The 142,500-nt window shown below is 35.8% G+C and overlaps 4 protein-coding genes and 1 long non-coding RNA gene across 11 annotated transcripts in view; 2 read left to right on the top strand and 3 right to left on the bottom strand.

Annotated features, from left to right (window-relative positions):
* The window catches only part of LOC149784547 (uncharacterized), a 6,444-nt gene extending 72 nt beyond the window's left edge, over positions 1–6,372 (bottom strand). Inside the window, exons 1-3 of the mRNA XM_089933284.1 lie at positions 6,066–6,372; positions 5,537–5,686; positions 1–3,075 (exon numbers count right to left, since the gene is read on the bottom strand). The exon at positions 1–3,075 is cut by the window's left edge and continues 72 nt beyond it. Of these exons, the coding sequence (XP_089789410.1) occupies positions 2,894–3,075; positions 5,537–5,686; positions 6,066–6,279 (546 nt within the window). The 5' untranslated portion in view covers positions 6,280–6,372 and the 3' untranslated portion in view covers positions 1–2,893. The remainder of the gene's footprint in view (positions 3,076–5,536; positions 5,687–6,065) is intronic.
* Positions 6,373–33,107: 26,735 nt separating this feature from the next.
* On the bottom strand, positions 33,108–69,144 carry LOC149784546 (uncharacterized). Of its 4 annotated transcripts, none has more exons than XR_016413894.1 (3): positions 47,857–48,168; positions 38,156–38,302; positions 33,108–37,057 (listed from the first exon to the last, which is right to left on the bottom strand). XR_016413894.1 is itself a non-coding variant. In XM_089932631.1 (3 exons), exons 1-3 carry the CDS (start codon positions 68,603–68,605, stop codon positions 36,903–36,905), a joined length of 519 nt encoding a protein of 172 aa, XP_089788757.1. In that variant the 5' UTR covers positions 68,606–69,144; the 3' UTR covers positions 33,108–36,902. The 4 variants fall into 4 exon arrangements, 2 of the variants coding, with proteins under 2 accessions (XP_089788757.1, XP_089788758.1); XR_016413893.1 differs by lacking the exon at positions 47,857–48,168 and adding an exon at positions 43,324–43,751; XM_089932631.1 differs by lacking the exon at positions 47,857–48,168 and adding an exon at positions 68,389–69,144.
* LOC149784543 (large ribosomal subunit protein eL30-like) lies at positions 48,212–129,681 on the top strand. 2 transcript variants are annotated; one of them, XM_089932634.1, is made up of 5 exons: positions 48,212–48,228; positions 117,977–118,024; positions 122,873–123,018; positions 127,685–127,815; positions 129,580–129,681. In XM_089932634.1, the coding sequence occupies exons 2-5, from the start codon at positions 118,004–118,006 to the stop codon at positions 129,630–129,632; spliced, it is 351 nt and encodes a 116-aa protein (XP_089788760.1). In that variant the 5' UTR covers positions 48,212–48,228; positions 117,977–118,003; the 3' UTR covers positions 129,633–129,681. The 2 variants fall into 2 exon arrangements, with proteins under 2 accessions (XP_089788760.1, XP_089788759.1); XM_089932633.1 differs by lacking the exon at positions 48,212–48,228 and adding an exon at positions 117,791–117,866 and having other exon boundaries at positions 117,978–118,024.
* LOC149784545 (uncharacterized) lies at positions 77,680–85,096 on the top strand. Of its 3 annotated transcripts, none has more exons than XR_016414156.1 (4): positions 77,680–77,784; positions 79,664–79,724; positions 80,454–80,508; positions 84,765–85,096. It is a non-coding gene; the product is annotated as an uncharacterized LOC149784545 (long non-coding RNA). The 3 variants fall into 3 exon arrangements; XR_016414157.1 differs by lacking the exon at positions 77,680–77,784 and adding an exon at positions 78,772–78,917; XR_016414158.1 differs by lacking the exon at positions 77,680–77,784 and adding an exon at positions 79,028–79,194.
* LOC149784544 (uncharacterized) lies at positions 88,205–110,034 on the bottom strand. Its single transcript, XM_089932630.1, has 3 exons — positions 109,188–110,034; positions 95,188–95,334; positions 88,205–90,630 (listed from the first exon to the last, which is right to left on the bottom strand). Exons 1-3 carry the CDS (start codon positions 109,402–109,404, stop codon positions 90,476–90,478), a joined length of 519 nt encoding a protein of 172 aa, XP_089788756.1. The 5' UTR covers positions 109,405–110,034; the 3' UTR covers positions 88,205–90,475.
* Positions 129,682–142,500: the final 12,819 nt, after the last annotated feature.

The following is a 142,500-nucleotide window of genomic DNA, read 5'->3' as shown; positions in this document are numbered from 1 at the left end:
GCGATTTGAGCCTAACACTTGGCCAAGAAATTAAAACTGGAAATATAGTGATAATATTCTATACCGGGAACAACATAAATTTAGAAAAGCAATAGCCACTGATCGTATTATTATCTTTGTTTTTAAGAAATGTTTCGAAAGTGAAAAAATATATAAGGGTTATGAATGCAAACAGTGTACCGAAATTTTATCTGTACTTAGCAGAAGTAAAATTCACAAAGGAAATGCATGTCTAATCATTAAACGCATGTCAACTCCTGATACAAATAATCCTAAAATGGTTGACAAACAAATCTTTGCGTGACAGTTTCTACTGGATTCAAAAACAAGACACCCTGATGGTTGTTTGACTACTAGTATGGTTTCAAAAATATCCATTTGATGAAATATACTTATAGAACTTTGTTATAAACCAACACAGAAACTTTCGTCAATGTGTATTTAAACAAGAATTTCATAAAAATGGGGCAACCAAGATCACTTGATCAAGTAAACAAGTACCGTATTTAACGCCGTTAAACAGAGGTACGGTATTTTCTCCATTTTCTAAGCTAAGTTTGAGATATACTTCAGTGAAATGTATTGTGTAATGGACGGGAATAGTTCACAATTTTATGTTAATGTTGCAAACTACAGATAATTCTATGTTAATATCGTAAACTACTAATAATTATATGCAAATGTCGTAAACTACTAATAATTATATGCAAATGTCGTAAACTACTAATAATTATATGCAAATGTCGTAAACTACTGATACTTCTATTCAAATATTGTAAACTACTGACAGTTCTATGCCAAAGTCGTAAACTTCGTAAACTATTGCAGATTCGCTATTTGTTTCACAGCAGTTAATGAACTAACGGAATTCAAACAGAAGCTATAGCAGAAAGATTTGAGGAAAGATTACACCTTACAATAAAACTCTACAGGATAGCAACATCAAAAGAATAATAGAACACTAGACAATACAAACCGGAGCAAGAATCCAAGAAATACACAATGAAAATGCATCCAAAATGAATAACCCTTTACATCCACGGTTTCCTCGCAAGCTCCTGGTACCGTGCCTTGAGACACAACATAAAAAAAGGAAAATCAACAACATTGTAGAAAATAGGGACACAGCAGGAAATAAAACTTTTCAGCTGTCACGACTTTATAAAGGCGAGCTGAAATAATATCACAAAGTAATAACCCACTAGAATGAACGGCAAAAATAAAACAAAAACATAGACAAGCAAAAGAATCAGTCCCACATGAACAGAACCAACTGGAAAGAAATAGCCGAACACGACCCAGCAGTGGAATAAAAACGAATTACCTCCGAGCGGTGCAACAGTCGGATACGAAACGAACAGATAAACTGAACGGACCCAGAAAATAGAAAGTGACCAAAGAAAAGAATGCAAATAGCACAGACTAGGAAATATGACAAAGAAAAAAATGGAGCAAAACAAAGACCCAGCAGGATCAAACGTAACCTGACGAAACAAACTTAAAAAAAAGAAAACTCCTGAGCAAGCAACGAAAGAAGGAAACAATAAAAAAGACAACAATGTGAGAAAGGAATATTACTAATTGGACTTTGAAAATTCAGAAGATGAAATTCTTTGAAGTGATGATATAATAATTGAGAGAGAAATAAAGAAAAACAGGGAAAAAAAGAGATGAAACAAACTAGAATAGAAGCGAGAGAAGAGAAAGAGTGATAACATGCACTCACTAAAAGAGATATTCGATAAGATTAAATAAATGATAACCTCTATAATAATTTGATCTTTAAACCTCTATAAATTCAAAAAAAAGGTCCAATAATATATAAATTTTCTAACGGTCTCTGAAAGATAAACGAAAGTAAAAGACATGAGGGGGGAGGTGACACAACTCATCAAACTAGTATGGGGGAGAGGAAAAAAAGGAAAGACGACCAGCAGGAAATACTGGAGTGGAGATGAGTATGGACCTGGTAATCCCCTGAATATAAATTAGTACGGACCTTGAAATCCACTGAAGGGAGATGAGTACGGACCTGGAAACCCCCCGAATGAAAATAAATGCGGACCTGGAAACCCCTAGCCCATGACAACCTAGTTACTTAGTAAGTAGAAACAGAGGAACCGCGACTTGAATTCCCTTTTAAATTGAATTTTTTAAGCCTTCTCATATTATGAAGGTTATCGAGGGGATATCTCCTAAGCTCTAACCAGCCATATGTGATGGGAAAGACTTAAAATGGGGTGGGGTCCACAAATAAATTGTTAACTTTGTTTAGAAGCGGTAAATTTAGGAAATGTACATGCTTGTCGAAGTATATGTTAATATTGTAAAAGCAGGAACTACAACACTGCTCTATCACGTATACGCATACACCATTGGCCATAAATACTGATCCCATGCAAGAATCTCATATAAAGTAAGGCAAAGAACCAGTCGAAAGGTTTTGCTTGAGGAGGGGAATACTGTACTAACCTTGTAAAATGTACGTTTTAGGCTAAGAGAGTGAATGAATGTAAACCTGGAAATGGGAATGCAATTGCATACGGCTCAATAAAAAAGAAAGAAAATAGACCCGATTCAAGCATCATATACATAAATGTTCTTTCGAAATTACTTTTGATTTTTGTGCAATATACCCATAATGGTATATGGAGTAGGGAACTAAGATGTAAATTCACTTTATAATTTCGGCCAAAAGGGTCACCTCAAGGACCTGCCACTTTATTTTAGCCGAAGGTCTCGGAAGTGTCAAAAAATAAAACAAACTGTGCAACACGGAGGGATAAATAACAGGGTAAACATTGTTTCGTAGCAGTGAGCTTAGAAATTTTACATTTCTTTCCAAACTATGAAGGTATTGTCACATGAGAAGAGCATATCTTGTAACTTCCTTTTACAGAACACAAACGTTGACGATGAGTACAATAGCAACCGCAATCATCAGCGCCGATCCGCCGGTGTACAGACCTAGGGACCAAGACGCAGACAACTTAGTCAACAGATTCAACTGATTTAGTTCCGACATGGCGATGATCCCTCTACCATAGATGCTGACACATATGATCCCGGATATTCCTGAAATAATTAACAGAAAGAAATATGCGAATGAGCTATTGGATGGCGATATGTGCGTACTGACAAGCTATTATATGTTGATACAGCCATGTTGGGTTTGGTGATATGAATGTGCTAATGAGTTATTGCTTCATGGTGTGACCCTATTTGTATTGACGACGTGTCTGTTGACGAGCTATTGTTTGGTGATGCGACCGTATGTTGGCCTGTGACGTGATAGTATCGAAGATCAGTTGTTTTGTGATGCCTTATTCTTGAGCTATTGCTTGGTAGTGTTGCCGTATTGGGGTTTGGAAATATGGGCCTATTAGTGGGCTATTGTTGGTGATGTGTCTTTATCGATGAGTTATTGTTTGTGATGTGTCTTTATCGATGAGTTATTGTTGGTGATGTGTCTTTATCGATGAGTTATTGTTTGATGATGTGACCGTATTGATGACCTATTGTTTGTGACGTGGCCATTGATTTGATTCAGTGAGTGTGACTTTTCAGTTCACCATCAATGCAAGTCTATGTTGGGCCACGAAAAAGTTATATGGTTAATTATTTAGGTATGAAAAGTGGTTCACGATCAAGGAACGATAAGAAAAGAAAAACAAAGCAATGAGAATGTGAGGATATATATATTGATTTCTGATCAACAGGTAATGTGAATGGTATGCATAATGGGTAATTATATAATAAATATATTTAGGGTGATTCACAGTATACATCTTAGTCAAAGTATACTCACAGAAAATAGGCTGCACACAAGTTATATTTTAGACTAAATGTTAACTTCTTTTTACGAAATCCAACATCCAAGACACATTTACTGTATCAAACAAAACTCCTTGATGTGCTTACGAATGTAGTAACGATTGCGTGTAGGTTAGATATCAAACCAATCTATCAGAATGTGCTTCCTTGTAAAGGTTTTATGGCAAGAATTACACTCGGGTGGATTTTCACCCATAATATTATATAAGTATAACCAGTTCTTAATTCGTGCAATGATTTCTTAGTCCTTATGGATGGTTCTGAAAGAAGGAAGTCATTCGCCTATAGGGGCTTTGACCACACGTAGCTTCTTACTGACCGCATTATTCCATGACGCCTACCACTCGTGGCCGTATTAAACAGCAATTGTTTGCCGACGTGGCTGTATTAATGAGCTATTGTTTGGTGATTTGTCTGTGTTGCACATTCAAAATCTATAAATGTAATAATTTTCAGTATTTTATGTTATCATATAACGGTCAATAAACGTTCGTGTAGTAGAGTATTCATCCGTAGATTAACTTAATTTCTTGTTCCATCATTTCCTGTTTAGTACTGTCCTATTTTCCAGCTGTGATATTATTTTGTCTCTCGTGAACCGAACACTTTTCAGTCATAGAAGAGGAAACCCTAGTTTGTTGACACTAGACTATGAGTACAACACCATCCCTCTCCCATAATTACATGCATTACACTATGTGTATAATATCATCACCCCTCCCATTATTCCATAGCTGAATTTTAATCTTCTGAAGTAACTACACCAACCTCTTTTGCACTCGTTCAGAAACCCCGTGCAGGGTGAGGGGTGCGGGTGATGGTGGTGGTGTTCAAACATACTTAATTTGTCTTTTCCGTAAACAAACAATCATCTTTCTCATCAATAAAATTGTTATTGCGTATTCCATAGTCCCTCACATGACTGTGTCCTCTAAGAATTTGTAATTGCTTTCCAAACGATGGAACATCTAATCTAGTAATCAATTGCGTCCAAAATGACAATGCTTTGTGATTAAATAAAACCACTCACATATCAAAATCATCGAGATCCTTGCCTATTTGAGATAACAATGTTATTTATTTCATCGGTGTGCCATATATTATTTCATTTCCCCTGGGTATGTCTGCTATGTATGAATGCCTGCATTATCAACTTTGTAGCATCAGTTTTTGATGATGTGTACATGGTCGAGATCGAATAGGGATTGGTGTTTACAGGCAAGATGGGTCCTGTAACACACTCATGGATCCGTGTTCGAAAGAAATATGCGATATATTTGGGGCTAGTTTAAATACAAAACCTGCGCAAAAAAAATGTCCAACGCTAATTATGTTATCTCTTTATTAAAGACACCAATATTAAATTGATTTCAATAAATAAATAATTTATTTTGTGTATTTGCATAATGGTTTAAGTTGGTGATGTCTGCGCACACTCCAAATAAAACAAGGAGTATATTTCCGTCAAAATTGTAGGAATAAAGTGTGGAAGTGAAGTAGGTGCATCTTCAAATGAACGATTTACAAGTTTTATGCACTTTTGCAGGTGCGCGCAAAGTCACCACAAACAGGTGGTCACATTTTGAGATTGTTAAATTTCTTGACTCATGCGGTACGGCTTAATTTTTTTCTGGAAAAGTTTGTGGCGGTAGAAGACTTTGGGAAAAAGTGAAAACAATGGAATAGTGACAAATGTACTCACCAGAGACGAATGCAAAAATGATTGACAGAAAACCTGTTACAGTCAGTGGGAAATAGGAGTAAACCATTACAAAGACCAGATCCACTAATCCAAAAACCCAGCCCGCGATGCCAAATGTCATCGCTCCAATATGGAATCCGGATGAAAAGTCTGAATGTATATAAAATACAAATAATCTGAAATAAATAAATAGAGTCATAGATGCATTGTCTGATGTGATTTCAACGTCTGATGAATATGAACATGACCGTTGTTAGTTCTATTTTTCTTACAGTTCACTAAGGATTCAATCACAGTTGCGTCAAACTTATTCATTTATCTTAACTAAGGTTTTCATCATCATCATCATAATCATCATCATCATCATCATCATCATCATCATTATCATCATCGTTGTCATTATCGTCGTCGTCGTCTTTTTAATATGCGAAAATTGAAATTACAATGGCAAATGCCCCACTTATATTGCTGTGCTGAGAGAGAGAGAGAGAGAGAGAGAGAGAGAACGTTGATGGATATCGTAACATACTTCCAGCGACGTAGGACTTTATGGTGTCCACATCAAAAGTGCATGTTAAATTGCTGTAGCAAGCCATGATAAGTCCCGAATACCTGGTTACTCCTCCCGAAGTTTCTTCCTTCCAACAAGGGGTAATAAACCCTGCAGTTAGGAGGATGTACCCAAGTATAGTACATAGGTAGCAAAGACAGGCTATAAGGCAGTTGTTTTTGAAGATCGTCATGGTTGTGCTGTTTCTGCAATCTGTTTTCCTTGGATTGGATTTAGTCGGTCACCACTATAAAAGTCAGGTTCCACTATGACAGAGTCGGTTGTGGGTTATGAAGAGTAGATAGTAGACCTTGCTCATATCAAGATAACCTATTTTGCGAGTCAAAACACACAATCCAAAAAAATTACTTCCTGTTTGAGAGGGACAAGTCAATAAAAACCAACTTTAATGGGGAAAACAATTAGTTGATGGCATCCGTCATAGTCTAAATTTACCATATAAATCGTTAAGTAATTCACCGTGTTATACGTAAATACATTCATGGTCGAAAAGAGGTGGGGAAACCGGGGATATATCCCCGGGGCCTCCCCGGGGCCCAGGCCCGTAAGGGGGCCCGGGCCGAACAACACTTTAAATTGTATAAAAGAAAAGTTTTGTTTGAACAAGAGCTAGGATAGGCCCGAGTGTTTCTTACCCCAGGGTCCATGATTGCACTCTACGACCCTGAATACAATCCTTTCGGAAAATCTACTATGTAGCAATTATTCATCACTCGTGAAATAAGTCAATTAAAAGATTATTTTCCTGGAGGTTGTCGCTTGTGTAAGTCGATGTGTGTGTGTGTGTGTGTGTGTGTGTGTTTTAACGTTCGTTTTGTTTTGATGATATATATTTTTGCCCAATTTAAAATACATGAATCATAATTCAGACAATTGACTGATCGACGTAAAATTTGTAACGTTTAGTTTATATCATGAAAAACTGGCAGCACTGCTCGAAATTGTAGGAAAAACAAGAGGGTTTTATTATTAGCGGAAAACTAACAATAAGTCGCATTTTAAAAAATAAATAAAAACATATTCCGTCAATACTGGTTATCCCTATTATACACATTGAGTGTGCGCCAGCGTTTTACCCACCCCAGTATTTTCTACATCAACCGTCACAACGAGAAAATGTTAATATGTTGACAGTGAGATTCCCCACTGACACAAAATCATGACATCACAAATCTTCCACTGACCATTTTATGCTACTTCCACATTTTTTATTAGTATTATAGTTATTTTTATAAGTAGTAGTAGTAGTAGCAGCAGCATTATTAGTAGAAAATGTTGCATAATAAGCAATACATAACTAAAAAGATGTAGAGTGATCAAAGGTATCAGTAATTACCAGACGTGAAGACCTAACCTGAACACGTTTCTTTATTAATTGGCCGCAGATTTCCACTTTTATAGTAATTCAGATTGTTTTGAAAAGTCTTCATATTGTAAGAAATTTCGCATGAATGACTGTTGAAACCTCCATCATGATGTTAAGCATTTCCAGCAATTTATCCTTAAGCCGCCATCAAGATGGTGAGTATTGCCAGCAATTGATCCTTCAAACTTCCATCATTTGTATGGGTATTGGTATTTCCAGTATCCTTCAAACCTCCATCATTTGTATGGGTATTGGCATTTCCAGTATCCTTCAAACCTCCGTCATTTGTATGGATATTGGTATTTCCAGCATCATTCAAACCTCCATCGTTTGTATGGGTATTGGTATTTCCAGTATCCTTCAAACCTCCATCATTTGTATGGGTATTGGTATTACCAGTATCATTCAAACCTCCATCATTTGTATGGGTATTGGTATTTCCAGTATCCTTCAAACCTCCTTCATTTGTATGGGTATTGGTATTTCCAGTATCATTCAAACCTACATAATGATGCTGGGTATTTTCAGCAATGCAGTAGTTTCTGACCAAATAGGAATATGTACATGAATTACTAAGTTGATACTGCGTATTTTCACATTTCAGAAACTCTTACATTCATTTTATATATATATATATATATATATATATATATATATATATATATATATATATATATATATATATATATATATATATATATATATAATTCCATCTGATTCAGATTACATTCTTTGGTTTCAAGTCGAGAAAATTGTTATGACGTTTATTTTAATTCCTGCATCCGATTAAAGGTTTACGTTAAAGATGAAATTAAATGTGTTTCCATCCAAAATTATTTTCATTTCTAATTGAGTAAAAAAATATGCTTTTAATTTTAAATTTTCATGTCAGAACTAGAAAAAGATGAAGTATTCCTCAAACAATTCGATTGTGGTGCCGATTGCGATAAGTTTTCAAAGATACCCAGACGATTTTCCACGAGTACAAATTGCACAAAAAAAAAGTAAGACTAGATCAGGAAATTAATGCCAATGTGAAAATACTGATAAACAAATGAAGAAATAATAAATCTTATTATGTTAATAGAATATGCAGTGACGTTATTAGTGATGGATCTACAAGTTACACCCGTTGTTGTTTATTCTCTTGTTTCTAGCAACGCTCCGAAATATACAATTTGATAATTTATCCATTCATGAATTTACATTCTTTTAATAGCTGGTAACTCCTGGCTATTTACTAATTTTAATTTCTCCCACAAAGCATGCGCTTCATCTGGTAATGTATTTGCATAAGATGAGAGTTCGTCTCGCTCCTTCGCTGCCAGACTGGTTCTGCCAACTAGAGCACTGCACGCGCTTAATTGTGACGTTGTATGGAAATTCTCCAATGAGGGCCTACGATATAAGAAGATATTTAACATGACATAATACGGTTGTTAGGGAATTTGAAATAAGACAGGATACTTCATAGCTCTATAAATATGTTCTTATATCATGTTGATTATTCATTTGAGATTTTTATTTTAAGATATTGACCTCCTCGACCCAGTCTGTCTATCTATGTGGTTATCTGCATGACTATCATTTTATCGATCTTTCTGTTTATCTATCTTTAGAAGTTTAAAAATGATACAGTCACTTTCTCCTGCATTTTACGCACGTCAATAACGAAGTAGCTAGACACAGGCCGAATAGTTTCTTAATTTTGACAGACACACATTCCCATAATGGTTAATATATCTAGAAAATGTTTCCAGCTAGTAAACAACACATTTACGAATTTCTTTATCTGATTCCCATAGTCACAAAAATGGGAATATGAACGCAATACACTCCTGAGACCTTTATATACTCACCGGAGACAATTACACGATATGTCGCAAGAGACTTTTTCTCACTTACAACAAACATTAACAGATACTATATTTTATTTATTCCAACTGTTTCTGTCTATAATTTTTTTCATGCCGCTAACTTTACGGAAATGTATAGTTTTGTTTTATTTTAATGTATGTCGAAAAATGTTTGCACACTGGGTTACTATTCATATTTATCCTTTTATTGGTCCGGAAAATTGTATAAGTAAGGAATCACGGTGACATGCTATCCAAAGGTAATCCATTCATTAGATTCTGTTTATTTAACGCATTCCACCTTCACCAAAGAACAATTTCAGATACCTTTAAAGGTGTCAGCACACACTGAGAACTTTACTGCTGCTAAAATTAGACGGTTGGTGGGGTCTAGAAATGTGAAAAAAAGGGAATGTTACCAGGAGTTTAATGTCATTAATCTGAGCACGATAAGATATGCGTGGCGGTCAGTATAGGTGGTGGAGGAAGAACCCCGGACCCACGGGAAGCTACTGGCAATCTTTCTCACATACCCAGTTTGGCCCAGCCCGACACTCGAACCCACTCGTACATATTTGAGATTTCATTGATTGGTAAAGGCGAGCGCTTTAAACAACTCGGCCACACAGAAACGCTTTGAAAATAGAAACTAATATGCTATACAGCGTCGTAAGGATACCTTAGATATTTCCTTGTCACTCAACGTGCACTATGAAAATCGCTTCGCCAAGCACATTTAACGACTTACGTGCACCGTGTTCAACACACGGTGCACGTAATTCGTTAAATGTGCTTGGCGAAGCGATTTTCATATTGCACGTGTTGTTGTTTTCTTCTGCTTTCGAAGTAACGTTGTTCATTTGAATTATACTATAGCTTACAAGTTTATAATATATTTTATCTTGTGTTTAAAAGCTGTTCTATTTATCAACATTTCGGGAACAATATTTTCCAATGTTTCTGGTTTCACTCGTTTCCAGTTTGCAAATAATCGATTTAATATCATTTGCACACCATCCTTGTAAAACCCCAATTATATGGTTTGTTTTGGTGTTAATGTGTGTGTGTGTGTGTTATTTTGTTGTTGTTATTATTTTGTTTGGAGGTTTCCTGCTTGTTTTTTTGTTTTTTTTGTTTGTTTACTTTTGTTTTTATTGTTGTTGTTTGTTTTTGTTGTCCTTTGTTCTTTGCTTTTGTTTTGTTTTATTTTTAAAACTAATATTCAATGACCACCCATCAATGAGACATCACCATATTCTACCCTTGGGTCATCCTCGGATGGAAAGTGTCATGTCGTCGCAATATGGTCACTGTATTCGCTATATACTCTAAAATTAATTCTACAAGCAATTTTTAAAAAATTATTATCAAGACGAATCGTGTCTCTTGCCTGCCACGAAGTCATCTATTTCTAATTCTACCAATATTTTTAATAAAAGGGTTGTTATGTATGGTTTCAGTTAGTTATGGTATAAGCAAGATGTAGGAGGACAAGAATAGTTTTATTGCAATACGTTGATACTGAGGTGTAGAGATACTGAAGTAGTTTAGAACAGGTTAACGGTTTGCACAGGCTGAGTGGACATTAAGTGTGAAACAGAATGTTGTCGTCAAAGATATTTGTTTTGTTTAAATAAGCCTTTTCATGTGTTTATTGTTTGCAAATATGTAGATTTGGGGTAGGGGTTGTCAGAGGCAAAATGACAATATGACAATAGAATCTATTCTGTAACCTTCCTATTAGATCAGCTAGGATACATGTCTCAAATTATACATAGTCATGATACACTGCTTGTCATGTCCTTGGCTAGTAGGAATACATTCCTTCTGACCGTAATAATATATTTACTCTGGACCATGGCCGATTGATACAAATATAATTGGGTAAATAATATGTTCGATTCATATGCATGAGATAATTTTAAAGTTACACGTTGTTAGAGTTTTATACTGTCACATGATGAAATACTAGTAACACGAGAATGAAGACTTCCTTCCGACTGCTTCTGAATCGTAATGCTTACCTTGAATGAAGATAGTGTGTATATGTATGTATGTATGTATGTATGTATGTATGTATGTGTGTGTGTGTGTGTGTGTGTGTGTGTGTGTAGGTAGGTATGTACGTAGTGTTACAACCCTATGGCCTTCAACTAAGTTACACAAAGAAGCAAGACCAACAAATTTTGTGAAACATAACAATTTAATTTTCTGAAGGATAAGATGAAAATTTAAGAGGAACTTACAATATTGTAAATTAATTCCAACATAATCCAAAAAGGTTATACCACAATTCCAAACTAATACAATGTTCTAAATGTGCTACAGGTTCAAACGTGCTGATGGATTAATATCCTTGAATATGCTGAAGTACCAGCAGTATTCAGGTATCACAATGGCATTGTCCAGAACTCCTTTAAATGAATTCAGAATAATCACTTTAAAAAATAATATTTTAGTCCAACGTCAAAGAAAACATTATGTTTCGAATAACCGAAATAAATGAATCACCTCAGATAATAATTGAAATGTGGCACATATGACATAGGCCAGAAATTCCCGAGGAAAACCAATGTCCTAAACTCAAATCCAAGTGAACATATTTACATGTAACTAATAATTATCTTAAAATATCATCGACAATCATAGACAAAACGTTGCTATGTACAACGTTTTTACACCAAAAAAATGACATTAGTCAAGGGGGCTCAATGTTATATCTTCAGTTATGATAAGGGTCAATTGCACAATAAAAATTAAATGTACATAACAGTATACATAAATATCTGTGTAACGTCGCCCTCTTTGTAAGAGAGATGGTTAATTGGATTTGGCTGGCGTTATCTAGGGAATCGCCTCCCTCGACTTTATAACCTGGTGGGAGTAGATAGATAGAACATCAACAAAGAACTGAGCATGATTATTGTGAAGAAATAATGCAGTATGATCCCCCTTTGGCAAGAAAAATAACAAAATTTAAGTAATAACAATTAATATTTGCAACTACAATTCAATCTAAGTTATGTTAACAGAATTTGATAGCAGTGTCCAATTTGGATTTATTTCATCATAATAACGAGTGGTGAAAAGAACGCGTTGTCCACGACTGATTGCGTCACCTTCCTCTCACATCTTCCTATCTCTAGTCTTCCAATTCTGAATGTTTTATCTCTTTCTGGACCTCCTAGTCCTTTATTCTGAATACGTCATATACTTCCAGACTTCCGGCTTCCGTCTTCAGACTGTCCTGCCTCTCCCAGAAAGCTGTTTCCTTAAAGTACAAAATTACTCCTAAATATCTATATCGACATAAAATTCCTTCACATGCGTTAATTAGAATCATAACTATCTATCCGAACACTGCATAAATTCTGAAATAATTCGATAGATCATCACTATCGCTTCACAGCGACCGACCATAAATTAACACGTGATCGGTGTATCTAACATTACCGAATCTCTTTACCTATGCTACCACATGCTCTACTACGATTGCATAAAATTCACAAAATTCTAGCTCACAGCAATCCCTAGCCTACAAGATTATTTAAACATTACAAAATCAGATATAACATGCGATTATCGTTTACTCACGATAATCAATGTCGTCCTAACAGACAAAGAAAATTATTTCATATAACCCTATGAAATACTACACATTTTAAAATTTGAATCGCACGCAATCTGTCAATTTCTATCAATGATCTAGTAACTGTAAAATTAAAGAGATAAATTGCATAACAACTCTAGCATCGACAGATTTCCATGAAATTGAATAAACGATACATAATATGGATCCTATTCATATCAAACACATTTGCATAAAACAAACAATCAAAAAAAAAAACAAAGAAAATTACGTGAAAAATTGGAATTGCGTACCTTAATGCTGTTCTCTGTCAGAAATTGTGGGCCTGGCACTAAACTCTGTCTTTTCTTACAAGACAGCCACCTGGTCCCTTTTCTTGTTTAACGAGGAAAGCACTATTCTTTCTAGACTTCTCCTCTGTTTACTGGTGAGGTCCCTCTCAGACATGCATCATAGAAGGGACCCCCTAGTGCAGAAAGTGAAATGATTTTATGTGTTTTTGTCCCCCCCCCCCCCATCGTGTAAGTGTTGTTTTTATTACGTTTATTAGAATTTCGATCTTTACTTTTGATCTCGGGTTTATACACCACCCTACTCTAGTGTTTAGAATCTCCTTGACTCTGGCTGGTTTTAGAGTTTTATTACAAAGAGTGATCCTTGCCAGGGATCAGTGTTGTCCGGTGTTTACTATATGTGTATGCTATTTGTTTTGTAAATTATCCTTTGGGTGATTTTTTTTGGGGTGTGTGTACGGACTGGCTATTAGAGATCAAATTCTTTAAGTTGTTACTTAATTAATTGTTACGTTATGGCTCGGGTAGTTCGGCTATTACACGTATGAGCTCTTCATGTCGGTATCGTGCTTCCCGGTCTTTTGAAACCTATAATATAATTTTAGTGTATGTGCTTGTGTAGGAAGAAAGATCGATAGAAAAGGACTGAAATATGTATTTTCATGTTAGGCGTGTGCATGTTGTGTGTATTTATACCTCGTATTGTTTACTAGTTTGTTTCCCGTGTTTCTGTTTTCGTAATGTTCTTGTTGCTGACCTTACTTTTGGGGAGACCGCTCCGGTGGCCTAGTAGTTAGAGCGTCCGCCTCGGATGCGGGAGGTCATGGGTTTGATCCCCGGCCGAGTCATACCAAAGACTTACAAAAATGGTACTAACAGCTGCTTCGCATGGCGCTCAGCATTAAGAGGTTAGTGTTAGGACTGGTCGGCCCAGTGTCAGGATAATGTGACTGGGTGGGACATCATGCTACATGTCTGCGGCATGATGCCCCAGTGCTAGACATCACTATAAACTGCCACATTGCAGGCATCGTAGCGATATGACTGGAAAGTTGTTAAAGCTACGTTAAAAATCCAAATCACACATCACATTACTTTTGGGGAGATCCGGTACGGCCCGTTCTACCACACGTGAGTCACGTAGCTTACGCGTCGTACCATCCTATGTTCCTTAGTCGGCAAGTCCATGTTCCTGTCCCTTGAATGTGTAATTGTTGTTCTAAATAATGTGTTAATTATACGAGGTATTTGTTATAGATACTTTGTTAGTTAAGTACAAGGACCTCTTTAAGGTATAATATTATTAAATTGCTTTGAAGATGGATATTATTTGATTTTAAAGTCTACCCTTACTGTCTTCATTATGGAGTTAGTATAATTTATTAATTCATTATAAATCTTCATGACATTAATATTATTTGTAAATAGAAATTGCTTATTTTCCAGCATACCGTATTTATTTAAAATTTTATTATTTAACTCTTGTCTTTCTATATTTATTTTAGGACATCTGAGTACTGAGTGATCCTTTGAATCCAAATGATTGCTGCATAATCTACAATGCGGTATAACACTTATAATATGACTCCTGAAGGCAGCCTCGCCTGCCAGCCACTTTACGTACAGAGCCTACTTTGTATGGAGGCCGATCCTATACCTGCCCAATTTTCCATATTTCCGACCAGTTTAGATTTGGATAGCCAAATTCTTTCTCTTGTTTCTCTTGGGAGGCCGTATCATTTAATATAGCATAAATGTTCTTCCCTCTATCCCACATTCCTAAAGTATCCCTGTATTTATATATTAGTTCACTGATTCTCCTACAATATCCTGGAGGTTCTAATAGTTTCATTAATTTATTATTCTTGTAGATTGCAATGTTAAAGCTACAAAGATAACCATAGATGCAAATGTAAATTGCTTCCCATGGTAATTTGGGAGAGTTATTCAGCTGTTTAAATCTATTTAAAATATTGGATTTTTGTTTTATATTTAAATTGGGTAGAGCTAGCCCTCCTTTCTCTTTCGATCTTCATATATATATTTTCTTTACATAGTGAATTTTGTTGTTCCAAATAAAGCTAAGTCTTTTCCTTTCTATGTTACTAATCATGGCGTCTGTAAGTTGCACCGTGCTCATTATATAGCTCGATTGGAAGTACCTGTAGGTTTTAGTTACCTGTATGCGGTCCATTAAGTTAATCTTCATTTGCGACCAAGTTTATAGTTGCACTTCTGTCTTGATTAGTAATTCACGATAGTTCTTGTGAGTAGAGTTCTTCCCAAAAGTTATTCCTAATACTTGTGCTTGTTACTTAGTGGTGAAACCAAGATGGTTACCCCGCCAGTTGCCTACTAGTAAGATGTATGTCTTGTCATCGTTGATTGCTGAACCAGAGGCTTTCCAAATTGAGTGAATTCATGTTGTAAATATTTAAAAGATGATCCGTTTCTAGTAAAGTTAGTGCAGTCGTCTACATATAATATAGTTTTGAAATCTTGCTTCAAATTTTGGTACTTGTATTCCCTGAATATTAGTGTTTTTATCAATATTTATATTCAAGGAGTCTATAGGTATCACATATAGCTACATAGACGGGGGCAGCCATGTCTTACTAATCGTTTTATATTTATTTCTCCTGTAAGGGCACCATAAACAGTTATTCTAGAAGTAATATAGCATAAGTGTTCTTCCTTCTATCATAGCCTTAACCAAATTAATAATGTTTAAACCAAAGCCACATTTTCCCAGAGTTTTAAAAATGAAGTCATGTTCTATCCGATCAAAAAAGCTTTTTCTTGATCGATTAGAAACATAACTCCGATAATGTCGATTATGACAGATATTGATATTGTATTATTTATGTTTCTCTATATCTCCCTACAGCTTTGGTTTATATCAATTATTGTATCTAAATAATTTATTCTTCTGCTAGTTATTATTTTACTTAAAATTTTATAGTCATTATTTAGTAATGTTAAAGGTCTCCAGTTATTTTATACTTTCTTATCCCCTTTCCCTTTTTATACTAGAGTAATAGTCCCTTCCCTTAAGCTTTTTGGCAGTTCCTCATTTAAAAGTATATTGCTAAAAAGCAATTCTAATGTGTCTACTAATTCATGTTGAAACTTGATATAAAAATCTGACATTATTATGTCAGATCCTAGAGATTTCCCTTTTTCTAGACTGTTTATTGCTTTTAAAATTTCCCCAGCTGTAATAAATTTGTCACAATTTTCTCTAGAATCTAATGGCTTTTGTTTATATTCATTCTCTCTTAAATAGTTTTTTATTGTATAATCATCAATGTTTTGGGTTTTATATATATATTGTCATAATATTTTTATACATTCTAGTATATCCTTTTTATCCTTGTATGTTATATCATTTGATTAAATAGACTATCTGTTTATGCCCCCCCCCCCGTTTTTTTTATTTCATTATTCTATAGATTTCCTTACACTCTTTATATAAATGCCCATATTTCCCTGCCCTAATTTTAATGCCCTGAGTAGTTTCCTTTTCTAATTCCTCCCACTGTATAATTAATCCATATTTCGATTCTGATAATGGTCCAATTCTAATTATAAGTTCGAAATATTTCTCTTGAATCCACTCTTTATGACGTTTTTTTTTTGTTTCACTAAAGTACTTCGTTATACATTTAATCTCTTTTTTAATCGATTCCCAATCGTTCATACTATATTCGGCATTCTTTTCTTTTAAATTGTTTAAGTGTGTGCGAACATTGCTCACATACTCACTGTCTAGCATGAGAGCACTGTTCATTTTCCACATTTAATTGTATTCGTGAGAAACAAGTCGAGTAAAACCAATTTATGATCAGAAATTTGTTCACGTATGGTAACACATTTTTTAATTGCATTGAATTGCCCTTCTGATATATAGAATTTATCTAAACAGCTTTCTTTATTATTAGTATCGTATGTATAAGTATATTCCCTACTCTTATTATTTAGGTGTCTAAAAGCATCTATTATATTGTTAGTTTTTATGAATATTTGCATCCATTTATGCAGTATTTTATCGGATTCCGTGAGTCTTTCGCTTTTATCTAATTTTGTCATTATTCTATTAAAATCGCCTCCTATTACGCAGGGTTCTAAAGCATATCGCTGAATATAGTCATTTGCATTGGTAATGAAGCTAATTTTCCTTGGATTTATGCCTCCCGACGGTACATATATGTTGAAAATATTCCATTTGTTCATTTTTATATGGACTAAGCGTCCTTGTAGTTCATTCGGAGCTTTAACATTTCAAGGTTTAAGCCCTTGACGGCCCGCCGAACAATTGTAACCACCCCAGCTTTACTTGCTGTTGGGTGGTTACTGGTGAAGACTAAAGCGTCAAGATCTTCTTTTAGTTTCCTCACCACATGCTCTGACATTCCATGTGTTTCTTGTATTAAAATGATGTCATAGTTTTTAGAATATATTTGTGATCGGCTTTGTTTGTAATACCATTCATGTTCATAGTCAAGATTTGCAGGTTTAATCCCTCCATCTTGGCTATGTATTGGTATTAAAGTTTAAGTGTTTACAATATAAAGTAATTAGACATTGTGTAAATTTGCAAGTATTTGAAAAGTTAATAATTGGTAATTTCTAGTGAGCAGTTCTCTTTGCTCTATATTTATCTAGACTAATGATCCTTCTTTTGGTATCTCTCCTCAAGGAGATAGTAAGTCTAATTTGTTCCTTTTCCTTAGATTCCCGACGAGACTCTCTTGTTTCCTTCTTTTCCAGTGACTTGTGGCTCCTTATAAATTCTGTTATGTCTGATTCAGAAGGAGGCCAGGGGAGTAGATGCCGTTCTTTTTCTTTTTAATGGTATTATCAGAGTAGACGTGTCCATTTTCTGGCCCTGGTTTTCATCTTTTCCTTTCTCTTGTAGATGAATTGGGGATTCTTCTTCTAAATTGATTGTTCCAGCTGGTGTTTCTTCTTTTCCTTTTTCCAGACTCTGTGTGTGTGTGTGTGTGTGTGATTTGGATTTTTAACGTAGCTTTAACAATGTTTCAGTCATGTTGCTACGATGTCTGCAGTGTGGACGTTTGTAGCATGTAGCATGATGTCCCACCCAGTCACATTATTCTGACACCAGGCCGACGAGTCATAACACTAACCTCTTAATGATGAGCGCCAAGCGAGGGAGCTGTTTTCTACTTCTGGGATTCATGCTAAAGGCCTGGTACAAGGGATGCCAGAATCACTGCCAATGTAACAATGTTTAGCACCATTTTTGTAAGTCTTTGGTATGATTCTGCCGGAGATCAAACCCACGACCTCCCGCATCCGAGGCGGACACTCTAACCACTAGACCACCGGAGTGGTTTTTTACAGACTAGTTTGCATGCTATCACAGGCTATAGCATCTGGGTTTTATTGGAAGTTGTGTTTTTCACTATCAGCTTCACTTCTTTTGACTTATTTTCTTTTCTTTTATGAAGCTTCCCAGCTCTCGCTTTTGCTTAACTCTTCGCAGCAGGGCTTGTTTGGTCTGCTGACTCACATTTATCCGACTGGTCTTGCATTTGATAATCTGTTCTGTCTTGCTGTGGAGATGTAAATGTCTCCTCTATTTTGTCTTCTATTGGTTCCGGCACTGTCAGTAGCGTCTTTTCCATCTCAGTATCCACTGTTATCTCTGTTACAGCTTTGGTTGTGCCTGGTAGTTACATTCCCTGTGTAGTTGGCCGATGGTTCCACGTTTGTTACATTGGCAGTGGTTCTGACATCCCTTGTACCAGGACTTTAGCATGAATCCCCAGATGTAGAAAAATGGAGGAATCTTCTTAGCATCTTCTATCGAAAAGCTGAACACTCTAACTCCAGTGAAAACTGTAGGAAATCCCCAATATGTGGCCATATATGATCGTAGTACTTTGACCCCATATTTCCTTTCCATCTTGCTCGTGTGTTCACTAGCTGGTACTTCTAGGGGCAGTCCAGAGAAGTGTACCTCTACAGCTTTCATTCCTAGAGCTTTGATTAGGGGTGGATGGGCATATAACTGTATTGCTTTGCCTTCAAATTCTATCGTCTGATTATTTCCATACTGATGCGTTTCTCCCTTCGCAAAAAGGAAATAAATGCCTCTACCTCCATTTCGGAGTCCTCTGATGTTACCTGACATGGTTCCTCTCGCCACAAGGTAGGTCTACTGGAGGATTTCCGTTGGGCGTGATCTCTCAGCATCTGTAAAAGTGGTGAGGTCTAAGACATGGTTTCCTGCCGTCCTATAAGGAAGCAGGAGTCTCCCTTGCTCTATCACTTTCAAATTTGTGGGGAATAGCTGCTTATTTCTCACATGTATCTGCACTGTTTAGCAAGTTACCCATGGTAGAGCTTTGACAACTACCCACTGTGAATTGTTATAAGTAGTAGGTATAAAATACCTTCAGACAGATCTTCACCAAAATTTGCAAAATCACAAAAGAAATTGAAATTTTACAAAGTATAAATAATGGAAGATTTACATAATGTAAATATGAAAGCAAATATTATACCTTTTAGAACTACGTTGCATGTCAATTTCCCTTTGAAAATGATAATTTGACATGGGTTCCTATCAAGCAGTTATGGTTGGTAGTTCAAAAGTTTAACACTGACATGTGGGGAGGGAAAAGAAAGGTCGAAGTGATCCTTCACAAAGACATTTCTGGCTTAAATGTGATAAAAATTTAATGTTTAATTCATGCAACTTTAAGGTTCAATATTTATTCATAATTTTACACTCTACAATCTATATTAGCGAAATTAGATCATTACTCAGATTCTCCTAATGTTTACATTTTTGGTTAAGCATGATATTAGTTGTTTCACTTTTATCCAGAATTTATTTTTCACAGAAGGCCTTTTGAACATTATTCCTATTCGGAACATGAGCTCTTTGGGGGCATTTTGTTTCGAGGGGGTGTTGGTTTTGAGGGGGTGTTGTTTTTGAGAGGTAACCGATGATATTTAAGATTTAAAAACTTACAAGTGGTTACATTTGTGGAAATACACAATTCAACCTTAAATCGTTGAATTATTTTTATTTACAATTGGATTAAACTCATAACAATGCTAAATCAGCTATATACTTTTTAGATTATTGCCAACCATGAGAAAACAATTCATCGCCAGAAACGGAGGAAACCTGTACAAAAAAATAGGGAATATAAATAATGTGGAATTTGAGCATTTGGTACCCGAATCTCGGCCAAGACCTTTCTAGCCATTTGAATTTGTTAATAAGAAACCACGTTTTCATGTAAACTAATATACCCTCTCTGAGTCTTCTGTCTTAAACGTGATAGTAGAGGAGAGTGAAAGACGGTCGTTTAGTGCCAGAAAACGATAATAACTGCTGCTAAGTCAGTCAAACCTTGACAAAAGATTAGTTTTAATTAATTCCAGTTAACTGAGTTATGATGAATTAGACGTGCACGTGACCGTCAAAAAGTCTGCAAAAAAATAGAGTGAGTCTAGGTGGAATAAAATTTTAACTGCAAATTTAAAAGTTTAGAATTTAAAGTCAACTCAACAGTTATTCAGTTCTATGACTAAATGATGTCTCTTATACGTGTATAAAGATCCTAAAACTCGTAATACATCATTGTACTAAGTATTAACATAATGATATTTCGTATCTATCTTATAAATATAATTATATTTTGTATTAACATTATTGTATTTTGTATCCACATCATTATCGCTCGTATCAACATCATGGTATTTCATTCAAGCATTACATTTCGTACCAACACCGTGGTATTTTTTATCAACAACATTCTATTTTGTATTGGTATCATGCTATTTCGTATCAACATCATTATATCTCGCATTAACATCATGGTATTTCGTATCAACATCATTACCTTTCGTATCGACGTCATTGTATTTTATATCAACATCACGGTATTTCGTATCAACATCATGGTATGTCGCATCAACACCATTATCTCGTATTACATCATGGTATTTCGTATCAACATCATTATAACTCGCAATTACATTATGGTATTTCGTATCAATACCTTGGTATTTCGTATCAGTATCATTCAGTTTTCAATCGACATCATGGTTATTTCGTATCAACATCATGGTATTTCATATCAACATCATTATCTCGTATTACATCATGGTATTTTGTATAAACATCATTACCTTTCGTTTCGACATCATGGTATTTTATATCAACGTCATGGTATTTCGTATCAACACCATGGTATTTCGAATCGACATAGTGGAATTTTGTATCAACAGCATGGTATGTCGTACCAACACTATGGCATTTCGCATCAGCATCATGGTATTTTTATGATGTCCATATTTCGTATCGACATCATTCTATTTCTATCGATATTATGGTATTTCGTAATAGCATCATTATACACTCCAGTTGATATATGTTGTGGTATTCCACAGGGGTCTGTTCTGGGACCTGTTCTTTTTATTCTGTACACTCAATCACTCTCAAGTGTCATAGATCATCATCCAGTGTCTCACCAGTTACACGCTGATGACACCCAAATATACAAATCTAGCCACCCAACTGAAGTTGATGCTACCATCCAAGGTGTAGAGAGGTGCATTTCTGATGTGAAATCATGGATGACTTGTAACAAGCTACAGATGAATGATGATAAAACTGAGGCCATTCTGATCACAACACAAAGACTTTCTCATTCACATCCTTTACCTCAAACAATAAATATCAGCAACGCCAATATTAAATTCACACAATGAATACGAAACCTAGGTGTTACTCTGGACAGTACTCTCACATTGCAGCAACATGTCATGAACATCCAAGACTGCATATCTTGAGCTGAGACGTATCAGCTCAATTCGCAAATATCTTTCAGTTCATGCCACTAAAACACTTGTGTGTTCATTAGTACTTTCAAGACTGGACTATTGTAACACAATTCTGTCTGGTTCATCTCAATATCTACTCCAGAAACTTCTAAAAGTTCAAAACACAGCTGCTCGGATCATCCTTAGAGTACCACGATCAGAGCACACCTCCCCGCTGCTCTGTACCCTACACTGGCTATCCATTCGGTCCAGAATCAAACACAAAATTTGTTCTCTGTGCTACATTTCACTGTCGGACTCTAGTCCAACATACCTATCTGACCTCACCCATGTGTACACACCAGCAAGATACTTACGCTCCTCTTCTGACAATCGTATACTCATTATTCCCACTATGAAAACAAAGTCATATGAACAGCGTTCTTTTGCATACCAGGGCCCAGCAACGTGGAATGAATTGCCCACTGAACTTAGACACAAAGACACAGTGATCCCATTCAAGAGGGCCCTCAAAACTCACTTATTTCGACTGCAAGAACAAACTTAAAGACCTAATAATGTTTCCTACCTGAAATATTCTCAGCATGTTTTTTAATGTTTAATGTTTTTTCTAATTTCATGTTGTTTGTTTTTGTAATAATATTATTAGGTTTCTTATCTTATAGGTGTTGTCTAATGCTGTAAAGCGCTTAGAGCTTCTAAAAATTAGGCGCTATACAACGTCCTCATTATTATTATTATTATTATTATTATATCTGGCATTAACATCATGGTATTTTGTATTAACATCATGGTGTTTCGTATCAATATCACACCATGGTATTTCGTATCAGTAGCATTATCTTTCGTATCAACATGGTTATCTTTCGTATTGACATCATATTATTTTGTATTAAAGTCATGGTGTTTCATATCAACATTGTGGGTAACCTTGGATCTATGTATTGCCTTGAATGATCATTGCTACGAAGATTGCAATTTGTCCTGATCAGATTAAAGTGGTAGGGTCCCAGCAAAAATTGTTGTTTTTCCAATACAAGCGACAGTCCATTTATAACAATATTAAAGTAAATAATTCGGATTGACTTGAAGGGAGTTGCCGTAGTGACGATCATCATTACATTCGTATTCTCGAATTACAATATAATCATTTTTTTTAAATCTAAAATGTATTTTTCTTAAATCTGATAATAGGCTGATTTCGTTTAGTGTTCCATTATAACTATGTTTATGCGATACAGCTATGAAATATGTACGTATCTTCTACTACGTGTAGAAACCATGCATAGCCTACTTTCAGACTGATAACATGAAGAATAATGTTTTGTATTGTAGAATATCAAAAGTACTATTATTGCTGCTAGTGGGGATTTGGTACATAGTACTATTATTGCTGCTAGTGGGGATTTGGTACATAGTACTATAATTGCTGCTAGTGGGGATTTTGTGCAGAATATTAATATTGCCGCTAGTGGGTATTTGGTACATAGTACTACTATTGCTGCTAGTGCGGATCTGGTATACCGACCAACAACGTGCCACAGAAGAAAATAAGAAAACCAACTGAAGCATAGCTTTCATAGTACGGAAGAAAAGAAAAAAACGAAATATGTCACAAAAATAAAGAACACCATTAAAAACAACAAATAAACACAAAAAGCAGTTAATTTCAGGGGTATAATGTAGGTCTAGTGCCTCCTTACGAAAGAGATGATAAATAAAAGGTTCGAAACTGTGAAACAGTGGCTAAAATCTCCGTTCTTATTGTTATACGGAAGCAAAGTTTCAGTAGTTTTCCACTCCAAACTAACGCATTAAATACGTGCTTTCGGACAACCACTTTTCTATCCAAACATACTGACAAGAGTTGGTTCCCTTTCATGAAAACTATAACATGAAAACTGGTCATATGTACATTAGAAAAATTTAAGACGGTTACACTTGACCTTCTGAGCAAAATGTCCAGAAAAGTGAGAGAAAAAAATGATTTACCACATTTTGTGCATCCCAAAATTCCACCAAATCGTTCAATAAACGAGTGGGTAGCATTTTTTTAAATACTAATTAAATTCTCAGGAGTTGTATAGTTTTATAATAAACAGAACCAGTTGGAAATACATAATATACAAGCCCCAAAAAAAATCGTATTAAATAAAACGAAGTAAAAAAAAATGAAGGATATTTTCTTTTCCAACGTTAATACAGGATTATTCATCATGTTGTACCAAAAATTGAATATATAAAGGCCTGCGAAGCCACGAGGTACAACTAGTGGCGAGAAACCGCCCAATCAAACCCACAAACTGAGGACGCGAGTGAGGGGAAGCAGATCCAAACGATCTTCATCAATGGCCAGTTCAAAGTTAATAAGTTCTATAATTCTGACCAAGAAACGATGATAAATGGATAACTCAAGATAATCAAACTGGGTTAATTCACGTATAACACTACTTCGCGTGATCGCAGAGGCGTAGCTATGATATCACTGGACAACAAATTTTTACAAAAGTCATGTTACTGAAATAAAATTAGTCAATTCTTATCAATTTTTATGTGCTGAACACGAATATGACAGTCAAATTGCAAAATTGGCTCTAGTTTTTTTGTAATCTGCAAGAAATTAATGTTTACATAACGAAATGCATTCCAATAGTAAAAGGTCAACTGTAATAGCCTACCTATAAAAAATCAAGTCATTGACTACATCTTAGATTTCTTCGCCTGTCTCTTGTACAGCTGTTCGGGAGCATCTCTGAGGAGTGTCCAGCAGTAGTCAGGCAGCATTGTAGTGGACCATTTTCCCTGGTATCTTTGTTCCATTGTTGCAATATCTTGATGAAAACGTTCGCCGTGTTCATCACTAACAATACCACAGTTGCTAGGAAAGAAATCCAAATGGGAATGAAGGAAGTGAATCTTTAGAGACATATTGCAGCCAAGTTTCTTATACTTCATCAACATGTCTTCTACTAGTTCCTTATAGTTTTCTGCCCTAACATTTCCGAGGAAGTTTGTAGAAACTAGGCGAAAAGCATTCCATGCTTGTTTCGCGTCACCTTCCAGCAAGTTGTTGAACCGGTCATCTTTGAAAAGCTCTCGAATCTGAGGACCCACAAAAACTCCCTCTTTAATCTTTGCTTCGCTGAGTCGAGGGAATTTTTCATGCAGGTATCGGAATGCTGGCAAAGTCCGGTCAATGGCTTTCACGAAGTTCTTCATCAAACCTAGTTTGATGTGAAGGGGTGGTAGCAAGATTTTCTGAGCCTCAACCAGAGCTGGGTGTTGGATATTCTTCTCTCCAATGGCTACATTCTGCCTGTGAGTCCATTCCTTCCTCATGTAGTGCATTTCCCTTGCTCGGCTATCCCACTCGCATAAGAAACACATGTATTTTGTATATCCTTGCTGCAGTCCCATTAAAAGGGCAACTACCTTCAAATCACCACAGAGGTGCCAGCTGTACTTGTTATACTCAATGGAATTCAGTAGCTGCCTTAAGTTATCGTATGTCTCTTTCATGTGGACAGCATACGCTACTGGAATAGATGGAAGAATGTTTCCATTGTGCAAAAGCACAGCCTTGAGACTCAGTTTCGAAGAGTCCACAAATAGTCTCCATTCTTGTGGGTCATGAGTGATTTTTAAAGCATTCATGAGGCCCTCAATATCGGAACAGAATATCAGATTACTTTCCTTTCTGAAGAAAGGCTCCAATTGCTGGTGGCGCTTTCGATATGCAGTAATTGTGACATCTTCTTCTAGAAGATTCCATTGTTGGAGTCTTGATCCTAGCAATTCTGCCTTGTTCTTTGATAAGTCCAAATCACGAATCAGGTCATTTAGTTCTTCCTGTGTTATTCTGTGTGGGGTTGATGATGCACCACAGTGAAAATCTGGATCACTGCATGCTGATGGACCAGGAGAAGAACAGGTCGACTCACCTTTGTCTTCGTCAGATGAATCAAGAGAATATTCTGCTGGAGGTTCTGGAATAGGAAGTCCCTCACCATGTGGAACTGGTCTCAATGCAGACGGAATGTTTGGGTAGACTATTCTCGACTTCTTTCGCTTCGTTATTCCGCCGGAAAGAGGAGGAACCAAGCAGAAGTAACAGTCATTTAGGTGGTTGCTTGGCTCTCTCCACACCATTGGGACTGCAAACGGCATTGATGACCTTTTGCAATTCAACCACTGTGAAAGCTGTGTTGTACATGTAGCACAGCATATATGCGGAGCCCAAGGCTTGTCTTGGTCACCAACCTTGCATCCGAAGTAAAGATGATATGCCTTCTTCACTTGAGAATTGATACTTTTCTTCTGGTTGGCAAATGTCACTTCCCCACAAATATAGCAAAAATTGTCCGCGGTATTAACACACTTTCGAGGCATTACTGTTCTTTATTGTACGTAAATGGATAAAATAATAAGTTTTATGTAACAGTAGCTTGAACTGTCTCGCACAACGTCTAAAATATTTTAAATGCTGAACCTATCTGATTGGGCTTTATATAGTACACTGCTTACGTCAGCTTCAGCAGCCGCCTGGCATTAGTATAATAGGCCTACACATGTATAGTACACTGCTGACGTCAACTTACTTCAGCAGCCGCATGGCATTAGTATTGCATTGCATCAGAAAATGATGCAATCAACTGTGGATGATGTGAGCATGATGGTATTATGCAATGTTACATCATTATTCCGGATGTTGCTGCAGTCCTACTGGAGAAATTTACACAGTGAAACATAGAAAATGAGGTATATGAATATCTTCAAAACGAGAGCCAATACAAATTTTTCACGGTTATATTCGTGTTCGGCACACCAAAATACTACAGATTAGGGCCTTTTCAAGTCAGTAATGATTTCACTGTTGACCAGTGTATTTTGCGCCCGGGGACGAACTATAAAATTGGCGCCCCAGCCCCCTCCCCGTTTAATCACATTTTTGAATATTACCCTTGTTTACTTATTATAATGTAACGTTGTAAGCCTCATTTTGGCGCCCCTGTACCTTGGCGCCCGGGGACATATGTACCCCCCCTGCCCCCCCCCCCCAGCTACGCCTCTGCGTGATCGTTTAAATACGTATGTAACTGTGATACTTTTGATGTAATATTTTCATAGTTATCGATCTAGAACATTGCATGTTGTGCCCCATATGTATATTAAATTGGAAAACATTTGAATGACTCATTTATCTGTAGATAACACCATCAATCTGGAATATAATGCCCTTATAATGATTATATTATTCGATCCATTACATGCGTGTGTGATTTGGATTTTTTAACGTAGCTTTTGTGTTCCACCCAGTCAGATTATCCTGAAACCAGCCCCACCAGTCCTAACACTAACCTCTTAGGTGGCGCTATACAGTTTCGCATTTTGCATAGGTTAGGATTTTAAAGAAAAAGAATGTCCCCAGCTTTCCTCACTGGTTATACTGGCTATTTAAAAAGGACCTTGTATATCTTAGGTATAATGCAAAGAACCTTTAATTCCCTTTATTTTGGTGTATGATTGCTGGGTGTACTATGGGTTATAGAGTATACAGCTTGGCCTTACTTCAAATGTGCACCTTTCAAAAAAGTGCTAGCTCTACTTGGTCATTTTCACTTCCTGAACTTCAGAGGTAAATTGTATAAAAAAGAGCCGATAACTTTTTTTACATTTTATATATTTGGTAATTCATTCATTGCACTTTCAGAAGCTGGTATTGTCTAGTCTGGCAAAATTCATTTTCCCTATTTTAATAGCTGCTATGTATAGTGTACTTTAGACTAATTCAGACTGATTTTTTAGCACAAGGGAGCAGTCGTTTTAGTTAGCAGTGTGCTTAAATCATGTAAAATTTCCAAAAGTACAATATCCAAAAGAAATATCATCCACATTACATTGATGTAGCATAGAGGTATGCAAACATTCTCTTCACTGTGCATGTTTTAAATGCGAACTACTTCACCTTACATATGTCACTCGCTCGAAAGTACATATTATCTGGTGAGCGCCACCCTAATGCTGAGGGTCTAGCGAGGCAGCTGTTAGTACCAGTTTTAGAAGTCTTTGGTATGACTCAAGCAAGGTTCAAACCAGGCCAATTCCCCTTCCATCCCAAGAGGGGCGTTTGTAAAAGTCGCCGAACGACCAGAGTCATTCCTTATCTGGTAATACTGGTATCAGACATAAAATTTGTAATTTCTTGTTCATTTGTTGGGGGAGGGGATTGGGAGGGGGTATTTATACATGTGCTTCTGATTAATGTCTGTAATTGAACATCAAGTCATTCTCGTATATCAGTTTTAATTGAAATTAAGACCAAGTTGTGATAAATAGATCTGATAGAGAACCAGTACATGTTCTAGTGACCTCTGGAATTCCCTGTCCACATTTTTTTAGTAACCTATCAGATAAAGCGTTTTATTTCATTAAGGAAGTTATCATTAGAATTTTTCACTATTATAAATGTGAGAAATGTAATTTGATTGGTGAATTAAATTATCAACATAACATGATGTCGTATCGGTCTGTCAGATCTCCAAGATCTTATTTTAAGCAGATTGTCTCATATTTGTACCTATTCTCTATTCTGTTATTAAGCAAATAAAGAAGGAAGTAGAAAAGGATTAATCAATATACATTGAACTGTGACCACAATATAATAATATTCATTATTTTATATTGTATTATACATCTGTTAATTTCTAAACATTAAAATCAAAGTTTCCTTTCTTCAATTAAAAATATTTTTCCTAATATGATTTGGTTCCAGTTTGCTCATTTGTATTGAATCATACGTCCATACACTTTCCAATATTTAACAAAATACACAGGAAAGTAAATATCATGGCCGACATATGCAAGTATGTATATATACAAGTGTGCATTATAACCAATGATGAATAAATAGTACACCTTGAATCACAAGGTAAAATTCCTCCAGAAGAAAAACTCTTGTTCTTTCAAGCTTTTTAATTGCATCTACCACAGTTGCTGTTCTATCATCTAAACCTACCCAGCTCACTATATGCTTGTGTTTATTATTATTAGTAGTAGTAGTAGTAGTGGTGGTGGTGGTAGCGGCGGTGGTGGCGCTGTCTTACCTGCGTAAGAATACCGAGACATTATTTTAGTGACGACTTCAACTTCATGTTAAAGTTTTAATCATATCCTACGTGATACATATTGATCAGCAGAACTATTATTATTATTATTATTATTTATTTATTTATTTATTTATTTATTTATTTATTTTATTTTAATTTTATTTTTCTTATTTGTGCTGATGGTTGCGATGTGGTAGTGGTGACACACCTTGTAAAATTTTCTATATCCTCGAATTGCAAGGTTTACAAAATGTATATAATTTTCTTCTTCATTAGATCAGTAATCTAAATATAGTTATTCTTAGCTATATGTTCAGTTATAACAGGAACAAAAATTGCTCAAATTACACCACGTCACGGTAGTAGACTTCCTATACCCTAGGCTAATTGTAACACGTAACATTGCCCAAAAGTATACCACGTCTTGCTTATGGACTTCCCATGCCCTATACTGATTGTGATACACTCCTTCAGACATTAATATGGTATTTTCTCATGCTCAGTTGAAAAGGCCCCAGTCAAAATATTTACTTGTTACTCAGAACTACCGTCAACGTATAATACAATTAAGGCACATAATCCATTGGAATCTTGTACAAGCGATACCTAGGGTGATTAAAATGTTGGAATCCCATGCGGGAGATAGTCTTTACACATTTTAAGAGTTTCATATTTTCACATAATGAAAGATCAGTAACACGTAATTTAAGATATTTCCTTCGGAATGATTTCTATTAGTATTACGTACATGGAATGAACTGAATAGTATATGGTGTAACATGATTTTTGATCGTATTGTGTTATCTCGTTTATCACGTTTGGTTAAAGTTTTAACACGCTCTTTGTGATCCATATGACGTCATTGCTTTGAACAAAATTATTTATATCCATTTGATGGCACTGCCTTGGTACAGCTCGGCACGGCTCTGTGGTCTTAAACTAAGGCACAGAAAAAGCAAAACCAACACGTTTAGTCAAAGTCAATAAATAATTTATTTCCCTGAAATAAAAAGTGAAAATTTACAAGAAACTTACAGTATTGTGAACTAAATCTCAATATTCCTAAACGTTCAATCACAAGTCCAAAAACTTAGAGTGTTCCAAATAAATTCAGGTAATGAATAGGCTGATGTGCCAACAGTCTTGGTGTATCAAGATGAGATAATCCAGAATGTGATTGAATGAATTCACAATAATCCCAAAATAGGGTTTTAGTCCTAAATGTCTATGAGCACCTTGTAATTCCAATTATTATTTTAAATAAAAATTAATCTCCAATCCAATCTGAGCACAACTGAGCTTAAATATAGGAATGAAGAACCGTGTTTTCCTCAAAACTTTATTTACATCCCCACTTGACCTATATCACAATATATGTTTCTGGAAAGAAATGTCATCTTAAAGGAAAATTTCCTCAAACTGAAAACAAATTCGTTTCTCTAATATTCTATGTTCATAATTAAGGCTGCGTCTTTAACTCACACCCACGTAAACAAACTAGTTATACCTTACTAATAAAACAAAAAACAGATGCACATTAAAATTATATCTTCAATCATGGACAAATGTCAAGCACATACGATAAACTAAATATGAATAACACTGCTAACGTATCCTCTCGCTGTACTCTTTTAGAATCAAAATGGTTGTTTTCCTTTCTTTCCATCGAGAAGTTATTTTTTTCATACTACGATAAAACATTATATAAAAAATAACTACACGGTTCGATTTTATAAAAATACAGTTAAAGTAATTCATTAAAAATTTACAATTAGTTTAGGCTCATAAAAGCTCTCATTTAACAGGATATTCTAACAATATCTGCCATAGGGAATTAAAACCTTGTCAGAATGGGAGATTATTTCATTTCAGTACAGTATTCCATCTGTTTTTTAATCAACATTATCGATTAATTCCGTCTTTCTTCTATTGATTTTCATGTCACCAATAACAGACGCGTCATGTTTGGAATAATGTAAGCTAATATGGTGTCAGTGGCATCACTAGGGGGTGCGGACGGCACCGGGTGACACCATCAGAGGGAGTGACACCAAAATGATGGTCTATAAAAAATTTAATTTTTGTGCAGGAAGGAGGTCCATGGGGGAGACATCATAAGTTACCGCACATGACTGTCTATAACATTTTTGAATTTGTATGCAGGAATGATGTCCATGGGGGTGACACTATGAGTTAACGCACTGGGTGACACCAACCCTAGTGACGCCACTGTATGGTGTTACAACGTTGTAGATGGAAATTTACCAACTTGTATTCCTTTTCTCTGTCAACCTTAAGGGACACGGTAAATCTGCAGTGAAATCATCGGCTGTTTTACTTTTACCTTTGCGTGCCTATTCAAGTGAAAATTATGTCCACACGGGCGTTAAGAGATAAAACATCGTTGTGTACATAAGACTTGCGTTATCAATGTCCCCGTAAGTCATGATAACGTGCCAGTTAAAACGCTACCTGAGCTCGGAGCACTGATCAGTTTCCTAGGAAACTGGTAGCTCAAACCAGTTCAGGAAATAATCAAATAGGTCACCTTGTGTACATGTTCATGGTGTAATTTCCACCATGGAACAAATACAGCTTAATAGCCTGCGGGGAAAATATGAAAGTTTCGTACATCTGTAATACTGTCAAAACCTCTCTTACAACTATTTTAAATACCGATCTATTCAACAAAAGAAGAATTATCCGATGTGAGCTTTAACAGGAAATAATTCAGTTGCTAAATATAGTACTGTATACATCTTCGCTAGCCATGGTTCCGAGCTGTTGTTGTTGTTGTTGTGGGGTTTAAGGCCATTTTTCAGCATACGATAGGCTATACATGGCGGCCAGTATTAATGGTGGAGGAAGAACCCGGGAAAACTCCGGAAAGAACCACCGACCAACGAAAAGCTACTGGCAAGCTTTCTCACATACCCACATTGGCTGAATCCGAGACTCGAACCGGCGCAGACAGAGGTGAGATGGCAGTGATCCGTAACGGAGAGCGCTTTAGACCACTCGGACACTCGGGGCCCCGTTCCGAGCTGTTAATCTCTTATCTACATATCGGAATCTTGGCGAGCACATATGTACTGCATCCTTCGTTGACATCTTACTGATTGAAAATCATTTTACTCTCCACATCGCATATTTGACACAGAACTAGAAATACTTTCTCAAAGTAAAAATGTATCGAGTCTTTCGGTGAGCCATGAATGGAACATTTTTACCAAAAACACAGAAGAATTCTCTAAAATAGCAAATCAAAATGATACCAGGAAAAAAAAAAAAAAAAAAACAGGCCAGAAACAATAATCAATGCACTTCTTGGTCTATCCGTCCTCTAAAAATATCATGCCAAGACCAAACATATGGACTCCAGAACAAAATATATAGATACCAAGACCACAAATATGGATGGCAAAATGAATTATATGGATGCCCAGACAAACAATATAAATGCCAAGACCAAATAAATATTCAGACCCATGTCGTGATTCAATTATGTAAAGCTGTACATACATACATACATACATGCGCGCACGCATGTGCGCACACACACGCACGCACACACACATACATACATAGATAGATACATAAATACATGCATACATAAATGCATACATACATACATTAACCTTTATACGTATGCCACATACTAAATTTGAATGCAAACGTGAATAAATTACTCCTCTAACAGTGATTGTAACTTATACACGCATGTGTATTGTAAATCATATCTACCTTGTTATAATTAATTAGCAATTAAAACGCAGCTTTCTTATTGTAATTAATAGATTAGGTAGGTACTGGATTACAGGCAAGTTGATAGAGATACAGGTAGTACGTGTATATGTGAAGGATGAATATAAAAGACAAAAATAGCAGGCAGACATGTATATACATCCGTTTATCCCTTCATAATGAATTTTTTTGGACGAATAAAAACCCAAGACGCTGATTCGACACAAATGATATTTTATTTATCAAAACAACTCATACTCAATACGATAACATGTGATCAAATTTCTATGATCAATAACCTCTCTATCACAGATGCACCTGGGATAAACAAATGTGCCAATAAAAATCAAGCCATTATAACAACATTGGCTTCATTAGATCTATCACAGAAAATCGGATTGTTCAAAAACGTCTATATAATACCAAGGCACAGATTGCTCATTTTCCCTTAAATAAGCAGCCATCTCTACCTGAGGACGGAAGAATAATGAGACGTTGCATTAGAAGGATGTTATCTATTTACATCCTGAAATCGTCACACTGAAACATGATTTTAAAAAATGGACCGTAGTAAATAAATCAAGGTGGAAACAGTGGTGTGTCACCCTGCATTACTCGTCACTACGAGCTTCGAGGTAATTTTACCCTCACAGTCCATTTTTACTCAGGATTCAATGGTTTGGATCATACTGAGATGTTTTTGCAATAAATTATGTATTTATTTCATCTAGATTTGCAGATCGTTATATTGTATGACATGTCGAAAACAACAAAAGCATTGAAAACGGAAACCTGATTGATAGTAAACGGAACTCGACGGAATTGATAAGACTCGGATCGGAATATTTTCCTATGTACGTGAAAAATTAATCCAGGCATCTGGATAAAAGAAAGAGATATTCTATTGTTTAAAAAATAAATGATATTTACTAACAGAAACCGGACGCCTGGTTATGATAATACTTTTGTCTTACGAAAGATATGTATATAGGAAAAATCATCGAGTTCTTTACATGAGAAATCTTAAAGTAGACATGCAGAGTAGCGTTGTCTGGGAGAAGGTCAGAAAGTTTCATCTATAGTGCAGACCACATTGAACACGTGGATTCAGAATTATCTACCTATACACAAATTTCTGTTAAACATTTGGAAAAACTGTTCATGACAATCGTGAGACAGTAATTTTGGTTTACTGGCTTACATATTATATGTTACATGTCTACCTTACTGGCAAACCACTTGACTAACAAATGGAAAGTCCATTCTTTTAAGATCGGTTTTCAGTTGTTAAATCATGCTATAGTCTTTTTCTCCAATAAATCAAAAGCCATACAAAATTTAAAAGTCACGTTACTAAGCATGATCCAACTGAGACCATAGAAATAATGTCTCTAATAGATTCAGGCTTTACACGCAACTAGTCGGTATTGATTCTTCATAATTGTTGTATCTGTAATAACAACAGATAATCGGCCTAGCAATTAGCCATGTGTTGAAAAGGTCCAGATCCAGTCTAATGCAGATTTGATCACAAGAACATCCGTCGGTCTCGCAGTTCTCGTTTTACAATGCTAAAATATCATTTATAAGTCATTTAGAGTTTAAGAAACATAATAAATTATGAATGGGCTATTCGTTTAAAAATGGTTTTCAATTTCAAGAGGTCATACGCTTATGTTGTTGTTTTTTTTGGGGGGTTGTTGTTGTTGTTTTTTTGCTGGTTTCAATTCCAGCAAGACTAAGTGGAAACATTTACGAAACTAAATCATGCTGACATCAAAACATGAATAATCGATCTCACTGATTAAATTCATTTAGTACACAGTTTCCCAAAATGAATGACATTTTGACTATTATGTATCTAACCACAAAAAAAACATAATAACTCCAGAATTTCGACGCCAGTTAGGTTGACAAGAGTCAAGGTGAGCTGATCCCAATTCACTCCTGCGGTCATCGGTCTCTTTTATTGGCGAGACGTCATTTAGATATATGTTCCATATCTTTAGACTCAGGCAGGTGTGCTTTGTTTGAACTATCATGTAATATACACATCAAAACAATCAACGCACATGGATAGGACGCAAAGCGCTGTTATTGTTTTATTCTGATGCCTGCATCATATGTAAATAAAGTAAATTAATATACAAAAGCCATCATGAAACCATAATGAAGTTACATAACACATCAACAGAAGAAACTCATTAGATTATATTTGAGCGAGGAAGTAAACGGCAGCATGGATTTTTAAAAGTTCATTTGTCTTTACACGCTTACAAACAGTAGCACTGCATGCTCCTCTCCCCCCACCCTCTTAATTATGGACTAGTAGCAGTTGAAACTGTTTCAGAAGACAAAAGCATAACATTTCAAAACTGCATTGCATTGCTTGCTTCTTTTTTTCTTGGGTTTTTTGGCATGAAATTCTTGCACTCAAATTAACATCAGATCTGCAAAGGTTTGACGATAATATGGAAAATGTGGGATTAAAGGTTTTACTGAAATTTCTCTACATCTATTTTAAGAAACTAAGGGCCTTACTAAGTATATAGTCTCTACACTCGAATCATATATATATATATATATATATATATATATATATATATATATATATATATATATATATATCCTCTGCCAGATAGTTTAATCCAGACGTTTTGTTGTTATTCATTTAGCATTATGTGCCCAAAGCCACTCTCATTTTAACTTTGAATCGGATTTTCCAAAATGCCATCAGGAACCGAATTGAGAATGTTGATTGATCGATGAGTAGCCAATAGTCAAATAAAACCACCAGTATATCACCACCCTAATCAAGGTTTTCAATGTTAATGATACTTTTCTTTTCCAGATTATATAGTTGTTGGTTTCCTTTGTAAGCCTGAGTGATAACACTTTCGGCCAGATCTAAACCTAACGATTTGACAAGAAACTGAACTAAACTCACAAGTTAGGTGATAACACTGAACGCAGTAAATTTATAAGCGACAAAATAGCTAATGGAATTATCAAATACCAAAAAAATATATTGCAAACATCACATTAGGCAAGCTAGTAAAGCATGCGGATTTCTTACCGAAATTCCATTGGTGCTTAGCGATACAAAGACTCAGAGGGGAATTACGTGTCTAATAGGCTTTCAGCAAAGTGAAACTCTGATCCAATATAAACTTTTGATAATAAATTCAGACGTCCCTGTACAGTGTACTAAAAGTGCAATATGAAGGTGTAGCGACCTTGGTCATGTGAAGGAGTAAATAAGTACTGGTTTCTACTCCTTAAAATAATTGTTCTAGATAGTTCTTCATTTTTGTGTTTGAGATACACTTTAAGGCACGATTTCATGTAAATGTCGTAAAATAGTATTAATTCGCGATTTTTCGTTCAGTACCACTTCACGTGGTTGTCGTAAATTGTTAGAAAATCATGAATTTAAGAAAAGAAGGAAGAAATTAACCGTCTTTAAAAATGATATGACACAACAACTCCTTATCAGATGAACACCAACAATTAAGGGTACCAAAGAAAATATTGTATTATGCATATCCACCAAAACTGATTCCGACGATACAAAGTTAATTCAAAGCAGTTGTCGGCAACTACTTAATTATCAATGCAAACAAATATTCAAGACCGTCAAAACAGATCTAAGATTGCTGAACATGATTCATTTATATCTATAAAAAAATAGATTCTGGAGAATGTATAAATATAACAATGAAAAGAACAGAATTCCTAGTAGATAAATGACATAATTTTACATTATTCACCTCGTTTCTTGCTGCCTTTACATCAAGTTAATATTGGTATTATATTTTTCTTTAAGACACCACTAATTTCAGATAAAAGGTTTTCTACGCTTTTCAATTTGTGCGCTCAAAATACAAAAAGGGCGGGGGTGGGAGGGTGGTATAAATAATAGCGTGAACTTTGTAAATTTTGGAAATCTGCATGTTTGGCACATTTTATGTTGCTGTCATCACCTCTGGCGGGCCTGTCAGATAACTTTCTTTTACAACACGCAGACGTTTATGATGAGTAAGATGCCAACCGTAATCATTAGAGCCGAACCGCCGGTGAACAGACCTAGGGACCAAGACACGGCAACTTGAGTCAAATTGGGGATCCCACTACCGTAAATTATGACGCATGCGGCACCGGATACTCCTGTAAAAAAAAAAAAAAAAATATATATATATATATATATATATATATATATATATATATATATATATATATATAATGGAATAATATGGAAAAATGCGATGTAACTGATGTACTGTATCAAGAGTTTGATATTTTAGAAAGCACATTTTTAAAAAAATGCACAGATTATACGGACGATTCACTGTGCATAGGCAAAGGGTTAAACGTACAAAGGGTTGAAACACGGGAATGTCAATGACATTGATAAACTTATTAATGAAACTGAGAGAGAAAACAAGAGGCCTGCAACAATATGCCCATTTTCAAGGCTTGACAGCAGAATGAAGACTACAGTGTGCTTGAAGTTAGTAGACGTTTCAGATAATGATGTAAACAGATGGAAAATGGCAGCGAAAGTTACTACTTGTATTTTATTTACGCGTTTCGCAATCATTGACAGAGGTTGTTTTTCTTTAAAAAAAAGTGTGCTTTGCTGTAGAGTGTAAAAGGTTTATAGAAGTTCAGTCGCTAAGAATTTGCATGATTTTGGTACAAGACTAATTTAAAAACATTAATATACCTGAGTACTACCTTTTTGCTGTTTGGAGTTCATTTATAAAAACTGTTATGGCTCCAGCTTATTAATCAAATGTATATTAGAGTGTGTACTGACTTCACACTTCAGATATTTTAAGAGATGATGATGATGAGAGAGAGAGAGAGAGAGAGAGAGAGAGAGAGAGAACAAAAAATGAAATATGGCTAAATATGGAAATATAGATGTGAATAACATTATAACATTTATAAGAGCAGGAATATTTTCAGAATGCCAAAATAGATAGTTCCAAATGTGATATCCCCACTGTGGCGATAAAGGTGATATTGCCACTGTTACGGTATCATATTTCTCTCATTGATATATTTCATTATCCCATCATGAAATATAGACCAATCTCTGGTTTATTATACTTGATTAATTTTGAACTTTTTAACTGGAAGGGGGAGGGGTAAAGAGAACCAAGGACATTACTGCGAGATTATTTTGAAATGTGTCTGTGGTGTCAGAACCGTTTTGAAATAAGCGAGGAAAAGTACCTGAGCAGTTAGAAATGTACTCACCAGCGAGGAGTGCGAAAATGAATGCCAGGACACCAGTCACGGTGATGGGGAAACACGAGTAAACCATGATAATAATCAGAGCAACCAATCCTAAAACCCATCCCGCGATTCCAAGGGTCATCGCTCCGATCTGGAATCCGGAGAAGTCTGAAATGAAAAAAATAGATCAATAAATAAATTTGATTTAATACGTGATTCTTTTATTTTAATTTACAAGTCTGATGAAATTGAAAATGATAATTGTGTGTTGTAGCTTTCATTACAACCCCGAAGATTAAATCACAGTGGATTCAATCCAACTCCGAGGATTAAATCATTGTAGATTCATTACAAACAGAGTAATAATAATCACCGTGGATTCATCACAAACCGATGATTAAATCAGCGTGCATTCCGTGGATTCATTGCAAATCGAGGATTAAATCGCCGTGGATTCATTGCAAATCGAGGATTAAATCGCCGTGGATTCATTGCTCATTACCATGATTAAATCACAGTAGATTTTATTAAATTAAATAACCAATGTATCAGCATAATATCAGCGGCTGTAACAGCACTCTTTAAAGAGAATCCTGGAGTTTGTAATAACCACCGCTCGTCCGTCCTTCCATCACTGCCTCCGTAACATTTTCCCTCCTAAATTGCAAGGTGGAAATTCACTGAACTTAGTAAATATGCTGCCTCTATGGTAATCATCTCCGAGGTGTATAATTTTAGGGCGCATCCCCTTGTGTCCCTGGGAGGGGGTCAAAGATCAAATATGCGAAAAATGAATTGATAGTGACACCGTAAAGAAAGGTCACCAAGTTTTGTGCATGTGCAATCCTAGAAAAAGGACACCTACTGCGTTAAAGGGGTTCTGAAATACAGCCTTCCGTCGATGTTCCAGGCAAGGGAGGGGGAGGCTCTGAGGGAGGTGCTAGAGCTGGGGTAGGGCTGGCAAGAATGTCATAAAAATTCGGGAGATCTGACATTGTGAATCACGTGATTTAATTATTGCAAACTAACAGTATGCAATATTCCTTCATTATAAATTAGATACAGGGCCGTAGAGAGACCTGGGGAAGGAACACCCGGGCCTCTCCTTGTTCTTATTCAAAAAAGTTTATTTTATAACATTAAAAAGTGTTAATCGGCCCGGCCCCTTCGCCCCCCTTATCGGTCCTGATTAGATATATAACGCCAATAGCCTATCATTAGTTTTTATAACTTAATGTATATCATTGTTCATTACTAAAATAAAAATTTCAATGCAATAAAAACTTTAATAACCATCTCGGAGACGAGAAAATGATCTTTACACTTAACGGCTTGACATAGAGGTTCATGTGAACTTTATCAAAATAGTTTTAGGCACCAAAAAGTGTGTGTGTGTGTGTGTGTGTGTGTGTGTGTGTGTGCGTCATTGTACTCATCTCCCGCTGACGTAAGCTATCAACAACATATTCATTATTCTAAATGACCGGTGGACTGCTGAAGTGTAAATCTTGCACGATTCTTTTTGAGTGGAAAAACTCCCCATTCAAATATTTATATGTTACTCCGGACGACCATTGTTACAATATAGGTTAAAATTAATAACAGGGGATGGCCTCCTAGTGCCTATTGTGAGGGCATGACAAAATGAGACCATCATAAGGCACTAGACAATCCTTCCTGTGACGTTAGTAAGTAAAACACCACGAGATTGACTATCTGAAGAATATTACTGTAAATAGTACAGACCGGATGAATCATGCCAGTGAATTTGTTTACCTGGATAAAGTTGGAGTCTTTATAACGCAAATCAAAATGAAAATCGATACAAGCAGCACGGAAGTCTAGGGATCAATGGCTGCCGTTTTACTGTTTTGTAATACATTCCTCCAGCTGATATCAAAACATGTATAGGTCCGGGGTTCGAACCTGCAACCTCCCACATCCGAGGTGGACGCCCTCGCCAATTAAACCGCTATTATATTGCTATTTATATCACTATTTATTTTTATTTTTATTTTTTTATTTATTTGTTTATTAATATTTGCAAAATACCATTACTGTGTACTACTTAATTAGTTACAAGAGCTAAGGTTTCTTATAGAGATAAATGAGGTATAAAGACGAAAAGTGTGTGTTTTCATTAAAAGAACGTCGTCGAATCTGAATGACGTTGGTAAATGTATCATATCCTATTCATCATCTACCCACCCTACCCCACCCCCACAAACACAAAGTGCAACTGCAGTGTATATGAACTATATTGTTTGGCTTTAAACATCCATTTCAGTTTCGAATGGGTTCATGTACAAAAACCAATTAATTTTCGTTGAAATTAATTCAAGTTTTATTTGCACTTATGAATTATTAAACAGGCTTTGGGGCTTACAGGGCTGATCATTAATAACCCTTTATGTAGACAGCTTTGTACATTTCTCGTTATATGTCAGTTGTGTCAGAGAACAATCAAGTTACATGAATAAAGTAAACTGAAATAGTGAAAATCGTTTTGATTTTTTCTAACAAAGCTGAAAACAAAACGAATATAAACTTTATTAAGCACTGAATTGCATGCAGAATGTAAAAGACGATACAGAAACTCAACAGACTTACATTTGACTGATTAGAATACGATTTCTTTCAATATGAAACGGTAAATCGTGAACATACGAACCTAGTGTATCACACCCATCCATTCAACACAAACTCACATAAAGACAACATAATTTACTAGAAATTTTATTTAGTAATGTTCGTCATCTAATTATTTTTTGAAGAGAGTAAAACGAGAATGTAACTTAAAAGGGTCTGTACACGCCAAAACAGTGAATACATTTCTCAGAATGAAAGGTGGGTGCCGCTAACCGAGAGGTGAGCTTCGCGTGGATTTATGCGTTGGTTTGGAACGAATATCTCACAATTTTGTGGCCGAATATTCTAGTCCATACGGTGGTGACGTGTTTTTTTCCTCCACTCCTTATTGAAAATCTGGGTTCTAAAAGCATCATCATCGTCGTCGTCATATTCACAACAAGAAACCTTGATTCTGATAGCACCTTATTGACCACAGGTGAAAATCTAGGCTATTCAAATCACCTACAATAAGAAGCACCCGAGTCATCTCAAATACTTGTCCCGCCAGTCATAGATTTGTCCCGTGTATATAGAAATTGTCACAAGTACATAAATAGTAGCCATGTAAATATTTACATATTGTCCATAGCGACAAATTGATGATAACGAAAGGTACATGCGAATAATAAAATATTTTCATTAAAATGACGCTTTTTATAATGTGCTTATAGTACCCTGCACAACGTATAAATGATTTATTTAAATCTTTTTTGTTTTCGTTGACAGACTGTTTAATATTTCTTGGCTACCGAAACAAATTCCGCTGTCAGTTTTATCCTCCCCGTCCCCAGGTAATAACATGATTCATGTAAAAGTGTGTTAACGCACTCAGATACATACACACAAATGTGTGCACATGCATGCACAGGGAAAACAGAGACAGACCGACAGTGAGGGAGAAATGTGACCCATTTTAGATATTTTGACATTTGTGTTGGAGTGTCGGGTCAGAACCCATCGAAAAGTTGGACTTCGCCGACATACGATAGCCGCTCACTTGCACACCTAAATACTACCGATTTTACATCGAGCCATACCAGCATGAAATCGATGAGAGAAGGATTCCCCCTCCCACCCACCCAGGAATTGGTAGCATAACATTCGTTATGTTCTTATGACAGACGAGACGAAAATACAGAGTTGATGAACTTTGACCTGTTACTGTCATTTGCATTGCTACATGAGTACCCAGATCTCGCAAACTGCATGTCCTTGACATCAGAGGTCCAACAATCACGTGAGATCATCAAACCGTATTTCCAAAGTTATTGTACAAAACTATTTGAAAATATTAAACTAAAGTCACGTAAAGTTTGTATACAAATGAAAGTACACGAGGATGCTCAAATGTTATTTTGGAGAACTAAAACCCCAAACTTGTCATTATCGCAACAATCAGGAGAAATGTCAGATTCGCCCGTCAGCGAGTACGTTGTTGCTTTTGTTGTTGTTGTTGTTGTTGGGTTTAACTCGATTTTTCAGTAAAAGATAGGCTATACATGGCGGCCAGTATAACTGGTGGAGGTCGAACCCTGGAAAATCCCGAGAAGAACCACCTACCCATGAGAAGCTACAGGCAAGCTTTCACGCGTACCCACATTTGCCAAGCTTGAAACTTGAACCCACGCAGAGGTGAGATGGCAGTGGTTCGGAACGGTGAGCGATTTAGACCACTCGGCCACTCGGGGCCCCACAGTAAGTACTTACCAACGATGTTTTTGGTCGTATCATACTTGAATACATGTAGTGACACGTGTTCCCTGAACTGTATTCTTGGGGTTGGGGATAGAGGGGAAAAGGCGCTAAGCTCCAATTTCCTCGGCATGATAATTATCAGCAATGTGCTAGGAGTGGCATTAAACCAACAACTATTTTAATTAATATCGTAAATGGCTTTCGCAGATCTAACAAGATTTTGTTTCAGGGTATGGTTCCAATACATTGTTTTGTAGCATATGACGTCAGCGATCGCGTGACATTTCCCATTATAGTAAATGGCTGTCAAATATATTCAGTTACAGATTTAATCCCAAACAGGCAAGCTGCGTGTATTCTATTAATGTATATAACGCACCACTGTCTGACGAATTTCAGGGTCGGATCCTGAATAATTTAAATCCGGGTTCTTCTGGCAATCTACATACATACATACATACATACATACATACATACATACATTGCAAAATTATTCCCATTATTTTGACTGAGATAAACGTAAAGATCGGAATATTTCTGCGACCAAGTCCTCCACTAATTCCTAATAAAACCAAATATTCCTGGGTTTTATATCGGTGGAATGAAGAAATAAAGGTGAGTTTTAATAAAAGCGCTTAAACTCTGTTCTATCTTCATAACAAGTTTTAACGTGATTTTGATATTACCATTTAATACTAACTTCCCCTAAGCACTGGTAGCCAAAAGAGTGTTGATATGCTGATGACTCTCTCTCTCTCATTATATATATATATATATATATATATATATATATATATATATATATATATATATATATATATATATATATATATAGTTGATGGAAATCATACATTAATACATACCCCCACTAGCGTAGGACTTTATGGTGTCCACATCAAAAGTGCAAGATAAATTGCTGTAACAAGCCATGATAAGTCCCGAATACCTGGTGACTCCTCCCGAAGTTGATACATTCCAGAAAGGGGTAACAAAACCCGCAGTCAGGAGGATGAATCCAAGTATGGTACATAGATAACAAAGGCAGGCTATAAGACAGTTGTTTTTGAAGATCGTCATGGTTGTGCTGTTTTTCCTTTACGGGATGTCGTCGGTCAAATAATAAATACAAATTCTGTTAACAATAAACCACAATGAAAAGTGTCGACAGAACGCGTTATGAATGTTTGTGTCAAAACCTGTCTCTCTATGGTAAGTTCCAGAAACGTCCGAGTTAACACTGCGGTAGGTTACGATGAGATATGAGAGTGGATAGCCCTTATAAAGATAACGTATGTCAAAAATACATTTCTGAGTCAAAGCTACTATTAAAGGCAGTCACGTTCTGTTCCAATAACGAAATCAATGAAACATTAGCAATTTTTTGACCTCATTTTTGATGACATATGTCACGCACTCTCTCTCTCTCTCCCTCTTCTCCTGTGTACATGTATATCATAAGATCCTCTCATGACGTTAAATACCGCCCACTAATCACCGAAATTTACCCAAATGGGAATTCAGTTACCCGAGAATATATGTTAATTAAATGCGGTCTTATGCAACTTTAGTATGAATTGTGCGTTGGTCAATATAGAGACGTTTATCCCCTCCCGTAAGGAGAGAACCCAATCAATGTTTTACCTCCGTGTTTATCATGCGAAAGGTAAAATATATCACCAGCTGCTGTGGCTGTTTCTGTATGTGTTTAGTGTATTACTAAATTGATAATTGGCTTGCTATGAACAATCTGCTATTGTTCCATGTACATATCGGTTTAAACCATAAGGAGCATAAACATCGGTATGCTATTTTAGTCTCTTATCGTCTCTGGCGGAGCGACTGTATAAGGTACCCAGGGGCTACCCAGGGGCAATGTTCTTTATCGCGCCCCAACAGTTTTTTTTTCAGTTCGATCCCCCTACCCCCGCCTTCCTAAATATAAACGTTGTAAGAATTGCCTCCATTATACTAAGGTGAATGCGAAGTACTATGAAAAGTTATGCTGCATTTTTTAAATAAAATATCCAGTCTGCCGCCCGCCCCAGCTCCAGTCCACCCCCTGCATGCGCCGCCTCTGATTTTCCTTGCATAGAGATTTTTTAAACTGTATTTTCGATCACTAGAAATTTTACTGCTTGCTGTCCGAAGTAAGTATGTATGTGTAATAGTATGAATCGTTCACTGCTCAACGGCACGTCAGCACAATGCTGGTCATATGTTGCGGATTCAAAGCTAAGTTTAAATAATGGAACAATAAAGAACTGCAATGACAAACAAATATAAACCCTTGCAAAGGACAATGAATATGGAGCACCACACATAAAAAGATCCAACAAAATATTCTGTTAAAAGGCATAACTCATAAGAACTAAAAGAAAAATTGTACAAATTCCTTCAAATATACGTTGTTTGTTTTGGGGGTTTTTTTTGTTTTTTTTTCATAACACTCATGCTCTCAAAAGGTCCAAAGTATGTTTTGCCGATCTAGCAAAGTTTTCTGTTTCCAAATTTTGTAAGCCTCTTGAACCTAACAAATATAAGTTTGGTTTTGATATGTGACAAACAGGGCCGTAGACAGCGATCACGGACCCTGGGATAAGAAACACCCGGGCCTCTCCTAGTTCTTCTTCAAACAATTTTTTAATTTTATAAAATTCAAAAGTGTTATTCGGCCCGGCCTCTTACAGGCCAGGGTCCAGGGGATTTATCCCCGGTTGCCCCCACCACCCCTCTTGTCGGCCCTGGTGACAAATATTTATATGCGTTGTCCCTACATTACCATGTATGTATGTATGTATGTATGTACGTATGTATGTATTGGGGGGGGGGGGGGGTAGGCAGGCAGGCAGCCAGGCAAGTAGGTAGGTAGGTAAATATGTTGGTATGTTTGAAACTGTCGGCCATTTAACGGCTGAGAAAGCGTCAATACGGTTGAAAACAAAGTAACACATGTTAGACTGCTTAAAGTGTAACAGATGTCATGAGACAAAGATTATATGTAACCCAAATGTTGGACAGAATAGCAAATCGATCCTATTTATTTAAACCTCATCTACATTTACCTTTTGGATACAAAATAGACATTGGTAGGTGAACACACACGCACACACAAACGAATATACTTATATCACTAACACTGAATAGTGCATGACTAGTTTTCAAGTAGTTTCTGCTCTTTCGGCTCTCAGTGCGTCGTCTTCTAAGGCAACTACAAAACAGTCAAACAAGACAAACTTTCGATGTCGCACATTACTGTATCAAAGGCAATACATTTTTGACATTTACAGCTTTAAAACCAATAGGGCAGGACATCGTCAATTTTAAAGCAGGACTTCCATTATACAGACACACAATCATGTAAATTTGTATGAATTCAGCGTTTTCATTTTTTTATTGTTTGTCTCCGTTGTAATTGCCTTCAGCCAAGATTGAGCAAGAGTCGAATGCCTCTAGTTTTGCACAGTTTTCATTCATTTTCTTTCTGTAATACACGCGATTTTTACATGGACCCAGAACACTTGAAAAGATTTACTGTCTTCAACATATGATTTTCATTATCTCTGTGTGTGTGTGAGAGAGACAGACAGACAGAGAGAGACAGAGAGAAAGAGAAGGGAGAGTACAATTTAAAATTATTATGCTGTATTGACAACTTCAATCTCATTTTGGTGGAAAGTTTGTTTACCTTTTGCTGGTTCCTTTGATAGTTTCAAGGCATTTTAATACATTATTACATATAGTATTCCGAAGACATGAGATGTGCATGAAAAGCAAGAGAAGCAGATTAAACCAGAATCATTCTGTTTTTCTCAAATTAAGTCAACCATTTGTACAATATTGAATGCATGTTTCATGATCGGATGGTCTCTCAGGATTACCGTCTATAACATAACTCCTTTGTTATATATCAGCTTTAGCTCGTACTTTTTTTAATCGAGATTCTTTAATCGAGCTTGATTTCTGCAAGACAAGTACGAACATATACAATAGCTGTTCATATATTGTATCCCCAGATCTCCCAATTAACTACAAACACGTATTAGCTCGTTTGTTTAAGTTTGTTTAAACTCTCGTTTTTGAAAGCCATGTAAGCATACACCGTAGTATTCAAAGCACGCGATACCATGATCGTATTTGCAATTATATGACCTTCATGATAAAATGCGCATTTTTAAAAATCAATTTATGAATGAAAGATATATACAAAAAGAAAGAAAGAAGAGAAGAACGGAAGAAAAGAAGAAATAAAGGTCGCACTCATCCATTTACATATGCTCACATGCATACACAAAAACATGCAAGCTGCTATGTCATTTTACGTCCAGAACTTTGTCTAACCTGTGATTCAACTAAACAAATCATCTTTCTTTCAATAATAGAATGTGAACACTTTCTGAAAATATTTTCAAAAAGTGACATTATCAACTTTTCTAATGAGATTGTCATACGCATAATGGCATGTATGAGATAGATACACCAACATAAATGTACACCACAGTAGTTCCAGAAACAAAGGTTCACCATTACTACATATCGCAATAAAATTGTTGTTCTGTAGGGGCCATTCCTGTCACAAAATAGGCCATGACAAGGTCCTGAAGTATTCGCACACTCTACCGTTTGCTTAAACCCCAACACCACCACCAACAACAACAACAACGATTTTAAAAAAGGAAGGTTTCAAGGATATAAAAATTGCACAGAATTTAGTTATTTCATTCGTTGATTTTAAGTTCTACCCTTAGTGTCCCAGGGTGGTCCCAAAAACTTTCAACTTGTTGGCATTTCGCATCAAACTGAAGTTTTTTTCGTAACACAGTCGCCATATTTACAGGGGCGATTCTATGTTTTCCAGCATCAGATGTAATGTAGTTAACCGTTTCTGATCATCTCAAAAATTTCGTCACTTTTAGAGTTGCATCTCTTTGAACACCTGTTCCCCCTTTTTACTTGTTCAATTTCTTTTACAAATATTAAAAATTGACATTGCAGACGTTGGAAGCCAACGATACAGTTTGTACTGAAATGGACTGTTCTAGAAACCACAACAGGACAGTGAGAGTGAGCAGACTGTCGCTCGCTTACATCGAGAGCTTCCTTTGGCTTTGAAACGTCATTATGTATTCAGTGTTAGCGAAGCTGGGTTAAAAACGATATATCAATGAATGAAATGACTATGTTTTGTGCAATTGTATATTCTTGCGACTTGTCGTTATTAAAATCAGCAGAGGGGTTTAAACCAACAGTAGATTGTGTGAACATTTAAGCGATGATGATACAGGGGGCTGTAACAAGATAACTATGACTCAGAAAAGGGCATGAAATCATGTATAAGACCAAGACCTCGATAAAATGACATACGAGCAAACACATAAACAACCAAGTAGGTAACTTACCCCCGCTGACGTATTTGATGATACTATTGATTTCAAAACTACATGTCCAACTGCTGCTACACGAAAAAAGCAATCCTTTGTATTCACCCGATGTTGAAACGTTCCAGAAAGGGGTCACAAAGCCAACAGTTAGAAGAAAAAAATCCAACAACTGTCAAAAAATAGCACAAGCAAGAAAGAAACAGATTATTCTTGAGGATCGTCATGGTTTTAGGTCAGATTGGTCTCCACTGTCTTCTGTCAATTTACATATTTCGTCCATTTTTAGCGATTTCGCGAAATGTACGTATCCGATTTTGTTTTTAAAAGCTTTCTCAACATTTTCTTTCACGTGCGTGAAGCATATGTTCGTGAGTTTTTACGCCGGAGAGAAATACTAAAGATATTTTCGGATGGGGCGACACAAAGGGTATTTTAGTCAAATGGGATTGACACCCGAGTTTTCTCTGCCACTATTATTGAAGTTTACCAACTTTCAATATTGCTGGTATCACACAAGAGAATACAGTCCTACTGATTGCTTTATTTACCATTATTAAATGATCGCCTCTCTTTTTTTTTTTTTTACCTAGGTCATATGATTCCCTTATGCTCCTCTTTCCCAGCATCCGGTGTTTTTGTTTTTCTTTCTAACGTTGCATCATCTGTGACGATACATGTTGCCAATCATTTTCCACTGCTCACGTGATCATACTCGTGTCGTTTCAACGTTAACAGCATTCGTCCTTTAACATGCAATGCTGACAGTGAGTTATTTAGTCTACTGAGGGACCTAATTTACCAAGCAATAGTGCATTGATATTTTGTTCTGTAACTTATTCATACTGCACTATAATCAGTTTTTTTTTCTCTATGGAATTCATACCAAAAAAATATTGTAAAATATGCAAAGCAGAATTTACGGGTTGCACGACTGTGGCGTATTTCTGAAATTAATTCTTGAAGGAAATTCTAAGAAGGTTATCGGGTTTATTTTTAACTATTTGATTCATTTTTGTTATTGTTATTCTTATTGTTGTAGGGTTTAACGCCATTTTTCAGGACATGATAGACTATACAAGGCGGCCAGTAGTAATGGTGGAGGAAAAACCCGGAAAGAACCACCTACCCACGAGAAGCTACTGGCAAGCTTACTCACATACCCACACTGGCCGAATCCCAGACTAGATTCATTTTTTGTCATTTCGCAAATTCGATGGATTTTTACTGTGTTCATTTACACAATGAATATAATGAAATTTCAATATCCTCATTTCATTTCATTCTCTGCATCGAACACAGCTCCGGTGGCCTAGTGGTTAGAGCATCCGCCCCGGATGCGGGAGGTAGTGGGTTCGAACCCCGGCCAAGTCAGGCCAAAGACTTACAAAATGGTACTAACAGCTGCCTTGCTAGGCGCTCAGCATTAAGAGGGTAGTGTTAGGACTGGTCGGCCTGCTGTCAGGATAATGTGACTCGGTGGGACATGATGCTACATGTCTACGACATGATGCCCCAGTGCTAGACATCACTATAAATTGCCACACTGCAGATGTAGTAGCGATATGACTGTCTTTTTTTAAAGCAACGTTAAATATCGATAAAAAAAAATTATTTATTCTCTCTCTCACACACTGACACGGTGATGTCGATCTATTCGACTAGATACAGCAGACAGCGTCTGACGTCATCAATCAATATTCCATTTAGTAAGGCCTATGGGTAGAAAACATGTTACTGGTAGTGCCTAACATTGGGTTAGAATAATTCAAACACGGGAAAGTACTGAAGTGAATGCTGCCGACATACAATTAAATGAAAACCAATACACGGATTTTATTCTTCGTTAAGATTGGTTTCGTTTTGTGGGTCTGACGTAATTTTTTCAGCACATGAGATGCTATTCATGGCGCTCAGTGTATTTTGGAGAATGAAGAAACCAAGAAGAATCACCGACCCATGAGAAGCTACTGGCAAGTTTTCTCACATATCCATGATGTGATACATGTCAGTGATCTGTTAAGGCGAGTACCTTAGACCACTTGGCCACCCGAGACCCATTATTCTTCTTAGAAACTTATTGATTATTTTTACGGCTCAATGTCTTATATTAAGTAACAGAAAGGAGTACAACCAACGATTTTCAGTAAAGTCAATAAACAATTCATCTAAGTTACAAAGTGTACATTTATGACACAGCATTGTGAATTAAATCACAAATAATCCAAAATTTTGTATCACAAGTCCAAAGGGTATCAAATATTCTGAATACATTCCAATAGTCTTGAATGTCCTGATGTACCGCAATGATTCCATCCAAAATGCCGCTGAATGAGTTCATAATAATTCCAAAACACTGTGTTAATCTAAAGCCAATTAGCACTTGGTATCTCCAATATATAATTGAAGTAAATAATCCCTTTTAAATTATATCTGAACACAGCTGTAAAATCTGATAACAAATCGATTCCAGCGACGGATCTGAGATAGGAATGAGTTAGTTGTTTACCAAGTCTCTGTTTATACACGTTTTCATTTGACCTAGATGTGAGTCATCATAGTGAAAATTTACAGTAAAATTTTAAAGTAGTCAGTTTCTAGAATACCATGAACTCATAAAGCTAAGGCAGCATCTTATGTACAACTTGCAATCATTGGCAACAATTAGCTATGTGAACATGTTGTTTACTAATGGCCGTTATCTTATAGTGAAATATGCAATCAGGGAAAAAGTTAAAGACACACTATAGATAATATAATATATAACTATAAATGCCACAAACAAATGAAATGTTTACACTCCTAAACTGGTGTAATTTTTAAGAGTATGTATCAATTCAAGTTACGTGTCTCTGTTAATTTATACGACTTCAAAAGATTTCAAAAGAAAAACAGAGGCCTTGATTGGGTATTTCGAAACGAGGTTATGGAGTCGATTGGTTACGTTCCCAGATTTTCATTGATCGGATCACCTACAATTTCTGAATTTCATGTATGAGCTATAGATATTTTTTTAAATCATGTATTTAAAATTGTCATGCTTTTGTAACGATTGACTTTCCAACGTTTATCTTTCTTTAATTGGAATAATGGGGGGGGGGCAACTCTACGCAGGTATTGCGCTTTTCTTGCTATCAGGACATTCGAATGAATAAATGTAAAAGGAGCATTGACTGAGCTGCATTTATTCTCTCTAGCTTGGAATTGAACTTACCTCTGAATAATTTATCTATCATTAGACACATATGAACAAATAAATAAATTATTTATTACTTGCTTGCGTGTTTCTTTTTTCAATCCGAGGACATTGGCTTGTTTGTCTTTCATTTTCTTAGGTGAAGAGCACTACGTTCTTGATGGACTGTCTTTCCCATCCGTAAACAAAACAAATACATTGTAATGATCGAATAATTCTTGCAGCAGTCACACAACCTGTAAAACTGGTGTATATCAACCGGGATCATTTCGGCTTTTGTCGCTGAATACTAACCGTTTTAATGACCTCTTAAACAGTCTATCCTACCCCATAACCATGTTCCATTATTTGTTCCATTATTCGCGGTAAATGATAAAAAGTTGTAAATGGGATTCTCCTCCATAGAAAACGAAAAATGTTAAGACAAAATCTTTTATATCTTTTTTCAATGACTAATACTAAAACATGGTAGGTCATGATATATTTTCAGTCCGAGTTTGAGAAAGAGAGAGGGAGTTATGTCCTAAACCATTCTCTAATTCCATGAACATAAAATTTTCCCCACCAAAACAATTGACATATTCTTCTTCAGAATTTTCGACGATATAATTATAATTCTGAACCTGAACTATTTTGTTATGATCGTTTCTTTTTAAATTATATATATATATATATATATATATATATATATATATATATATATATATATATATATACACACACACTCTATCATTTCAGTTTCTGACTTCACAGTCTTTTTATAATTAAAAGTAATGTATAAAGAAACATGAACAAACATGCAGCACCAGACAGGTGGCTATGTGAAAAAGCCGACAGAAGGATTAACGTACAAAACGTTAATGTACGACAAGAGAGAACAGTACTGCATGCGGTTTATTTTATATCTTTGTGTGTTCTTTGTACAACTAAATATGTGCAGCACAGTCCTAAATTAGATTTTTCTGACAGTTCTCACGTATCAGAATACGGCAGCCATCTTGATTTAAATTACCTTTATATCAAAACTTCGATATGCTTCACAAGAGTTGAATAGAGGGGGTTGTTTTCTGCGTCATATACTATTGTGTGTTTTTTGGCTGCGGCTTATACAGGTAACGGTATTTCGTCATAAAAGTCATCAGATTAGATGTCGCTATTATGTTTAGCAGATTGTTGGAGAAATAAGCTTTGACAAATATAAAAACTTAGTCATTACTGAATTAAAGCTATACGGTAATGTAAAAAAGATCAATACTGTATTACCAAAGAAATTTCGTTAAATTTCAAAAATTTATAAAGACATCAGTGATAAGCAGACGCTTGAGTTTTCATAAATAAATGATATCTTGGTATCGAGAGTCTCATCCAAGCTTTCTTTAAGATAAACTTTGTCAATACCGTTATTATATTTTCAGACAATGGATGTTCTCAAAATTTGCCTGCTTAATAAGCAATACTTTCTGCATGTGGTTTACCATTTCTTTGTTATGCCTTTCGTATTTGTCCAGAGTCCTTTCTAGTAAAGGAACTAAATAGGTGAAGAGTAAGCCATCGTTAAATGAACTCTCTCTCTCTCTCTCTCTGGGGTTTCCTCAAGGGGTGAACAGTTAGTATGTATCTGTACAAATCAACATTATAATATATAGTCTTCCAACTCTTTAATATATTTTTCAAGAATACAAACAGAAAAGACTGCAATATATTTACACACGGTCTCTTTTAAGTGCTTATATGTATTAAAGACATGTAAGGTTATCACAATGTAGCACACATGCTTTTATTTGTTCGTCCTTTCTGGGAAAGACTTTAAATATTTCGCACTATGTACAAACCGAGTGGAACATCGCTTGGCTATTTCAGCTAGTTGGTAAAACATAACTTGGAAGTAGCTGTAGGAATAAATTGTATGTGTTTGGCAAGTCTTCTACGGCGGAGCGCAACACATAACGACAGCAAATGCAGAATATATTCCGACTGTGGCTTTGTTTCCTTCCACCCCACATTGTTCCACGTGAGCAAAAGTAGTTCTATATTTAATTCTCAATATCGAGGCTTCTTTCTCGGCTTGACGGAAAAGGCCGAGTATTTCCGATTCCATGAACCTATTCCACATTGTTGAGTCGGCCTGTGGTCTTTTTCAACAGACTTCGTCCCCTACTGTCCGTAATTATAAGAATCATACTTTGCTATTCATTGGTTTTAAGAATCTTTAAAATATGGGTTGATAGTGATGCCTTTACGTAATTGACCATTGCGAGCAAACTCGTTTATGGACTGGGGGGGGGGGGGGCGAATTAATGAAGCTATTGGTAAGTTTTGAACGGTACTTTCACACTTTATAAGCTACGTCATAACTATGAAATGGCAGCTATACGCATACCGTGGCGGGCAATATAGGTTGCCCTGAGCGGATCTAGAATAAACTGAGCTACAGCGATTTGAACAAAGTTAATACAGAAGGTAACGATCAGAACTACGAGGTAGGATGGTCATGCTATCCAAGCAGCTAGAAGTATGTCATCACTGTTTCTTTACCGTCCGTTCGGCAAATTACTGATCTTTATATAAAAATACGTTGGAAATGTATTGCCACTGTGCACGGGTTTTACCGCACGCACGCACTCACGTTCGGGCACAAACACCATCGCATAACTTCAACATTTGGATTTGGAAAACACATTTGCAGTCGTACATCACGAACGAAAATGTGTTCCACTTATGAGAGTTATTGGTAGCCTGTTGCTCACTGTATTGCATTAGGGTACGGTTTGGAAAATTAAAAAAAAAATAAAAATAAACCATCTCCTTGTTAATGTACCAAACCGTAAGCAACAATACAGATGTAAGTATCAACATAACCAAACCGGAAGCGATGCAAAACTTTTGGAGTCAGTATATATGCAAATAGCGACCTAACGAACCCGGAAGCGATACAAAATGTTTGGAGGCAGTGAAAATCATTATTGAATCTACACAAACTTCTCATGTGTGGTAACTCGAGAAAAAAAATATATCCTTTGTCCACCTATCTGACGCTTGAAAACATGTACATGTACATGCTACATAGGTAAGGCTTTATTAACATATTGTAACCATTTGCAGAAAGTAAAATGAATAACCTTCGATTCTCAAAGATTGAAGGCCGGCCGAGTTGTACCCTCCTTTCAAAATATACACCGAAGGTACGTTTATTCTACTTGTCTTTAAACAAAAAATTCATTATTGTAGCTGTATCGTTCCATATATCTTAGTAACAGACGCCTCTAGTAGAGGGCGCTGGTGATCACAACTAATGATTTCTGAAAATGACAAGTTCATTAAACATGGTATTATCTTCCCCTTCATACGAAAAATAAGATAGTTCTAGATCCGAATATATCCGCTGTTGAAAGGTATACTGACCATATTCGGCGTATGTGATATACGAGGATTTTGTTCAATATATCTAGGGATAGTATGCCTAATTCACAAGCCTGTCTACTGATTTCAAAACGAGCCGACAAACATAAGGAAATGTCAATAGCGGCTTATCGCTGTTGCGCACCGATGTGCACAAACGATTCAAGCTATAACACAAAGAAATTGTCATTTAATAGCTTGTTAAATTTCCTAAAGGCCAGCCATGTCTGCAAGAAAGATAACTCTCGTCGGTGCGTGCCAACGCTTTTCGTACAATAATGACTGTACGAGACAAACCGAGCTCAAGAATTGCAAGCAGATGAAAAGAAATGGCATTAAAACAAAAATGTCTCTGTTTAATATAGACAAATAAAAGTTTAAGGTTAAACCTTAACAGGATTTTAAAATCAATAAAAATTGAGAAAGACCAATCAAACCTTGCAAATAAGAATATAAGCCGTAAATCAGTCTGATGTTGAATGTCTATTGCAAAAACATGATAATACATTTTACAAAATGGGGGGGGGGCGAGGGACCAACCCGATCCCAGTTCCTGCTCTGAGTACCATTTTAACACTTTCCTCAACTGACTGCTACTGTGCTTTGTAAAATTGCTTACAATAATGGTCAGAATAATATAAAAATATCACTAATTTGGGACTTCCAAAATGCAATGTTAAGACTTCTAAAATTTACACCCTTGAAGTTTTGACTTCTTGCAATGAAAATGAGAATCAAAACTTGATAAAGATACGAAGAACTGTTAAAATATTTTTTACGCTATTTTGTTTATTTATTCATTTGGGGGTCAGTGATTTCATTTGAAAATAATTAAAATTGACCAAAAGTATCTGAACGTAGGAAAATTCTAAATTTGCAACTGTTATTTACTAAACCGCGAATTGATACCAGTGTACAAGAATACTGTAATGAATATGGGCATTTCATTTTAACAATAACATATACTGTCAACTTGTTATGACTAAAGACAGACAAATTTATGCCATTATTTTTAAATGCACAGAAGGGTTTCAAACGTGCATAGAAACACAAAGCCAATTTATTCTTAATATCCAATGTTCACAAAGCATTTCCATATAACCGTATATAAGAAACATGCAACTGTCAGGAATGGAAATACAGTTAATGCGATCTGTTCCGCTAAACTCCTTGCCCGTGCACGTATGAATTGTTTGTGCCTGAATTATATTAAGCTACTAAAATCAATATGCAAACTTTCATTGTCATGTTTTGTGGGGGGTTTTACCTCAAAAGGAGTCCTCATAAACAAGGTCAACTATTTCTTTTTAAACCGTCTGACAATTCCACCTTGTAATGTTGATTGCTTTTAATGAACGTTTAAATAAACTCCATTAACGTCCATAAAAGATGCATACGAAACGTCTTCGCATTCAAAGAAGTACAAGAAACCAAAATAGAAAAGAAAAAACAGCCCATACTGATTAATAGTTGAAGTAGAGCAAGTCACATGACATGTATTTACATTGCATTGTGTGTGTGCGTGAGGGGACGTGTATGCGTCGTGCGGGTGCGTGTGCAGCGTGTGTATATGTGTGTGCAACAGGGTATACATTTTCCATAAACATAAAATCTATCAAAATGGAATGTTTTCTGCATACTTAAAAGATACATAATTAAACAATAAACCCCTCTTTATGATAAGTTTTGAAACAAATTCAAAAACCATAGCGCATGCACCGGCGACGATTTATATATATTTGTCTTTTGTAAGCTATTTCAAATTCCTGACCTCATTGTATGTCATACTGAAATATATAGGTTACACATACCTCCACTTGAATATTTCTTGATCTGATCGATGTCAAAGGAGCATGTATAGTTGCTGTAGCACGTTAATATTAGTCCGGAGTATTTAGTTACGCTGCTTTGCGTTGAGACATTCCAAAATGGCGTGAAGAATCCCGCCGTAAGGGCCAGGAAGCCTATAATGGTTAACAGATATGCCAAACAGGCAATGAGGCAGTTATTCTTGAATAAACTCATGGTAACGTTGATTTCAGTGTTGTTGTTCGAAACTATTGGCAACAAATCATATAATATGTCCAGAAAATCTGTTCTGTCAAAATATAAATGTTGACAAGACGACCTACCCTGGTCAGGCAACTCGAAGATAGATGACGATGAAAAATTTACGTACAGTGTTATCGGACCCTTCTAACGGCAACAAAACTTTTGCATCTAGGAGAAGAGAAAAACGAATCACATTTGTTTAAGTGCTGTTAAATCGGCGAAAGACTGCGATATTGATTCTCAAAACCGACGAAATTCCCAGAATACGAATAAACGTGCATGGACTTATATCCTGATAAAACCTGCACTGCTCTTTCCAACGTTGTAAAACAGATTTCCCTTTTGTTGTTTATTCAAAGTTAGGTCGTACGACCCTCACAAGCAGTTTCGGAAAAGGATTTCTCAAAGCACACGACTAATCAATCATATCGTAATTACGTCCAAGAATGGTTTGAAGGACCACCTGTCATTTGTCGACAGTCGAACGGAAAATGAAAACAATGTTGTAAGTAGGTTGCGAATCTAAACTGTGTGCTTAGTGTTCTGTATCTGAGGTAGCGATGAATCACGTGCCTTTCTAATTAGTTCTGATCTATGACAATTGTAGGTAGTGTTTACTATACTAATGGTTAAAAAGTAAAAGGAAAATCTACTTACAACGATGCATGATAGTTGCATATATATATATATATATATATATATATATATATATATATATATATATATATATATATATAGAGAGAGAGAGAGAGAGAGAGAGAGAGAGAGAGAGACTGTTTAGTACATCCGTCTAAGGGTTTATTGACCATATGTCATGTCAGTTACTTTGACCATATTTTACTGCCACCACTAACACCATTACGGGGTGGGGGTGAAGGGAGGAGGGGAGGGGGGCAATTTCAATTTTGGCCTGCTAGACCAGCAATGATGTTGTTCGGGGAAATGGTTTCCAAATCTGAATTGGGGAAGGGGGTTTAGAGTTTTATTGACTAAATAAGTTTAGTCAATTTTTCTGCTATTATGAAGTTATTTATTCACTATATTAATATAACTGCAACACGGGAGGTTTAAACCTAGTTTCCTGTAGCTGAAAACATCTTGTTTGATATTTCCAGATGACAATATAGAGCCAGACCTATAAAACTCATTAAGTTCTTCTTTGCTTGAAATACGCCTCATAAAATTAGAATTTGAAGAAAAAAACGAAGCGTCAAAATAAAGCGTGGTAGTATTGCTCTTGACATTATAGGTTCGTAAAAGGAAACTTTATCTCAACATTGTGATTACATCTGAAGTAGAAGGAACATCAAGATCAAAAAATTTTAAGCTCACTTTTCTAAATTATCTTGGCTTTCTTTTTTCTGTGTTTAGCGCCATTTGACCAGTACATGGTAGGCTATGCATGGCGGCCAGTTTATATTTGGTGGAAGAAGAACTCGGTAGGACGCCCCCACCCCACCCATGAAGAACCACCGACCAACAGGAAGCTAATGGCAAGCTTTTCCCCAATTTGGTCGAACCGACACTCAGACCCACGTGGACATAGGCAAGGTGTGTAAGTGATCTACAAGGCCTAGTGCCTTAGACCATTCGGGAACCCGAATTACCTTTTTCCAAATGAACAAATATAAACGTCTCCTTGCTCAGTAACTACGACAACATCGATGATATGTGGATTAATTAATTTAATTGCAATAATAGTTTATACTACCGAAACTCCTGTCGTTGATAACGATAACACTCCGTGTAACACAAAAACAAATAGCTTAGTTGTTGTTGTTGTTGTTGTAGGGTTTAACGCCATTTTTCAGCACACGATAGGCTATACATGGCGGCCAGTATCAATGGTGGAGGAAGAACCCGTGAAAATCCCGGAAAGAACCACCGACCTACGAGAAGCTACTGGCAAACTTTCTCACATATCCACATTGGCCGAATCGGAGACTCGAACCCACGCAGGCAGAGGTGAGAGGGCAGTGATCCGTAACGGAGAGCGCTTTAGACCACTCGGCCACTATGGGCTCCACAAATAGCTTTGTTAAGTTAAGTAAATTATTTTTTTTATCCTTTAATTTGATTCGTGTGTTTGCACGATAGAAGTCTTTTGCTTAATATTTTGCCAAGGTTGTAAAGGGGTCCTTGTGTTGGGACAGATTGCCAGAGGCTTTTATTCAAGAATTATTTCACTGGAATTTTACGCTTGTTAGGTGCATAGTCAGAACGTTTGAAGCTACCAAGTGTCTGATAAAAAAAAAATTGTATACTTAAAAAGACGCATTACCTGAAAAATGCCAAAGGCTCATATTGCATGGTTTTGTATTCAAAATGACAAAATAGTTTTAGTTTTTAAGTTTTTGTTGACTGATCGTTGAAAAAGAAGCACATATTTCTCCTGGCAGAGATGAATGACTATTTGAGATCTGTTCTTGTTCAATACTGACACTGCTGCTGCGTTAATTACTGGTGCTGCTTTTAGGACTACCATAACCACTCGCCACAACCACCACCATAACCGGACAATATTATATTCCAGTTTTTTTACACGATACGGGCACGGAAGTTGGATGCTAAATGGCCTCCAGATTTTTTAACTTTTTGTTCTATATTTCTATGTAAGATGCGTTATTCACACAATTTTTCACTCACCCAAAATATGGCTTTAGATGTAGGGACTAGTGAGTCTAGAAATGTGTCGTTATGAACAAGCGTACCTGATGGTGGTATTCTTGTGTAAAATAAAAACAAACAACAAAGAATGAAAACCATTGCAAATATCATTAGTTGTTACACACACACACACTCTCTCTCTCTCTCTCTCTCTCTCTCTCTCTCTCTCCTTGCCCCGAGTAGTCAAGTGGTCTAAAGCGCTCTCCGTTACGGATCACTGCCATCTCACCTCTGTCTGCGTTGGTTCGAGTCTCGGATTCGGCTAATGTGGATATGTGAGAAAGCTTGCCAGTAGCTTCTCGTGGGTCGGTGGTTCTTTCTGGGGGTTTCCCGGGTTCTTCCTCCGCCATTAATGCTGGTCGCCATGTATAGCATATCGTGTGCTGAAAAATGGTGTTAAACCCTACAACAACAACAACAACAAAACTCTCTCTCTCTCTCTCTCTCTCTCTGGGGTTGCATCGAAACCATCAATTCATCCTCATCTTCATCCTCATCCTCGTACAACAACATAATGAACACACGAAATTCTAATCGTGAGTTTCATTCTTTAGTACTCATTGAAATGTCACTATATACCAATACCCGCATGGATCAAAAACTTTGTCAGTTATTCATCTCCATGTTGCATCTTTACCAAAATTAACACGCTTCCTCTGTCAGTGCAGCAAAAGTTAAATAGAGGATTTTCACGGTGTTATATGCCCTGACCACTCTTGACCAAAATTAACTCCACTTCCTCGGTTAGTGCAGACGAAGTTATGGTTGAAGAGGTACATACTGGCTGAAGGCGAAACAAGCATATTGACAGATGCATAGGCCGACGAATGGACATAAGAACAAGTTTTACCTATTACATAATATCTGTAAAAGTTCAGATGTAATACATGTGTGAAAATACTACCGAATTCAGGTAGCACGGCTGCATAAACCATAATGGCTGCCTATTTAGTTTTATCTTTCTGATAAGAGCACTTCCATTATAGCAGCTGGTTTTCTATTCCTTTCAAACCATAAGAAAAGTTTTTATGAAGAACAGCGTACATAGCCATAACCCACGTTTTCGTTTATGCAAAGAACTGGCGAGACAATCTAGAAATGAAGGAAACCAGACACCGAGACTGGCAACTCCCCCACTCTCTTTCTACTGTCAAGTTGCAATATTTTCAATTACAAATGAAGATGCATACATGGTAAATGTCCGGGTAAAGTCCCCGATCGGAACATCGCTCACCATTTCCGTAGCCTCTTAAATTGTAGCAATAATGATTCTGAAATGTTTGATGATTCTCCCTTGACGGAGTACACAACATATATTACTAGAGCAACAACAGAATGTTCCGATTGTGACTTTGTATCATTCCGTCGCTTAATGTCCCATGTTAATGAAAGTATATGTAGTTCCAAACATAGTTCCCAGTGGCGACGAATTACATCCGATGCTTAATTATTTATTATCAACTGGACGGAATCTTTGAAGATATTCCGATCTGAAAAGGCATCGTTTATGCTAAAGCAGTGGCTAACAAGTCAGTGATGTAAACTACTGATAACTGTGCACGTGGGTAAACAGATGATGATGCTTACGCCGCTTGTTTTAATAGCGACAGTTTTGGCACTAATGGGTTTATATAAGTTAAATATTTGCTGTGGCATTTCACCAGTAATAATGTAAAACCAGCTTGATCCAAGATTTTTAATGATACATGGTTCATCATATATTTCATTATCATCAGACATAGTATTAAAGCTCTTGCTGTTGTTTAGGCCCTGAACGCTGTCCCTAAACCATCGATATTGCTCTTAAAATTAAAATTTGCTTTGCATGTACCATCAGCAGAAAATTTACGTAGCTTTTAAATGATTAAAAAAAATTCACTGAATGGAAGATGAAAAAATACATAACAATAGAGCAACTGGTATATAATTAACAGTTGCAACGGTGCAGGTTGTTTCAAAGATAGAATTTATATGTTGGGAATGAAGGTTTCAGTATGTCTCTCAAAAGTTAAAAATATATTTTCTAGAGTTTGCGCAGTAATCAGAAGAAAAAATATTTAGCTTTTAAGTGATATCAAATATGATTTTGACTGTCGCATGTTGATGCAATACAAGGCTTTGTTATGCTAGCAAAACACTGTACCCGCCTTTCATGATGTAAAAAGACGAAGATGTGTGTGTGTGTGTGTGTGTGTGTGTGTGTAATGTAGCTTTAAAAATATTTTCAGTCATATCAGTGGGACAGTCAGTAGTGATGTCTAGCACTGGGGCATCATGCAGAAAACATGTAGCATGATGTCCTACACAATCACGTTATCCTGATACCAGGCCGACCAGAGCATACCAAAAAAAATATTTTGTTACCGATTATACGAGATCCCTCTCTTGCTTCCTTTGCTTGCATAGTGGGGAGGATGGTGGTTATTGACAGAAACGTTGAACGTATACGTTCTAAAACAAAGTATATGCTATCAAAGGAAACTATAGAAACGAACGGCTCAGTATAACGTTGCAGCTAGAAGTAGGTACAACACTTCAAATGCATTATTTTATGCATTTTGTTAGCATAAATTGTTCTAAAATTTATTTCTTGTCTTTTTTTCTATCCCATTCGAACTGTAGAAATATCGTGAGATCAACAAAGACTCAATGTAAAAAAATGAAGGGGAATAGCTTAGAAAAAATGTCGCTTTTAGACGTACTTGGGGGTTTACAATAGAACATAATACAAGTAATACAGTCACATGACGCCTAAATGTGTAGTCTGAGACGCGCATAGCACGTAAACCCCAAGATGCTGTTATGTGGTAACAAAACAATATTTACCGTTTTAATACACGTAATGTATCTTCTAAAATGCAAAGCAGTTTTAATCTGCAATATTTAGAGTAATATAAAAGAAAGTCATTTGTTGTGTAATGGGATCGTGTGAGTCATTCGGTGTGCTTCCAAGCCAAAGTTTACACTACAAGGTTCAATCTCTCTCTCTCTCTCTCTCTCTCTCTCTCGTGATAAAGTATAAATTTTAGCTCAGATTTCTAGACACTACTGCATGTAAGGTGATCCAACTGCATGTATAAATTCATATTTATAACTCTTTTTGACTTAATAAAAAGTCAAATGAGGTTGTAATCTACATTTCTTGCTGAAATGACCAAGTTTTTGGATAATATTCTATATATAGACATAAACAAAATTTCCTGTTGGTTCATTCTGTACACAGACGGCCCAGTTTGAATCCAATTATAAGAGTGAAAGAAGAGAAGAAAGTTTCATTTTGCTTGGAATATAGGTTTTACGCAATATTTCACGCGGAGGTACCAGTTCTATTCTTACGTGAAAGAGGTGAACACACTTATGAATAATTTATCTTTTATTTGTCTGACTGTATGGTACGCCAGGCCTGGCAAAGTACATGTATAAATATAACTAGTTCCTGTCAAACTCGTGTCCTTTGTCATTACAAATTAATTTTGTTCTTGGGTGGTGCGTTAAAGAATAGTACGAGTTTTACTATTGTTGATGCACTTCAACTAAGGCTCGTAATAGAGGATTTTCACACAGTTACCTACTCTGATTTTACTCTATATATAATTACATGAAAACGCGTTGAATAAGTGAACGAATGAAATGAATGAATACGTGAATGAGTAAATGTTTCATACAAAAGAAATACGCTTTTTTAAATAAACTTACAGACAAACAGAGATGATTACTTTCGTGTACACAGTTGAAGACAAAATATATTTTTCTCCTGCGACCATGCGATCAAAATGAAAGACTGACTTGAACACTTTACAAAAAAGGAAACATGTATATGTTTTCATTCAAACAGTTTTAACAAAATGAGGTACATTAATTTCATTCGACGTCAGTCATATTGAAAAAAAACGTATGAAAAATCATCGACCATTGATCTGATGAACGATGTGACATCTTGTAAAGAAAAAGTACGATGAATTTCGTTATGGTCAGTACTATTTCATGTTAAACATACTTAATATGAATGATTCGGGTAGAATGAATTCGTCAAACCATGTAATGGCCTCTTGGACAGATTTAACTACCCCCCATAAACAATGTAGTATTCTTCTCGATGAATTATCTCAAGCTGTGAAAACGGATTTTCATCTAGACTAAAGGAAAAATGTTATGACAAATCTTTGCATCGTTTTCGAACTGATGAATCATTGAACATGGTGGATCGGAATATACGTTGTTTATGAGAGAGAGAGAGAGAGAGAGAGAGAGAGAGAGAGAGAGAGAGAGATGTGCTAAATTATTATCTAATTACATGAACATATAACTTTCCCATGAAAACAGTTCAAAGAATTTTCATCAGTTTCTTTTTCCACGACGGCTGCACCAATTTAATTATAATCCTGTGCAATAAGATTTTTCTTATGCTTTATCTTTCTGTAAATAATTTAGACCAGGGGTGGGCAAACTACGGCCCGCCAAAGGATTTCATGAGGCCAGCCAAGGGTTTTCATGCGGCCTAGGAACAAATCATCATTCGCACTGACTCTTTTTATGTTACTCTGTTTATCAAATAAATGTGCTTCTTTTGAAGTTTAAGTTTAAGTTTTCAAATATTAATAACATATTAACAACTGAAAATTAATTAGATGTTATTTAGAAAAACCTTTTGTTTTTGCTATTTCAAATATTAATTATTTTACTTAATGAACTATGCGGCCCGCGACAAGGTGTAAATTTGTGTATGCGGCACTTTCACTGGAATGTTTGCCCACCTCTGATTTAGACTGTCATGAACACTCATAAATTCAGGCTCCAATTTCAAGACATTTTTACAATTAGAGGGTTTGCACAGAAAAAACAGACGAACAAACAAATAATATATGTAGTTAAGTGGGAAAGTCAATTGGTGGACATAATGAATGAAAGAATGAATCTACGAACAATAAAACGAACGTACAAAAAGAGAAAAGTACTACCTTTGTTGTGTTTTTTAACCTTAAGTGTTCTTTGTACACATTGATATAAGCAACATAATTCTAATTAAACCTTTGATGATTCTAACGTGATATGATAAAGAACGCGTCTTTAATTTTTTTTATAAAAATACCATTGGTAAATTAAAACTTCCATCCGACAAGAGTTGAATAGCCGCGTCTTGTATTGTTCGGCGAATACTATTGTGTGCTTTTTCGGTGTGGTTTACACAAATAACGGTATTTCATGCAAGTCAGCAAATGAGATAGCTCTATCTGTCCTTAACTGATCATGAAAGATATGAGTCGTGACAAATATAAAGACCTATTCATTGCTAAATTTAAGTTAGATGGTAATTTAAAAAGAATCTTATATCGAAGATGTCATAATTCAAACAATTCAAAATCATTATGGATTCTGTTTCTAAACTAAACGATGACACACACAGACACAAACGTGTATATATAAATGTTTTTGTTGGGTTTAACGCCATTTTCAGCACACGATAGGCTATACATGGCGGCCAGTATTACTGGTGGAGGAAGAACCCGGGAAATCCCCGGAAAGAACCACCGACCCTCGAGAAGCTACTGGCAAGCTTTCTCACATACCCACATTAGCCGAATCCGAGACTCAAACCCACGCAGACAGAGGTGAGATGGTAGTGATCCGTAATGGAGAGCGCTTTAGACCACTCGGCCACTCGGGGCCCCTGTATATATATATATATATATATATATATATATATATATATATATATATATATATATATATATATATATATATATATATACGTACGTACGTATGTATGTATATCACTAGATAAAATACATCCAATATTAAAGTCGGAAAAGAAAATTTTCTTTATATTACACTTGCTTCTGAATCAAAACTTCAACGACTAAACTCACTCGTATGTAAACGAGCCCCCCCCCCCCCATTTCAATCACAGTTATTGACTGCTCAGAAAAATAAAAGTGATTTGAGACTATGTTAGGGGATCTATTTTGCCCCATCTGACTACAGAAGGAAGACCAATGAGATGCAGCGAACTGGGTTTTTCACATCGTTGTTAAGGTGAGAAAAGAGGTTAACTTCATAAGGCCAAGCAAAATAACGTTTCCAGGTCCAATTGCTTCAGATTAGGTATGCAGTGTTTTAATATTATGTAAATTTAAAGTAATTTTTTAAAAACATTATATATATTTAATATGATTTTGTTTAAATTTAAATTTTTATTTCCCCATGGGGGAAAATTGTGCTAGGGTGAGCAAAGAGAAACAGGGAAGGTCGCCCGACCAAAAACGTATTTATTTGCCTGGACTGAAGAAAGAAAATCTTTGGCAAATAACAAATGTCGTGGGGTTTAACGCCATTTCTCATCAAAGAAGAAAGAACCCGGAAAATTCCCGGGAAGAACCACTGACCCACGGGAAACTACTTGCAAGCTTTCTCACATACCCACGCTGACTGAGCCTGCGACTCGAAACCACACAAACGTGTGAGATGTCGGTGATCTGTAATGGCGAACGCCATAGCCCACTCAACCAGCCAGGGCCCCTGTGCCCTATAGTAAATACAGTTTCTAGCTAATGTCAGGTTCACAAAATGCTTGGTTTATTGCTGACAAAAATCTTCTATGGCGCTTGTACTTTTTAACTCTAAGAAACTTTACACGCCGTGACATCAGTTCCTAAAAATTGTCACAATCAAGTGTCACATGGCAGATTACGAAATGTGAAAAATATTTACCAATAATTTTCTTTACTTCAACCTTAACTATATAAAACTATATATCATAGCGGATGCTCGTTGTTGTGTGACCTAGACATTATCGTCATCCGGGCGGATTAGCCCAAGGCAAAGTTGGTTTCACTGACTTAATCAGCTTGGGATACCGTGTGTGTGTGTGTGTGTGTGTGTGTGTGTGTGTGTGTGTGTGTGTGTATTTTAACGTAACTTGAGTTTTTTTAAAAGTCATATCGCTACAATGTTTTCAGTGTAGCAGTTTACAGTGTTGTCTAGCACTGGGGCATCATGCCGCAAATAAGTAGTATCATGTCCCAACCAGTCACATTATTCTGACCCCACGGCGACCAGTCCTAACACTAACCTCTTAATGCTGAGTGCCTAAGGAGGCAACTGTTTCTACCATTTTTATAAGTCTTTGGCGTGACTCGGCTGGAGTCCGAACCAGCGACCTCCGCATCCGGGGCCTAGTCTCTAACCACTAGGCCACCGGAGCGGTCCGGATACCATATAATGATGATAACAAACTTGCAACTTCTGATACAAACTACGAGAAAACAACAATATATTTAGAACTATAAAGTATAAATAATGTTATTAGTGAACAAGGAAACTATTTTAGTTTTATTTGCATCATGACTTTAGGAAAAGATCCATTTTTCAAGATAAATTAACATTTTTGACCAAATAAGCACAACCACCTGTATATTTGCCTCATCCTGTACTAAGACTGGCCAGCCTTCATTATTTTATTTTTTTTAAATTCCATGTCAAAGGATGTATTTAACATGAAAATATTCTTCAAATCATACATGTTATTAGAATACTTTTTCCGGATTTGCATTCCTTTGATTTTGCATGAAGTAGACGTATGCTTTGGTATGTATGAAAGAGCACGCTAGATCTATTTACTTCTTGTATACTGCAGCAGATACAACATCACTCAGAAGTAGTTGACCTTGACCAAAAATCCTATGACACTCAGGTTTGTACTGTAAACACACTTTTTAACTACGTGCATTATACATGTATCATCTGCACCAGTGGAACGAGAGAGAACGACACTTGCTATTTACTACAAGAATGAAACAACATATATGATCAGTTGGGACTACTTTTTGACGCGCGTAAGAAAACAAATGGCAAGGTGGTTGCGGCACCATTGTTATTCAAGGTCTTTTGTCGTTTTGTTTTTATTAGCGGCACCTTAAGCACAGTATTATCATGCAGAGAAAATATGAGCGAGTTGTTTTTTACTTTAGTCTTCAGCGTAGTGGCAACTTCTCGGTGCATATTCCATATCTTTCTAGTACAGTACATATGCAACAGGGTATTAACTACCCAGAACACATCAATACGAAGCTAACCACAGATTGCGTGTTGCGGCAGGAGCTGATCGCCAGTGATAGCATCGATTTCATAATTAGATTAAACAAGTACGAAATGCCATCATGGATAGCTCTTGTTTTGCACAAAGGGGGAGGGGCGTCTAAATGGATATGCTTAGCAATTTTTTTCTCCTAAACTTCAAGATGGAATAGTGTCTGTTTTTCACTTTGCGTGATTCTAATAAATGTGTAAATGTTGCAAGGAACCGTTGCTGATTTTTTAAAGTTCTATTTTTGCTTTTTTTTGTGGGGTTTCTGGTATAAACAAAACTGGATTGTGGCTGAAATATTTAGGCTTTGACGCATACAAGCGAAGTCATGTTTAGGATTCTTAAACTTAAAGGAGACTGGCATTTTTCAGGACAACCAACCTGCCACTTAGTGTTAACTCAGGACGTAATTTGAAATAAATTAATCACACGATTGAAGTTTCAAATTAAAATAGCTATTTTAACTAACCATATATGTAAAACTGACACCGTATTTATGAAAACGCTAAATTTGCAGTTCAATGAAATAGGTTGGCTCACTGAAATGGACAGATGGGCTAATGGTGGGGATGGAGGGGTGGACCATCTATATCTTTTAAACATTCATGTATACAACGTATTCAGCCTTCAGACAGTGCAATAACAGCAAATTACTAAAAGATATATATATATTATCGTTTGATAATTCCTTTTAATTTCCCTAAGTAGTTTTAATGAAAGGGGAGAGGAGATAAAATTACATTTTATCCTCTTTTCTGTCTTTACTATGTGTTAAGAAATCATATGTTCCAGTTCAGTGTTTTGGGGCCTTAGAGGAAAACTTCAGCTATTAGTTAAAACTTAGTTAATGGTCTAGTTGACTTATGCAGTGTGACAGTTTATATTAATGTCTAGCATTGGGGCATCATGCCGCAGACATGTAGCATGATGTCCCACCCAGTCACATTATCTTGACACCAGTCCTAACACTAACCTCTTAATGCTGAGCGCCAAGCGAGGCAGCTGTTAGTACCATTTTTGTAAGTCTTTGGTATGACTCGGCCGGGGATCGAACCCACGACCTCCCGCATCCGAGGCGGACGCTCTAACCACTAGGGTACCAGAGCGGTAGAGAGAGAGAGAGAGAGAGAGAGAGGAAGGTTCTAGTTTAACTTACCACCACTCGAGTATTTCTTGATCTGCTCGACGTCAAAGGAACACGTATAGCTGCTGTAACACGTCATTAGTAGCCCAGAATACTTGGTCGAGCCGTCGCTTTGCGTTGAGACATTCCAAAATGGCGTGAAGAATCCCGCCGTCAATGCCAGGAAGCCTATAATGGTTAACAGATATGCCAAACAGGCAATGAGGCAGTTATTCTTGAATAAAGTCATATTGACGTTGATTTCAACGCTAACGTTGGAAACTGCACGTAATGAAACAGATATTTGCGCCCAGAAAATCCAAGTCTTATCAAATTTGAACGTTAACTTGACGACTTAAATGGTTAATGCAACTCGAATGCAGACAAGAATGAAAACTTCAAGTACAATGTTACAAATCGGGTTCCCTTAAAGGCAAATAACGCTCTCCTTCCAGAAGAAAAAAACACACTGTGTTTGGTAAGTGTCAATAAATGGCGAGAGACTGCGAAATCGATTATGACAACCGACAAAATTTCCGGAATACAAATAAATGTGTACAGACTTGTTTCCGACTAAAACCTGCACTGCACTTTGCTTTGGATGTAAAACAAATTTCCTTTTATAGTGTGAAATGGAATAACTCCCGCAGTAAGTTTAATAGAAGTAATTGTCAAAACATATGCCTAATACGTCTAACTCCAAATTCGACCTAGAGCCGTCTGAAGGATAGAACAACGGTAGTTGGAAATATCAACACTACTTCGTTCTACGTGACTGAAGAGGCGATGAAAACATTATATGTAGTTGGAAATAGAATCAGTATTTCGCTCTACCTGATTGACGAAGTTATGGAACACGTGACATTATACTAATCTATTAGTGACAATTGCTATTAATATATACTATACTAATGGTTGAAAAATTAAAGGAATAGTCTATTTCTAATGAGATATGACAGGTTCATGCATATTAGGATTAGCAAGGTAGGATTTTAATAGGTGGAATAAATATACACATTGTTACTTGTCAAACCATAACATTTAACACCCGTAACATTGATTTCCTCTGTCTCGACCCTTATTGCAAGCTGATGGTTGATGCGGATGGGTGCATGTGCAAGGTGCATATTCCTACATAAATTACAATGATGTAATCCGCTCAAGGGTTTTATTGACTAAACGTCAAGTCAATTTCTTTGACTATTATTCACCACCACAACTAAAACCAGCACAAGGGGTTGGGGGTTGGGGGTTACATTTTGACCTTCATAACCGGCAAGGATGATGCAGGGAAAATGGTTTGAAAATTAGATTGTTGGGGGCTGGGAGCGGGAGAGAGGGGCGTTGAAGGCTTGGTGTTTTACTGACGAAATAAATCTAGTTAATTTTTCTTTCTTTTATGTTTTTATTTATTTGTCTTATTACAATAATGGGCTAAAAATCTCAACCTCATTAACTTCTTCATTGTTTGAAAGAAGCTTTATAATATCGGGCAAATCATTGTCGTAATATTGTTCATGACGGTAAATGTTCTTGAAAGGAAAAGGATGTTTTATTGCAGCTTATTAATTATAACTGAGGTTGAAAGAAATTAAACTTTAAGCACTGAGTAAGTCAATTTTACAAAGACTTTGGCTTGGTGTTGTTGTATTTAACTCCATATTTACCACATGGCAGATTATACATGGCGGCCATTATGTATTTGGTGGAGGAAGAACCCAGTAAAACTCCCGGAAGAACATCCCGACCCACTGAAAGACACATTTTCACATCCCTATTTTTCGCAGTCCCACGTGGAAAGAAACGAGGCGTGTGAGTGATCTGTAAGGGCTACCGCTTTAGACAACTCGGTCACCAGAGTCACCCTCTTCCAACTGCACAAATGTGTGTGTGTGTGTGTGATTAAGATTTTTAACGTAGCTTTAACAATTTTTCAGTCATATCGCTGCGATGTATACAGTGTGGCAGTTTATAGTGATGTCTAGCACTGGGACAGCATGCCGCAGACATGTAGCATGATGTCCCACACAGTCACATTATCCTGACACCAGGCCGACCAGTCCTAACACTAACCGTTTATTCTGAGCACCTAGTGAGGCAGCGAGGCAGCTGTTAGTACCATTTTTGTAAGTCTTTGTTATGACTCGACCGGGGATCGAACTCACGACCTCCCGCATCAGAGGCGGACGCTCTAACCACGAGGCCACCGGAGCGGTAGCACAAATATATACATGTACTTCTGATTGATCAGTAACCAGGACAACGTAGTTGATAAAAGGATGGATCGCAACAATAGTATGTATTACCGAAACATCCGTTGTTAATAGCGATGACGCTTCGTAAAACACAACAATGAATAGTTTCGTTTTGTTTTGCTTTCTAGATGTATTTATCCGTTTATCATTTGAACCGATTTATATGCTTGCACGATAGCCTTCGTATAGGGCCTATCTAACATTTGTCCAAGACTGTAAAAGGTTCCCGTGTTAGGACAGGTTGCCAGGTGATTTTGTTTAGGAATTATTGAACTGAAAACTTAATTATAGTATTTGTATTGAAAGACGTTTGATGCTACTAGAAGAGCTACCAATTGTCTGAACAAACAAGTTCATGCATGCTTAACAAAGGCTCAATACTGGCAAAATGCAAGAGACTCATATTTTTTTGGTTTCGTATTCATAATGACGAAATTGTTTTAGGTAATGTTGGCCAAAACGGGCGCACACGTACTAGCTCCCCACCCACCCTGGATTTCACCTCTATACCTGTTTTTGCCTACACCCATAAAACTTAATAGCTGACCACTACATGTGTACCGGCCTTCCCCGAAAATAATTCTGCGGGCGTCCCTGTTGACCGAGCGTTGAAAAAGAAGCACCTGACAGAGATATATGACTATTTTAAATACAAACTTTTTTCAATACTTACACTGCTGCTGTGCTTACTACTACTACTACAAGAACTACTACTACTACTGATTTTAGTACTACCATTACCACTCGCCACCACCGCCATAATCAGCGAATATTAATCCGAGTTTTATATACTAGACCGACAAGAAAGATGCATGGTAAATTGTCTCCAAATTTTTTAACTTTTTGCTCCATATTTCATTGAATGTTTGCCTAATATTGGCCTCGTACAACTTTACACAATTTGTATTCGGCGATAACTTTTTCTATTAGCAATCTGGTAGAAAAATGACAATGACAGTGGCGTGGCAAACCTCGAGGAGGGTGAGGGGCAAAATTCTCATTAAAACAATGTTTTTATTTAGGAGTCAACACAATTCTGTTTTGTAGAGGTGGGGCAGGCGCTGAATTTCTTGCTACGCCACTGGCCAGTTATAAGGTTTCTCCAGGACAACTACAGCTAACTTGTCGGAATGGGTTCATTTTTAGTAGAAGTAAACAATTTACGTTGCTCATTAGACAACAAGTTTGCACAAGTTATCTTCCGCGTTGAAAGTTCGTAAACATATGCAATTTCAGTGCAGTTCTTGAATAGACTACTTATATATCTCCTTCACGCTCTTCGTTATGGCTATATCATTTGGTCATTGTTTTTTTCATTGAAACTATCTAGGCAACTCGTCTCTGTGCAAAAATTATTTGGTCATTTTTCATTCATCGGGACTGTCTTGGTAACTTGTCCATTTCGCTATATTATTTGGCCATTACTCTTTCTTTGGGACTGTCTAGGTAACTTGTCCCTATGGCTATATCATTTACTCATTGTTCATTCATTGGCACTATCGACCGCTCCGATGGCCTAGTGGTTAGAACGTCTGCCTCTGATGCGGGAGATCGCGGGTTCGAACTCTACAGAGTCATACCAAAGACTTATAAAAATGGTACTAACAGCTGCCTCGCTAGGCGCTCAGCATTAAGAGGTTAGTGTTAGGACTGGTCGGTCTGGTGTCAGGATCACGTGACTGGGTGTGACATGATGCTACATTCCTGTGGCATGATGCCCCAGTCCTGGATATCACTATAAACTGCCACGCTGCAAGCATCGTAGCTATATGACTGACATTTTGTAAAGCTATATTAAAAATCCAACGCACACACACACACACACACACACACACACACACACACACACACACAAATTGGCACTTTCTATGTAATTCGTTGTTATGGCTCTATTATTTGGGCATTGTTCATTCATTGGGAAAATCTAGGTAACTGGTCTTTACGGCTTTATTATTTGTTCATTGTTCAATCATTGGCACTGTCTAGGTAACTCGTCCCAAATCTATATTATTTGGCCATTGTTAATTCATTGGGACGGTCTATGTAACTCGTCCCAGTATCTATATTATTTGTGCATTGTTCAATCATTGGGACTGTCTAGGTAACGCGTCCCAATATCTATATTATTTGTGCATTGTTCAATCATTGGGACTGTCTAGGTAAATCGTCCCAATAGCAATATTATTTGGCCATTGTTAATTCATTGGGACGGTCTAGGTAACTCGTCCCAATATCTATATTATTTGTGCATTGTTCAATCATTGGCACTGTCTAGTTAACTCGTCCCAATAGCTATATTATTTGTGCATTGTTCAATCATTGAGATTGTCTAGGTAACTCGTCCCAATAGCTATATTATTTGGCCATTGTTAATTCATTCTGACGGTCTAGGTAACTCGTCCCAATAGCTATATTATTTGGTCATTGTGAATTCACTGGGGCGGTCTAGGTAACTCGTCCCAATATCTATATTATTTGTGCATTGTTCAATCATTGGGACTGTCTAGTTAACTCGTCCCAATAGCTATATTATTTGGCCATTGTTAATTCATTGGGACTATCTAAATAACTCCTTTTATATTTTACTTTGTTTTAGCATAGTAAGTTTCCTTTAGTCTGCAACTAGTGGAGGTAGTCTTTATAAACTGGGATGAGCCCCAGGATCATGTCCATAAGACAAAGTCCTGAAAATCATAACAGCGCGCTTTATATAAAAATAAATAGTTTGAAATAATAAGGATTTTACCGTTTTATTTTATCTTTATGTTTTCCATACGTTTTGGGGATATTATATTTGACTTACTCGGTGTTTTAAAGCCAGGATTCTGATGATATGCCGCCAAACACTATACATACATACATACATACATACATACATACATACATACATACATACATACATACATTTAACTAAGAGATCATGAGACGTGTTTTGGAGCTGTGACAAGAAAATTAGTTCACTGTAATTCGTTTTATGGGTGGGGTGTTAACCATTGTAACGATGAAAAGAAACGGATTTACACATAGAATTCAGCTTAAATAAGATCACGAAACACACGAGTGACAATTTAGACTGAGATATTATCTCGTCACGGTGCCAAAAACATCCGTGCTTGCATTATTTGTAAAAGTAACTTAATACCATTGTGTACTATAAGCATACTATAAAAAATAATAGAATATAGACCCTACGTTAGTACGCAATTATGTACAAAGTGTTCCGTTATAGTGAACAAGGAAGTACATTATTATCTGGAATGAATGATCTATGTGTACTTCATTAATGGGAGTTATGGCCGTGTTGTGGATAATATGATGAACCAAAAGCAAATAGTATCACTGAACAACGCTGGCTAAGTCAATGTCGGACCTTTATATTATCATTTAACAATTCTGGCTCAATCAAAAGCAAGCCGACCGTTATATTAGTATTGAAAAACATCGGCTGAGTCAAAAGTCCGAGCGTTATCTTAGCATCTATCAACGCTAGTTCAGTCAAAAGTCCGGGCGTTATATTAGCATTTATCAATGCTAGTTCAGTCAAAAGTTCGAACGTTATCTTAGCATTGATCAACGCTAGTTCAGTCAAAAGTCTGACCTTCATATCAGTATTTAACAACACTGTCTCAGTTAAAATCTGACCTTTATAGATTAGCAATTGGCAACGATGGCTCAGTCAAAATCTGAACGTTTTATTAGCATTTAACAACGATGACTTGGGCAAAATCCGAGCATTATTTAGCACTTAACAATGCTGGCTCAGTCAAACGTCCGACCGTTCTCGTAGCATTTAACAATGCTGGCTCAGTCAAACGTCCGACCGTTCTCCTAGCATTTAGCAATGCTGTCTCAGTCAAACGTCCGACCGTTCTCCTATCATTTAACAATGCTGTCTCAGTCGAACGTCCGACCGTTCTCCTAGCACTTAACAATGCTGTCTCAGTCAAAAGTTTGACCTTTATATTAGCATTTAACTACATTGGTTCAATCAGAATGTCGGCAAAGATTTGGATTTACTTTATACTGATACAGGTCGCCAATGCTTATACGTTCTTTCCGAGAAAAAAAATAATTCTTACATATTTTGATTGGTACTTTTTGCAAAGTTAATCCTAGGTTGAAAAATATCAAAACAAGTTAGGACATATAAGGCTTAGCAACGGTTAACATTTTGGTCGTATTAAGAGTAACCCCGAATATCCGGGTTCTTTTTAAGAGTAAGCCTATATATCCGGGTTCTTTTTAAGAGCAAACCTATATATCCGGATTATTTTCAAGAGTACGCATATATATTCGGGTTCTTTTTAAGAGCAGGCTTACATACACTTCCATCGTCTCTCAAGACTAACCGGTGCCAAACAAAAATATCCGAGTTATTTTTAAGAGCAGGACTACGTATCGGGATTGTTTTTTAAGGTACAGATACATGTTTTGGCGTCAAACTTTGTTAACCCTCCTTATAAGTAATCTTCAATACCATTTACTGTTGGAGGTCTCGAGTGGCCGAGTGGTGTAAAGCGCTCACCGTTACGGATCACTACCATCTCACCTCTGTTTGCGTGAGTTCGAGTCTCAGGCTCCACTAACATTGGTACGTGAGAAAGCCTGCCAGTAACTTCTCGTGTGTCGGTGGTTCTTCCCGGGGTTTTCCAGGGTTCTTCATCCACCAATTATACTGGCCGCCAATAGCCTATATTGTGCTGAAATATGGAGTTAAACACTACTATAACAACAACAACAACAATCATTTACTCTTTATATTTTCTTTCATATTAGAAGTTTTATCTTTGCAAATTAATGTATGTCTCATGGACAGACGCCGTGTGCGACAATTCCGTCATGTACGACAAACGTTTGCAGTTGAATTCTGACATTTCCTTGATATTTATTGAGAATTTTATGCCAAAAGGAATAGTGATAACTACGGGAGAAAAGAGACTGTATTTGAAAGAAAACCCTTGATTGGCTCATTCGATAAGCGTGAAAGGTCGTGTTGGATCAGTTTTGAAAAGCAATTTACTCGCGTTCACAGTGATTGTTTAAGTAGATTCATTCATATTCGTGAGAAGAAAAGAAAAGGAAATCTGCAAATGCGGCCACAAGCGATAATCCACCACGCTCCTTTTTCGCCTTTGGCTTGCGACGATATATGTACGCTGACCGATTCAGACGACATATGTACCTTATGAGTCTAACAAAATAGTTCCACATATGTTGCACCTTTGCTTGTATTTTGTGATGAGTCAATTCGATATGTAAATTTACTGTAATTTTAAATAATAAAAAATGTTTGGTATCAGTATCTTTTCACGTAGATTGTTAATAAATAAACGTAACATGTTCATTTGAGAACTTAAGTTTTCAAATTCATCAATTTTGGAGTTATTTTTCTGCATATTGTTAAGATCCACAAATTTGGAGGTAAGTGGATCTTATTAATAGTCTGCCTTCATCAATTCCTAAATGGAAGTGATCAGTTTGGAAACAAAACTTTTGAAGTTTGACTGCACCAACTGTTTGCCGTGGATACAATTACGTGTTGTTTCACTAGACCTATGTCGCGATAGACTGGTCTGGAAAAGCCATATTTCCGGTCTGAAATTACATCAAATTGTTAAATTTGTTCGCCTCCAGAACCTTGTAAGCTCGTAAAAAATGTTAAGCGCCGAATTCAAACTTTGGCATATAACTATTTTAAAATAGCATGTTGAAAGTCAGATAAGTAAAATCTCTACCCTCATGCAAACATACACATACACACACAAACTCTGTGTGTGTGTGTGTGTGTGTGTGTGTGTGTGTGTGTGTGTGTCTAAACCGACTAATACTTAGCTTAATATAGCTATAATAATTATACAAATACAAAAGACAGTGTAAGGACTGCTGTCAAGGTGTATTTGTAGGTCTATAAGACCCCTCCTCCTCCTAAGTGTCCCGGGTCCACCAAAGCCTTAATCTAATTAAAAAGTAAAGAAGTACCGTGCTGCGGCAAAGAGTAATAAAGGTGTTGCACTTCCCGGAAGTAACTGGCCGTGGCGGCGTGAAGGTTCGAGGTTCCAAGTGGCGTTGTTCTTTACTGACACCTCTGCTTTGTTACAGATAAGTTTTTATGTAAGTCGCCCAATACGTACCATAGTACTTTATCACCGTACTGGTACTTCGGTAGTTTCCGCTAAGAAAGGAATGTAATCTTGTTACGAATTTAATGATATTTAACATCATGTTTTTTCTTGATAAATTGTATCAAAAAGTGATTAATTTTGTTACAAAGTTGAATTTGTCACAAATTGAATTTGAATATTACAAATATTATTATATGTATGATCCTTTAATCCCATGTTTGACGCATTACACGTATACCAACATAGTGACCAAATCAAATGTTGAGAAAGATACTCAGGCCTAATCAAACTTTTAGGAACAAATTCAGATTTAAACAATTAAATGTCATTTGCTAATTATTTGCCAACATATGTTAATGTGTTAAGTACATGTATTCTATTGTAAAACTGTGAATCGTCATACAGTTTTCAGGAGAGCGGTTGTTTTCTGTTTGAACATTACGCAGTTGTTCAATTCTACTAAATATTCCCACCGATGGCCTAACGGTTTGAGAGTCCGCCTCGGATGCACGAGGCTGCGGATTCGAACCCCAGCCGAGTCTTACCAAAGACTTATAAAAATGGTACTGGAAGGTGCCTGGCTTGGCTCTCAGCATTAAGAGGTTAGTGTCAGCACTAGTCGGCCATGTGTCAGGATAACGTGACTGGGTGGGACATGATGCTACATGTCTGCGGCATGATGCTCCAGTGCTACACCTCACTATAAACTGTCACACTGCAAACATCGTAGTGATATAACTGAAAAATTATTAAAGCTATGTTACAAATCCCAAACACACACACACACACAATATTATCTCGTGTGTTGAGAGTGTTTATGTTTACCAGCCCTCTCTGATAAGTATCTTGCCCTGGTGTTGACATCCCACTCAAAGTTTCCTTGCCTATTATATCAGTTGTAGGCTTCACTGTCAATACCTATTATTTTTATCACCAAGCGTTGTAATGTCGACACAGCGCCTTCCACAGGGTGTCAGCTATAGTGCAAGCTTAATCATCCTACGTTACAGTTTTTCGATTAACATATTCATGGAAAATTCATCTACAATAAGGTAATGACCAAGTAAATTTCACGGGGGGGGGGGGGGCTATGCTTTTCTTTTCAGCTGAGATATTTTATTTTGTTGTAAATCAAGATAATTATTATTTCCCCAATTAATACAATGGATATAATATGGTGTTCGTTTGCTACAACCAAAGTGTCCGGCTCCTGTCCCAGTACAGTATATTGCTGGTCCCTAATATAATTGCGATATACAGTATCGCCATTCTTGAGAAATATCGCGTTAAAATTATTTCTTGGTACCCGGCTCTAACACTGTACCGTCTTAACATGCAATTTTGTTTATAAAGTGTGCTAATTCAGATGATGATGAAAAGACAAGATTTGTTGCAAGTATTTTTGACGATGGTATGTCACATTGTTTGATTACCAAGTAAACAACCTTGTTTCGGCAGACGTGTTTTGAAAAAGTAAAAAAAAATTAAAACTGTTAAAAGGAAACATTATTCTCCCCTTTCACCTATAAATGACTAATTTTTACTTGTATCATGCTGTCTTTTGAATTTCCAGGAGACAGTTGTGAAATAATTGTGGTTTTTTTTCCACATTTATGGTAGACACATAGTTTTAACTAATTAATAAGGAATTTGTTACCATGCAAGAACAGCAATAAAAGCCTCAGCTGTTTTCATAAACATGATCCCGAAATGATAACAAACACAACCCCACATGAGTCGCTCATATATTTCGTAATGACATTATATATATATATATATATATATATATATATATATATATATATATATATATATATATATATATATATATATATATATATATATATATATATTCCTTTTCTGTTCCTGAATTAAATTAACTAATATAAAGAATGTTTTGCATGTAACGCAACATATCATTTACACAGCATTTATCTACGGTATTTTTTATTCAGAAGACTAAGATAAATGGTTTCAACTTTCTTGGAAATCTCATTTCAAACAGCTCAAGGTAACATTGGTGTGATCAGCTAGTCGTTATGTTTGATGCGTCTACCGGTGACCAAAATAGAGAATGAAACAAGATTAGTCATGTTTAGCCAGCTGTAACTTGGTTTGAAAGCAATAATTGTGTTTGGTCTTAAGTAACAGTTAAGAATTGACACTGATGGGAATCCCAAAACAGGTTTGTACAAGTTTGTTTTCTAGACATTGAACTCCGAAATAGATTAAATGGAGCAATTTTATCAAAATATTTTGGACACTTAATCACAAGTAAACCATATTAGTCTGACATGGAAGTTTCTGAAACAAGCCCATCAGAACCGCATCAAAAAGTCTGGCCATACATTGCTTACCCAAATCCAGTTTTCATGTTCTTTATCGAGGACAATTTTACCGCCATAGACGCCTGGTGACCATTCTGGCAAGATCTTGATCCTGAATCTCAGTCATCGTGTCAGGTGAGGTGTCTAGATTCCAAATGGTGGTACTGATGTAGCAGTGATGCAGTAACTCTGAACCGACGGGACACTTGCTGCTATCCTGTACATCTAACACACACACACACACACACACACACACACACACACACACACCTACCTACCTACCTACATACATACATACGTACGTACATGCGTACATGCGTACGTCCGTGTGTGCGTGCGTGCGTACATGCGTCCGTGCGTGCGTGTGTGCACACACATGCATGCATACATACATATATACATCTGTACTGACGACGACGTTCCATATTTTTTTAAGGTTTCATTTGAGTCTTCAGATTTCTCTTGAGTTCATGAAGAAAAAAAATAGTATGTATAGTGTAATCAAAAAGAATTTCCCACATTGATGTATTTTCCTGTCCTAACCGTAAAGTATTTCAGAGAATACAAAAAGCAATTTAATTCATCTTCACTTTCTTTTCCTTAGGCTTCAGGCCGGGGATCAAAATGGCACAATCTGGTCCGATTTTCAATTTACGATGAATAAGGTACAATATTTTCAAGAAAGTAGTAGCACATATATATAAAGTTACATGGTACAGCCTTTGAGGAAATATGTTGTTATCCTAAGACAGGCGAAATTATTGTATTGTTGTATGTACCTTTTTTCATCTTTATCTGCTTAGATTATAAGTAACCACTTCTTTCATCAATATTAACGTCAACATCGTCGTTCGCCTGCAATATCTGCATCTCTACACCTGTATGTGAAATATAATAACATTATTCAAGTTCCTAATAATCATTCTCTTCAAGTGTCTTTATATAATTAATACCATAGTAACGAGATAAAACCTTGTATTCCAGTGGCAGATCGGTGGATAGAAGGTAGAGGTCAAACCATACTTTATTTGAAGTCCTAAGTTCATTTTTAAATTCATTTCTTTTTCTTCTACGTCCTTGCCCGTGACTTGTTAACATTAATATTTGACAAAGATGTGCTTTCCAAATTGTATTCTGACTGAAAAAAGGTTTTGATTACGTTAATATTAATTTGGGTTATATTTTAGTTGTATTTTTTACGTTTTATTTCGTATATAATAGTGCACTGACTATTCAGAGGTTGAATTTAAATTGTGTGAGGTCGTTGGGCCATGTACAGATATCTTAGTAAACGGAAAATACCACATTAAGCTATTTCATACGCCTTTCTTTCAGTTGCTGTTTGTTTATGTAAACACGTTTTACCTGTATAGATTAATGATTATTTATTTCAGGGAAGGTCTACTGGCAAAATAAGTGGGCGTTGTTCTCCGTTCGCTCGCCTTTGAAGTAAGTCAGATCGATTTTCAACTATTTGCAAATCACCCCATTCTGGCCTTTTCTTTAACTGAATATTTGCATAGCTTTGAAATTTATTAGTGTTGATTTTACACCCCGAAATATCGTCAGAGGTTTAATCGTTTGAAAAGCTTTAGTGAAGGTCTTCTGTTCGGTTGTACTAGGCGGATCACGTGATACATATATGACTGCTCCATGAGCACGATGTTATGGAAAGGGATTACGGCATTAATTATGTGCATGTATTTTAATTCCATGCATGTATCTTCTTCTTCTTGTATTATTATTATTATTATTATTATTATATGTTGTTTATTTCTTTTTGCATTACTCTGTTTGAATTTACTGGTTGTTCCGTGTTGTATATTCTATTTTGGATTATTATATTTTGGATTACTCTATTTTGAATTTGTATATGTGTAGGATGCACATTCTAAAATGCATCTTTGCATCCGCCAACATTTATTACTAAGTGTGCTAGGTATGGCTGATAAATAAGTAATTTTACAGTGCCGGTCCGTGTTTGCACAAATACCTTTCACTCTAATACACCTGTCATGACTTCCCTCTAGTACATAGGCATACTTTCGATGTTGAACTTCCAAAGTATCCTTTTTAGGTCAATTGCCCCACTATTTTCGACCGATGTACAATGCACTACACTATTGGTTAGTTGGCACGACTCACTAAGGAAGGCAACTCATGAAATCCATTAGATGTCGTTTGGACAAAGTACCAATATATCTGTTCGATCCGCCATAATGTAGATAGAGTTATCTTATCGTAGCATTGGCTAGCGAGGATGTGTCTCGGAAGGAACGTATTATTTGTTGAATAATAACACAATATACATGCTTTCTTCTTTCGGAGTATCTGTTAATTTGTTTTAAGGAATGCTCCTTAACGTAAAGAAGTGAGAAGAAAACCTCTTTTCACATTCAGCGTTCACCAGCCCGACTATAATCTCCTGTTTTAAAAAGTCACTGCACTCCCGAATCTTCCAAGTGAACTCTCTCTCTCTCTCTCTCTCTCTCTCTCTCTCTCTCTCTCTCTCTCTTGTTGTTTACAGCCAGCGGCTTCCCGTGGGTCTATGGTTCTTACTGGGGTTTTCCTGGGTTCTTCCTAGTTATACTGTGTATAGTCCATATTGAAACGAAAAGTAGGGTTACACTCCAAAACAACAACACTTTATCTTTACACATTGTGGCGTGGCTGATGAGTGGCCTAAGGCGTTCTCCTTTTCAGATCACTGACATCTCACCTCTGTCTGCATGGGTTAGAGTCTTTTACTCTGCAAATGTGGGTATGTGAGGAAGCTTGCCAGTTCCGGTTCTTCTTCCACCAGATATACTGATAGCCATGTATCATCTGCATTAAACCCACATCAACAACATGTTGTGAACTTAGACACAAGGACACAGTGATCCCATTCAAGAGTGCTCTCAAAACTCACTTATTTCGACTGCAAGAACAAACTTAAAGCCCTAATAATGTTTCCTACCTTAAATATTTTCCGCATGTTTTTTATGTTTTCTAATTTCATGGTGTTTGTTTTTGTAATCATATCATTATATATGTTTTATCTTATAGGTGTTGTCTAATGTTGTAAAGCGCTTAGAGCTTCTAAAGATTATGCGCTGTACAAAGTCCTCATTATTATTATTATTATTATTACGACTATATACCCGATTCGAGACACAGAAAAACTGCCTGTCTTTTGTTTAACCATTTCGTAACGACCCGTCCGAGGTAAATTCAAAGGCAATTCTACCACCAGGCCGACCAGGTAGAGACTCCTATGTTTGTTTTGCAATAAGTCAGTGATGGCACGACCAGCTTGGAAGTAACTTCGGGCTTTGCGGGATGGAAACCCGAGAGTACTTGTACTTGCTTATCAGTATATGAATATATAGGTTACGAATTATGCATATTTATTCATTGTTAAACGTATACACATATAATTAGGTATTTATATATTTGTATGTATCTTGTTATAATTCGTAGGGTAGGAAATTATACTGGTTGCTATTGATGATGATAGTTACTCTGCCGAGGACTTAACAATTAGGTATGTGTATGCGTGTATTAGAATTCGATGATAATATTGTTATTGCATAATTATTATAGAACAATGCCTGTATGGAATATTTATATGTGAGTGCATGACTGGACCAGTCAATTTATTTGCCATTATTCTGATGAAAGGTCTGTGAGAGTGTGGTTAATTCTCTTGAGATTAGAGCAAGGAGACGAGAATACACGTACCTTCTAATTCCACATGAAGCTTTGGGGGTGTTAGAGGCGACTTCCAAGGATCGAAGACGAGGAAAGAGACATGGAGAGTACGTGGGAGACGCTATTGTGACGTTAGCAGTTTGTGTGGAGGCGCAATACCTGAAGGTGTACGTGATAGAGAGTACCAGAAGTGTCGGAAGGACGGATCTGGAAGTGCCAGGAGAGGGTGAAGACAAGGACACCGGAAGTACCAAAGAGAAACCAGAAGCGAACAGTGATTGACAGATGAGTAACAGAGACAACACTGAAAGGAAACACTCACTTAAGACCTTTAATTTTATCTGATGAAATAGTATTGGAAAATATGAATAGGTCATTAATTGTATTAGGAAAAAAATTGCGATTGAGAAATGTATCGCTGAAGTTATTGAACATGCGACATGAAAAAAACTGCAATTGCTTCAATGATTGGTTTTTGGTGTTTGCGGCACAGCAGCACAAAACAGTTATCTAGCTCCGAAGCAGTTGGAGCAATGTGCCTTGCCCAAAGACACACCACCTTAGCAGACCCTGATTGATCAGATGGTAGGATTCCAACTTGCACCCTTAAGTCGCGAGTCTAGCATGCTAATCACTTAGCTGCTGCGGTTTCTGATTCGAGTAATCGCATCTTATGACACGCAGCAGGGGCCCCGAGTGGCCGAGTAGTCTAAAACGCTCACCGTTATGGATCATTGCCATCTCACCTCTTTCTGCATGGGTTCGAGTCTCAAGTTCGGCCAATGTGGGTATGTGAGAAAGCTTGCCAGCAGAATCTCGTGGGTCGGTTGTTCTTTCAGGGGTTTTCCAGGATTCTTCCTCCACCATTTATACTGGCCGCCATGTATAGCCTATCGTGTGCTGAAAAATGGCGTTAAACTCTACAACAACAACGACAAGCAGCACGGCACACAGGACATATTCTACGTCCGTGAGAAAAGATAAGACGCTCTGACCATGTGAAGTTGTGCATATTTTTTTCGGGTGGTGGTGGTAGAAGGTGGTACAGTAGTGTGGTACAAGTAAATTCGGCGACTAAATCAATTGAAAATATTTTTCTCATAGATAGCAATATCAATCCCATGTCAGCTTCCTTTACATAAACCAAAAGATCTTTACCGTGTTCAAGTTGCTGACACCCCTTTTTGTTCATGCGATGGGATCGAACCCTCCATGCACTGTTTCATATTCTGTCCCAAGTAAAATAGAAAACGAGCTGAGCTGACGAGAAATGTACTTTCAATGTCATATGCAACTATTAACTTTACTGCTTTGGGGAAAGGGCGATGCGAATGAAAAATATAGAAGTTTGTATCATGTATGCAAATATATAACTGCTCATGGACGATTTCAATAGCGTGCTCAAATCGTGATTAATGTCATTGTGCCTCTCTCTCTCTCTCCAACCAATTGTTTTTCATTATTATTTTGTCATGTTGAATATGTGGCAATCCTTGTGTCATGCAGGGAGAGGGCTATTTCAGTTGTTAGGACTTGTGCCCAGTCGCATTGTATCCTACTGTGACAATAAAATATGCTTTATACAAACCAAAAGGAAACCCAACAAAATTCGCAATCAGAGTATTAAACTGAAACTTAAATATTGTAATGTAGGTATAAAATTTTGAAACTGATTTTTTTCTAAATAAATTGTATTATTTCTCTCCATTATTTAAAGTTGCCTACTATATCAATTGTATTCCCGTACGCAACATGAAAAAAAACAAAAACAGTATGAGCCATTTGTCAGTTTCGAATTAAATCAATGCCTACCACAAAACAAGAGACAAACAGATCCGTGAACTCGATATACATGAGAAATCTGATTGGATAAACCACAATATATTTTTATTTAAGTGTCTTAAAGATACCGATCTTGAAAGGTTTCAACATGGATGATAAACTAGTCAAAATGGCGTATAAATATTTGTCAAGGTTACGGTTGCTAAGATCTCCAAATTCTTGTATTTCAGATGCTGTAAGGTATGTTGATGCATCATTGATCAGCAAAATTCTTCCTCTAGACAACTTGGTTATTCCAGTGGAATTGGATACTGCGCTTTGTCATTCAAGACAGAGTCACCTCTATCTTAAGTCTATGGATTTCAACAAATCAATGCAAATGCATTGAGCAAACACAAAAATAGAAAATGATTGATATAAAACACGTATCAGTTTGTTCGTTGTATATATATATATATATATATATATATATATATATATATATATATATATATATATATATATATATATGGATCATGCTTGTTAAAATTGATGCCATGACAGTGGTATCTATCTACTCACAACTGAATTCTATATGAAAATAAAGATAAGACAACACTCACAATCTCATCAGACGTGATGAATTTTTTCTATCTTAGATGACTCAACATTTTTCTCTGTTCTTCATTCTTTTTGGACGGATGGCTTTCATTCTTGTTTTTGACCTGTTTTCAATACACATCATGTATCGTGTGTTAGAGCGACGAACAATTTTCTTTGTTGTTCAGAAATAGAAAAATCAAACGATACACATTATGACATCATATATGTCATTTTTATCTTAACAAGCAATTTCGTGTTTAGTGAAGTTTACCCACGTTCTGTCGATGTCAATTAATGGTACACCGAATATTTTCAAGGTTTTATCTGATTGCATAAATTTCCTTAATTTTTTTAAAATTCACTTCTTTTCATGATAATTAAGTTCTCACCGTGGTACCTTGGCCTCTTGTATATTTTCATGCGTCTTTAAAAGGCTTGAGAAGAAAAAAACATTTCGAACATACCTGAGAGCAATAAATTACAGGAGCTGAAATTCAGCATTGGTAGTAGTACAATATAAGACGTAATGCGCAAAAAATTGCAAATGGTCTAAGACATGCATATTTCCAACTTAACGAATTTAGAAAAACTATAACATGCCGTTAGCTTAAGTTCGAGTCATTAATTTCTCATGTTTTACTGACCGTACACATTATTCATGCAAATTAAGAAATGCTTATGCCTTATCCGATATTGACCAAATCTGGGTTCAACAAATCGTCTGCTTTTAATTTTAAAAAATTTTAAAAAAAGTTTTTTTTATTCTTTTGTATTATTTTCTTTTATTTTATTTTATTTTATTTTTTGTTGTCTCGCAACATCGACTTACGATTTTTCTCATACTCACCGACATTGGGTCACAGAAAGAGGTACCATAAAATTCAAGCGGGAAAATCGGCATCAAGATTTGGTTGATAATCTTTCGCTGACCTGGCCGTATGGCCAAGTCAGCTTTTCACATGGCCCTTCATCTGTCACGTAACACCTGGCCAAATGGCCAAGCGAATTATAACATGGCCTTTCGTCCATCGTACATTCTCCGTCATCCGTTATTCCTTCACAGTTGCTTTTCTCAGAAAATGTACAGCAGAATGTTGCACAAAAAAAAATAATAAAAAAAATACTGACATTAATTACTTTCCTGATACAGATGTTCCCGATCCTCTTTGAAATATGGCAGTTACTACTAAAAATATAAAATCTTTTACAATTCTCACAAACCATTTAACAGAATTTGATGCGAAAGAAATCATCGTGGCTTCAATAATTTTAAAAATTTGTGCTAATTATGTTGGTGTGCCATTAACGATGACTGCCTTTTAAAACAGACTTTAAAAAAAAGGACTTATTAGAATTTGATAGAATCGGACCATCCCTGATAGAAAGGGTCATGTCTTAAAGGTTTTCCAGTATAGGACTAATGATAATAATTGGAGATATCATATGAATGAAGAAAAACAACCGGAAAACCCTTGAAACACTTGTTTTCGTATAAAATTAAATCAACAGCATTGGACGAAAGCATCCTACTGACCATGATTTCGTGCCCATCTGTTCTTGTGATTAGTTGCTGTGCTGATGTCAACAAAGTGAAAGATGTCATCCTTTTTGTGTTTTTATGTCTGATAAATGTTTGTAGTGTTATTTCCTATACACATTTACTGAAAATCCACGCACACATTTATGTTACAAAGTTCGCAAATTGACCAAGGGAGACAACTTGAAAATGACCTAACTTTGAGCGAGACAATTTTTCTAGTTGCCTCCCTTGATCCACTAAGACTTCTTTTTTAAATTACGAATCGGGGCTCTTGCCAGCGATTAGGAGGAGATAGGTTGAGTACTTTTTGTAAGTACAACAACACTTGAATGACTACTAGAATATCGTGCTGAGGGAAAAGGAGGTTACGATGACAACGATGAAACTATTTTAATGTTAGAATAATATAAACAGAAAAACAAAAAGCATAAATCCTAACAGATTTTGTAAACCTGGAAATTCATCCAGGTTTTAACTAGATTTAGGTACTCGTAAACGTGTTAATTGATTGTAAAGGAAAGTTTACCGAGTAAGTAGAATGTATGTTATTTTAATATATTACCGCAAGGACGAAAGCAAGTCCCACAAATCTAAAAATATAAGACAATTTTACTATTGTAACTCACAACTAAAATTAATTTCCCTATCTCATATTTTTGAACAAAATTAGCGAGTTAAAAATTACCAGTTCCGAACGCATTTTTGTCTTTATTTTAAATAAAAGGATCAAACTTTGATAGATGGCCTATTTTCACGTTCCTCTTTTGTATAAACTTATAGCTTTGAAATAATCTAATGATTCCTATGGATCTGCTCATACTTTACATAGAGCGAAATCATACAGTAAAAACAAATGTCAACAGAGCTATTTTAACTGTCAACGCTATCTAGATTTATTTTAATCAGTATCGCTGTCCCAAAACTTATTGTTAAATTTCGGAACTTCTATATACCGATATAGCCGTTAATTGCATTGGCATAAAATAGAGAAACAAATCCATGCAAATCATATGTTTTTGCCTTTGACAATATATAATAAAAAGGAAATCTACGGATTTAAGTAGTTTATATAAGGGAATATTTTACTCGTGAAGATGAAACATTTTGTAATGTCATTCGTGGTTTCGCCACTCGATTCAATACAATAATTTCACTTCACACGTAAAATATATATTTACATCTACTGAAAAACGTACATAACCTGTAGATATTTCTACCTTGTTATAACAGTTAGTAACGTGCACATGTTTATGTATATCATAATGTATTTCTACCTTGTTGCAATTAATTTGCAATCTTAATGCAGTTTTTCAATTGTAAGTGTGCGCTGTGTCTACATTGGTAGGTACTGATTTACTGGCTAGTTGATGTATACAGCTATAGAAAATGTGTGTGTGTGTGTGTGTGTGTGTGTGTGTGTGTGGATGGTAAGGAATTAGATGAAAGGGTGAACATGAAAAAAATGAGCATACAAATAGTGAGACATATACATGTTTATCTTATCAGAATTAACATATATGGGCAATTAAAAAAACTCTAAGACGGAGATACAAAACAAAGAAATATTTATTTTTCAAAACAATATGAGATCATATTTAATATGATATTATTTGATAAAAGCGACATAATTATTAACCTCTGTTTATCACACAATTATAGGCACACTTCCATAAATATTCTAATGAGTAATCAAAGCAATATAATAAATCACTTGAATTATTCGATTATCACATGTATGGATTTATCCATAAAACTATCCATTATTCATTTTCTCCGAAAATAGCGAACTATATCTACCGAGGACGGAAAATTAATGAGAATTAAATGTAAAAAAATATTTTTTATTTACATTTAGAAATTGTTTCAGTGAAAATAAGATGATGATCTGACCGTAGTAAGTATCTCAGAGTGAACATAGTGGTGTGTGACCGTAACTAACTTGGTCACTATGGGGCATCATCGTAATTCGACGTCCTACGTCCGTTTGACATATGCGTCAATGACGTGGAGCAGAAAGAGACGTTTTTGTAATAAATGAATATTTCTTGCATCCAGATTTCTGAAATATTTTCATGATATAAAATTTTGAGAAACAAAAGAAAATTCATTGCTCATCATACCTGAAAAAAATGTACAGCGATATTTGAGGCAGAACCTTGAACTATACAGAACGTAATGGAGATACCAGACCCGTATCGGATTATTTTGATATTTTTGCCAGATGCACCTGATTTGATGAGTCATCTAACTGTGAAAATGAATTAATTTAGTAACCAAATTTAGAAATTACCCCAACCATATTGTACTTGTGTGTAAAAACGGGAACATTCATTTAAAAGCAACGCCTACTAAAAACCATTTTACTGTATGTCGTAAAATGAGATATTTAAGTTAAATTCACATTTATCGGAGATAGCTTTCAATACTTAAAAAATGTATTTTCTTCTGCAAGAAATTAACTTTGTGAACTACTCTAAGACAACTTTGTATACTACTTTAAAGTTTTTCTTTTTCATTTGTTTCTCCTTTTTCGTCATAAAACCTACCGTGAACCATTCGTCCTTATAAAGATGTACCCTTATATTGAAAAGAACTGAGCTTTGCCACCTTTAAAACCAGAACTCTTACTGTAGAAATGCAACGGAACGCTGTACTGTAGCGTTTGTGGGTTCTACCAATGTAGGCGTGTAATTAGGACAAGAAAAAAAGGAATTTCCATAGTAACAATCTCCAGATCACAATGAAAATGCAGATTAGTAATATGAATTAGCTGTCTATACTTTTCAAACGAAAACGCATCGCTGTTCGTGATAATCGCAAGACCAGTGATTTGGTATATTGACTTACATATCCGAGAAGAGATGTTGGCTAAAAGATGTAAACTACAAAATGCATTCATTTAAAGTTACTTTATAGTTTTTAAGTCATGATATCTTTTTTTTTTCTCTATCAAGGCAAGATTAAGGCAAAAATTTACGAGCAAGTGTTATTTACCATGATTCGACATAGACCAATTGCAAATTCTGAGGACTACTGTAGGTTCCACGTGGAGTTCCAGGTAATTGTATGTGTATATAGTTGACCAGTGTCTGCTGCGTGTGTTATTTTGAAAACGTCTAATAACATAAGTGTACGTCTGTTAATGAAATTTCAACGATATTTAGTGAAACAAAGAGTCAGAGAAAAATGTGGTTTTTTTTGTGGAGTACGGGTTTTCATGGTTTTCGTGGATGCTACAAGCCCCGAATTTAATATAAAAACAGCGGAAAATTATGTGAAACATTAAGACTCTACCTACATTAGAAGCATTAAAACAAATTTTAAAAAATACTAAAATGTTATTTTTTGCACAGCAGCAAAATCTGATAAACGCAAAACAAATAATTCCCAATAGTTGTCGACAATTATTAATTAGCCAACTAAAACGAATTGTCCAAAATATGCAAAAGAGATAATGGCTTCGGTAATGTGCACCATTTTTGTTTATATCTACAGATTTCTTGAAAATATTACGATAATATAATAAAGTGTTGCACAGTGTGCATACTATACAATTTACATGATACAAACATTCTTTTGCATTGCGATTTTGACCATTCGAATTAAATAGGGATTCGTTTAAATAAAAGGTTATCTACACATTTTAATTCGTTTGCACCACTTCTTAAAAGAAAAACAAACAACAATAGCAAAACAACAAGGATCAATCATAGCGTAAACTTTCTTTGAATATGATCAATTTAGAAAATTTGCATGTTTTGCACATTTTATGTTGGACCAGCACGTGGGACCAGCACGTGAATGTAAACTGACTTTGTTTTACAGCACGCAGACGTTGATGATGAGTACGATGGCCACCAAAATCATCAGTGCCGAACCGCCGGTGTACAGACCTAGTGACCAAGACACCGCCGCTTCACTGATGGCGAGAATCCCCCTACCGTACATGATGACACATGCGACGCCGGTTATACCTGTAATAAATAATAGATATAACCATACTGTTTTTGCTGTAAAAGGAAAGTATATCTAACTCTTCAAAAGTACATATTTGCGATGCTAGAAGAACATTTACAATTTGATCTTTTTGTCATTACTTCCTTTTTATGAAAAACATGGAAATATTTTAACATGTTGCATTCCCTCATTTGCATTGAAATCATTGCTGCGCGTGTCACTGTGATCACATGACCAAACATACATGACAAAATGTTCTAAAGTTCAAGTAAATATGCACACATCATGTGACAGCCCGTGTCAGTGGACACAGCTTCACGTTCTCCATGAATACACAGAAATGTAAATATTAATTTATATAGTTCATTGAGATTCAGCAATCTCGTGAAATGTCTGCAAATATGTTTCTGAAAACTATTTCTATTACATTTGAAAATAATGCTAAAAAAACAAGAATGCATTTTGCCTACTACATGTGTCATCTCTCTCTCTCTCTCTCTCTCTCTCTCTGATTTAATTACCAGCCTCTTCTCCTGAAACAAAACGGTACTATTATGTAAAACAATATAGTGTTTACTTTTAAACGTCTTTAGTAACTGTACCACTATATAAAATCATACAAATGACGAAACTGCCAAGAGAAAGCAAGGCGACTTTCGAGTAGATATTACAGGTAAAAACACCTTCTAAAATAATGAACGCTGCAAATTCAAAGTATGTCGTGTGTATCTATTTGACGCACTTAACACGTTCTTAGTTTAATTCATCATTACTAGTAATGGTCCGGAAACAAATGTAAAGTATTTACGATCATACATTCATGGTGACACATGTGTCCTCCACGTCGGATTCGTAACCTAAGATCGTGGGTTTGATCGACTGCCTCTGTGTGTCCTTGGTAAAGTTACTTAGTTCCTATTTCCTCTGCAAGATATAGCCACTGATGTGATAAAAGTGCCGTAAAAGAAAGTGGGTTTTAAAAACAAATAACACTGCACCAACTGTGCTCTTTCGACTCCCCGGATGTATTATATAAATGACAAAGACTTCACTCCCAGGGGAAGAAAGCCGAGTATTGCTTTATTATAAGTCTGTCCTTCCATGCGGCGCCATTTAATTATTTCCACTTTGTGTCGCCATCATAAACGTTGACTCCATCAGTCTTTATGTGCATTGGGAATTGAATTGTCATTACGAAGTAGCCCAGGGCTTCGGGCTACTGCCAAAATTAACATTCAAAAGCCTCAAGAAACGTGTTTCAAAATCGAAAAATGCTTCAAAATGTGGAACGGTGATGATGCCGACAAGCTTTCTTAGCCAGTCCTTCAATAATGTTATGAAATAGATAAAATGACTATCACAAATAGGCAAGTAGTTCGAGGATTTTGGAAATGTGAAAGGTTTTATTCATCACGAACCATAAAACTATACGATATAAATGATTTGCTAAATATCCAATCTTTTGGAAAGCATACAAAAATTCATACAGCACACTGGCAATTCTCTGTTCAAGGACCGAGGATTGGATAGATAAAGACCGAAGACTGAGTCGCAGCAAAGGTTTCATACAAACTATGTGACAATGATATTCATAAACGCAGGGCCGACAAGTGGGGGCAACTGGGATATATAGCCGAACAACACTTTTTATTTTATTTTTTAATTTGTTTGAACAATACTAGGATAGGCCTGGATGTTTCTTATCCCAGGGCCCGTGATTGCTCTATGGCCCTGGATAAACGTACTAATGAAACTGAGAGGAAAAGTACATCGCATGCAGCGAATGAGGCATTTTTTTGAGAAAAAAAACTTGGTCTCTTTGGCAAAGAAAATGCTATTGTTTTTCAAATTTAGTAGATTTTCAGATTGAGATCAAACTAAATGCCTAAGCAGATTTCTTAAACTAATGGAATTCCCTACCACCTAGATCGTTGCACAACATTTGTACTGGTCTTTATGAAACATTTAGAGAGACAGCGAAACCCAAAAGAAACAATTTATGTAAGTGAGAAAGTTGATAACTTTTTTCAATTCAACGATACACACATTTATTATTTGACATCCCAAGATTTCGGAATTCGTGTAAAATAGATTGAAAAAATTACTTCAGGTAAAAATATCAGTTACAGATATGCAGTGTCAAATTAGTTGCACTCTAGACTTCTACCATTGTAAATTATTTGTTTGGCTGGGGAGAGATGAGCATCACAAAGTGGAAACTGAGCAGTTCGAAATGGGAACTAAAGGAACACAATACTATCACGAATAGACCAAACTGACAGCCTGATGCTCACGTGGACGAATTATTAATTATGAGTCGCACATGACATAGGAGCGGAAAAGGAGCGACAAAAATACCAACGTCTCTTTAGCATCCATTTAAGAGATAAATCAAACATTTTAAATGTTCGAGGACTGAACAGTTTGGACAAATGCGTTGAAGCTCAGGTCCCTAAGGTGTTAAGGAATTGTACTTAATGTCATTGCTTTATATATGAACCAAAATGTACTCATGTTCCATTATCCATGTAAGCAGAATTTGGTTTATTTACCTCATTTGGCTTTTTCTTTTTACTGCCTTCGGGTCACCTAATAGTCCACTACCAAAGTACTTGAAATAAGAAAACTGATTACCTTGAGTTGCAAATTTTACCTAATCACTCACAAAGTAAATAAAGTCCGAAGAGCTTTATAATAAATACTCTGCTTGTGGCGGATTCCACGCCCGAAGAGATTAAGGTAATCAGTTTCTAATCCTTATAATACCTGTTTAATTCTTTTCTGTCATCAGATCAGCAGATTTCATCAACAAAACATACACATTTAGGTAGATCGAAGTTTTCTTTCATTAGCCTCTTTACTGCAACATAATACATATCCCGATCGTCGCTAGCCAAGATTCGGCGATTCTTCGTATCAGTAATATAGGGTAGAGTGTCAGAGCGGGTCATGCCAGTGATATAAGGAGCTTTTTATGACCAATATTTTAATATAGAAAAATTGGTTGATGCTGTTTAATCCAGACTATTCTTCTTTTTGTCACATTACGCTTACGTATGGCATGTGTTGTTATAGAGTCCGCTGTTCTTGCTTTCTACCCATTTCGATCTTTCAAAAGCTAAATCGTGTTCAGTATAGTTAAATCCCTTGCTCGACATATGACCCTGACCTTTAATAACTGCCCGTAAAACATTGTCGAAGCAAATAGCAATAATGTCTGAAAATTGGCTTTTAAAGTCTGTCCTATGTGTTCTTTGGCAAAAGGGGTCAGTGTTGGAATGCGGAATGACTGTGCATTTACATATTTTTAACTTATAATGGGTGATTTTAATCAAGGGGTTGCACATTTTGTTTGGAAATCACAAAGGTGGGTGGGTGGTTATTGTTATAAGTATGGTATAAGATGTTATTATAGTTAGAGATTCACAAGGAACGTGGAACCTACAGTAGTCCTTAGAAAAAATGCCCATGTATATATATAAAACTTGGTCAGTATCACGTGACCGTTTATGTCCAGTCGGATATCAGTTCTGCCAGGAAGCTGTCCACTGTATGGCAAAATATCTTATTCTAAGCTTTACAGATAGTTAAACCTTTGGAATATTACGACATATTTTTTTCTACTTAGCCATCTTTCAAATTTAACAAACTGTTTGAATTTGTTTAAACGTTGCGTGCATTTAATGGTAAGAAAATGTCCGAGTCATAATTCTATGAGAATATTTTTGTCGGATACAGATTCGTGCACTAACATGGTTATTATAATAGTGATCTCGAACAGTAGTTCTGATGAAATGATTTAATATGTAACGGAGCAACTTAAAAGGTGCGCATAACGTGTATCATTGAATTCTTTTTTGACCGTATCTCATGTAGTACAAAGCTGTGGTTATTACATTTTAGCTAATTCAGGATTGAGTCGTAGAACTGATTGAGGTTTTGTGTAACCCGAACGCTGGCGTGTATGATGACGTTGGCTCGGATGACGCCATTGGATTTCTCGCAGAGTGGGACCAACGCTTCAGGACCACGTGGTCTGAAACGAATATGGGGGCTCTTGAGGTATCCTTCAGCACACAGTGATGGGAGGGCAATGCGTAGTCGCCCTTGACCATTTGACGAGAACTGTGGAATCGGAAATACTTGGTGATCGTCATTTGGACGCGACGAATTACACATGTTCCGTTGATAAAAAATTAGTTATATTTAGGAATGATATGACTTCCTTGCATCAGTTGTTTAAAACGGTGCGCATCATACAATTAAATCCATTGTTAGACTTTACATGCACGAGCTTAGTGTCAGATTCATTCATCGTTCAATCAAGTTATTTTTTTAAAAATCGTCCCATTCACGAAATAGCTTTCAGTGTCTTCTCTAAAATGTAACCCCGACCTGGCTTCATATTGTTACAATTTTCACAGCATTACAATTTATTTATTACAATACAAGAGGAGAGTGGAATGTCTTAAGCTAAAAAGAACACTGGTGCAACATTATTTCGAAAACGTATATGGTGGCAGAGGCCTTTGAAAGGAGAGAGAGAGGTAGTTTATGGGCAGTTCAAAAGTTACCAGAGATGAGTGCGGCAATGACTGCCAAGACCCCAGTCACGGTGATTGGGAAACATGAGTAAACCATTACAATAATCAGGTTTACCAATCCGAAAACCCAGCCCGCGATGCCGAGGGTCAATGATCCGACCTGAATTCCGGAAAAGTCTGAAACAAAATAAATAAACAAATTTATTATATTTTTCATAACGAGATATTGAAGTATATCAGTGGAAGAAATATTGTATAGCCATGGTGGCGATATCTCTTTTCGAACAATGTCTCTGTGTATGTTATTCAGACCTGTGTTTCTATATTGGGGTATATTTAATTTCTCATCTATCTAATCTCGCTCTCTCTCTCTCTCTCTCTCTCACACACACACACACACACACACACACATCAGGACGTACAGAGATCTTAAAATTTGTCAAGATTTATGACCCTCAGTAACAATGAACCCCAAACAACGAAAAGAAGGCATACAATTTAACTGTTCATGAATCATTCACATTGTCACTGACTGAACTTTAATGACTTGTAGTTACTCGACATTCACATATATAGTATCATATGCATGTTACACTCAACGACAAACAGTGCACGTTTAAAAGAGCTCTTGATTGCACGTCGCTAAAATTATTTAAGTAGCGATTTTAACTGTCTTCGAAATCATTATCATATCTGAAAACGACAGAAAGTAGTGTCGATTGCAGACCGAAATTTAGTGACAATAGAAATTTGGTTGCAGCATTTGCTACCGAAATAGAACACAAGCTAGCCAACAAACAACATATCACAACAGCAACAACAACAAAAACAGAGACCAAACTAGTTACAAGTAAACACACAATCATCAAAATCGCATTGAATCATTATTGATTCTGTGTTATATATATATATATATATATATATATATATATATATATATATATATATATATATATATATCTGCATCTGCGTGTGTTTAGTAAATGTAAGGAATTATTTCACTGATAAAGTGGATACATTTTGTATTGTCATTCCTGCCTTCACTGCTAGTGACAATACAATATTTCCACTTCACCAACGAAATATTTAGACAACTGAGATACCCTCTCTATATTGTAAATACATTAATAAGTAGATGAATAAAGAAATTTCACAGACACGTCTTATGTTATCTGATGAAATAGACAACTAGCATTGATGATGTCACTAAAACAGAATTCAATCAGGGTGAAGTCAGTCAAACCAAACAATGATTTCATTATAATTAACATCATCATCATCATTATCATTATTATCATCATCTTTATGGTCCTATTTTGAATTGAGACCCTTGGGTTACGTTCGAGGAGGAGAGCGGTGTTATGGGATCGGCAAACGTGTCTTTTAAAAGACGGAATTTGACACTGCGTACTATGGAAAAAGCGTCAGAATTACGATTGGATATATATGGAAACGGCTTTTATCACAGTATTATCTATGTAATATGGGCCACTTGGACTTATGCGTTATGGATTAACCATAATACAGCGCCCGCAGGAAACTTTACTGTGGGAACTGCGTCTGTCTGCAGTCTTCCTCGAATGTTAATAAAACCTTAGTCTGGTAGTAAACATAAATTTGTATCCATCATATATATATATATATATATATATATATATATATATATATATATATATATATATATATATATATATCCATATTCATTGTATTAATATCACGTGGAAAATATTCATCATAGTCACATTTCCTGATTGGTTCATCAGTTGGATCACCTTAATAGTATTCATACATTGCGATATATCTTTTGTAATGTCTATATATAACAATATCTGGGTAGTGGTGATAGACACACACAAAATGGTAATATCACATGCCACGCTTGGCGCTCAGCATTAAGAGGTTAGTGTTAGGACTGGTCGGCCTGGTGTCAGGATAATGTGACCGGGTGGGACATCATGATACATATCTGCGGCATGATGCCTCTGTACTATACATCACTATAAACTGCCAAACTGCAGACAGCGTAGCGATATGACTAAAACGTTCTTAAAGCTACGTTAAAAATCCAAATTACACACACACACACACACACACACACACACACACTATATCAATGCACCAGTCAATTTTTGTTTCCATGACACATTGAGTGTTCACACTTGATATGATCGTAGTGCAGCATTTGAAATCTATTATGGAAAATTTAGACTCTAGTAAGATTTAAAAGAAAATTATTAGAATTTGAAAGACAGCATATGCTCTGTACTAGTATTCAAATGAGTTGGGTGTTGCTAAATGTAGGAGCTATTGTACGTACTAACGTGTTTACAGTATTACAATTTAAAACTAAAAACACAAATGACAAGCATTTTTGTTTTAATTTCAATCGCTACAATGTGCAATTAAATGAGCACTGACACATATCGTATTCTAGACAAATATAACTGTTTGTATCACGACACGTGAAAGTTGAGCGCGTGCTCTTTAAAAAACGTTCAACCTACACGTTTTCTCCAAACTCAGTTGCCTGGTTCACGTTGTATCTCACAAACAGACACCAGGTTGTTTGCACGGGTAAATATATATCCGAACCAAGTTATATCTTAAGTGGTGTTCCTCAAGGATCTATATTAGGGCCTCTTCTTTTTCTACTATTTATCAATGACTTAGCCTTGTATCCAGTGCACGCTAACACATATGTTTTCGGCGACGATTCTACATTGCATTTATCTGGTAAATCTCTAGACTCCATTAAAAAATAAACTTCAAATCGACCTCAACAATATATCAGTTTGGTGTCATCAAAACAAAATGCATATTAACATATCTAAAACGAAATGTATGGTAATTGGAAAAAGGCAGCGTCTGTCTACTAACATGGATTTACTTCTAACTCAAAATGGCTTAGACCTATCTATTGTCAAAAATCAAAAACTTCTTGGTATCTACATTGATCAACACCTCAGCTGGAATGCGCATATCGATCACCTATGTGCAATGGTAGTCAAAAGAATAACTCTGTTAAAATTGCTTTCGAAATTTCTACCTCCACAATCACTTGAAATTTATTTTTCTGGTTATATACTACCACTGATAGATTACGGCTGTACCATATGGACAAACACATCAAATTATAATCTGTCCAGAATTAATAGACTCCAAAGGGTAGCACGAACAATACTGAAACTTTCTGTTATGACTCCCTAAAATGTTTTGTTTTCCCGTCTGCAATGGCTACCTATACAAAAACGTATTCTTTATTTTAAAGGAATCGTGATATACACGTCTTTAAACGATCTTTCTCCAGATTATATCTCTAACATAATTGAACTAAGATCATCGAATACTGAGCGTAATCTCCGATCGACGACTAACAACGATCTCCAGATTCCTTGGTCGAAAAACAATCATTACAAAAGCTCATTTACTGTATCAGCACCTCCTGATGGAATTCCTTACTAATGAGGAAACGTAATTCAACTTCCCTTGCTTCTTTTAAAATAGCATTAAAGAAATTCTTTCCAGACCAGCTGGAATGACATATTAAAAGCTCTGAATAGAAAACTTTACAATCATGTCCATCATTGTTATATCCAGAACTTATATATAGTAAGTAAGACATATGCTGAAATGTATGTACCTGTGTATTGGATATTGTTCATATTTCTATGTATCCTAGTATAGTCACACATAGTCATTCATGTTAAATATGTACGAATGAGTCCGACGATACCTGGTTATGTGCATGATCTTCTATTTTTATTTTGTGTATTTTATTTTTCTTTCTTATTTTGTATTAAAAAATTTATTTTAACATAGCCGATTACAAAAACTGAGGGCCATATGGCAGATGGGTCAGACATGACCAAATGTGTTATCCTCGTTAAAGATAGTTTATTATTATTATTATTATTATCATTTTATTATTATTATTATTATTATTATTATTATTATTATTATTATTATTAAAATAAATAATCGAAAATGGACGTCATTTAGTTAGACAATGGATCATCGGTCAAAAAATTCAGCTCATGATATGATCAAACAAGATGGTCATTATTCGTGATCCAGGCTACATAGCGCGTTCACTGTAATGCATTCGTAGAAAAGTGTTATTTGATCAAATATTTGTGTAGCCTAACTCATGATCGTACTCTACCTAAGTCGTAAATCATTCCAAAGAGTCTATCGATGACTAGTGTAAATCACGAACGTAATAATGCGCAAATACAATTGAGTTTTTTTTTATATTTTACCTGGTTGTGTCCAGGTGCATTATAAATTCCGTGTTGAAAGATGCACCTCGTTGTTTTGTTCGGATGTATAAAGCTATATGTACTGCTTTCACAAAACACTTTGCGAGTCATACAATGTGAGCAAATCATTCACCAATACCTAAGGAGATGCAGTTCTCCTGTGGTTCGAATGTAATTAGAATGAGGCACACCATCTTTAGTCATGCATACTATGTAATCGTAAAACATGATTTGTAAACTTGAACAGCATCCCAATTGTCCACCAATAGCTATTTAGTGGGGAAAAAATATCTGAAAATATTTTCTCCAAGAATATTTGACCAGTGGGAAACACAAACACTAGTAGATAAAGTCTATATTGATATTTACTTTCTGAAATTAATCAATGGAAACAAAAGAAAGTAAAGCAAAGAAATTATCGGCGTACGGGTGTCCATACGGATGAAAGCAGTAATGTAGAAGTCTCTTCTGTTATTTGTTTTACAATAATGAAGAAAACAAAGTTGCTCATTAAATGCCGTCATTGCTAGCTAAAGGCCGCCATTACACTTTGCTCCAAACAGATGTGGAACAAAATGGATCTGCTGCCGTTACCTAGCGAAGATCCATAAATATATGTGAATTGACCAGTTTGAATCAGACCCATGTACTACTTCGTGTTTTAATGCTAAACAGCTTCAGTTAAGTTCCCTTGATACCATTTTGTTGGTATTTAATCTGGTTATGGTAACTATAACATATCTTGATTATAAATTTCCGTTCATCTGTTGAAAAATAATTACCAGGAAAGTATAACACTTTCAAACAGCCCGACCAGAATGTTTGTGGGAACGTAACACTTTTTGCTTTAATTTCTGAAAATATTCGTATTATGTTAAAATGAGTATGTGGAGGTTTAACTTGCAAAATATTGAAAATATATGTCTTACTGATTATACCAAGAAGAAGACTCTGGTCTGATTTATTCGGTTTTTTTTTTTCAAACAAAATATATAGGACATTAGCTTGAAACGAGTGAATAACTGATATAATGCATTGAGTGGGTAGAAAACTTCGCTACTTATGAAACTTTTTCTAAGCTCAAACGTGTTGGCAATTAAGATTTACTACTACTATAGTAAAGGTAATATACGTCGTGTGTGCGTTCACTACCGACTATTTCAGTAACGGGTGTTGCCTTTTGGAATCTGATTACATATACATTTAAACGGCGATTATTCGTTTTATTTGGATCCTCATATATTCATATTCCTTTGAAAGGCGATAATATTTACACGCCTCGACAAACACATACGGCAAAATTACGTGATAAAGTACGTGGACATTTCTGGACACCATCAACCTAAATGTGTGATCCAGTACAAACTGGATTGATTTCGTGCTCGTGATATCAGAATAAAATCTAGGCTTGTTGAAAAAAAAATCGTATTACCTTATATTATGACGATTAGCCTCGACATGGACTTTTCTTAACTCAGTTTAATACCTGGCCACCATTGTAAAAGTCCATATCGATCAAAACTTTTCGTCTGGAAATTTCTTGATGATAGTTCGGGTGCAGAGCATTCAATAATCAGGATTGAACAGACTTTGGTTATACAATAGTTGTAAAAAAATTTAGAACAATAATTGCTATTTAATTCAAGGTCAGTGAATGCTCCTACATGACCACATCGACATGTAATATAGATTCCGTGCGATGTCAAAGGTTTTCAAATTATGTTCTGCTGTGTTTTGTGATTATGTAGCACAGAAACTGTCAACGGTACTATAATTCAGCTTCCTAATTAAAATAAGGCACATTAATTGAAAATATTAATACACGCCTTCTTGAATTTGAACGGAATTCGTCTTTCGCGGGAGGCGGCCATATTAAAAGCTCGATCACGTAAGCGTCTGAGAATAAGTTCGCATAACTTCATGGTAATAATATTATCCGTGTCTATTGACAGCCAGTAAAAAATATGATTTCTCTTAGAAAATCCAGTAACTCACTGCCTAGCATAAAATAATGTTATCTTTCATTGTTCATATGTCGAAAGGCAAGAAAAAAATAATATGAACAGTTTTCAATGTCCACCTCTTCTGTTGCGTGCTATATTATTTGATTCCAAACATAATATAGAATACGATAAACATTTGAGGAGAAAGCCGCCTTCATAAAATAACTCCGTGATCATGCACTGTGTATTTGATTTAAAATATTCTGTTGCAGGTTTCATTAATGTTTTATTTTTTTTCGTTTGAAACTAGAGATAAACAAACCTTAATCCCAGAAACCATAAAATAAAAATCAATAACATTCTGTGGGGCCTCGATATTTTGTATCGTGTCAAGGTAGACGTCACGTGATATATTACATTTCAGACCTTTCAAACAGAATATCGTCTGCTTAAATTTAAATAGTTACAAAGATTATGTGCTCTTTTATCAGGACAATACCAACTTTCATCTGCGTCGATAAATTTAAAAATAATTATTTTTGAACCACACATGTAATCTTTTAGCGAATATATATTTACATTATGATTTTAAAATACAAATCGGCACATATTAAGGTAGCACCGATCATGTCTCGCCTTCAGGTTATGCTGCCTTGTAAAAGCAATCACCGATCATGTCTCGCCTTCAGGTTATGCTGCCTTGTAAAAACAAACATCGAGCATGTCTCGCCTTCAGGTTATGCTGCCTTGTAAAAGCAAACACCGATCATGTCTCGCCTTCAGGTTATGCTGTCTTGTAAAAACAAACACAGATCATGTCTCGCCTTCAGCGCACAGAAATAGTTAATTTCATCAACGACCAGAATATTGACGTATTTTTCCTGACAGAAACATGGCTAAAAACACCAGGCGATGAGCCCAAGTGTGCGGATCTAACACCCACTGGTTACTCCATCAAGTCGTTCCCCCGTAATTCCCCCGTAATTCTCGCGGAGGTGGAATTGCTGTCATCACAAAGAACTCCATGATAAAAGGTCTTAACCACACCACAACATTCAATTTCGACCACACATCGTTTGAACTTGTCCAAACCACACTCACACTGGAGCAAATGTCAGTCCATTTTTTTCTGCCTATACCGCCCTCCTCCTAGTAGAAAAAACAAGCTGGCTGACTCTCTCTTTTTGGAGCAGTTTCCGAATCTCCTGGACTATGGGAACTCGATAGGAGGCAACCTGATTATTCTTGGAGATTTCAACTTTCACTTTGACTGTCCCGGAAACTCAAATACATCAAAACTCATAGATTCCATTAATGTTTTCAACTTCAAACAGTCAGTTAACCATCCCACCCATAAACATAGTCACATTTTAGACTAGATTCTTCATAGACCTGATGATAACATTCTACGGTCCTCCCTGGTATCCCATGACCTTGCATCAGATCACCTCTGCATTATATGCCATCTTGACGTATCAGTCCCTAACCCTCCACCTTTATCTGCTACTAAGAGAAACCTCCGTATGATAAATAGAACCAGACTAATGCACGACATCCAAGCTAACCTAACAACTTGCTTACCCCCTACTGCAGAACAACTCGATAACTGCCTGCTTGACAAACATGTCCCAGCTACCAAGTGCAGAATATCAATTCAAAAGTGTTCTCCATGGTATAGCAGTGTTAGGGACCAGCTTCACACTGCTAAAAGAGACCGCCGTAAAGCTGAGAGGCTCTGGCTTTCCACCAGACTCACTATTCATAAGCAAATATATGAAGCCGCTAAAAAGAATGTCACAAATATAGTCCATGCAGCGAAATCAGCCCACTACACTACTAAGATCCTGGAAAGTTCCAGCTGCAAAGAGTTCTTCGAGATTACTAACAAGCTAATGTCAAGGAACAAATCTACACCACTTCCAACTACCTTCTCTCCAGTCGTCCTTCCGGACATGTTTGCAAATTTCTTCCGTGACAAAGTACAAACCATCAGAGATAAGCTTGACACCCCAATTTCAACTGACTCGTCGTCACCATACAGTTGGGATACAGAATTTGAGCGGCAACCATTAGCAGCATTTGAACCTGTCTCTATGGATTTCGTACGTACAATACTGTTGAAGAGTGCGCCAAAGTCATGTGAACTTGATCCAATTCCAACATCACTGCTGCTTGAGTGCTTAGATCCAGTATTGCCTTCACTACCTGATGTTATTAATACCTCTCTCTCATCCGGGGAATTCCCACCATTTTTCAAAGCTGCTATAGTAAAGCCTCTGCTGAAGAAACCAACACTAGACCATAACGATTTAAAGAACTACCGCACAGTTTCTAATCTCCCATTCATATCAAAAATCTTAGAAAAGGTTGTTCTATCCCAGCTTGTATCTCATCTAAATTCAAAGTCTTTTATCAATGTACAATCTGCCTATCGCCCTTGCCACAGTACTGAAACTACTCTTCTAAAAGTAGTTAATGACATTCTCTCTGCGTTGGATAGCGGAAAGATTACAGTCCTCACCCTCCTTGATTTGTCTGCAGCATTTGACACAATAGACCATGACATATTACTTCACCGTCTCCAGCATGTAGTTGGCATTCATGATACAGCATTATTGTGGTTCAAGTCCTACTTGGTCAACAGGACACAAATTGTATCTGCAAATGGAATACACTCCAGCTCAGTAAATCTATGTTGTGGTGTTCCACAGGGGTTTGTTCTTGGACCTGTTCTCTTCATTCTGTACACTCAGTCACTCTCAAGTGTCATAGATCATCATCCAGTGTCTCACCAATTGTACGCTGATGGCATACAAATATACAAATCTAGCCACCCAACTCAAGTTGATGCTACCATCCAAGGTGTAGAGAGGTGCATTTCTGATGCGAAATCATGGATGACATGTAACAAGCTGCAGATGAATGATGCTAAAACTGAGGCCATTCTGATCACAACACAAAGACTTTCTCATACACATCCTTTACCTCAAACAATAAATATCAGCAACACCAACATTAAATTCACACAATCAGTACGAAACCTAGGTGTTACTGTGGACAGTATTCTCACATTGCACCAACATGTCATGAACATATGCAAGGCTGCATATCTTGAGCTGAGACGCATCAGCTCAATTCGCAAATATCTTTCAGCTGATGCCACTAAAACACTTGTGTGTTCATTAGTACTTTCAAGACTGGACTATTGTAACTCAATTATGTCTGGTTCATCTCAATATCTGCTCCAGAAACTTCAAAAAGTTCAAAACACAGCTGCTCAGATCATACCTAGAGTACCACGATCAGAGCACACCTCCCCGCTGCTCTGTACCCTACACTGGCTATCCATTCGATCCAGAATCAAACACAAAATTTGTTCTCTGTGCTACGTTTCACTGTCGGACTCTAGTCCAACATACCTATCCGGCCTCACCCATGTGTACACACCAGCAAGATACTTAAGCTCCTCTTCTGACAATCGTATACTCATTATTCCCACTATGAAAACAAAGCCATATGGACAGCGTTCTTTTGCATACCAGGGCCCAAAAACGTGGAATGAATTGCCCACTGAACTTAGACACAAAGACACAGTGATTACATTCAAGCGGGCTTTCAAAACTCACTTATTTCGACTGCAAGAACAAACTTAAAAACCTAATAATGTTTCCTACCTTAAATATTCTCAGCATGTTTTTTTAATGTTTTCTAATTTCATGGTGTTTTTGTTTTTGTAATCATATCATTATATGTTATTTTATCTTATAGGTGTTGTCTAATGTTGTAAAGCGCTTAGAGCTTCTAAAGATTAGGGGCTATACAAAGTCCTCATTATTATTATTATTATGCTGTATTGTAAAACACCGATCATGTCTCGCCTTCAGGTTATGCCGTCTTAAAAACACAAACACAAAATACGTTATGGCTGTAGTGGTAACTGTAACTTATTTTCGTGCAAAGAAAGGAAAACTAAAAACTTGATTTGCCAAAGAGAACAAAAAGCTATGGTAATCGACATACCTGAGTAATTTGACTTCAAATCCATAATTGTATGCAATCACACTCTTCTAATTATGCTTCTCAATGACAATGTGTGCGTGTGCGTGTGTGTGTGTGTGTGTGCATGGAAAAAGTTAAAGAAGCCATGGCTACTAATAATGGCACTGAAAAGAGTATCAATATCCATTGTATTAAATGTAATTCAAAAGTTCACTGAATCTGATAATTACACATCGTATATGTCAGGCAAATATAAATTATCATTATTAATAAATCAGACGCCGGCATCTACTGAATCCATAGCCATGGTAACCGTATGGAAATGATTTTGTTCTATGAGATATATTTTTGCATTATGCATATACAAGGCTACATTATTTACAGTAATGCTATGGAACTCTTGCTCGTACGATCTAATACGTATTCCTGATAATTTATACTTCGATTAATAATTTTTTTTTGTTCATATAAATTTGTTTCTTGCATACCATTTTTTTCTTCATCATTGTCAATCTGATACGATATAATTCTTGAAAAGGTTCGTTTCATCTTTGAACAATCCAGTAATATAGTCCTCTTTTGTGTCTTCGTAAAAATGATAATTTTGGAGGAATGTGTAACGAATATGTGTCTGTCATTAACAACGAAATATCATCGCCGTATCTGTTCTTAGCTTTATGAAGCAATGCTAAAACTTCAAGTTCTCCATAAATTAGCTTTGTTAGTTTCATTTATTTACTTCATACATGTTAAATGATCATCTATTACTCCTTTTGATATTTGTAAACGTGTATTCCATCTAAATAAATCTTTACAGTTAACATTGTATACAAAATTTTCATATATTTGTCTCTAAATACAGAGCAAATTCGTTAACTTAAAATATTTTTCTTCTAAATTATCTGCTTCCGTTTTGACTTAAATTTCTAGGTGATTGAAATAATTAATTAACTAAACCTTCCATATCTAGTATTATTTTTGGTTCTGATGGGACAACACTAAAATAGTCATGATGTTCTTTTGATACTTTTATATACACATCTAACACAACACCTGTTTGATCATCAGCTTTCCACTTTATGAAACAGTTTTGTTGTTGTTGTTGTAGGGTTTAACGCCATTTTTCAGCACACGATAGGCTATACATGGCGGCCAGTATTAATGGTGGAGAAAGAACCTGGGAAATCCTGGGAAAGAACCACCGACCCACGAGAAGCTACTGGCAGGCTTTCTCACATACCCACATTGGCCGAATCTGAGACTCTAACCCACGCAGACAGAGGTGAGATGGCAGTGATCCGTAACGGAGAACGCTTTAGACCACTCGGCCACTCTGGGCCCCGAAAGAGTTTTAATGCCAATGATCTGATATTTGTTTTCCCATCTAAAATTATTTAGTATTTAGTAATGCCACTGTACAAAGGTAACAGAAAATCAAAGAACTCCCTCGAAAGCTACAGCCCTGTTACTTTACTGCCTGTTATCTACAAAACTTTTGAGAAAATTATTCATGAATGTTTGGTAATTTGGCTCAAAGATATTAATTCTAATATACCCAGTTCACAACAACATGGTTACCAAAAAGGTTTAGGCTGCACAACAGAGAGTTTCTTGCTGTTGCAATCAGTACAATATAATGTAAACATGAGCTCACGAGTTTTTGCTGCTTTTCTTGATACAAAAAAATTGCATTTTATACCGTGTGGCACAAAGGGTTACTTTTTAAACAATTCATGTTGGGAATTACGGGTAAATCCCTTTTGATATTTTTAACATGTTTATAAAATTTACAGAGCAAAATTCTTGTCAATGGGTAATTTTTGGACTAGTTTTCGATTGGCCAAGGAGTGAGACAAGGGGGTGTTTTGTCAACATTGATGTACACAATATTAATAAATGACTTGTTGCTACAGTTAGAAAATAGTGGATTTGTAGCAAAGATTGGATCCTTAACTGTGGTAAATCCAACCCTAGCTGATGACATTTCACTTTTGGCTATATATCCTAACAATCTACTAAAGCTGTTAGATATAGCATACGCCTACAGTAATAAGTAGCGATTCGAGCTTAGTGTCACAGAGTCATACATTATCATTTTCTGTCCCCAATACAAGAATTATGTCAGTATGAAATGGTATCTTGGGCCGTCATGTTTGCCAGTTACTGATTCGGCAACGCACCTGGGGTACCGGATTAACTCAAAGCTGACGTCGCATGACGCAATACTCGATGCATGCAAGAAAGGAAAAAATATTTTCACCGTCTCTTTAGTATTAGCATTAAACCGAATTGTTTAAATCCTTTGGTTGCTGCAAATGTAATCAAAAAGGTAATTTTTCCTTCAATGTTTTATGGAGATGTTTTTACACATATTGTGTTTGATGCCTAATAACGTACCTGCTAAATGTGTGATTAATTTAAGTACGAAAAATCTTAACTTGACATTGTATTTTCTATTATTCACACGTGTATCCCTGTCAACACACCAGTCAGGGTTTGACACGACAATTACTTTGGGCATCATGTTATATCGAACTTAATCATTAAAACTCATCATAATCCGTTAATCTTGATGTAATGTATTAATGATGTTAATCTCCATACAAACAGGTCTAATTTCTTCCAGATATCACCAACATCGCACTATCCATTTAAAAATATTAATCGTGCCTTTCGATTTGTAACAATGAGAAAAACATTGTATGCTAGGCAGTGAATAATCGGATTTTCTGAGAGAGAGAAAATATATATATATATATATATATATATATATATATATATATATATATATATATATATATATATATATATATATATATATATATATTATCAACGGAAAAATTATAAATGATACTAATGCGCATGCATCAACCCACCCATCCACCCACCCCCTGTTACACCGGCAGAATGATATAATAGTTTTATATTTTAAATACATTTATTTGCATAGCGTACTATCAGCGTTCCCATTCAGTGCTGCCGCGGAGTACCAGTACCAACAAAATATAAACTTACCACTCAATTCCATTATATATATATATATATATATATATATATATATATATATATATATATATATATATATATATATATATATATTCAGTGCCCGAGAGTGTGTAAATGTACATTTCCTTCATGTATATTGTATACATTGCTAAAAGTGATTTATAACAACCCCATGTGGAACTTTTCTATGCAAATCTAACAGTTAACTTTCGTCTCTCGTTTTATACAGTCCTCTTTTTCTAAAACTTCAAATTTAATCATACCAATATAAACACATACATACACGCCTCTTTTGAGAATAAACCTCTTACATTACTTCATAGATTAACTATAAAATATGGGCAGTGTTATTTACAAAATTATGTAACATGAACGACCCTCCTTGGCCACTTCAGTTCATTTACCTCATGGTCGTACATTGCACTGTAGGCCTCGTTTGCATTACTATAGTGAACGGGCTATATTTGCTGGGTTATGCAGTGAGATTAATGTCACCTGTATAATAACCATCGTGTGAATTAATAACCGGTAGGGATTCAAAATTCCTAATGTATGCATTTTGTTTTCTGTTTCCGTGTCAAAGAACACATAGTTCGGTAATGATCCCAAGACGATGTCCCTAAGACGAAAACATCTATTAGTTATAAACTAGTGTTGTAGACGACGTATAATGTTTGTTGTTGTTGTTGTTGTTCTACGTTGGGATTTTATTTAATCAACATCTACAAATATAACATTTAGACCAAAATATGTAATAGTTTAAGTAAATATCGATAAATAAATAAATAAATAAATAAATAAAAGAAAAACAAGTTAAAAGTACCTCCTTTTGTGAATTTCTCGATCTGCGCGATGTCAAAGGAACATGAAAAGCTGGAGGTGCATGTCATTATTAGCCCGGAAAATGTCTTACTCCCGTCTGTATGCGTTGAGACATTCCAAAATGGCGTGAAGAATCCCGCCGTCAATGCCAGGAAACCTATAATGGTCAACAGATACGCCAAACAGGCAATGAGGCAGTTGTTCTTGAACAGAGTCATGGTGACGTTGATTTCAGCGTTAACGTTGGAAACTCTTTGCAATCAATCGGATAACGTGTCTAGAGATTCTAATTTTTTCCACAGGTGTGTGAACGTTTACGAGACTAGCTAATGAAACTTTAATATAGAACGACAATGAAAATTTCACTTAAAGCGTTATCATGTCCTTCTAAAAGCAAATAAAGATTTCCGTCCAGGAGGAAAAACACTTCTAATCACATTTGTTTGTCTAGACTTGGTAAATCGGAGACAGTCTGTCAAATACTGATAAACAAATGAGAGCCTGTCGAGTGCTGATAAATCGACGAGAAATCTGAGACCCTGTGATCTGTCGATTTTGAACTAGGTCGAAATGTTCAGAGACAATGTATAAACGTGTACAAACATATGTTACACTCAAACCTGCAATACATTGTGCATGGTTATTGAAATATGTTGTTGGTGAAACAAACCGAATACCTCCGCTCAGTTACAATCAAGTTTGTTGTCATGTACAGATAAATCAGTGACAGCCTTTCAGGCGGTGGCAAATCACCGGGAATCTGAGATCCGGCTCTGTGTATCGATTTTAAAATCAGGTGGAATTCTCAGAGAGAAGTAAAAACGTGTGCGGACTGAAAACACTCGTTGCCCTTTGTGTTGATGTAAATGTAGTGTTCGTTGCGTTGATTTATCCAGGAAGGCGATCGTATTTTTTTATACCCACTCGTCGCTGAGCACATACATATTAAACACGAAATATAAATGGAATACGAAGTCATGAGCTAATGCGTTCAGATTTATTCAAGACACGTTTCTTCACAAAAAAATTGAGATGTCAACTAGTATAGCAAACATCAGCAAGTCACAAAAGCATTGAGGGTTGATATTTCCACCATTAACATGCAGTCGTTATATACATAGGTACTCAATTATTTTATGACAGTCCATTTACTGTCTGTAATTAATATATTAAAGTGGAGTTTCTTTCTCGTATTTTTTGAGAAATCGTTATTCCACAGAACACTGGGGGCTGAGGATAAGATAATGTGTAATTAGAACATTTAATTCCGGGTTCCTTCTATCTGATTGGGGGCCCCGAGTGGCCGAGTGGTCTAAAGCGCTCTCCGTTACGGATCACTGTCATCTCACCTCTGTCTGCGTGGATTCGAGTCTCGGATTCGGCCAATGTGGGTATGTTAGAAAGCTTGCCAGTAGCTTCTCGATGGTCGGTGGTTCTTTCCCGGGATTTCCCAGGTTCTTCCTCCACCATTAATACTGGCCGCCATGTATAGTCTATGGTGTGCTGAAAAATGGCGTTAAACCCTACAACAACAACAAATCTATCTGATTGAATTAGCAATAAATCACGTGCATTTTTAATATATCTGTAATCTGTATGTGACAGTTCCAGGTAATATTTACTCTATACTAATGGATTAAAAGTTACAGTTAGGTGTGGCTACTGATAGATGAAAACTTACAATGAGGTGTGACACGTGCATATATATTAGGATAAGCACACGTAGAGGTCCTAAACAGGAGCATACAAAACGTTGGCTTGTGAAACCATATCTTAACACACGAGTAACATTATTTTCGTTTATGTCGTCCCTAAATGCATGTTTGAGGTCTATGTGGGTGAATGCAAGTGCAGTGGGTACATTCCTACATAAATGAAAAGGGTTTCTACTACAACCTCTCAAGGTTGTATTGACCAAAAGTAAAGTCAGAACCTTGACCATAATTTACCGCCACCACCAACACCATTACGGGGAATTTCAAACTTGACATTCCAGACCGGCAAGGATGATGCATGGAAAATGGTTTCCAGACTGGAGAAGGAGGGGATGGGCATTGTACAGTATACAAATGTATCCCTTTCATTTTGGCTTTACTCCCCCTGATAAATATTTGGAGACGTCCGGGGTGCGGGGGTGTCTTCTATGTAAAACAATGTGCTACGCTCATGAAATGTTACTTGCCGACAATGAATTTCAGCTAACAGGAGGCTAGTGAAGCTACGGAATTACCTTTCTCTGCATTTCCTCTAATCGGGATTGTTGAAATAGACATGCTTACGTCAATTTATAATGTCTTTCCACTTAAATTTCGGAAGGTATTAAAGAACAACAATCTTCGAGATGGTATACTTGCTATAAATAAACCAAACAATGAAAGCAATCGAAACACTCTGCAGTTGTTTTATATATGACTGTTTAGCTCTTGAGCCCGCCATACCCATCTCTCTCTCTCTCTCTCTCTCTCTCTCTCTCTCTCTCTCTGAATCCTGGATATCAATGATTAATTAAGACAAGCCCGACAACTATAGTATGCACACCACACCCCGTTTGTTTGTACCCCATACCGATTTTTAAAAAACAGAGTCATTAAGGATATAATAAATGCAATAAATTTGGTCATTTAATTTATAAATTTATAATTTCAGAATAGTAATTGTTTTTTTTAAAGCATATAGTTTATATTATCCAAATAGTAAATACATTTTACTAATAGTAAATTTAAGATAAAAAAAATGATCATTTGCAAACATTCCTTTTGCTTGGATATGAGTTCAGGACATTGGTTTTCCACTGGAAAAAGCATGATCTACTTGATATTTGTCAAGTTGTTTGCTAAATGTTTTAAGTAAACAGACCTAAACTTGTTTACGAATTTTATGGAAAGTTCAACTGGAAATAAAGTAGATCCAGGGCATTTTGTTGTGTCACAAGTCAGGTGGCAGTTTTGTATACAAAGAAGACCAAAATAAACAATTATTCTTTCTTAATTTAATATCAGGCTATGCTGAATCAGTTTTAGTTGTGTTCACATATAATTTGAGGGGAATTATTTAATTAATTAATTATTGGAATTACATAGTGCTCATTGACATTTTGGACTAAAACACTATTTTTGGAATTATTGTGAATTCATTCCAAGCTATTACATCATTGTGATAAATCAAGACTATCGGTATATCATCATATCCAAGATTTTCGCTACATCAGCACATTCAAGACCTCGAATCCATGTAGAACACTCTATCATTTTTTAACTTGTGACAGAACATTTAGGAATATTTGGGATTTAATTCGCAATAATGTAAGTACCTTTAAATTGTTCACTTTGTAACTTAGGGAAATCAATTATGTGTTGAATTTTAATTAATTTGGACCGCTTCGGTCCAAACTAAGGTCGCGGGTGCGAACCCCGGCCGAGTCATACCAAAGACTTATATATTTTAAAAAACGGTCCTAACAGCGTCCTCGCTAGGGGCTCAGCAGAACTGGTCGGCCTGGTGTCAGATTACTGTGACTGGGTGGGACATGATGCTATGCGTCTGTAGCATGATGCCAATGTGCTAGACATCACTACAAAACTGCCACACTGCAGACATCGTAGATATATGACTGAAAATTGTTAAAGGTGCGTTATCACACACAAACACACACTCACACACACACTGTTACTTAGTTTAAGACAACAGAGTCGTAACAATAGTGATTACTTTCTATTGTTCATAATAGTAATTATTTTTTTAATTGTGTGATATTTATTTCTACAGAATTCGGAATTTGCAAAAATGGATATGAGAAGAAAAATTTGCTTGTTTTTTGGTAATATATCTCGAATAAATCTTTATTGCTCTAACGGAAAATCATCAATGGACACAAAACACCATGTGATAAATTCAGGGGTCGTCTCAGCTATCGTGGTTATGATAATACTTTTACTTGCAGTCATATTCGGAGTATTGTAATTAAGTAGAAAATGAATCTTTATAATAATTCATTACACGTGACGAAGATACTGGGAATGGTTTATGAATGAGTTTTCTACGAACATTTTTGTTATCTGACATGCAAGTGACAGTCGCTGAAGATGGCACCGTCTTGAGAAGTTGGCGGCACCCGTCCTGGACAAATGATCAGATAGTTGTCAAAGAAAAGGTATATATCACATATATACAAATAATTTCGCACTGACGAATAAGGGTACTTTTTTGATGAAGATTACAATTTTCCCGATACATATTTCGTGAACCATTTGCGTCGACGTACCGGCATTTTTACGAAAAAGTTAATTCTTTACGAAATTTGTTTATTTTTCACGCTAAAGGTATTCGTGACAAGTTTTCATCTGCCTGTGCATGCACTTTTGTCGTGAAGAAAGTGACAGTCGCCATGACATATATTTTTCACTAAACATTTTTCGTGAAAGACTTGTTTGTACGTGTAAAATATGCCTTTTTCGTGAGAAAGTGACAGCCATCGTAAAAATGTCAATTTTCAACAAAATATGCTGTTACACTTAAAAAATGAAAACATTCGTAATTTTGTTTCTTCCTAACAGATGTGTATGAATCATGAATAATGTCGCTCTCTTCAAAATTGTTCACATAATGTCTTTTCAATGAATGTTGCTTCGTTGGTGAAGAACGATGATTCCATACAAAAGGTTATACTAACGTTCACATTTCTTACCGGAAAAAGTATTCACTTTTTCATGAAGATTTTGACTAGACAAATCTTCTTAAATAAATACAAATTTCTTCACGAACAATGTATCGTTTTCATGGAAATATACCTTTTATTGTGAAGAAAGTCAGATTTTCAACCTAGCTGTTTTTATAGTCGCTTCCATGATCTTGATTATTGTGGTGCTACGTCATAATAACGTTGCAAAGCGCGATGTGAACATTTATAGTGTTAAAAAAAAAAAAAAAAAAAAAACTCATTTCAGGCTTGGTCTGGTTTTGAGGGGTTTAGTGCCATTTTTCAGCCATGTTAGGCCATACTTGGTGGCCAGTATATTTGGATGAGGAGGAACCCGGAAAAACCTGGAAAGGACCACCAACTCGCGGGAAGCTACTGGCAAGCTTTCTTACTTACCCACGTTGAGCCGAGACACAAATTCACGACGACAAAGTTGAAATGTGTGATCTGTGCAGCGACTAAGACCACTCGAACACCCATGATTTGTTTCAGAACAAATGCGATCCTACTACGAAAGGTAGTCGATTAGGTTTTCTGAACATTCAACAGTTTAGATTAAAAAAAAAAAAAATTCAACAAAGAAAACGCAACTAATTTTGCATAAACTATCAGTAGGATAACATTATGTACAACTTTGCTCAACAATCATGCTGATTTATGCTGGTTCTTATTTTACTTCATCAAATTGCTGCAGGGTACTTTTGCGTTGCTTTTTTAAAACTTCGTAGAAAAATATTAATTTGTTTCCAGTCTTCAATGTTTTAACGGTGTCCAAGACAACTTGTGCAATAACAAGGTCATACTTCCTAGATTTAGTCATAACTGGATGCAACAAATCTGGCTTTTGGAATTTTGTTGATTTTTTCTCCAATTTCATTCTGTAATTCTTTGGGATGAAGGTTCCAAAGTGTACATATTATAAAATGGGATTACATAAATCCTTGAACGCTCATTTATTTTGTAGACAAGAGGATAAGTTACATCGTATAGGCCTAAACAATTATTTGCTTTTGTGCATAATTCTTGAATTTGAAGGTTCCTTATTCGGATCGTTATGTCATAATATGGTGAGCACTTTGCAAATAACGTTGATGAGTGAGGCTGGATTGTAATTACTGGTCATTTGATTTAATTTATATTTGATTTAATTTAATTGTTTGTAAGTTTTAAGATCTTTTTATTTCTAATTTCATTACATGTCAAATTAATGTAGATTTACTTACTAGGAACTCCTATTTTTTAGGAAAATAGTTTGAGCTTGACTCTTCAGTTGTAAACACCTAAAGCTGACCTAGTTCCCAACCATTATTTATAAATCAGTGAGAGAAGTAAACAACCTTTTATTTTTTATCCTATTCTTAGAGTAAGATGAACGGTCATACTGGGACTAAGTGCTTTTATATGAAAATACTTTTCGAAGGTTCTGGAAGGTTGACCCTCATCCGGGAATTTGTTTTGCGTTTCGAGTTACTGTATAATCATTGTTTATATAGATTTTTCTTAGTCGGGCTTCTAAACACAGGGACGTAAAGGTGTTTCGTTTGTTGTGTCATTTTGGGAATTACCTTTTAATGTTTATTCGAATTATTTGGATTCTAAAGGATAATTTGTTTTCCTGGAATTATATAAGTGCTCATTCAGAATTCTTGGACCAAGACATTTCTTTAAATTTTATTGGGAATTCAAACACCGGACTTATTGTTTGCGAATAACACACAACTATGGACCTTACAACATCACAATGGATACAGTATACGTCATCGCTTTCCATCTTGGATTCTTCGTCGGGCCTCGAACTTGAATTCATTAGAATATTTCATTATTAGGACTCCTAAAATTTCATTCGTAGATTATTATTGGATTACGTTTGGATTTGATTCGTAAAATCGTAAGTTCTTATATTTTCATTTTTACAGTAGTTTCCCAGGGAAATAAATTATTTGTTAAATTCTTCAAAGCTTGTTGTTTTCACTCTTTCTTGTATTACTGTTTTTTTCGAGCCTAAAAACGTAACATAACAGTGACAAATTCTTTGGAATTTTGCAAATGTCTAAAGATTGTTGAGAAAGTTTGTACGTAATGGTACCAGTTCTGAAGACAGTCCCTTCAGTGTTTCAACGGTTCAAACGAAATAGCAATTTAGAAACTACAAAATATGTTACTTCTATAGTATTGTTTGCGAAAGGGTTACTTTACAAATATATACGTTGAAGCAATGTCAAGGGCCTGGTAACAAAACACTCCAGAACTGGATGCTTGTTATTTCATTTTTCTCTGCATCAGTTTTTGCTAATTTGGTATTTGTCTGTCTGAATACTTACTGATTCGGGCCGAGGCTAGTTCGGCCCAAATTATGGGTTGATTTGGCGCAAAGGCAAGGCTGATTCGGACCAAGTGACACAACATGGGAAAAACTATGAAATGCACATATCTGTTTTTTTAGTACATGTAGTTACAAAGAGACAAACACTAAAAAAAAGAAACCCAAACAAAACTAACAAGTAACTAAAACATTATCATACTGAGACAAGTCTATAAAGACGAAAGCAAAATTACTGAATTCATTTTTTTCAGTTATTTATTTGAAGAATATTAAATGATACATAGTGATTTCATAGAACATAGAGTAACATACGATGCTTTAAACAAAGCTTATTAAAATGTATTTCATCTCGCGAGGTCCACAAACTTAGAATATAAACGTATGAAACTGACGTACGATATGGTATCGCACTAAATCATAAATTGTACCAGACCCACGTTCACTTTTTTATGTTTTATGTAGTATTGTTACACAGCAGAAAGATAAATTCTACATAAAGCTAATTACGGCATTAACATACCTAAACCAGTATGTGAACACAAACAAACATCGTAATCAGAGTATTATCATACTCTGACCAGTGTGTGTGTGTGTGTGTGTGTGTGTGTGTTACTACATATGACATGTTTTTACGATTTTTGCAGTTATTGACTTGCATACTAATAAATGTTTCAGTAACGAATTCACAGGAAAGAAAAAACATATTGTGCTTCAAAGAAAGATTTGAAAAATATATTTCATCTTTTCGACAAAGATAATACCACTAATACCACTATTTTCCTTTCATTATTATTATCTTTCATTTGCTTTCTATGAGGTCCACAAGATTTGCAGAATATAAACTTATAACATTGACATTTGATATTGTATTTAATTAGATCATAAATTGTACAGGCCACCACTGTACGTTTTAGTATGAATGAAATATATATATATATATATATATATATATATATATATATATATATATATATATATATATATATATGAGAGAGAGAGAGAGAGAATGCTACTGCGTGAGACCTTTTTCAAGACTTATTATTTATATAATTTCGTATTTTTCTCCAAAAATAAACCATTAATATTTTGCAAAAAGGGCAACGAGCTGCTTTAAAAAATATTTCACCATTAATTTGCCGACACAAGATAAACAGTCTTATATTGTTTCATTTCGTTCTGTGTTACAACTCAAGTCAAATAGGGGTTTTCTTTCCTTAAATGTATACGTGAACTGCTCAGCTTGGTAAATAATGAGATATATAATATTTTAGGCAAATAAAAATACCAAAATTCCAATCCTTAACGAAACTTAGTAATATTTCACAGGGTCAGAATTTGTTTGGCATTTCATTTGAATCGGCCGAATAAGCATGGCTCTGTTCCAAGCAGTCTGCTACCGTCTTAAGTGGAAAAGATAAATAACATTAATCGGATATTTGACCGTGTAATTTTGTTTCAAATTTTAAAAATAAAAATAAACACAGGACAGAAAGAGAAGAAATTGATACAAGTTATATGCCCCATGAGCTGTTGTCCCAAAAATAAATAACCCAACCCAAAACAATGGTTTAGTATCGGCGTTGTGAGCTGACAAAATAAGTGTACAGGCTCAAGAGGAATTGTGGGATACTTCCTTTCCAATCAACTTACGCCGGAGTGAGGTGCGACTAGAATTCTCGCAAGAAATTTTACAAAAATTTTCTATGTCCAGTATTCCGTTTTACATTTATTTTATGAAAAATGATAAAAATAAAGACTGTTATCTATTTCAGATCCTTTGTGACACCAGGTTCTCGAGATGGCACCTCAGAAAAAAGCGGTAATTAAATTATGATTGACCACGTGCTTATACCAACCTTGAATTAATGGGTGGGATTGGTAGTTAAACAGAGGGAAAGATAGAGGCCTGTACGTATTACGTAGATTACAAGGGGGAAAACTTACAAGGCCGGTGTTCTATAACCATGTGTTCAAACGTCAGTGGCAAAAAGCATTAAAATCCAGGCAAGGTATACTATGTCAAGGCAGGGTGGGGTGGGGGTCGATCCAAGCATTTCTTGCAACTTATATTAGACCCGGACATCAAAACATGTCTTTTCTTTTTTTATTTCTTGCAATGCCTTGTACTCGCGTGAGGACTTATTGCATGAAATTATTGGTTTTTATGTAATGCAAAATGCCCAAATTTGGTATATCGGCCGATATGTTACATTTTGCTCGCATTTTAAGGTGAGTACCGACACAAGATAAACAACCTAACATTGTTTCATTTCATTCTATGTTATAACTCAAGTAAGGTTTTTATTTCCTTACATGTATACGTGAACTGCTCTTCTTGGGAAATAATGAGAAATATAGTATTTTAAGCAAATGAAAATTCCGAATTTCAATCCTTGATGAAACTGCTCAGCCAGTGGATTTTTAGAAAGAGCAAAACTTACCATTATCCAAAATATTGTGACAATTTTAAATGTGTTGTACCAGAAAATGAATTTTGAATCAAGTGGGTCAGGCATTAGACCAGCATTACTTGGCACTGTTTTGAATGGACTTTTCTAATCTTGGTTCTTGAAATGTAAGATGCCTCTCCAGAATATTTTTTTTTTATGGGGTCACCGTCTTCCAGCCTAAATAATGTCACTAGTTTGTTCCAAAGTAGACCTTGGTGAAGAATATCTCGCACTTGTCAGCCCATATTGACTCTTTTTCTACAAACTAAAGTTTTGTTGTATTAGCTACACTGTACTGGCTCATTTTTCTAATTATTTAAAATTCTCACGAGCAATTGGACATGTTTAAGTTCCATTGACCTACATTATGTGGAAAAGGCTGAAATCTGATTAAATTGAAGTATGTTTCTTTAATGAGCCAAACAAAAATATATTTATATTGAAGAAAGTGTTTAGATAGCTTCATTTTGTTCAAGATACTTCTAGTCCTTTTGGGCATTCAAAACTTGCAACATATTCCAGTGGTTATTGGACATCATGTGTTTATCTGATGTGGTGGGAGAACTGATTGCCATTGTCGTGTGAAATGGGGTGGGTGTCATAGAATTACATCTAGTGAGTAACAATCCAGTGAGCTGCATAGAGTTTGGAACTAAAGTTTGCTTAACAGTACTTGAGGTATAATAAAAAAGGTCTACATGCACTTTACAAACTTTTCAATTGAACATTGTTTACCATTGCTGCATCAGTTTCAGATACTGAACTATTTAAATACATGTTTTCTGACAACAGTATATATTTTGCAAGCCTTTCTGAAAACTGGTCAGACATGAGGGAGAGAAAAAAATCAACTGCCTTACAGATGTGGCCTTGTTAGTGTTGTCTGGTGTATCTGTCATCTTGTAGGTTGTTCATACACTACTGACAAAATAGTAAATTAATTTTGATGGACCTTCGTATATGGATGGCAAGTAGAATGCCTCTTCTTTCGAACCATGGCATTAAATCCTTGAGAATGCTCATTTCTTTTGTACATATTCCAGTTGAAACAAAACTAGTGATCTTGAATTTGAACCGCAGAAACATGCCTGAAAAGCTTGTGACTGGTTATGTTGACCAATCATGGCACAAATTTGAGAGGTGTGTTTTTTGAGATAGAATGATAAAAAAAAAGTAAAAAAGATAAACCATACAGTTTTACAAGAAGACATGGTGCTCCTCCCTCTCATATCTGCTATGGAAACTTAAATTTTCTTACGGAAGATGACTACATTGCTCCTTGGTACATTAAAGATTGCAGAAAGTCTTGTCTGTACAGTGAGTACTTTGCATCATAGTTTGATAAATATTTATACTTTTCTCAATGAGCTGGCACTGTAGTTATGCCCTGATAATGGAGTAGCTGAAACAACTTTTCCAAAAGCATTTGACCTAGTTTTCTATATAGGTCTAGTTTTGCACAATGTTGTGCAATCATGTGATAATTTTGTGCATGAAATTGTTGCTGTTTTTGCAAAGTGAAGACCTCAAGTATTTCATATCTAATCTTGCCACAATTTTAGCACTCATTTAGAGATGAGTAAAGGAAGTGATTAGTGTCCAAGTTTGCATTAAGAAAATTGAGTATAACTTGTGTTGTCTTTGTCAAGTACCTCTTATTTTGGTTCAGTTTTGTAAATTAAGAAAAGTTAAATTGTGAAAGACTGTTTTGAGCCTCCATTCCAGTCCTTTTCCATGACCAGGACTTGCCATCCTTTCCCTCCATGGCACTTGTAGCATACACACCAACCATTGCTCTTTTTTTTCTCACTAATCTACGCCTTGCACGTAAATGTATTCATATTATGCGTTTTCTATATATCCGCTTCCAAAAAAATTATTAATTTGTTTTCTCATATTAACATCCCATTATTCCAACAGACAGTATTCTAGAAAAGGCAGCTTCTCTGTAACTACGCCATAAGAATATGCGTGTTTGTAGACTTGCATGCACTTTCCTAACATTATTATGTTCTATTTAAAGCAGCTTCCCTATTTCCAAGAAACATGCTGATTGCTAATTACAAACTTTCGACCTTGGATTCTATTTATAGCAGCTGTATGGCTTGGGAGAGAACAGACTGGTTTTTTAACTTTGAATCTTTGCTCACAGATTCTTTGTTCTAATTCATATCTGGTACAGACCCAGTCTGTAGGTATTTGGCACTAAAAATCCAGTCAGATTTATTCTAGTCAATGCTCATGTTAGAGCAAATATGTTTTTCAGATAATTTCACAGATGGATTAGGAAAAGATGAAAAACAGATTCATGAATTACACAGTACAGCATTCCATTTTAGGGCAGCTTCATGCCACTTGCAGACTGTGTGGAAAGGATTTTAATATTGGTCATAGTGGTAAAACAAAAAACCTTGAATTAGCTCGTTTTACTAACTCCATATTCATAAAGGAATTGCATTCTATATTTAGTATATATCAGGTTGTCTCGGTCATATGATGCACCATGTTGCAGCATCAGTTGTTGATATATTAGAAGAAACTACTGAAGAATCAAGTTGGCACTCTACCTGACACTGTACTTCATGTGGACAGAGTTGGTTTTTTTTTTCATTTTATTTCCCAGCTAAAAGACCCAATAGCTGGAAGATCTAAATTTCCTCTTTGTCAGTTTATGACAGAATTATTGGTTCTTGACCATTCTAATGCTGACTGAGAGTTGGTTCAGTATTGTTTAAAAGAAATAAAACTGAACTCGGATCCAGGCTCTGTAACCCAGCACTTAGTGGCTTACTGGTGTGCGAAATGTTCATAGTCTCAGCTGGTACAAAGTGTTTTGAAATGCATTACGAGTCTCTTTGTTTTTTTTTTGAAGATCAAAATGTTATATATGAAAACCTGAAGAAGTAATTGATGTTAAAAGTCAAGAGGGGTAAATAAATCATTTTGTACATATGCTAATTGGGTTGACGTCTATGTTGAGGGTACATAAGAGTTCCTTCTATGACACTTGCATGGTACATAAGAAAGATCCAAGAGAATAAAGTTGATTTTAAACTGAACTGAATGTATTGTATGCTGACCGAAGATTGGAAACACATTGCCAGAGAAGCATCGAGGAACAGATGCATTGACTGGCAGAAATGCCTTGCTCATTTTGATTGGGTTGGGCACATTTCAAGAGCACCTGCTCTATGAATATTGGTGATCTTTGTGTAAATAGAGCTGGATTTATTTCCTGAGTAGATGCAGGGAGAGAAAAATGTAGACTGATTTACACAGTACTTTACACAGGGTAATGGCTACATGATCACTTAAACCCTGGTTGCAGATTTGTAAAATTCAGGATAATATATAAGGGTTGCAAACGCTGATGCTGTTTTTGTTTTCCTTCTCCAAATCCTGTTTTTGTTTTCTTCCCTTTAGCATTCTGATTTTCATTACACTTGAGGTGGCATGTCCATTTACACTTGACTGTAAAGCTGCTTTCAAATGTTGAATAAAAACTTAACTTGCCTCTTGAACAGATTTTAAACCAGTCAATTCATAGACGCATAACCATGAAAAAGAACTTGAATTTCAGGATTGCCTTAAACAAATTCTTGAACTTGGAAAAGATTGTTGTTTGTTTTTTTTTCTCCCTTGAAAATTTGGTGTTGAAAAACTCCAAGAGCCTTTTTACAGAACTTTTTACAGTTCCGATGAAAAAGATGGTCTGAAACCTTTTGGAACCCTTGTAAAGCCTTTTAAAAAAACTGAATATGTATGTACAAGGCTGGACCTCGCTATGAAATGGCCCGAAATATGTTGACAGACATGTACTTATGCCTTGGTCTGTTTGCTGCCACATCCATCAGGAAAATGACATGTTCATTCATTTGGCCTTGACAATGTCTTTAGTGAAATTCAAGGTCGGTTCATTTCCAAAAAAAATGGAGAACCACCACCATTTCAAATAAATATTCAGATTTTGTAAATACAAGATTGTTATAAAAACATAATGGTAGCATTTGAAATTGTGTTTAATTTTTGTTTATTCTGTTGATTTTTGGTGTGATTTTTAAAAAAATTGTAGACTTTATAAAGCACGCATACTAGTCCCTGCCGTTTATATAGGCTTTTCTTGTCTGTTCTGTGTTGCAGACCATTTTAACATTGATAGTAAATTTAAACGTGGTTCCTATTTTTACCTTATCATCGATACTGTTTTGTCTTTGCAGAAGAAGAGTATTGAGAATATCAACTCTAGGCTAGCCCTGGTCATGAAGAGTGGGAAATATGTGTTGGGATACAAGCAGACCCTGAAAACCCTCAGATTGGGTAAAGCTAAGCTCGTAATCATCGCCAGCAACACGCCTCCTCTTAGGTTTGTACGACTAAAATGTGTATTATGTTTGTGGTTTTGTTGTACAAAACTTCACAGTTTAGGCCAACAGTTTTAGATGGAAAAAAATCCCAAGACAATTTTGAACAAATGTGGGGTGTTCTGGAATGGCATTTACAAATCCTTTCTTAGAGAATTGTTTTCTATACATTTCTGAACGCCTGGATCATCTCAAGTTGCAGCAGTACCAATTTGAGTATTTGAAAAGATGTCTTGTAATTTACAGATGTTGAAAGTAACTGTTTATCAATGAAAAAGGACTAGAATATATCATCAGACTAAAACAATCAGAAATAAAACTTTGTAAAACAAAAACAAAAAGATATACAATAAGACCAAGAAAAAATTGTGCATTTTCTATTGCACTAATATTAAAATCAGGGTATTAATTGTTTATTATTTTTTTAACATATATATACTTAAGAGCTGTTCCATTTAAACATACATGGTACCCAGGGAAAGCAGTTTTTTAAACATGTATGCCAGAGTACTTTGATTTTACAGAGTTCTTATTAAAATGACAAGGAAATTCTAAATTGCATCAATGGGTGAGTACCCCACTTTAAAAGTACCTTCCCTGGCTCCCATGTATGTTTTAATGGAACAGTTCTAATGTAAAAAAAATTACCATGGGGGTAAAAAGTGCTCGGTCGACAGTGAGAAATAGGGATGGTCATTCAACTGGAAACATATTTTGGGGGGATTTGGTCTAATCATTTATGGAACAAGCATGATCCGTATATGAAAATTTGTGTTGGTGTTGTGTGTGCTCATTTGACTGAACTTATATTTTATTTGGCTTAATTGCGTACTTGTGTGTGATTTTGGCCTTGCTGCTGGTAGACAATAAGAACTCGGAGTTATCCTCTGTTATCCATTATTGCTACTCCTAAACTACTTTGAGCATTGTCGTAAAACTTTCACATTCATCACAAGGTCTTGTTCGGCCTGAATAACAGTGGTGCCCCTCAAACACCCAATTTGACTGCAATGGTGACCATCTACAAAATCTTGTTTTCAATGCTTCTCTTGAATGAATGATCATATCGACATGGGTTTTTGCTTAAAGATTTCTTTGATGTCACAAGGTGCTTAAAAATGATCTGACCTCCAATATGGGTGCCATTGTGGCTATGTTGTAAACCGCGCAGACGTACTTTCTCAGTGGATGGTCATATTAACATGCGTTTTCACATGGAGACATATTGTTATGTCTAGTTGGCCCGGAATCACTGGAATCCATTGAACATCTGATATGGCCACCATGTTGGCTATTTTGAAAATGTTGATACGACTAATTCAACAAAGTGAATAGTCATATCAGCATGGGGCTTTCACTTAACATCTTGTAATGATATCTGGTTGATCCAGACTGAACATAATACCAGTCTCATCTCCTATATAGATACATCAGTGATCATCTTAAAAATCTTGTTACAGTTAACTTCAGAACAGATGGTTATACTAATAAGTTTTACTGAAGGACTGCTTATGATGCCTGTTTGGTCATGAATAATACTGGTACCTTTTTGACATTCGTTTTGTTTGCTGTGGTGGTCATCTTGAAAATCTTGTCACTGCTTCAGAATGGATTTTTGACCGATGTTTTCTCAGAAAATACCTTGCGCCATGTGGTTTGTCTGTTTTTTTAAAAATGGCACTAATCTTAATAATATTGCCTCCATGATGGCCATCTGAAACTTCTCTATCTTGCTACTCCACCCAAATGGATGGCCATATTTGGAAGTTTTCACTGAAATTCTTGTTATGATGTCTAGTTGGTCCTAAATCGAAATGATAAACTGATATCCAACATGGCCACCATGGCAGCGGTCTTAAGAAATATTGTATTTGCTATATATCCTGAATGGATGGTCTTGTCGATTTGAGCTTTTCTCAGAATGCCTTTTTATGTCGTCGTAGCTGGTCCAAAATCTGACATAAAAAGTTTTCCTTTTTTTTTTAGATGTACCATGAAAATGAATGACCTTTTATGAAATACAGCTTTTATGGAGATGAGAAACATCTTGAATGATGCCATTTAAATGACTTTCTCTTTAAAAATTATGAATGATATTAATCAACTTTGTCCAGTTTCTTGATCTTCTTTCCATGAGGTTCAAAGTTGAAGGTCACAATGAAGAATTACAACAATTAACAGTCGCCATGTAAAAATGTCAACTTGTTACTTTTTTCATTGCCAGACTTGTTTATTTGGGTTTTTAAATAATATCAATGATGGTTGTAATACTTTGCTGTTAAAATGAATAAAGGAGTCTTGTTCAATATTTCTGTTATATTATATATTTAAAATAAGGATGTGTAGGCTTCGGAGCTTGGCAAACCGAGCAAAGATGAAGACTACTTTTTTTATTGAATTTGCTTTCTCTTGAAAGCTAAAGTATGCCGCTGTAGAAGCAGGATTCAGTTATTACATCGTAACTGCTAACTAGAAGCAGAACAGCTTATTTTCCTAGATGACGTACACAAAGGTAATTTTTATGTATGTGGCATTGAGGTCTTGATGAGGGTAGAGGAGATATTTATTGCATTTATATATCAAGACAGGGCTTTTCAGAATATGAAAGGGTAAAGAAACAGTTCTTATTCAAAATAAACTTTGTTCAGTTTTAACCAGTGCTCTCGTGTAAGCGGCTTTAAAAATATTTGCCTTCTCGTGTACAAAAGTTGCATTCAAAAGGCATGGTGTCTGCAGCGTGCTTTTTGTACATCTCGCTGTGATCATGTTCCTCGTTGCAAGTTTGGATCTTTTTTAGATGGATTTTGCAGATGATTTAGCTAAACCGATCTCACTGCTTTGTTCAAGAGACTTCGTATTTAAACTGTGAATAATGTTAAACCATTTGCACCAAAAGCCAATGGAAGTCTTCTTAAGGCGTGATTTGCGAACATATTTGCAACTTTTTTACTAAAATTAATAAATGTGATGCTATCTAATTGAATAAAGAAGCTTCCCCTCTTATCACCCAGTCCATCATTTAAGCTTGTAAATGCCGACCAATACACTTTTGGAGTATTCTTTTTTTTTTTTCTTCATCACAGTACCTCTTACACTCACTTATATATGGATTATGCTTTTTTGATACATTAAAAAATAGCAATGAAAGTAATTTTGTCATTTTTCGTATCATCTCTTTTTAATTCCACTCTTTAATTTCCACTCTTAAAAATTTGATAATCTTCCTGAAATTTCCTGCTGCATAAGAATTGCATAAGAGTACTTTCCTTATTTGCTATTTATAGCAACTGTATATGACCCATTTCCAAGAAAACATGGGTTTCTTCAAATATGAATTTACCTCACCAATTCATTTATATTGATAAGCTAAATAGTTAGAGGACCAGTCTATACTTTTTATAGAAAATTGTGCCAGATGTTTAGCGAATCTCTTTACAGTGCGAATTGTGCGTGTTACTTAACATAAGATGTAGAGGAGATGGTTCTTTTCAAGCTTCACAACATTTATGAGGAGAAAAAGCAACAAATCAACACCACTTTGCAAACTTTAAAAGAAGGATATTATAGTAATGTGATGCAATGATCTGAGCATATGATCTTTCTCATTGCAGAATTCCAGTTCATGGTCATTAAATGAAAATTACACATGTAGACTAGTTCTGGTTAGTGCTGAATATAAATAATTTTTAGGTATCTTTTGTGTTTGTATTCTGGTTCTAATCCATATCAGTTTGGCCCTTTGTGACAAGAATTTGGACCAGCTGCAGAACCAGTGTTAGTAGCCAAAAGACAAATGTCTTGTTTATACTTGATGTAATTCTGGCATGTAATATATAGGTTACACTCAGATTGGACTATTTTTGCCACTTATAATAGGACCGCTTCAGTGGCCTTTGTGGTTAGAGCATCTGCCTCGGAAGCAGGAGGTCGTGGGTTCGATCCCCGGTTGAGTCATACCAAACACTTACAAAAATGGTACTAACAGCTGCCTCGCTTGTACTAGACATCACTATAAACTGCCACTGCAGACATCATAGCAATATGACTGAAAAATCGTTAAAGCTGCGTTAAAAATCCAAATCACACACACACAACGCCACTTATAATAGCAGTAATTATGCTTAAACCTCGTGTGGTTGGCGTATAGGAACATTGGGAAAGAAAATAAGTTATAATGAAGTAAACAGCATAGGCATTATGGGATTGCTGCAAGCAGATTGAGTGCTATAGAATCGCAACTTGTATTTTGAGTTCAAACAAAATAAATGACATCATAACTGAACAATTATATATTAGGCATATAAAAATAATAAGCAAAGAAACTGATAAAACAAATTTCCAATGCTTAAAGACCAAGAAGGTGCCATTTCGAAATACACTCATTTATGGGGGAAATAGTCTTTGATAGTGTTGAAAAATCTTGTTAAAATATACATCTTGGAAGAAGTAAATCTGATGATCAGGTTCTTTTCAATTTGCATCCAGTTACTGCTTTATAGAAGTGATAAACATTTAGAGTATTTAATAGTACAAAAGGAATCAAGAGGAAACATTTTAAAAAATATCCTAAATTTAATGATTTAGATACAAATATTACCTTCAAATGAAAAATTGAACTTGTGTTCCCTGTGTTAACTTGTCAATTTTAATGTTTTTCTTTACTTGCAGAAAGAGTGAGATTGAATACTACGCTATGTTGGCCAAAACTGGCGTTCATCACTACAGTGGTAACAATATAGAGCTTGGAACAGCCTGTGGTAAATACTTCCGAGTTTGCACCCTCAGCATCACTGATCCAGGTGTGTTTTATTTGCTTTTTCAGGTTCATTTGATGACAGGGCTTGCATTTATAAACAGTTTCTTTTTTAAGGGACTTCTGGGTGTAACAAGAAAACCAGGTTGGAGTTTGGATTTATAACAACACTTTTGATGGTCATACAAATACAATGTTTAATGTAGAATGAGTAAAGAATTATGATTAACACATGCGTGGATAAGATCCAAATATTGGACAAATTAACATAATCTGCATGAACCTAAGAATGCAACAAGTGAAAATACAAATAAATGACCTTATACAGTATTAGGACAAAGGTAAATGATTCACAGTAATTTCACCTGACAAAAAGAATGATGTGTATTCACTCAGATAGTGAAAAATGATGAGAACAAAGGGACAGATATACAAAATACCTTTACCGTCCCAAAACACTGGGTATTACAAACCCCAAAATTAGCCCACAGCTAAAAGATAACATGTATGGAGTTACACACAGTCCCCAGCAAACTTGGCTACCAGTCACACTGGTCAGTCAAGCAGTCAATAAACAAGGTAGTCACCAACCACCATTCTCTTCCTTGGTCAATCAAGCAATCAGCACCCACCAATTGGTCAGTAATGCCCAATCACCTGCTACTCGACCAGCAACATTGTTCACTCAGCTCTATGGCTGCTATGGTTAGCACTACATCTGGTACCGCGTCAACTCCGATCAGCTCTACATCTGCGACTGATCAGCTGAAAATACATCTAACACAGTGTACTATGCATGACACGGGCATATACGATAAAACGAAATGATGTTATATATGGTAATCTTTACAGATTACATTATTGGCACAATAATCACAAAACAATACACAGGTTCAGAAGTGAACCTACCCATACCCAACAAGAATCCTACGGTACTAAACATTTCTTAAAAATGCAACTTTATATTGCTAATATAAATCTCTTGCTAAGTCATAAACAAGAATAGAAAATATTTGCATTATACTACGTAAGCTGAAGCTACATAGAAAATATACAAAAAATAAACATAGTAGTAAAAAGTTGTAACTTTTACACAAGAAATTAATAAATAACTCACATGCCTCTACAGCTGAAGTTGTGCAAGTCCTTAAAGTAGACATCTCACTGACAAGACATTCCATAATGTGTGGATTTAGTCTTACGGTGAGGCATTTATACACAGACGATGCCGCCATACATTGTCTGTGCGCTGGAAGTATTAGGTTCTCTCATCGAAAGCACTTCGCACATGCAGCATAGGATGAACTGAACTCGCTGTTTTGAAATATTGTACAATATACATAAATCACCCTTGGGTATTGTTGTACACAATTTCCATGACACTAGGACCTTGCAGTGAATTGAGCCACTAGAAATAAATAAATCCAGAGTTGTATGTGGTACTAAACATTCATTCATTTCAAATAAACTAGAAAGAATTACGGATGACCACATGGTCTTAGGAGTTAAATTTAATCTTTGAAGCATGAGTTTATCAACAGTAACCAACTGAACCTATTTCAATGTAAAAGAAATTTTCCTGTTTGTTATTATGAACATAGATGTGGGTCTATATTGAGCAGTAATTTTTTAACACTGACCATTTTGAAATCAGTTACAAGAGTTACTAATTTGTATGTTTTACTAATCATTGTGAATTGGTGGGTTATAATTTAATTTCTTTATGGAAAGTGAACTTCACTTCCTTAGCATATGTTAAAATTTTTAGTAATAAGTTTCATGTTTATTTGTACATTTATCTTTTCAACAGGTGATTCTGACATCATCAGAAGTATGCCCTCAGAGCAGCAGCCAGCAGCTTAAATGGTGTTTTTCTTTGTAAAGAATAGCTATTAAAAAGTCTGCTATAGAATTGTTTTGTGCATTTTTATTTTTCCTTTGGACAGCATATGTGGAAAAAAATGTTCATTTTCCATCCATTGATGTGCACATTCACCCCCAAATTCTGGTTTGGCGCTAAATGAAAATGGTCCTGCTTGAACATCCAACATGGCTTTTTTGATGGCCTTCTTGAAAATCTTTGCTACTTGACATAGCTCAAGATGAGTTTAAGGACTTTATCTTACCATGCTGCAAGTTGAACTGGGGTCGTTGTTTGGCTGTGGATCTGTTTTATATAATCCAACATACATCAACTAACCAATCTGATCAAAACCAGATCCCAACAGTCCTACTTGAAGATCTGACCATGACCACTTAGTGGTCGTGTTCTGGTGACCTTTGCATTGGCCAGTGGATGCGCAGCTTTCAGAAATTTGAGAGTGAATCAAATTGATTGAGCACATTGACACTCTTCGGCCGTTCTGCTTAGTCTACCCAAGACTAAGATGTACAACTTTTCTGATTGGCTGATAAAATTAGCAATTGTTGTAATAACATAGTTCATCAGAACATGGCCCCTAAGCATTCACTGTCAAACCTTTGCACACAGGAGTGGAGATCTGATTTTAATTGAGTTGATCAAACAACAATTGCTATTTTAAATTGTAAAAAATGAACATTGATTTATTACCAAATTTGGCACAAAACATATCTTTCATATTTTTTTAATGTGCTGATCTGCATTCAAATGTGACTGCTATTAACAAACAAATATAAAAACATTTGATTTCTCAGAAACTGTTCAAATTTTTCAAAGCATCCTGACATGGACAGCTTTTTTAAAAAAATTCAAATTGTGTGGTTGCACTTGAGAATTTGGCTGTTATTGCTGGGGGGGGGGGAATACCATAAACAATGCTGACCAATTTTGTCAGTTTATAAACAGGAAGTAGCTTGTAACTACTTGAGAAACCTGTTTGAGATTGAATTCTTTCTCTTGCAGATAGAACTAAAAATGATTCATAAATTTCAACAAAACATTAAATTGCTTAAAACGATTTGGTGAATAGATTTAATTTGAACTGGAGAATAAAAAAAAAATCTTTAACACCAAATCAGAAGCATAAATAATTGGTAAACAATGCATAAAATTATTTTCGTTTCCATGGGCACAGTCATAGTCGTATTGTGACAATCTGTCAGTAAGGTACTGATTAACCTTTGTGGTTAGTGTGAGGGATGATAATTTCTAATACATTAATCCAAAATACCAGGTATTATCTTGAGCAATCAACAGTGAAGCTTGTATAGTAGATAAGTGATGTTTTACAGTAGAACAAATCCAGAGTACAAACGATTAGCATGATAAGACAGTTAATAAAACATTATCTGGGGACAATGACAGTTAAGTCTTATTCCCATTTAAGTGGACCAGATCGAGTTTAGACTTTGAATTTATGAAGGAAGTTGTTTTAAAAACTAATGATCACCAAGAGCTGCTTTTGCAAATAAATACAAATGAAACGTTAATCTGTGAATGTGAAATGCAGAACAGTTTTGACGTGCTCCAGATAGTACAACCCTCAGGTTTTTCAGATAAATTGTGCATAACACCTTAAACCAGCAAATGATGCGATGCTGTAGCCTGCTTGACTTGAGAACACTTTAAAGTGCTTTAAAATGAACCCCTGGATTGATTTGCATCCAACTAGCATCTTTGTGCAGTGAGCGGGAGAAAGATGCTGACAAACAGAAAGTCACACAAAACAAAATGTCACAATTCTGATTTTAAGTTATAATGGAGGTGTAGGATATAATGGTGGGATGAAATGTTACAATTATTTTTACTGGAGTTTTGAAAAAGATGGTCAGCAAATCGGTGACTATAAATTTGAAGTCCTACTAAATGAATCTAGGTTTTATACTTTTACCATTTTGCCTGCTAAATTCTTATCAAAACCACGCTTCCTGCATGCTTCATGTAACCTTGTTCACACAGTATAGAAACAATGAATCTATGCGCTCAGTTCATGCATTCGTATCAATATCACCCCTTCACATACCTGCTCTAAGAAGCAAACCAAACTAGAGACATCTATATAAATGCACTGCACTAAAAATAATGAAAATAATTCGTTGCTTTTAGATGCGCATAGGAAATTGCCATGACAAAACCTGGTTTCTAGAGAGGTGGCCTCTCACGGTTCCCACACTACCGGGAAATCGGGAAAAAGTCTGGAGAACGGGGAAAAAAATAACCGACCGTGAAAGTCCTTGAATTTCGCACATATTGATGAAAGTCGGGAAAAACCCGGGAATTTTCCGTCTCCACTTGACGCCCAAAACAATCACATAATTGAGTCGTAACTAAACTGATCATGAGTTAAATTGATCGAGTTCTAACAAGAATATTCGGAGGATGCAGTATGGATCATTTGGGTGCATGCAATAAACACATATGCTGCGTCAATCCAAATACTCCGTGGATTGCTCGATATCCGTATCTCTCATTACATAGCAGGTATGAAAACGAGTCTAGCGTCACAAGAGGCCCCCACGATCGTGGCAAAGCGTAGCCGCTTAACTTATGGCCGAGCAAACTTAAACTTTGTTAGATCGAGTGATACATGCATGAAATCGATATGAAAATTACTTTTTTTCTCGGAAATTATGAGCATTCAAATCGTTGTCTTTAATCTGCTGAAAGACCAGATAAAACTACGGTGTTGACGATATGTTACCTGGCACTCGTGATTTGTATTGTCAGTCGCATGAATACACAAATCAAACAACCCACATTTTCAAATGTTGTAGAGAAAAAAGAAGAAAAAAAGTATTAAAGGAAAGTCGTATGTTAGTTGTAATAAAAATACTAAAATGAAAGAACACAAAAATCTCCATGTTTATGTTTTCCGAGAACAACTTCTGGGGTTTTGTATCACGTGACTACCTCGTTGACATGTGCTCTCTGTTTGATGAATCAGACTGGCCAGATTGCTGGTTTTTACAAAAAGTATCTGACTTTCATTTAAAATAATTGATTTTCTGTACAACAACATTAAAAAGGAGTTTGTTGTTGATAGCACCTGACTATTGGACTTCGATGTCGTTGTTTGAGATTTGTGAAGTCATATGATTAGTAATACAAATGGCGAGTACAGTGTTAGGTTTAATCTATGCCGTATTTTCGCCTAGTCTTTCAGCGGATTAAAGACATAACGTTTATAATACTTGTCATTTCTGAAAAAAATAAACATTTTCCTATCGATTTCATGCAGGTATGAGTCGATATAACATGCGTTTAAATTTTCTAGGCTCGCTCGTAAGCGACTACCATATATCGCTTTTGCACGGTGGCGGTAAATTCCAAACTTTCGATATGCAGTTGAAATGACCCCACACCCCAAACTAAGTGTTCAACTATGAAAATTGGGGTGGGAATGTTCGGAGGAAACTCGGATTAGAAAACGGACTGCTATTCGTTTTAAGCCAAATTTGTAGTCCAAATTGTTGAATCTCAAAGCTGAAATGAGAAATTATCGTTCCTTGAATTACAATGCTGTCGGGCTTTTCTGCGCACATAAGGTTTCCGTCTCCAATATTGAAGCAAAACATGCCGAATTCGACCGATTGACGAAAATAAAATACAGCAATGCTTACCATTTGAAAAGAGGCAGTTGTCACTAGAATATTCTGTTTAAAATAATATTAATTTTGGACACGGGATACCACCCCCATGTTTTCCTGACTCGCAATATGTCGGCCTATTCTGCGCACAGCGTTGAAAAGATGTAATATTTATTAATCGGGCAATAGAAATGAAATACATTACTTTGGACTGTTTCTGTCAGCATTTCAGTCGAATAATTAGGTCAGATTTACAGCTAGTTTTACATAATCGAACGTAATAATGCCAATAAATGGCAAAATATATTAAGCAAACAAAACCGATCTTGTAAAAAAAAAAGTAAAGTTCAACATTTTATAATAAAAAATTATTATGTGGAAGAGAAACAACAATGAATAGGATATAATGTGTTTACAACGTCTTGCTGATGGGGAAAAATTACTTAAGAAGTTAGAAACAGACTATACGCCGGTGAATTTCTTGAGAATTTATATTCTAGCGGCAAGTTGACACGTTGGGTAGCAGACGATTTTGTACGTGTGGGACAACTTCTTGCGAAAATGGAAACTTGGATTAAAATGCATTATTGTTTCAAGGTATACATTTCCATCTTTTATAAAATGTATTTATTTGTATGATTCTAAAAGATACATAGTAAATCGGATTTTCTGGGTTGCCGGTTCAAGGTCATGGAGTGGGTCTTTATGTTGACATTTAGAAATCACATTTTCATATGCATTTCGAGTCGAAATGCCGGATATTTTTGTACACTTTATGAATATCACTTTTCTTAATTAAATTGCGATCATTCTTTCTTGATACAAGATGGATTTTTGACCCAAAATAACACGTGATCCAATGTTTACAGAAATGACGTATCGTTGCGCAGAATTATCCGACGCGCAGAATTGGCCGACATGGTGGTATATATTAAAAAACGATACGAGCCCCTGTATAAATACAGGTTTGGGGACTGGTTTAACGAATTACAAGAAGACAAGTTGATTTTACAGAAAATTCAGTCCTTGTTTATACAATAGTATATAATTTTGAAGGTCTTTTGTCAAAATTTAAATCAACCTTTTTGAAAATGTTTTCGTAAATGATGGATATTTGACCAGATCGTCTTTAGGAGATTAGGTTGTTTGAAAAATCTTGTTTGGAATTTTATTGGCACCGATAAATTCAGCGATAAACTCTTTTCGTTACAGGACAATATTCTAATTATTTGCATTTATTGTTTTGTTTATATACTGTAACAGAAAATGTTACTTTCTATATATATATATATATATATATATATATATATATATATATATATATATATATATATATATATATATATATATATATTGCTATAGAATTCTTTAGAATTAAAGGTTTGAAAGGAAACAAAAGATAATTTATGTTCGTTATGTTGTTCCCACTTAGCAACATAATGCAGCAAAATGAAGTTAAATCTTTTATTCTGTACATTGAAATGACTACATGCCAATTTATAGGAATATAATCAAACTTGTTTCGTATGATACATTTTGTGGTTTTGTACATGATCATCTTTTTCTGACTTCGATGTTTTTTTTTTAGAGCCTTGATGTTTTATAATCTAAAATGTTCTTTAATTCCATTCAGTAATGGTCATACGTGAACCTTGAAGAAAGTAATTTCATCCTGGAAAAACCCAGGAAATGAGCTGAAAATTTATCTTTAGAAAAGCGTGGGAACCATGCTCTCAGTACAAAGAGTAATACTGTTCGATTTTTGCATTTCAAATCTGCTTTTAAATGGCCAACGCTATTTGCTGGCACCTATCAGCATGGAGGAGACAACTAAGCACAAACTACAAGAGAGGTCTGTTTGCAATCTTAATGAATTTGTGATGAATGCATCCAATGTGGCAAATTATTGCCACATTGGATGCATTCATCACAAATCATTTTTAGTTTATATTTTTGGCTTTAAACTAAAAGAGTTTACTTTTCTTTGAAACACTTATTAGAATCGAAAGGGTTTGCACTGGTTCTACGGGTTTTTAGTAACGTCTAAACTCAACAACAGCTCGACTGTGTACGGATCGGCTTGCAAATCATACCGGAGTTGCTTGATTCGATACACGACCAGAGAAATGGACTGAGGCAAACGAACTTCACTTTATCTTAGATGAACAAACTTGGCTTTCAGTACGTAACCAAACAATAATCTAAACCATTTAATCCCACATGATATTGCATGTAGTCTTTTTGGCTCTAATACCAAACCTTGTACGCTCAGAAACCAAACTTCATTTCAGCTATTAACATACGAATTTATCCTCACTTAGAAACTGGAGAAAGAAAAAAAAAATTGTATTGGAAATACTACACAATTCTGTATTCCCATATCATCACCAGTGGTGTCGGGGCCCCGAGTAGTCTAAAGCGCTCACCATTACGGATCATTGCCATCTCACCTCTGTCTGCGTGGGTTCGAGCCTCTGGCTCGGCCAAAGTGGATACGTGAGAAGCTTGCCAGTAACTTCTCGTGGGTCGGTGGTTCTTTCCGGGGTTTTACGAGGTTTTTCCTCAACCATTGATACTGGCCGCCATGTATATCTTGTGCTGAAAAATGGCGTTAAACCCTACAACTACAACAACACCATGGGTGTTATAATCTCCCAAAATAATATTTGACCTTTGAGTATTTAAGGAGTCTCCAACAAATTCTTTCCTTTTCAGAGTAAATTCGATGAAATCGGATTCTCCTATCGTAGCCATACATCCCTGTAAACAAATGGTTTAAAAGACTGACAGAAGGGAACTGCAATTGCAACACTCCACAGCACCACAAAGCCTCTTTTTTTTTATTGCAGAAATTATGGTCATATTCAAAACTTTGAACCACACTGAAACCTCAAAAATAATATCTTTTTGGATTTCACTTTTAACATTGAAAGTTTGTACAGAATGTTAAAACTGACAAACAGGTAATATCCAGGATATTTTGGGAACACGTAACATTTAAGGTCCAACTATATCATTTAGCGAAAAACCTAGATGGCACTGTAATATATGACGCAAGGTGTCAGCACACCCAAACTTATAATACACAGTCACTTTTACAGCAGTCGGCCCAGATTTATGCAGACGACAATCCTACAGCCAAGATTCGTGTATTTATGAATACCAAGAGAAACCTGTGTTTCTTTTTATAAGATATAAGCGGGAACTATATTTTCCCATGAACTGGCTTGATCCACATTACTTGAATGTGCGTGGCTCTATTTAACATTTTCTCCCATCGCACTGCGCCGGCTTCCAAGGCTTCAACAAAGCTATGTGTAGCGGTTAAGAAGATTAAATCTTAATCTTTTTAATCAATAGTAATTACCAAGTTTAATTACCTTAACTAGTATATACACTAGACGAACAACTTGTTTCCCGCCACTTTTGACATTACTGGACACGCACATATGGTCGGCTGTTTTTACATGTATTCAATTCAATGAAGACGTTTCTCATTCAGTTCGACCTATATTAATAATTATTAACGCATGTAATTAAACTGAAAACCTCTCTAATTCAGTTGAAGGCCTCTACAAATGAATAAGATAACAACATATTTCAATTGCAGAGTTATCTAACTTGACATTAATTAACCAATACATAGATTAATTCTAGACGTCTTTAAATGAATTAGATACCTTTTTAATTCAAGTATAAACCTCTCTAAATAACCTGAGATCTCTAAATAGTGTTTCCAGGCTTCCAAACCTTCCTAAAACGAAATAACACTTTCTCTCTTTGTTAATTTTTTTTTTTTTTTGGTTTGAGACTACAAGTATGTGTAATGGTACGCTATCGCTACGAACCAAAATAGCTGCATCACAAGAAACAAATCGCGAGACCAAAAATGCAGAAAGCGGCATTTTCAGTAAGAAATTGTAGGAAATCAACCAAGTAAATATAGTGAATTATACGTGAAGTATGGAGTAAATGAATGCAGAATAAATGACAAATATACTTTCATACCCCGAACTATAGATAATTGAAATCGGATCCCATTTCACTTAATTCTCATCTTGTCTCCTCAGATCAAAATTTTATATTGTATTCTTTTCGATATTGAGATATTATCGGTACTTTTGCCTTTCAAATCCAACACAAGGAAACTTTTCCAGTCTTAAAAATAAAACAACCCACTGTTGAAGAATTTCTCAAATTTGAAGAAATCCTGACAATTTCATCATAGATAGGGAATTTTACTCCTGTATTCTAATAATAAACTTAGCAGGTAAATTTTATCTAAATTGTATGCATTATTTATCCATTTTTGGAACATGCATGTGTAGTCTAAGTTTCTTAAATAGTTGTTGGTTTATAGATTCAGAAAGAAAAAAACAACACGAAAAACTAATTAGGAACGATGAGAATAAATCAACAGACTTAAAAAAATATAAAAAATACACAAGTAGGCAATCTCTTTAGTTTTAAATTCTACAAAATCATCATTTATGCCCTTAACAGTGGTTTGCGGAAGCCTTGGGAGCTGTTGAAAATTTGAAAAGAATACACACACGCACATTAAATATAATTTGAATCAAGTCACCTGATGCTGATTGGAAAATATAGTTGTTGTTTATATCTTACGAAAAGAAACACATACCTTATAGATTTCTCTTTTTCTCGGTAATTACACGTATATTGACTGTCCGAGCATTGTCTGCAGAAAAGTTCAGCCGAATGCTGTACTGCACTTGTAGATTATGAGTTTGGACGTGCTGACACTGTGTCATGGATAACAGCGCCACCCTGTGTATATCTGGTTGTTCTCGAGTAAACAGACACACAAAGACTTTTGCTTTGGTGCCCTTTCTAGGAAAATCGGGGCCATTTTGAAATTTTGCCCCCCCCCCCCAACAAACACACACACACAAACCCACTTGATCTAATACGGCCCTGTTGGAGATGGTGGACTTTATTCTTAAAGGTTTAATAGCTAATGCATATCTTCCATTTTTAAATTTAGACAAATATGCCGCGACTACTGAAATGCCGAATACGCCCCACCCCCTTTCATTAAACATACAATCATGTACGAGTAAATTCACTAGTATAGCCTAGTTAGTCGTGTGTGTCTTTGTTTTGCAATTGCTTTTTTAAAAAGACACATCGAGAGTTAAGTGCGCTTTGGTTAATTTACACATTAGTACTATAGCCGCTATTCTATATCTAATGAATGTATATTTTATAACATTTATTAATGGTAGTATATGTATCTATAATTATCATCAAATTGTTATACTGGTGAATGTTTAAACGATATTAGGGTCAATGAATTCTGCTCGTTTGGTCTAAATTTTCTGGGTAGTGAAATAGCATCAACACCATACAACCAATCCCGGGAAATTGATCGATCTTCAATATCCACATTACCGACTGATTATTATGAATGGCTAGAACCATCAGTTGAGACGCTGTACGTGTGCCCAGTTTAGCTGCCGTGTTAAGATAAAAGCGACGTGTGTATGAAGTAAATTTAGAACAAACGTTACATGAAGTATCACCACTGTGCAACGTGTTTATGGACTGAGCACAGGTACCTGATCATCATTGTCTGTTTTATAGCATCTTCAGACGTACCGCATGCAACATGTACCATATGGTGGGTTACGTGTATCGTGTTGATAACTTTGGTTTACTTAATTAGAACGACAAGGATATAGGGGCATTCACGTGTGACGAACTGTGAAAACTAGAATTAGAGAAAGGTAAGAACTAGAGAAATATTTTATTTAAACTTAAAGGATTCTTAAGAATAGAGTCTAAATCTGGCAATAAAGTCGACTTATATTAAATCTAAAATTGACTTTTTTTTAAAACAATTAAATTAATTGGTGGCATTTTGAAGTAAAAGCAACATATGTATGTATGTATGCATGCATGTATGTATGTATGTATTAGTGAGGACATATGTATGTATGTGTATATATATATATATATATATATATATATATATATATATATATATATATAATTTAATATTGTTATGTTATATTTTGGTGATTTGAGCATAGATGAAAACTGCTATTCTTGACAGCAAATGCAGGGTGCAAAATATTGATAAATAATACATCACTAGTTCCCAATTCCATTAAGTTGTCAATGTAAGGATGACTTTGCACAGAACACATTATGTGATACATATATATTGGTGGTATGTGGGTTATTATGTATTCAGAGCTCCCTCTAGCAATCCTATATTCCAAGTCAATCAAACCATGAGCCACACGGGACTTGTAACATTCACATTACCTATGAATTATACATATATAAAGTAAGGTCATTTGTCCCATTTTTCAGCGACCTGTTTGAGAATCAACACTGATATGAGAGACTATATGCTTCATTATTTCATGGAGTGTAATACCTCAAATTTAACCCTCTACCCTACCTTTAAGGAATGACAGCCCATTTTCCAGCATTATCCCATGACAAGGTCATGAACTGAGTGATTAATATGTATGTAAAAAACAAGTTTTAAATGTATTTTGTACATGTGCATGAATTTTGTGAATTAGGCTGTGGACTGTATGTTTCATGCCTGGCATGTGTGGCCACACATGTAGTGGATAATCAAGGTAATTATTGATGCATGCAGACACTGTTACCTGTATAATGTACATGTGAATTAGGTATATGCTGCATGATTTGCCTGTGGTACCTCACCCTTAGTGGTTAATGAAGGTAATTATTGATGCCTAATGTTCCTAGTTCTGGCTATCACACCAAAGGCTACTCAAAGCCTGTTACTGTCACCCAGTAACACCTAGCTTCTAGGAGTATACAATGATAGCATTTTCAAGCACTTTTTAAAAAATGATTTTTTAAAAACTTGTTCAAAAACAACATTAATGTTTGTTTTTTTTAAACAAAACTTATTACTTCTACTTTGATGCTGTTTAATTGAGACTACTGGAAACAACCTTTCCTTCTATCTACTCATTAGTACAGTAGTCATTACTCTTAGTGTACAGCAGAGACACTAGTTGGTATAGTACTAATTGGTGTCAGACACATACCTGATTCACACACCTGATTCACATACCTGATTCCCACACCTGATTCACATACCTGATTCATATACCTGACTCACATACCTGATTGTCACACACCTGATTCACATACCTGATTCACATACCTGACTCATACCTGACTCACAACCTGATTCACACACCTGACTCACATACCTGATTCACATACCTGACTCATACCTGACTCACAACCTGATTCGCATACCTGACTGGCATACCTGATTCACATACCTGATTCACAGGTACCTCCTGAAAATACGTGACTCTCCATTGTCTACTGACAGAGAAGCAAATTCTTGTTGAGTGTGTTTATTTCACCATGGAGACAAATAATTTGACTGAACTGCTTGAAGAAACTGTACAAGGACATAGCACTTTGTTTGGAATGCAACACATTTTAATTATGTTTTAAGGCTTTTGTATGTTTTACCTTTATCTGTTATTTATATACATTTACATAATCTTGATGTCTCTGCATTTTGTATCTTGGTGCACTTAATTTTCCATTTGTGTGGAAGGTTTTATCTTCCAAAATTTTCTAAACAATTTATTAATTACAATTTTTGCACAGAATTTTTGCTGGCACCACATAGCTACTTTTGTGCCAACTTCCAAGGTGCTCTAAAAAAATGCTACTACATACACACATATAAAACATCTGACCGGACCATCTATTAGATTTGGAGGGTAAGTTCCCAAAGTAGGTGGGGATTTGGGGGACCTCCCCCAACAGGGTTACAGGTTTTTTTTTAAGGTAGCTGGGTTTAAAGTAAAAATAGTCAGGTAAATCACCCAGCTCCAGGCAGATAAGGAAAGCCCTGACTGACAGCTATTATAATGTTCATAACATGTCCAATCTGATCAAAATCAGATCTCTGCTTTTCTGCATTTCTGACAGTGACCTCATATGGGTTATGTTCTAGTGATCTATATTTTACCATCAGTGCTAATTTTATCAGTCAATCACATGAAAAAGTCTTATATCTCTGTTGTTGGGAAACTGAGCAGTTTGGCTGGAGAGCTTTGGTGCAAGCCAAATGGTTTGATTCAACTTTCAGATTTATGAAAGTTGCAATTCCATTGGTTAATTCAAAGGTTACCAGAACATGACCCCTAAGCAGTCGCTGTTCACATAAGACAGTGGAGACTCTGCTTTTAATCAGATTGATGACGTACCTCTGTCAGCATGTGATTCTTTCATTGGCTTTACCTCTTCTTCCTCATAATGAAAGGTATAATATTGTAAGACATGTTTTATTTGTAAGCTATCAGACAATTTCAGTAAAACTTCCATGAATCATCTTGATACTTGTTTCAGACAATTGTATTATTACAACTCTTTGGCCTTAAACTAAATAACTGAAAAGAGTGAAAGCCAAGAAGTTTTGTAATATTGAACAAATAATATATTTCCCTAGAATACAGAGTGAAAATTTAAAACGAACTTAGTTTTTACTGTGCTGATGTGCCTGTAGTCTTGACTGTGCTAATACACCAATGACCTGGTGTGTGGCAATATTTTAAGTCTTGATGGAATGCAATAATATAAAAAAAAAGGTCCTTGAATGAATTTATTTTAATTCCAAAATAATGATGTAGTCCAAACATATTATTGAAAATATTATTGAGCACTTTGAAATTCCAGTGAATAATCATTTTAATAAATAAATCCACTAAAATTAAAAGTTGAACACAACAATAAGACTGATTCCACTTTGAATATTACATTAGGAATCAGCCATTTTGAAATAAACAACAATAATATTGAAAGCTAAGACATAGTAATATAACCAGGATGTAGGTCAGTTTTTGTTCTAAACCATTATAAGTTGTCAACACAGTCATGAATTTCCAAGTGAAAAGCCTCATTCCTTCACTCAGAAAACCTGTTTACCTCCATTAATAATGATCTGAATATTTAATCAGCAATCACAGAGAAATACTAACTATGTATTGTGTTGTTTACGTAATAAATGTTAATAGTAAGGTAGATCATTAACTTGATTGCTACACTTAGATACGAGGCCCTGAGTGGCCTTGTGATCTAAAGCGCTCTCCATTACGGATTACTGCCATCTCACCTCTGTCTGCATGGGTTCGAGTCTCGGATTCGGCTAATGTGGGTATGTGAGAAAGCTTGCCAATAGCTTCTC

Source organism: Sinohyriopsis cumingii, chromosome 14 (genome assembly GCF_028554795.1).
Source record: "Sinohyriopsis cumingii isolate HCF-2022 chromosome 14, ASM2855479v2, whole genome shotgun sequence".
NCBI classification, from domain to species: Eukaryota; Metazoa; Mollusca; class Bivalvia; order Unionida; family Unionidae; genus Sinohyriopsis; species Sinohyriopsis cumingii.
The sequence above is the reverse complement of the archived record's forward strand: the minus strand, read 5'-3'. Positions and strand labels throughout refer to the sequence as shown.

What these genes read in the sequence shown, in the direction of transcription:
- LOC149784546 (XM_089932631.1), bottom strand. Translation starts at nt 68,605, where the DNA reads ATGACTTTATTCAAGAATAACTGCCTCATTGCCTGTTTGGCATATCTG. An exon ending in CAAGAAATACTCGAGTGGTG is followed by an intron (nt 38,303 to 68,388) that starts GTAAGTTAAACT and finishes TTTTCATTTCAG; the next exon opens with ACTTCTCCGGATTCCAGATC. An exon ending in CATTTTCGCACTCCTCGCTG is followed by an intron (nt 37,058 to 38,155) that starts GTGAGTACATTT and finishes TTTTTTTTACAG; the next exon opens with GAGTATCCGGTGCCGCATGC.
- LOC149784544 (XM_089932630.1), bottom strand. Translation starts at nt 109,404, where the DNA reads ATGACTCTGTTCAAGAACAACTGCCTCATTGCCTGTTTGGCGTATCTG. An exon ending in CGAGAAATTCACAAAAGGAG is followed by an intron (nt 95,335 to 109,187) that starts GTACTTTTAACT and finishes ATTTTGTTTCAG; the next exon opens with ACTTTTCCGGAATTCAGGTC. An exon ending in CATTGCCGCACTCATCTCTG is followed by an intron (nt 90,631 to 95,187) that starts GTAACTTTTGAA and finishes TATTTATTACAG; the next exon opens with GTATAACCGGCGTCGCATGT.
- LOC149784543 (XM_089932634.1), top strand. Translation starts at nt 118,004, where the DNA reads ATGGCACCTCAGAAAAAAGCG. An exon ending in TGGCACCTCAGAAAAAAGCG is followed by an intron (nt 118,025 to 122,872) that starts GTAATTAAATTA and finishes TTGTCTTTGCAG; the next exon opens with AAGAAGAGTATTGAGAATAT. An exon ending in CCTCAGCATCACTGATCCAG is followed by an intron (nt 127,816 to 129,579) that starts GTGTGTTTTATT and finishes TCTTTTCAACAG; the next exon opens with GTGATTCTGACATCATCAGA.